At 39.1% G+C, this 121,896-nt stretch overlaps 3 protein-coding genes across 3 annotated transcripts; 1 reads left to right on the top strand and 2 right to left on the bottom strand.

The window, feature by feature from the left end:
* Positions 1 to 2,292: 2,292 nt before the first annotated feature.
* On the bottom strand, positions 2,293 to 34,382 carry igdcc4 (immunoglobulin superfamily, DCC subclass, member 4). Its single transcript, XM_033988725.2, has 20 exons — positions 34,071 to 34,382; positions 16,700 to 16,999; positions 13,492 to 13,633; positions 12,339 to 12,472; positions 11,130 to 11,264; positions 10,646 to 10,798; positions 10,126 to 10,536; positions 9,697 to 9,861; positions 9,301 to 9,438; positions 8,982 to 9,164; positions 8,640 to 8,852; positions 7,887 to 7,988; positions 7,614 to 7,800; positions 7,222 to 7,349; positions 5,599 to 5,769; positions 5,356 to 5,481; positions 3,881 to 3,995; positions 3,546 to 3,780; positions 3,204 to 3,329; positions 2,293 to 2,913 (listed from the first exon to the last, which is right to left on the bottom strand). The coding sequence occupies exons 1-20, from the start codon at positions 34,135 to 34,137 to the stop codon at positions 2,383 to 2,385; spliced, it is 3,762 nt and encodes a 1,253-aa protein (XP_033844616.1). The 5' UTR covers positions 34,138 to 34,382; the 3' UTR covers positions 2,293 to 2,382.
* Positions 34,383 to 38,352: 3,970 nt separating this feature from the next.
* On the top strand, positions 38,353 to 42,704 carry scamp5b (secretory carrier membrane protein 5b). The gene is made up of 7 exons (XM_033988684.2): positions 38,353 to 38,398; positions 38,600 to 38,641; positions 38,720 to 38,839; positions 39,793 to 39,949; positions 40,774 to 40,875; positions 41,631 to 41,748; positions 42,379 to 42,704. Exons 2-7 carry the CDS (start codon positions 38,635 to 38,637, stop codon positions 42,556 to 42,558), a joined length of 684 nt encoding a protein of 227 aa, XP_033844575.1. The 5' UTR covers positions 38,353 to 38,398; positions 38,600 to 38,634; the 3' UTR covers positions 42,559 to 42,704.
* A 6,802-nt stretch (positions 42,705 to 49,506) lies between these two features.
* Positions 49,507 to 60,812, bottom strand: loxl1 (lysyl oxidase-like 1). The gene is made up of 7 exons (XM_033989439.2): positions 59,439 to 60,812; positions 56,018 to 56,126; positions 54,953 to 55,090; positions 52,090 to 52,246; positions 51,853 to 51,948; positions 51,417 to 51,532; positions 49,507 to 50,840 (listed from the first exon to the last, which is right to left on the bottom strand). The coding sequence occupies exons 1-7, from the start codon at positions 60,496 to 60,498 to the stop codon at positions 50,834 to 50,836; spliced, it is 1,683 nt and encodes a 560-aa protein (XP_033845330.1). The 5' UTR covers positions 60,499 to 60,812; the 3' UTR covers positions 49,507 to 50,833.
* Positions 60,813 to 121,896: the final 61,084 nt, after the last annotated feature.

Below are 121,896 nucleotides of genomic sequence, written 5' to 3'. Positions count from 1 at the left end.
TCAGGGAACCTGGTTAAACATTTAGCGGTTATAAGTTCTAAAAGTCCTATATGAACACGGTGCATGGCAGAGTTTTTTTTAATCACTCCCAAAACTCTTCACTGCGCATTACAATGGAACTGAACAACTATGTGTAAGACAAGTTCTAATGTTATCACTCAAAAACCTAGTCTTATTCCCATAAGCACTTCTGTTATTGTTAAATGTAGTTTACAACAGTAAATGTGGAAAAACGATACCAAGTATTGTGACAAGTGAACATAGAAAATCTATTCACACATATTACAAGATTTGGCCATCACTTGGTATACTGAGCACAGACTTTCTCTGACACTGCTCCTTACACAACCTGCTGTGTCTTCACTAGGTTCACTGCAAAACTGGTGATGATCAAAAGAAATGGCGTACAATCTGAGCTTCTTATAGGTCACATGACTCACAGGCCCAGAGAGGTATGTCTGACAAAGTTATTCGACTGGAATGCTTAAGGAATATGTCATTTAAGACAGACAGTTTCATGGTAGAACAATCAAAACAGAACCTGGGTCAAAACCTGTAGTGTTTGAAAACATGTTTAGTACACAATCTTAGTGAGAAATAAAGAGAAAAACACTTGAATTTGGATAGTTTTGTTATTATGGCACAGCATTACTTATGACCCAGGATCTCTTAGAAGACATTCACTTGTGTCTCTTGAGTTGCTACTGTTGAAATAATGTCCTTGATAGGTAAAACATAAGAAGGCTAAAAAGGCTTGAGGTATCATGCAGTCTGTTTGACAGTTACTTAAAAAAAAGAGAATGTTTTGAACGTACACCTAGGAACCGTGAACCGGCAGAAAGTGGTCTCCGAGGTTGTACTGCCTCTTTAAACTGCAAGATGTGAAGGAGAGCTACCTGAGAGCACGAGACATCCTGTCAAAGTAAACTCACTCTCCTCTTATTATTGGTCTCATCAGTGGATCTAAGACATTGTGTGATAATGTATTACTGCACAAACTGTTGTATAACTTGGTGAAATTCTCAAAACCATAGAGTTACTTTGGATATTGTGTGTTCTTCTGCACAGTTTAATCCTTAAAATAATACTGCAAATATCTGAGAGGAAGCTGGGATGCATTAAAGCGACAATTCATTCTTGTTTTACAGAGCACAAGAACAATACAGTCAGTGTCGGATGGTGATTTCTGCACAACACCAAAGGCTATTCAAATCAGAAAAAAAACCATAGTAAAAATTATTTTAAAAAGATGCTGGTTACACATTACTAAACCACTACAGACACCATTCTGAAAATAAAGAGGTAGTGTTGTTGATAAGGAGTAGGGATGCACCTGCTTTATCCTGTCACATCCATGAGAACTTCCCAGCACCACAAAATAGTTTGACCTGGTACCGGTACCTGTCCTGGTACAACATTTTTTACAATACTCTTACAAATGTAAGTTAACATGGCACAGCATTAGAATGTGCGTATATCACAGGTTAAAGAGCCATGATATTGAGCGGGTAGTGGTGCATCCCTAGATGGAAGCCAAACCAGAAAAGTGGTTGAATGAACATTCGTAACAGCTCTAGCTCTAGCATAGCTACCCAATACTGCCACAAACAAAATAATTCATTACAAAAAATATCTAGCATCTGAAAAAAAAATCCACTTTTGTTTGTTTTAGCGCCCCTAGTTCACAAAATCCATACATGGCATCTGGAAAGAAATTTGTGTGTACCTATGTTTGAATGTGTCCTCATACCACATTCTGTACAGAATATATATATATATATATATATATATATATATATATATATATATATATATATATATATATGTATGTATGCAATAATGCACCTACAACAATTAGGCACCTGAGACTGACTCACTCCACTTAACAAAGGTGTTTAAATAGAGCCTGTTTATGCATAAGCATGTTGTACTGAAATGAAGATACAAGGGGCAACATCTGAGTTTGAATGTGTCTTTGGACCCTGAAACAGCAAGGACATGTTTTACACAGTCCTTAAGGCCCATTTCTCAGTGCCACAGGACTGCAGCATCCACACAGCTAAACCCGCAGAGACTGTCCAAGAGCCTATGCATTTGTCTACATTTTACTCCGGAGTGGACCATGTGGAACACTGAGGGAATCACCTCCTACAGTCTACCTTCATCTGCTTGGATATGAGGAAAGTAGGGTTGTGCTGGTATACCCATACAAAAAAACTGCAGACTGGTCTATGGAACTATGTGGTACATAGCAGAATACATTAAAATGTAAATATCTTTACAAGAAAGATATAACAATGAGGTGTGTAAATGAACTTGCTGTACCATGGTTGAAAAGTAGAGAATGGGAGGTGTGTGCCCTGATGCTAAGGGTACATGGGACTATGGGCACAAGTACGTGTGGACAGCTGAGGTAGCGTGCACCAGTCCCGAGCTGACAAATGGGGCAGAGGCCAGGCCCACAGACACAGCCTTGCCTGCAGCACTGGGACAGTGTCTGGACTCTCCGTTCTCTAACTGCTCTGTCAGCACAGAGCACACAGTCTGAGGTGAATGGAAGCCATTGGTGAGACCTGTGTCCTGTTGCAGCTCTGAGTCTGTCTCCAGCTCCCCTCCCATGCCCTCCAACTCCCCGTTGTGGTAACACTGGGACTTCATTGAGGGAACACTTGAGGGGATCTGGACCACTGTTTGTTCCAGTGAAGGCTTCTCCTCTGTTTGTGGACTGCACTGGCTTAGAGGAGAGTATGTGTCCTCTGATAACGACAGTCCCCTGGTACAGCTGCTGCTGGACTCCTCTCTCTTACTGCCTTCCTCCCGGTGTGCTCCGCTGGGGTCTGATAGCTCAGAGTGAACTATGACTTCTGCCTCGACCTGGTTATTGCACGCTGATGCAGACACACCGTCCATGTCCTGCAAATACAACAACAGAAAAAGTGAAACTGGGACCAACAACTAAATACAACATAGTGAAAAACAATTAAACCAAATCAGCAAGTTAAGACATTTTTAATACACATAATACAAACTAAACTTAAACTTACAAACTTAAGTATTAATCTATGTATGTAGCGAAATGAATAGCATTTGTGGATTTATATACCATATAATAACTGATTTAAGAGCAGGCCGGTGTGTCTACTTTAATGTGACATGCTAATCACAGACACCTGCACAGATACTATGTTAGCTGCTTCCCTTACCGTGCCATTCTTATTCATTAGCATGTTAGGGACCCCATTAACTACTGTCGGAGAGACGTCTGTGACAGTATCTCTGTAGCTTGTGATTCTGTTGGCCCAGTTATGACTGACTGACCCATTCCAAGCCTGGGAAAAGAACACACATATATATAGTTCTACAAATATTAAATATATCCACTGTAAAATATTAATATTTTTCAGCTTGCATATTTTATTACTGGAATATACTGAAGTAAAAACAGTAACTATCTAACTAAAATCTGGCAGGAGGATAAGAGTGTAATAGTCTATAGTACCGGTGTACAAAGTCTGTGTTTTCTGAAACCATTAGCAGGTGCTAACCTTGTTCTCAGAAGGGACACTATCCTCCCCTCCCCCTGAGTGAGTACTAGACATCAGCCGCTGCTCCTCTGGGGCCTTTGCCAGTGGATGACCACACTCGTGGCTGCCTGGAGGCATCAGTGTCTCCAGTTCATGGCTGTAACTGCACTCTGGCACATTAGATGGAAGATGGCAGCCAGCTCCTCTCCTGAACTGAGGAGTAACAGCTGTGGAGTCCAAGCCACCAGATAGCTCCCTGAATAGAGATGAGGTATATAGGAGACAAGCACTGTTATTAATTCAAAATGGATTCTTTATTTGGAGAGTATGGTACAAGCACTAGTCAATGACAGCACCTGGACTTGATGTTGCGGAAGCTGAAGCACATGCAGAGGAGGATACAGATGAGCCCCAGGCACACACCAACAATGATTCCGGTCACTGTAGGGATGTCTAATTCTGGTAGAATACCTTGAAAGAGAACATAAAATCAAGAATAGGAATTTACATTTTAAGTCATATTATATCTTTTTTTTTTTCTAATTTTACTTGGAAGCCTCCATATTTGTTATCACCTAAACAGAACATGCAATTTAAAGACTGGTTAATCTGGCTGTCAACCGCACCTATCAGAACTCAGGGAGATAAGGCAAGTTCCCAAACTTGATATGTATTTGTATAGTATAGAAAATATGAGTAGTCTTGGCTGACCAGGCCACTGTATTAGTGGAATTCCTGTAGCTACTCTGCTTTACCAAGGTAGTCTCGACCAGGCCTAGCTCAGGCAGTGCACTGTGGTTGTCTGCTCGTCCTGACAGGTTGCCCATGTGGCATTGAAGTCAAAATTGTATTAATTTATTTCAAGGACAGTGCATACTACAATATAAATATGTCACAGTTAGCCAGAGGGCTATTTTATCTCTGTAGTCCCTAGACAGACGCTAAGTGTGAACCTACAACAAGTAAAACTACAGTTACATTATTACAGGGATAAAATACATTATAACAGAACAGTCAATAGACAAACATTAGACTTAGACAGCCACAAACAGCAAACAAACAAAATAACAATCAAGAGGCCAGCAGGGGGCAGCCAGAGGTGGATGGGACAGCACTGATTTTCAATTAGCTATTTTTTAAACAGAAATTTAAATGAATGCATAAAGTGCATGTGGTGAGGTTTGTGACAGTAGGTGTGGTGTTCCAGTCATGAGCAGCTCAGACCTAGAAGATTGTTTGGCCAAAGAGACATTTCCTGAGGAGGATGGTACAGTCCCCTCTCTATGATCTGAGGTCTGGACGTGTATGAACTGTTTGAGTGGAGGAAATGACAGGCCATGAACGATCAGTGACCATGAGACACTGATGTATTTGTGTATATGACCATGTTTTTTTCCCAGGTAAGAATGTGTTTTTGTAATAATGGACAGTGGTGACATGAGTTGGGTTTCCGGTCAAGATGTTTATGCATCGGATCTGCTATAGCAACCCAGGAATAGAAATGTGAAATAGGGTTGACGTAATGACTCTACGTATGTTCCAGTTTGTGTAAAAGTACATGTGATACAGTAATACATGCTGACTCATAAAATACAGACATCAACATTTCACCTGAGTCTCACAGGCTGGGAAAATTGCTTTTCCTTTGATACTGTACCATTACTATACTATCGACAATGAAGCAAAAGCAAACAGTGTCAATAATAATGTCCCACAGAACTAAATCTTCTCAACTGAATGCTCAGTTATAGTATAAAAGAGCTCTGCAGATGCATGTTTTTGTAACTTGAGGATAGTTACAGGGGAAATTATAGAATAAATGAGTGCTTACTATACGGGATATTCACGTCCTTCACAGGAGAATAAGGTCCTGGGCCCATCTCAGTCGATGCCCCTAATTTAAAAAAGTATTGTGTCCCACTAGTCAAACCTCGTATCTCAACACTGGTTATGGTACCTAAAAAATATAAAAGATCAGTCAAAATGGTTAGATAATTGTGTTTGATTCTTGGAAGATCAATTCAAAAGCACTGAAGTTAATATTTACTTAAATTCAATAAATGAATATTCATACCATCCTGAGAAACATTGTTCCACGTGTGCTCTGGCTGGCTCATGTTGGTGCTGTACAATATTGTGTAGCTGGTGATGATACCATTAGGTTGCAGTGGGGGGCGCCAGCTCACCAGCACAGAGGATGTGTAGAGTGCATTCAGCTGCAGTTCCTCTGGAGGAGAGGAAGGCTCTGGAAGAAGGAGGAGTGGGTCAGTAATTGGAGACCTTAAATGAGCCCACACAGCTGTCCTGAGTACAATATGTTTCAATGTGAGATGTGTGTGACAGCCATCTGTGCTGGTGTGTCCCTGCCATCTGGGGCCAGTGGACTGAGCGGAGGTGCTTGTGGTGGTGGGAGGGGCAGATGAGGAATGGGCAAGGGCTCAGGTGATGACACACAGCAGTGAAGAGCACTATGGGGTGACTGGTGCTAATAATGCCATTAGAAGTGGACCAACCACACATGGTCCAAACTCAGAGCCACGAGCTTTCAGCAAAATCAACTACATCTGGGTCTTTCAGTGATCCTGCCACTTACCAGCATGGATATCAAGCAGTGATAATGACATGCACTAGAATCAACAGCAAATTAACACTAGATTTGGATTAAGTGACAGTGGCAATGGTTTACAGTGGTAAGTTACAGAAAGGTTAAAATGAATAAAGAACAGTTTAACTGATTTGCAAAAGTCTGATTTTCACTATTTACTACAAATCATGCCCATTGTTAGTTCCGGGGATACATCTAAAAATGATTAAAACCCCCTCAAAGTCAAAAGAAATCAGCCAAGAGATCAGGAAGAGAACTGCCGAGTTGGGTGCACGTCTAGTTCATTCTTGGGTGCAATTTCCAGACGCCCAAAGGTGCCTCAGTCATCTGTTCAAGAATTATACGCAACTATAAACACCATGGGAATGTCTAGCCCTCATACCCCTCAGGAAGGAGACTGGTTCTGTATCCCAGAGATGAATGTGCTTTGGTCTGAAATGTGCAAATCAACCCAAGAACAAAAGCATAAGACCTGATGAAGATGCTGGCTGAAGGTGGTAAGAGTGTGTCATTATCCACAGCAAAATAAGTACTGTACCAGCATGAGCTAAAGGGCCACTCTGCCAAGAAGTAGAACATTATGTGGAAATACTAAAACAACATCTCAAGAAGTTGGGCTTGGGAGCTAATAGGTCTTCCAAATCGACAATGGCCCAACGCATACGGCCAAACTGGTTACAAAGTGGCTTAAGGATAACAAAGTCAGTGTTTCGAGTGATCATCACAAAGCCCTGATCTCAATCCTATTAAAAATGTATGGTCAGACCTGAAAAGCCATGTGCGAGCAAGGCGGCCTTGGGTCAGTTACACTAGTTCTGTTGAGAGGAATGGGACAAAATTCCTGCCGACTATTGTGAGAAGCATGTGGAAGGATATTCAAAACATTTAATCCAAGACATACAGTTTAAAGGTAATGGTACCAAATACTAAAAACTGTCTAAAATCCTTCTGTCATTGTTCTGGCATTTAGCAAATAGAAATCATTTTGGTAATCCTAATTGATCTAAAACAGGAAAACTTTCAGCTGTATAACAAGTAAGTAAGTTAGTAAAAACTGGTGATTTTTCCACAAAATCCAGGATGGTAGCTTACTATCAGACAGGGTGGTCTCCTGCACAGTGCTACTGAAGGGCCCTGCTACGTCCACTCCATTAGACTGCACTGCCAGCTCATATCGAGTGAAGGGCTTCAGATCCCCCAGCAGAATTTCCTGCACAGAGCTGCATGGACAGCAAACACTTTTAAAATACCAAAATATAACATAACTTGATAGAAACTGTTACATATAAGTAAAGAGAGATCAATAGTCAATATAATGTATATATGAATTTCATAACCCTATTTCACAAAATAACACTGTATGTGGCATAATCCAAACCACTGAAGCACTGTAATGATATTACATAATTATTTATATGAACAGTTAATTATTCAACACAGGAAGAGTGCAGAATTCAAACTGATAAACACTGATATTAACTGACCTGGTGTGATAGGAGACTAGGGATGCGTTGGTGGTTCCGAAAGGGCTGCACCTCACTGTGTAGTTGATGATGCGGACATTACTGAAACGCGGTTTCTCCCAGCGCAGCCAGATGGAGGTGGAGCTGTTAGCCAGGGCTTGGATGATACTTGGGGGCAGAGGAGGAGGTCGGGGAGGAGGCCAGGGTGCTTTGATACACACAGAGATGCTAATAAAATTGTTTTGAAGATTTTATTGGTACATGAGAAGTCATAAAAGTTAAGACGGAACTTACTCCTGTTGTGAGTCTTGTCTGTGCGTCCCTTCCACACGGCTGCTGCTCCATCGGTCTGTTTAGTAAATGCCCACACCCTCACCTCATACTGGTGGTCAGGAACTGAACATACATAGATTGAGTTGAGACATCACATTTTATAGTTACATAGGACACAATTTGCCACTTAAGTTATTCTTTTTCTGAAATGTCGATTGACAAGGAAAAAATAAATAGTGGCTCTTGAAAATAAATTTAAAGCCTTTGTCTTTCAGAAATAGAATGTATAAAATGATTGATAGATAAATAGGATGGGACCACTTAAAATACCTAATTGTGATTTTTCTGGCAAAATGCAATTGCTTTTCAGTCAAAAGTATGTTTGTAGAGGTCTAACTCTCAGGTTGAACATGCTTTATGCATAGCATGGAAACATATAAATGTACTGTTTGCAGAGAGTATTACATTAACATGTACAGTCTTTGTGATTTAATTGACTGCTGAAATTGCAAGTATGATTTGACTGGAGAGATTAATCTTGCAACACTATTGTCCACACTCTCTTGCCTTAAAAACACCTCTAATGATCTGAATCAATTGGTCATGAATTGGTCATGTAGAGCCACATAGATAGCTGTTTCAAGTAAAAATGACTACCTACAATCTTATAGCACAACAGTCAGTAACCAGTCAATTGCACTGATCAATACTAAACAAAAATTACAAAATCCCATAATGTATTTCAAAAGTGAAACTGACTTTTTTGTGACATACCCAGACCAGTGAGAATGTGGTATCTGGCCTTCTTGCGTAGCCTGATTGTGTGCATCAGCAGTGGTCTATGGCCGTTGGAGGTGTCGTCCGATTCCACTTCCTGACAGGACAACTTGTAGCCTGACACCACCGTGTGATTAGGCGATGGGTGCCATGTGACGTTGAGAGAACTGACTTTGGCTCTGACTTTCAGCTCAGTAGGTGCGAAGATGACTAGAAGAGAATGCATACAAAATCAAACATTTTGTTTCAAGGCGGGAAGAATCTTCCTCAAAACCATCACTTTCAGATTTTCAGCCCAAGGCATTTAAACATAGTAGAGACAACAGTCCTCTTACTTACCCAAGCTCTGGTCACTTTGGTTGTAGTTGGCCAGAGTTTGGTGCTGGGCCCATTCAGATGACACTCCAAAACCAATGCCTGTTCCAGCTGCTATCCTCAGCCTGTATGTCTGGTTGGGTTGCAACTCTCTCAGAGTAAATTGGGTCTCATTACCTCCCACCTCCACCGAGTAGATATTGTCCACTGTGGGAACACATATAATAATGCACACCATGCACTCTATGTCGCTCTATAAATAACTGGTATTTACTTTTTCCACATCTACAAATGTACGGCTATACAATGTAAGGGAGGTATTGATCAATGACATTTTGCTCACTTTGGTCCATTGCACTGTACTCAATGCGGTAGCGGGTCACAGCCCCTCTACTGTGCTGGGTAGACAATGGCTGCCACATGAGTCGAATGTCTGTTGGTGAGGAGCTGGCTATAGACAGCTGGGGTGAAGCACTTGGCACTGGAGGATGAAATGCACTTATTAGTATTCTGTAATGCCTTGGATGAATAAAAAAAAAACACCATTTAAAGGAAACTTTCACTTAATGAGTTAAAGACTAAGTGAATATTCAATAGAACTTCAAACTTTCTACAAATTACTTACACAAGAAATAGTGGAAAAGCCAAAGGTGGTTCACTATATTTGATGCAATTAGCTGGATAATTTATTTTCTAGCATTGCACACATGTACAGAGTTGAAAAAAGAGAACTTCTCACCATCTTCCAGCATCTCAACAGTGACAGGCAAAGAAGGTGGACTGGCACCCATGGGTGAGTAAGCCACCACAAAAAATGTATAGGCAGTGTGAGGAAGAAGCTCTTTGAAGTAATACTCAGTAGTGTCATTGTTCATTGCAAACTGGTACTCCACATTATCAGAACCTGAAAAAAATGTGTAACGTTAGTAGATCTTTAGTTGTTGTTAAACATAAAAATCTTACAAAAAGAATTTCAGGCTATGGCTTTCTTTAAAGTGGAAATTTAAATTTTACACATGCACCATGCCACTATACTTGTCATAATATTTTTGTTTGAAATTCCCCAAAAGTTTTCGTACATTTAACAAAAATCAACTTCACAACACTTTGCACTGGGGTCTTGACAATGACCATAACAATGGTTAAATAGGCTAATAGAATACCAGACCTGCAGCCCCTTGGCAGTGCACAGAGTAACCGATGATCTGGTCTGAGTTGTACTCAGGTTTCTCCCAGGTGAGGAGGGCAGTGGTGCTGGAGTGAGGGGTGGCAAGTAGGTGGCGTGGGGGACTGGGCAGACCCTCTCGCACAATAACAGTGAGCCTGGCAGTGGCACAGGCTGTGCCCAGGCCATTGTCTGCGATGCACTGGTAGTAGCCTGCATCCTCCAGTGCCAGCTGGTTAATGAGCAGCACTCCAGGGCTCTGGATTTTCATGCGTCTGAAAGGCTGGAGGGGCTGACCGTTCTTCAGCCATCGTAACACTGGGGCTGGTTCTCCAGAACTGTTGCACACAAACCTGGCTGTGTTACCTCTGGACAGGGACACTGACTCTGGAGGCTGCAGGATCACTGGAGGAGCTGAGGAAAAATGAAAGGCCTATATTAAAAAATACTACTTGCATGAAAAGTTTATTTATCTACATTTATCAATGAACAGGGAGTAAGAATGCAAAAGAAAAACTCATACCAGGAACATGCAACTCAGCCGTTGCAATCACAAACTCTCTGGTCTTGGGCTTGTTAGCCCTGCAGACATATACCCCAGCATGATGACGCCTTGTGTCCCTGATCACCAAGTTCGTTGCCAGGACGACCACATCAGTGGAAACAGGCTTTCCATCTGATCAAAGAGTAAACAGGAGACAGTCTGGGGTGATACAATAATGATGGAATAAAAGAGTCTGGCTTTCAGCTTCCACACAAACAGCATGAAAAGAAGAGGAGATGACAAGAGTATATAGCTGTAATCTAACAAACCACCAACAGGTGGCTCTGCAGCCTTTACAGGTGGGTTCACCAAGTTTATTCACTACATTATATTGCAGTTCTGAATATTAACTTTATAATATATTGAAAGTGGGCAAACTGACAGAAATCAGAATATAAAATAGAGTATAATTAAGAAATTACAGCAAATATGTAAACTATGCAGTTTGCTTTTTGCAGTCTACCTTGCCTGCTCCAGGAGACCAGGGGTTTGGGCTGGCCTTGTGCCATACACTCCATCACGGCTGTGTGACCAAGAACTACTGTGGCATTCTGAGGCGGTGCTACAATCACCACTCTGCCCAAGGCCTCATCAGAGCCTGCAACAACAAGGCACTTGTCATCAGAGTGAGCCAGGTGGCAGGTTACTCTTTTGACAGTTCAATTCAAATGTTTCAATTTAGTGAAAACAAAAAACATAGCACCTTTGTGTGCTGTTGTCTGTCATACAGAGCAGCAGCACACTGTGATTCAACAGTATGTAAGCCAAGTGGGACGTCTGTGTATGGCCACTGTTTACACTGATACATTTTTTAAGTATACTTCTGCACAGAAAAAAAAATGTAAACAAAAAAAAGTGTGAACATCCTACCCCAGAGAAAATTGTGTGACAGTAACCTTTGAAGTAAGTATGTTTTAAATACCAGGTACATAAGAAACCTATTGTTTGTACCAAAAATAAGGGTTTAAACCCTATGTTCTAGAGTTTTGTTTTTATAGAGCTCTGGTGTGACTCTGATGGATGTGATGGGATTGACTCTGACATCTGGTACATCTAATTGCACACAAAAGAGTCTAAAGTGGTTTCCTCAAAAGGTTTCATCAAAGCTGAGACAAGCAGAAACAAAATGCCACAAAATGACTTAATTAACTGTAATTGCATCTGTGGTTGAAATGTTCTATATATGTAGAATTTGAATGCACTTACATGCTGTGGTAGTTCTATAGGATGTCCTTTGAGATAAGTCGTGCTTAAGAACAAATTCAATCTTCACATTCTTTGTATCAATGCATCAAAGTAATGTAATTTCTGAGATAGAAGAATGTAATATTCTTTATTCTAACTTTGTGCAAGTGTAACTTTTCTGGTGGAGAGTTCGTCATCTATTTGAGATGTTATTGCTTTGCCTAAAATGTTCAGCAGTATGGTATTGAATATTATCTTCATGGGAAAAAATAAGAAATGCCACCAGACCAAGTTACAGGTCAGATTTGTGGTTGAACATTCCAAGCAAAGCCCTTACATCTCCATGAAGTGCATGTGGTACACCTAAAAAATGCAATACACAATAAAAAAAAAATCCACTTACAAACTTGTAAATGTGGCTTTATGTCTCAGATAAACACATTTATTTAAATCTCAGTTGGATGCAAGCTAGGGTAAATCCCATTACCTGTGGAGACAGTTAGCGTGGCCTCTTGACTGATGTCTCTTCGTGCAGAGTTGGATACAATACAGCGGTAAGAGCCTTCATCCTCTGGGCTCACCTCCACAATCTGAAGCACTCCATTTGGAAGAGAAATGAATCTGAAAATAACAGAAATGATACAATACATTGATATTTAATACTTTTAGAACTTTAATAAATTAAATTGTGTTCGTCTTTTCAGAGGTTTTGAAGGATGTCTAACCATTTCATTTATAAAAAGAAATAAAAAATACATTGTATTTGAATATGATTATTCATAAATCAGGGGGAAAAACTCAATGCATACTTTGGAAGCATTTATATTTAGCCTTTTTTGGTGATTCAGATTATGACAAATGGAAACCGTTTTACTGGGTTTAAAGGGGGAGAGAAAATAAAGAAAAAAATGATACACTACAGAACATAAATAGCAGCTTTGTTGAAAACTGTCACAATAATAGCAGCAGTTATAGCAGCGAGAAATAGAAAAGACCATCAGAGGGCTGATTGAGGACAGAGTGAGACACAATACAGTGAGGAGAATCCAGTGATACATCAGCATGCTTTGGCACATCTGTGAGAAAGCCTATTAGATGAGGCTGTGCAAAGGGGAGATACACATTCCACAAATAGGACCTCATAAACAGCAAGCTGCTGGTGGGTCACATTGGGCCACAGCAGCCATTAACACTTACTCTTGAATGCACCACAATGCGGAGATCAGAGAAGCCGCCACGACAGGCCAGTGTAATTAGTGATTATCGTAAAGGTGATTTGTAGAGGTGTCCAAAGCCTGATATGGCAAGAACCTGAATACTGTAGTACAAGTAACCCCTATAAAGACTTGCAATCCTACTGCACTGCTTTCAGACTGTTTTCTGTCATGCACAGTATCATAAAGAGTATATGTCTGTGCCCATATGATTGATGATCCAAAGAAATAGTAGTGCATACCAAGAATAGCGAATGTCGTGACGTTAATAGCATTGTTATAAAGTTGCCTAATAAGTCAAAGGGTGACCTTTCTTAAATGTAATATAATTCAATGCGTCTTTCCTACTTTATCTGTCTAATTTCAGCTCAGAACAATGCCATACATTACAATACAAATAAATTATAATATTTTCCCATAAGGCACCTTGGGTCATGTGGCACCGGCCCTTTATTCTTCTCCCAAGAGATGAGTGGAGCAGGGATTCCCTCAATCTGACACTCAAATCGGGCCACTCCTCCAGCAGGAACTGTCTGTGCAGTAGGCTCTTGATGAAAGTGGGACAGACCTGATGAAATGCAAAAACAAATTGTCTTGGCTATACATTTTATTTACAAAACACTTACACGAAAATGCTATTATGTGTCTCTCACATATTCATTCAAACCTAAGCAAAGCTTCAATTGTGGGCCACCAGGGGGCAGCAATGAGTAATGACTAGGGGCCCCTGACCTCTGGCCCCTGCAGGCTGCTGGGAGAACAAAAGTGTTGGTCTGTGGAGCTACTTTGCGTGTAATTCTGAAGAGAGGTGGATCAAAGCACAAGAAAGAGCAGGAAATACTCCTTCAAAACATCATTCATCACAGTCTGCTTACTCTTTATAAAAAAGTATCAATGTTTCTGTGAACATTTTTTTCACTTAGAAAAATACTATGTGAAAAAAATGGTAAAAAGTAACGGAATTTTAAATCTGATGTATCTCGTGTAAATAACTTATGTACGAATCACTAAGTCCATTCAACGTTAAACTTAGAATGCTTCTAAATGTGGATAAATGCTTAAGTACAACATACAAATGTCCAAACAAGTTTAAAAGTCAAAGGAAGAGTGCAGACATTTGCTGATCCCCTTTCACCAGCTGTGACGACAACAACACGAACATCTGTGTTTTCCTACTGCTCTGACTGGAGAAGTTTCAATGAGAGCAAGAAGCTGAACAAATATGTCCATAGATGGGAAATGCAATAAAAAAATACTGTTATAGGTGTTGCATCAAAGGACATGCCACAGGGTGATGGCTTTGAGCCACGGCAGCAGCAGTGAGGAGCATGTAAACACAGCACCTACAACACTGGCACTCTGCCTGATGGCCTATGAGGCAGACATTTCACATAGATTAGACCTGAACACAGCCATGGCAGGGGGATTTGGGAGCACTGCATGTTATAACACTGGGCTCCTATTGTGCAGGAACAATATGGACACTCTCTGCTGTGGCTGCTCTTTTCCCATGACTCCTGGGTCCTGCTGTGAAACTGAGGGCTCAACACAAAGCAAACACTCACATGTTGCAATGTTGATACAGCCATGTGATGATATACTCCTAATAAGTGGTGACGCATCAAACATATAAGATATGTTCTGTTGTTTCTTAGCAACACGTATTGTACGCTTAGGTGACCCTGCTTGCGCCTTAATGCACTCCTAGATTAAAAGTGTGTGTTGTGGCGCCCCTGTCATTAGTGTCTCTGCGCTGTCCTTGACTTTACCCTGGCTGCTTCTTTGTCTTTGTCTGTCGCTCTATCTGTGCCCCACTCTTTGGCCCCACAGCTATCAGATTGCAACGTTTTCTCCTCCCCTTCTGCAAGCAGATAATTCCAGCTGTGACCTCTCTACAACACAGCTTTCAGTCTAAGTAAGACCGTCAAAAGCCACATGTAGGTCCCTACACCAGCACACATTTTCAAAAGCTTAGTTTAATAACTATGCACATTTATTTCTTGAATTGTAATCTGTAACAATTCTTATTTCCTCCTAAAGGCATACTTTTACATTTTTAAAAATACTTTCAATAGACAAATATTCTAACTTCCTATTCTTCATCAATTTAGGTTTATATTCGCCACACTTATTATGCAAAATATATGGGTTGCTAAACATAGAATTATAACCACTTGTCCATGTTGGTGTTACAGGTTGCTTTGAATGGCCCACACCACATGAGGCATAGTGAGTAAAAAACAAGAGGCTTCAGTACTGTGTTATTGCAGCTATGATTTCTTTTGGTCTTGTAAAGATGCAGTAGGAAATGAGAATGTCCGGTCAATGTCAATGTTGAAACAGTTTGGCTCTGACCTCCTGCGCCTCAGTCCCATCTACCTCATAGCCTAATGCTGCAGATTGAATTCAGCACAGACGCACACACTCACACGCACGCACTCTACAGTAGCTCCACATGTGTGTGCACTGAAGGTCATTCTTAATGGTGTCTGCAGCCCTTTCTTTCACCATCACCGCAAAGTCTCTTCACCTTTTTTGCGTTCCCACCATTTATCCACTCCTGCTCTCCGCTGCTTATTGTCTACCAAACAAGAGGTGCTCATAAATAGGCATGCGACGGCTGACAAAAGAGAGGACATTCAGACTGGTTCCTGCCTCATTCAACACAAAGCTAACGACTAAATAAAGAGGGGAGAGAAGAACCTCCTCAATGTACTAATGATTTCACTTTTCAGTCGTTTCTTGACTTTCTCCACTACTTGAAAAACCCAGGCATTATTAGATTGTTTTGTATACGGATACTGCTTTGAATGAACACTGTAAATTTCATAGGGTTTTGCCATTACATTTGTCACCTTTTGATGATCCCCATAGGAATCAATAAATGTGCACCTCCCTAAAAATATACACTTTCATGCACTTAACCCATCAGTATCCACAAAGCATATTCACCACTCACAACACTGTACTCCTTGCTGTAGAAACATATTTTCCTGCCCATTATAACCACAAAATGTCTGTTCTACAAGAGTCTTTAGAGTGTTGTTCACAAAGTTTACATTCTGAATTGTTTTGTGTCTTGAGTGAACAGTTTTGCAAAGTGTGGAATAGATTTGCCAGATATATTACCTTATCAAGTGTCAGAAAATGTGCAAAAGTCACACTTAAATTAGCACTATACACTATAGCGCCATTTTCTCAGAGCCTAGGTCAAATTTAGACTTTATCACAATTAATTTATACTAGTTTTGTATGGTCATTAGAGGAAACTAAAGACAACTTCTTCTTCTGAGCTGTATTAAACTGAGAAGCACTGACATCATCTGACACTATCATCGAAATAGAAGAGTATCACAGGAATCACGTCACAATTAGATTTTTATCATCATATTTTAACCTCCATCTAGTTTCCTTTAACATACCTCCCCTTCAATGTTTTTTCTACTTTCTTTTCTTAATTTTTTACTACTTTCTACATTTTCAGTCAATCTTTTCTTCACAACATGAACACACATACATTTTCATCACAACCCTAAACCCCAACTACTAAAATATTTTGTGTAAAAGAACCCCCTTTCCAATACATATACCCATGCAGCGCTTCTCATCATCATCGTTATGGGTGAATACATACTTGCAAGAAGTATGCTGACGGCGCGGCTTATAAGGGCTCCGTGGGCACTGGCAGTCACACAGCTGTAGGCGCCCTCCACCTCCGCAGACGCAGTGGGCAGCAGCAGCAGAGAGCCATTGGGCAGGTACTGGAGGAAGTCTGCCCCCTCCAGAGGCAGGGGTCGGCCATCCTGTAGCCAGGTGAAGTTCAGGGGGCTATCACTGGAGCCTAGGCTACAGTCTAGCAGCACAGGCACTCCCGGCTCTATCACTACATGGCTAGGACCGGCTCCACAGCTCAGTTCCAAGGAAATAGCTTTATCTGCAAACAGAAAATAACAACAGCTGATTAGATTTTATAATCCAAAGTACTTCTCAAGTCCATGAGTATGTAACCATTACCATTACTAGAAGAAAAAAGGCAGCGAGGTCACTACCAGTAAATAAATTCATCACAATCTATTGAATCTATTATGCCAAGTTTAATAGTTCATCTTAAAATCCCCATTGGTTTAACATTAGGCAAACTCAAAATACTCTGAGATGTGACGACACAGTGCCTTTGGATTCACAATATTCTACAATATGATGTCACAATTTCAGATGGGAGGCGGGGGCCAATATAATTCATGGATTTTGAAAGAAATAACCAAACAGAAAACCCACAAATCCCATCATTATTATTTAAGAATTGAGTAAAACATTTCCATATAAAATAAATGTTGTATGTAAAGTTCAACTAACTAACACAATCACATGTTTGTGATTGAATTATTCTACCACATTTTGAAGCAATTGTATAAAACATATTAGTTAGTGCTGACAGAGAAGAGGTTAAACTTTATGCCAGTTTTTGTTTCATGTGCTAAGGCCATCTGCCATTTTGAAAAAGCAAATTATACAATATGTACCATACACCATACAGACCTGTGGAATGTTGTAAATGCGATTACATAATATGATGTCAACTAAAAACCCAGCACAGTCACAGCTGGTCTGGAACATTTTGACAGAACTGGCAATCGTACAGCGCGACCTCATATTCCTCCATTGATCATAGCGCTACAATCACATTAACACATTATAACAACAAAAGTGACACCTAATCCGGAGGTATGATCTTGCCCAAGAACACAACATCAGTGAGGGGGGAAGAAAAGGGATCAGACCAACAACCTAACAGCATTTCAGATGACATGCTGTGTTCCCAAGCCACTGCCTCACAGAAGACAATTACAGACATATTCTCAGCATCTACAAGACCAAATCAAATTTACTGATACTTTATTACAACTGTATCATTTGTCATCTTTGGCTCACGGTGTCCTCTTTATCGTATTTTAGGCCCAATAGAAGTAATGCAGTGAGCACATTAGATTGATAGATGTGGTAGGCAAAGGGTCCAGTGGGGAAAGAGGAGCTCTCCAAATGAATTGGGCGTAGCCGTTAGCAGGGATTTGTGTGTCAGCAGCAGGCCATTGCTGTCCAGGAGAGAAAAAAAAAAATCCCCCTTGTGTGGAGTGTGGGTGGAGCTGATGCCCTATTAGAGACTTAGAACTGTCATTTCCAACTCAATATCACAGTGTTTTGGGGTGAGGTTCCATTATAGTTTCATTATTTCAATAGTATTTATGGAAAATTTATATGAGGTCTAAAAAAGCAAGTGCATTTCTGAAAAAGCTGATTATTATTTGAATGAGTATGTGTCTTTGCATGGCTGTATTACACACTGCTAACATAAGAACTGCTGCCTGTAAACAGTAATCAGATAATATATATTACCAAAAGTAAGGCTCTAAGATATATCGCAATGACTGGAATTATTTACGTAACCCAACTTCCCCCACAAACAACAAAATATCCTGTGTTATTCTGCATAAAAGCTGCTGACCCTGTAATTTAACACTGTACAAACATGATTTCAAATGCAAACTGAATCGCAATGTTCTTCCGAAAAAATCACTATTAAGGTAAAAAAAAAAAAGTAATCTCAATATCAATTTGAATTGTAGAGCAAGTATATCATGTAGAGGGGAGTAAAAACAGTCAAACCTATACCTGAGGTCCTGTGGTGGGCTGAGAATCCTAATGCAGCAGGTGAGTTTTCAGCACACAGCTCCACACACACGTCTCATTCCCAGTTCAACTCATTAGGTCTCATTAAGTCATTAAAATGTTAGCAGCCATTTCCCAGCTCTCTGTTGGCAGTACCACATGGTAAAGAGCACAGAGGTGTTTGCAGAAACTAAACTAATTATAGTTCATTCATATAAAATATATGTATTCTTATTCATTTCAAGTGTAGTGATCAGTATTAGTGATGAGTAGGACTAGTCCTTTAATCAAATAATCGGTCTTAGTTGGCCAAGATGTCTATTTGTTGAGTAATATATTCCTTTACTGGGAAGAATTGTTAACTTTATCTCAGCTCAATTTCAGACTCTGTAGATTTATTTCAACTATAAAAACAAGTAAATGAACCTGCTCTAAAACAGTGTGCTAAATGTGCTAAAACGTGCCTGTAAATGTCTTGCTTTAGGTTCATGTATCTAACAAAAAGTGAGTGGATTATATTTTTTATATTTTATTGCATATCCCCAAAACAACCATTGCAACTGTTAACATTTTTCAACATTTTTCAATATATCCTCTTTAGAATGTCTTAGGTTGAATACAGCCCTAGTGAGAAGTGTGTTAGTCATCTTTGTTTTGAAACAAATGGATCATGTATTTTTCTGACTGCTTGATCCGCCTCCGTCTTTGTAAAATACAGCACAATTCTAATACAATATCATATCTAATACATTTCACATTCTATATGAACTGTAAAGACCTGAGTGGACAGAAACCTCTTGAATGCTTGCTGATTTGCGCACATGTCCTCAGAGCAGACTGTCCTGCACGCCGAGTCTCGTGAGGACACAGTGCACTGGAGGGGGCCAGGGCAACAGTGAAGTGGCCATTTTACCATTTTACTGTGCAAGAGGGAGCTGCTGGAGAGGACTGGGCGCAGAGCTGTGAGCCCAAGGTATGCTGAATGGACTGCCTCGGCATGATTCCAGGAGGTTCATGGCAGCTCTAAGTAGAAAGATGACAGAGGTTTACAATGTGGAGAATGAGAGTGTAGAGACACTGTGGCTCTCTGGGGGCTTTTCAAATTATAAGAAGCAATTTAGAGCAGCAGCTTTTTAAAAAAAACTCATCTCATTTAAATGTTTGATTTTTTTTTACTGATAGCGCTACAAAAATCAACCCTGGATATCAAACACTGAGAACTACCCATAACACAGGGGTTTTAATGTGGTCAAATATTTATAGTCTCTAAAGCACATCTTTTTGAAATGAAGTCAGTTTTGATTTAAAGTTTTGTTGTCAGACTCTGTTCCCATAGAATACACATAAAACCAATCTATCGTAGGCTGGTTCTAAGGATCTGCAAGTGAAGTTTATCTGACAGGGAGTGATTGATGAGAGGCCAGCTCAAAAGCCCATGTTCCCTGGAGCCTTTGACCAAGTGTAATGCTGTGTTTTGGCTGCCTGTCCAATCAGTCCACTCTACATTCTGTTGTTGAATCCAGAAAGGTCTAAAATCAGACAATAGAGGATGACAAACCACTGTCCTAACTTGGGATGTTCCAATCACATCTGCTTATTTGTAGCATGTGTCATCAGAAGACATATCCACTTGAAAATTCTTGTAACATTCAGAACAAATATAACTTCTTTTATATGAGTTAAACGTCTTCGCTTGTTGATTCTGCAGAAATCCACACTGTTTCTTAACCCTCTGTGTTATTTTCTCCTTTTTTCGTGTAAGCCTCCATCTTTGTTTTGACACATAGACCATGCATCTCTTTGTTTAGTTAATCTGCCTGCCAATCAACCCACATGTCTTTGTACAGTTTTGTTGAAGCGTGTGGTTCTAGCTGGCCAGGTTACTGTTTTGGATGAACTGTGTTAAGTTTATGGCCAACATTAAGACTTCATTCATCTAAGGCACTAACAAAATCCGTTCATTTCACATGGCACTAGTCACAACGTTATGACTTAGCAGGGTATATCTATTTCATATCACATACAAGTATCAACAAGGAAATGAATGACTATGGTAACTGGACCAAACTGCTCTATTTACAGGCAGACTGACAAAATTGGGCTGAAACTGTTATCTGTGAAAGAAAAGAGCAGCGCATTAACTCTCATTCTGTGGATGTCTCTGTTAATGGGTCACCTATTCAACAACATCTAAGTGAAAGATGAGTTGCAGAAAAAGCTGAGTGAATCAGTGCAGCACAGATATTAAAGGAGCTCAAATGGAGGTCAAGAGAGAATGGACACCACATGACCCCATAGCCACAGCTCAGGTTTCCTCTCAGCCAATGAATACAGACACCTTTTACAAGCCCAAATCACAGCTATAAGACTGAAATAAGCATGTAACCTGTGGATTGTAAGGATCTTTGTTTTATTGTTGTGGATAAAATGTTGTAAGTAGTATTATTATACTGGGTTACATAAACTCTTCCCAGTAGGTTTTGAATTTGGATCTGTTCAAAGTTCATATTTTAAACATGTCCAGAGGAATTGACAAAAATACAGAAATATGAAGTGATAAACTACTGCATTACAGTATTTGTACAGAACTACAGGGTTAGCCATTTTTATGCAGGAGAAGTTCATTCAAATTGCAATTTTGATTTAACTGCAATTTGTCTAGCAAATCAAATACAAGTTTTGGATGGATTTATACTCTTTGACTTTATTTCCATATCTGATATTTGTGAAGTCTTGATAATAAAATTGGTTCCTATCGTATGTGAGAAGTGGTCACACATAATACAAGACAAACAAGGACATGATACACTATAAAGCACTGAGTTTTTATATCTTCATTTCTATATCTTTGAGACAGAATTGAGATCTGATTTGTGGCGCTTTTGTAAAGAGCGACTATGCACTTCAAAGCACCGCATGCACCTGGTAAATTGACACTAATTGCTAGAACTTGCACTTTGGAAAGCACAGTATGTGGAATTTGCATTATAGGAACAAGGCTTTCTAAAGGGTTGTTGGAGTGACTGACAGCACTGAAGAGTACTTTGTAACAACACGGGAAAGTGCAAGTGAGGCACAGCCACAGACCTCAGGCCCAGATCATCTTGCCGGCTTTGTTTGATCATTCAATTACCTGCTCCATATCAATATCAACAAGATAAGAATCCTGCACCAGCCTACACGTGTGGGGCCTCAAGCCACACCAACATGGGCCCTAATCAATACTTGTAAGCCACAGTTGTGATAACACAAGTGGCCAGACAGCCAGCACTGAGCTGTGCAGTGAAACTATAATGTTCAAATGCTGTCGCAGCAGTTGTCTGAATATTAGTCCCAGTGTCACATAAGCAAAGTTCATTCATCTTTAAATACAAATATTATAAAAGCTATACTCTTAGAAAACATTGTACAGTTTAAAAATAATTCCTAGATAAATACAAAATTTTATTGAATTTGAATTTGCATTTTCCAATGGAGCTTCGGCCACATGCTTGTCTCCATGAAGCTATTGGTTTGCCTGGAATGTTCCACAGTAGGGCATTAAACTTCTATCTTCTATCATGTGTTTTTTCTAAAAATACTTTCATACATTCATCTTATGAGTGGGATTTAAAGATTACTTTTTATTTTGAGTCAAATTATTAGCCAACTGGGTGAGAAAACTACTTATTCTATTGGTGATATAATACAATAGTAATACAGTTTAGGAGTGCATTCTGAAAGATTTTGTTGTGCACTGCTGTATGTGTACTATTGTCATTTCACATTGCTGTCATAGTGTGGCAAATGTGCAAGAGAATTTGCCAACTGTATGGACGATATATTAAAACTTTATAGGTCCTATTGTATTTGATAAAGCTTGTATTCAACAGCAGCGGCGGTTGTTTTTGAATATGGACTTGTTTCTCATTTGGCTAAAGAGCGTAACTTTTGGCATCAGTCTTCTTGAGTCGTGTAGAGCAGTGTTTACTTGTTTTAGGCTCTGCTCTGGGCTCCACGTCTCACTGAGCTCACAGTGGAAGTCTATGAGTCACTCACAACATGAACAGCTGCTGTGTCAGGTGTGAGCGCTCCAGCTGTGCCTCTCCCAGGACACTACTGCACCACATACAAATACACTCACCCATACACACACTAAAACAGGACTGGGGAGTATATGCCTGACTTTTGGCAGAAATTTATTTTGTGCTTTTGACATTTATAACCAACTTGGTGTTAATCTAAAGGTACAGTTTGTAACTGACTCGAGGTGGCACGTCATCTGCATGATTAAATGGAAATAGAAAGTTAAAACAATACTTTAGATCATTTTCCATGGACAAATTTTTCAGTTTTATGTCATACTATGCAATATTATAGCCAAAGTAACAAATAATAAGAGTCAAGTTTGTGGCGATGTAAATGTGCTCTGATTAAGGACGTATGATTTTCTGAGGTTTTCAATGTAATAAAAACAATCATAATGAAAAACATACCTTGATTTTAGTTTACTTTTGACTAAAATGTTACATACAGCGGCTTTAAGTTATTACAGCAGAGGGCTAGTCATTGGAGCAGTATTTTTAACAGTAACAGCACTCAGTACTTGTGTTATAGAATTAGCAGCATAATAGAAGAACTGGAAGAGGACTACTAATGAAAAAGAATATGTAATTGAATTTTCTGCAGTAGTAGTAGTAGTAATAGAGTAAATTCACTCTGGAAGACCTAACTGCACTCCCACCTCCCATCTACCTCACTGTTTCTCTAGAGTTTACCTGCTCCTCTGCCTTCATCACCTCACTCCAATTACATCCAATCACCACCCAGTCTGCCCAATCTAGTCTAATAGGCATTTTCTTGATTTATTTCAAAATGGTTTAAACTAAAACAAAGGTTTAAACTAAACTAAAAAGAATTAAGGTAACTTGAAATTCCATGTTGTCCACGTCTCTGCTATCCTTAGTGGGCTTAGTGATGCATCCCTTGATGAAGAGTTTTCTGACGTCTTGAACAATTATGGGCACATAACAATACAGACTGATGATCCCCACTCTCCTTACTACTATAATGCCATTGTTGACAATGAGCGTAGAGCTGCCTTGACAGCACTTGAACCCTTGCTGCCTCATACACTTCAAAGTCAAATGGAAACTTGTCAGATCAGAGCTCTTTCACCTGAGTACATAGAAACTGTCAGTAGCACCACCCACAGTTTATTCAGTGAACTGCAACAAATATCCAGATGAACAGGCCAGTCTTTTAAAGCAGTGTTGCATGAGCACATTGCTACGTGCAGCCAGTCAAATACCTGTGAATTTGGTCAAACTGAACAAACTGAACCACAAAGTTACTATGCTCCCCCAATCACCACTGAAATCCATTGTGAAACTGGGAAAGTGACTAAAACTGAACTTGTCAAGCCAACGCAATGCACCTGCACCCATTTTATTTCCCAGAGCTTTAAAACTTACCCAAAAATGCAAAAAGTTGAGCACATAGCCTGAAGTGAAGCACCTGTGTCAAAAGAATCACATTCTTTCCGCCTAAGACAGTTCTTTGGCAAACTACCTTGTCCTGATCATGAGATAGACATTGACACATGGTGCAGTAGTGTCGAGCTTGTCCTTCAAGACGTAGATCTGTCTGAATTACAGCGCTCTTGTAAGATCTCGTCTTGTGCCACTCGCAGAAATGTAGTCAAAGTTTTAGGCCCCAAAGCCTTACCTCTTGCTAACATTGAGGTGGTCAATTCAGCTTTTGGCACAGTAAAGGAAGGCGATGAGCTTTTTGCTAAGTTCCTTAACGAACTTCAAGATGCAAACAAAAAGTCATCCCGTTATCTCAATCGATTACAGACACCTCTCGCTAAAGCTCAGAAAAGAGGCGGCGTTGCACCCAGTGAGGCAGACCAACAAATGAAAGATAAGCCACCCCCATTTGTAGAACTAGAAGATAAGCACACAGCCAAAGAAAGCGGAATGAAAGAGCACTTTACTGCAACCAATCCAAAAGTAGATTCACATTTCATGGCTGCAAACATTGACCTTGACGCCTCAATACAAACTGACCTTACTGAAATGCGAATACAAATGACTGAGCTTTAGAATCAAATCTCAAAAATGAAAGTTCCAAAAGGTGAACAACCAGTCACTGCCCCCAAACAACCTTGTCAAAGAGTTTAAAAAAAATAAATCTCAGAGCTCCAATCCCATCTTGCCACACTCAAACCCCCAAGTCCTAACATAAAGAAAATAGATAACTCCAAACCTAAGAACAAGATATAAAACAAACCCAAATCATCTGAACAAAACCAACCGACCCCAACAGTTGCAAAAAATAGACCAAAGCCTTGGTACTGCTGCAATGCAATGAAGACGGCCATACTATCTCTGCCTACTCCACTCATCCAAACCTGTCTCTAGTCGCGGAAAAGAGAAACCAGTCAAAAGAACTGAAGTTAAAGCGGGACAAATAAAACAGTCCCAACCAAAAGCATTCTTACAAATCCAGCTCAAGTACAAATCAGTAGTCAAAACTCCAGTTGACTTCTTGTTAAAGGGTCTCAAGGGAACACTATGTTCCAATCATTCTATGAAAACAATGTGTCAAACCTTGAGATCCACTCCATAAACGAGTTGCTTGAAACAGAGGCTGCAAATGGTCAAACTGTCCCTTTCTAAGGTTTTGATATTACTACACCAAAATAATGTGTATCTACTTATGCCTTAGTTGTCCCACATACACGGTCCAATAATACTTTAGAAATTCTTTACAAGCCCTACTCGATTCAAAACAACGTCTTTGTTTATTTTGTATTTTAAAGGATTTTACTCTTAGAAAATTCCATTACAGGTTACAGAGTGGTGCTTTGTGTGTAACAACAGAGACAGTCTTGGTCTAGTCAGATTGTCAGGGGAAGAGTCAGTAGTCATACCATCAGGTCAGGGTCATGTCTTAGAGGGGTTAGTCCAAACACCAAAACATCAGACAAGTGGGTTGTAACTGAGTCAACCTCCTCGCTACCAGGTGGTGACCCAGTTACAAACGGTTTAATTACTTTTCCAGACAAACCTTGTCAAATGTTCCCAGTTGTTTGAGTCCCTTTTCATCACCCATAGTGGTGGTGAGAAAGAAAAACAGTAATGTAAGACTCTACGTAGATTACAGCAAACTAAACCTCAACACGATCAAAGAGGCATATTTTGTCCTCACTGGATGAAAGTGTTTTTTGGTCCTAGATATCAAGAGCAGCTACTGTCAGATCGAGGTTGACAAGAAAGACAAGCACAAAATCACCTTTGTACAGTCAGCCAGTAATTGTGCAAGTTCTCTCACTTAAAAAGATGAGAGGCCTGTACTCTCTCTCATAGATACACTTCAACTATGAGAGACAGAATGGGGGGAAATAATCCAGGAAATCACATTGTAGGACTTTTAATTAATTAATTGGTAAATTCCTCAGTAAAATAAGTATTTGGTCACCTACAAACAAGCAAGATGCCTGGCTCTCACAGACCTGTAACTTCTTCTTTAAGAGGATCCTCTGTCCTCCACTCATTACCTGTATTAATGGCACCTGTTTGAACTCGTTATCAGTATAAAAGACATCTGTCCACAACTGCAAACAGTCAGACTCCAAACTCCACAATGGCCAAAAACAAAGAGCTGTCAAAGAACACCAGTAACAAACTTGTAGACCTGCACTAGGCTGGAAAGACTGAATCTGCAATAGGTAAGCAGCTTGGCGTGAAGAAATCAACTGTGGGAGCAATTATTAGAAAATGGAAGACATACAAAACCACTGGTAATCTCCCTCAATCTCGGGCTAAATGCAAGATCTCACCCTGTGGGGTCAAAATGATCACAAGAACGGTGAGCAAAAATCCCAGAACTACACAGGGGACCTAGTGAATGACCTGGAGAGAGCTGGGACCAAAGAAACAAAGGCCACCATCAGTAACACACTACGCTAGGACTCTAGGGACTCAAATCCTGCAGTGCCAGATGAGTCCCCCTGCTTAAGCCAGTACATGTCCAGGCCCATCTGAAGTTTGCTAGAGAGCATTTGGATGATCCAGAAGAGGATTGGGAGAATGTCATATGGTCAGATGAAACCAAAATAGAACATTTTGTTAAAAACTTAACTTGTTGTGTTTGTAGGAGAAAGAATGCTGAGTTGCATCCAAAGAACACCTTACCGGTGGGGGTGGAAACATCATGCTTTGGGGCTGTTTTTCTGTAAAGGGACCAGGACGACTGATCCGTGTAAAGGGCCCATGTATTGTGAGATTTTGAGTGAAAACCTCCTTCCATCAGCAAGGGGACTGAAGATGAGACATGGCTGGGTCTTTCAGCATGACAATGACCCCAAACACGCTGCCCAGACAGTGAAGGAGTGGCTTCGTAAGAAGCATTTCAAGGTCCTGGAGTGGCCTAGCCAGTCTCCAGATCTTAACCCCATAGAAAATCTCTGGAAGGAGTTGAAAGTCTGTGTTGCCCAGTGACAGCCCCAAAGCATCACTGCTCTAGAGGAGATCTGCATGGAGGAATGGGCCAAACTACCAGCAACAGTGTGTGAAAACTTTTTGGAGACTGACAGAAAACGTTTGACCTCTGTCATTGGCAACAAAGGGTATATAACAAAGTATTGAGATGAACTTATGTTATTGACCAAATACTTATTTTCCTCCATAATTTGCAAATAAATTCTTTAAAAATCAGACAATATGATTTTCAGTTTTTTTTTTTCTCATTTTGTCTCATAGTTGAAGTGTACCTATGATGAAAATTACAGGCCTCTCTCTTCTTTTTAAGTGGGAGAACTTGCACAATTGGTGGCTGACTCAATATTTTTTGCCCTACTGTATGTCCCTGAATATGGTCTGAAATTGGCCCTCAAAAATGTTCTTTTCAGACATCTGTCGGTGCGGGGGCGAGATAGACCCTGAAAAAGTTGCCGCATTTAAAACATGGCCAAGTCCAAAGTTTCACCTCTGGTATTACAGGTGGTTTATTAAAGATTTTTTCCAAAATAGTGAAACCCCTGACAAACTTTACCACCAGGTACCTGGCCTTGTAAAAAAGCCACAGCCATAAGACTGATGTCGAGCACTTTGAGCTTAAAGCTCCCTTCGGTGATAGGTGGTCTGAAAGTTGCCAACAAACATTTGGGACTATAATAGACAAATTTACCACTGCTCCGGTGTTAACATTTGCTAATCCCAAACTTCCTTACACTTCCTTACCCCTCGCCCCTTGTCTCTACTCCAGCCACCCATTTAGAATAGGAGAAGCCTCTCGCACTTCTCTGCCTCACGTCCTGCCCACAATCACTGCCACACTCCTCTGCCTCAGCCCTCAGCCTCACGTCTTGCCGGCCATCGCTTCCACTCTCCTCTGCCCCACTTCTTGCCGGCCATCGCTGCCACTCTTCTCTGCCTCACATCTTGCCTGTAGTCGCTACATTTAGTCCTCTGCCTCCCACCTTGCCTACAGTTGCTGCCGCAGTCCTCTGCCTCATATCTTGCCAGCAGTCACTGCCTGTTTGTCAGGGTCACTGCATCGAGTCCCCATTCCCAGTTTGGTAAGCCCCAAGCTTTTCTGCTCATTTCTACTCATATGCATTTCTTTACTCGTATGCATTTCTTGGCTATGACTCCTTCATGCCTCTCCTGTGTCTGTCCCTGTTCACCCCTTTTTGACGTCATCAAGGTGATAACTTCCCAGCAATTGGTGCCAACTCATCCATGTTCATCCGTAAAATACCCCGGCATTCTCTGCTAGTTTATCCCCTGCTGTCATTTACCATTTAGGCTGCTTCTGATTTAGTAAGTTTTATCAGTTCCCAATTCAGTTTTCAGACCTCCAATAAAACTAGCATCACTTTCTTTGGGGGACAGACATCTTCTAAACATCATCTAACTGGCATTCATTGCATCGTCTTCTGCTGGGGTCAAAGTGCCAAAGATAACTTAATTCAGTAAAGGTTACTAATATGTTGCTCTTTGTGTCTGAGTCTTTCCAGGTTGAAATAGCAGTAGTAACAGTGGTACATTTTGCTAAATACATGTGACTACTACTTTTATACTTGATGTAGTGATATTTCAATAATGCCTGTGTAGTTCCATATAACAGTAAAGACTCCACTAATACATGCAGCAGAAGTGATTCTCCTCTCACAGTCAGAGACATGGCTGAGTGTGCAGTAAACACAGGTCATAGTGGGACGGGCCAGGCCCAGGCGCCCAACTCACAGTTTACTGGAGTGAATAAATGCAGAACACAAAGTGCGGGCCAGTGGGGGCATACCAGTGCAGACCCACATGCCTCCTGCTCTATGTACAGTGCTCATTCATCCCAGGCTGCTCTCAGCCAATCAGAGTTCAGCGTATTCAGGGAGTCCACAGCATGGGGCCTCCACATGGCCATGTCAAGAGCCAGCACCAACCCTTACATGAGTCAACAAAACTTCAATAAACTGCACTTGGAACAGGACTGGACTTAATCAGAACCAGAATATTGTTGTTGAGAGTGTTAAAGTGCTCCTGGTGATGGTAAAGAGAGAAAGAACACATCTAATATCATTGATTTGACGCAATTCATTCTTCATCTCTACACATGTTCAGGGATCAGGGTCAGACATGTCTGACAAGGGCAACATGATAGATGATACTGTTATGTGACACTGTGCTACCAGTCCTGAAGAAGGACAAGTTGTAGTCATGCCATGTACAGTATATTGGGATATTTACAATTATCACAGTTTTATTGATAGTCCATTTAGCTAGCAATATGTTTAGAGAAAAATGCCTTTATTGTTTCAATCACTATCCTTCATAGCCTTCTATCATATGAATGGAGAACGCAGCTTGTTGGTTCTTTAACATTGTCTTAATTTGGTCTTTCTGAAGTAATATTTTAATTGTTATGGATCTTTCATATTGTACACATAGAAACATGATATTTGATACATTCTTAAACAGAACACAGTTTTCTCTTGACAAGTCAACAGAGTCTTCACTTCATAGACGAGACTGCCGTGACAAATATTTTCTTAGTATTGACAATTGGATAATCTGTGCATTGTACTAGTGCATGATAACTTTAATTTAGGTGCGCCTAAAATGAAGAGTTTGAGTTATTGCTGCCTATGATGTGCTTACATAAACTTGTCCATATGTTTGATTTGGTGACATTTTGAGGCTGCACTACTCACCAAGAGGAAACAGAACAAACAAACAGAATCAACAAAACCTTTGTACATCACAAGGGAGGGGAGAGCTGGAATTCCAAGAAAATGCTTTTGATGTAATTCCTTTTATAACAGCCACTGCTATTGACCCATTAGTTGTGCGTAAATAGAAAAGGTACCTGTTTAAGAATGGTGCCAGAAACTAAACAGTAATACACTAAACTGAAGACGAAAGGCCACAAGCCACAGCATTAGTTACAAGTTACTTACAGTAACACTGTACATCTCATTTATGGTTCACGACCTTTTGATGCAATTATTTCCATGAATAGAATGAGTTTATATATTTTGTTTAACTGAAAAGGAAGCTTAACAAACAAAGCATTTAACTTATATTCTAATGGGTTGGGATTTAATAAAAGTTCTTCTTTCCACTCCTTTTTGAACTTAAATAGGAAAAATAAGTGAAATATGCATTAAGTGTACTGGATAACAGTATACTTACTTCTTGTCTTCATTAATTGGCTCTAAATACATTTATAACTTATATGAACATTATACATACATATTATATTGTATAGTCTGGCAGCGTACTGTGGATTTGCTAAGAGACCACTATTCAAATGAACACATTCTGTAGACAGATATCCACAGTGGAAACTCTGCTCAGGGCATCTTTAAATAATATGCATCCTAATTTAGCATGGACCATCAAGGGAAGGGATCAAGATGCTCTCACAAATCACTGCTGACACACCCACTCGTCCCCACATACCTCCAGCATTTGACTGCACCTTGGCGTGCACACACACACATACACACTCAGAGATACTTCATTTAGTGCTAATGTGCAATAAGCTATTCACTACAGGCACTGCTGTCCGACAAGATCCCATTTTATGTCTCGAGAGATGAGCTGTCACACTAGACGTTGACACAAATATGGAAAGTTTACCCTACAAGGTATGGTAGCCTGCAGAATACTGTCATTAAAAGTGTAATCTAGATTAGATAAAACAATCAAGGAGGTAATTGCGAATGCAATTGCTTTGGCAAGGAGCACACACTCATTCTATTTCCTATTATTGAAAACAATGTAGTGTCCAGATAACAAGGAAATATCTCTCATATGCATATAGTAAATGTCTGGCACAAGGTACATGTGAATCAAAGCAAAGGCTGGCAGAGGCAAACAGGCATTAATATTCTGTAGATGTTATTATATGGGAGGCAGAACAGCTGGCCCTCCATGGTACACACACACAACACCCCAGGCTGAGTACCTTAAAACATTAAAAATGACAGTTAGGTTCACAAAGTGGCCCAGAAGAGGAACGGGCACCTGCAGTGGCTGGGTCTACCTGCCACACAGGCAGCATTCAAGCATTTACAATGGCATACTATGGGACATTAAAAAGGGATGTTACCTACATAAATGCAATGTCTTTATATTTATGTTTTTTCAGGCTGGACCTATGGCGTATGAAAAAAAGGTTTACATGCAAGGTATGCTGCTGGGCAAGCAGTGGCATCTCAAATGAATTATTTAGAACAGTTATTTTCAAAGAAATGATATAGTAAAGTCTATTTATGAACATTACCTTTGAGGCTCCGAAAAACAGGTATAGAAACTAAGTACCAAACTAATTGAACATTATCCTGTTTAACCGCAAGAAGGCTTAGTACAGAGCAGTGGGCCGGAGATAGGGCGTAGGTGAAAATCTGAAATGCTGGACAATAAAGGATTTCTCAAACTATCGAAATACAACTCTCAATACAATACAAGCTTATGATACGGTAACGTTATAATAATGTGGTTAAAAGCTTATAAAAGTAAATTTTACATAATATGTTAAATATAACAAATGAACTGCCCTGTTTGATCCAAAATATCTGATACATTTACAGCCTTACACTAAAATATCTTATTTTTAAGATTCTATTGATTGTGCCGCAATCATACCTTTCTTGGCTCCCATATAAAGTGACTTTAGATTCACTGCTAATACAAATTTCTCTACAAATATAAGGCTATACAGAACACCTCTGAACAATGAGTGTGTTCTGATTGTGTGAGGAAGATAGGTGTGTGTTTGTTGGCACTGACACTTGAGCTCATACTGTCATCAAATATTTAAGTCAGTGAATATCTGGCTGAGAGGCTAAGAAGCTATATACTACCTCATTAGCACGCTACAATGCTCCTTCAATCAAAGCTTTAGTCATTTGAAACAAGTCATAAGGATTGCATGGGTATGTGCTGCGTATAACACTTGTAGAGCATTTTGCTCAGCCATGGAGCTTTGATGTTCATCTGGACTGAAGAATGGACAGTTAAACATTAACATGAGCAGACAATAATCTATTCCAAGATTTAAACCCACAACCTTCTGGCTGAGAGAATAACGTTCTACCAGAGCTGTGTATCACAAATATATTTATTGAGGCATAAAACCTAAAAGACGATTTTGGCAGCAGAGACACACTGAGATACAATTCGTGTTCTGTTTTTCCTCATAACAAAACATGATGGCATGCTGAAACTTGATTTAAAAGCAAGCTAAGCAACAACATCAGTTTTCTACACTTGTCTTTACGTGTACAAAGTAACACATTGAAGCAGAGCCAATGGAGCTGTGATATTCAAATAAAGTAATAATAGACATACATTAGTCTAGGTTGTAGATGTGAAGTGCAAACTGAGGAAACAAGTGCAATGGAGACAGGAGGTATAACAGCATGGTTCAAATTAAGAGCAAGGACATAGTTCTATATTCTTTTTGTATTTTTGGGAAAGTGTACTCTGTGTTTTGTTCTTATTTGTGGTGATGTCCTAAGTGAAGGTGACAATCCTATTTGATCTTCCATAAGAATGCACAAAACAATTGTCAGTAATTGAACAAATAGCCCTTGGCCCCATATTTGCCCCAGAAGTGACCACCAATTCATCCCTGTCCCAGAACCTTCCCCAGCTGCCATGCATTCATGTTCCATTGTGCCAGAACAAGAACAGGAGCACACATGGGAGAGCACAGGGACAGATCCAATCACTAAAACTGCTGTTTTAAAACAGATTTAAAACCATACATTTGTAGATAGTTTAGTCACTGAGTTAATAGGACTTTGTGCTCCTACAAAAAATAACTGTGTTTATTCATGCCTTAATAAAGTCTGAACAAAGACTTTAACCCAACCCAAACTAGAGTAGTATGAACATAGTAAATGCAATGCCTTTTTGCATGAGAAAGAAAAAAAAAGTCTGTAACTGAATTATTCTTTGCTCATTGAACTGTATATAGTTGACATCCATTGTCTGGTTATTCAGCTAAAAGTATTTCAGCACCATATGATGTATCATACTTAATACACACTAATATAGTCAGCCCCAAGTATCTACTATCATAGAGTCAGAACACAAGAACACTGTTTGCAAAATATAACTTTAACAGACACTTGAGACATTTAACAAAGTGCTATAAATGAAAGTCTATTATTTTGGTCACCAGTCAAATATAATGCCCAAACTTTATTTTTGAGTCTTTGCATTTTCTGTCATTTATATTGTGCACTGGTCATTGTCATGGTAATTCTTTGAGGCAATAGTTCACCAACTCTTTGGCCTCTACTGACAGACATTTCACCTAACCCCTGCCTGTTTTACTACAAAATAAATATACATTATTTTCCTCTGTGTAGTACCAAGTGCACTGATCAATACTTGGGGGGCAACATTGTTTCACGTTTGCCTGACAATTGTTTTTGTTATTAGACCTGCAATCAAAAACACGACTCAATAAGTTATACTTTTCTTAAAACTTATGTTTACTTAAGTATATCCGATTGTCCCAAGTGTGGAAAGTGTGTGTTCCCAGTATGGTAACGTGCAGGTCCGACCCCTGTGAAACTTGCAGCACCAAAGCCCGTGGTGTGTGCTGACAAAGCGAACCATGAAGAATTCAGCCATGCCCAGCGAGCAGAGCGAGGCCACACGAGGTGAAGAAAAAACACACGTTCCGCATGGACCGTGCAAGGTGCAAACTCAAGCGCTACTATAGATGTGTGTATCAGTCTGACTTCATGTGGGTGAACTGCACTTCAGACAAATGATTCCGCATGCAGTCCCGTGGAACACAGCACTAGTGTGAGAGAGAAGTAAGCCCCTTACCTTGTCTGGATGGGCCACAAAAGAGTGAAAGCAGACAGAGCAGATAAATAGTACTCTCCACCGCCATGTACAGCCTTTGATTTCCACCAGTGGGGTAGCAGCGTGCAGCGTATACAACCAGCTATACCGTTACAGCGAACTGCATACTTTGGAATCCACTATTGTCCCCGGCAGCGCCTAACGCAGCGTGTGGAGTGGAGCTTCAGCCCTCTTGCCTCGGCAGTGCACTTGCTGGTTCTTTTCTTGACAAAGCACTTGTTTTAGTCAGGGGAGAGCCGTCGTGTCTCTCGGCGCTTCAACGCCATGTTGTGAACGAATGTAAAGTGTGTGTGTGTATGTGTGTGTGTTGGCTGCTGCTGCTGCTCCACGCGCACACGCGCACACGCACCACATTCACCAGACACTGGCTGGCTGCTCGTCGCTGGGGTCCTGAAAAGCAGTCAGTGCTTTAACACACCCCTCTCCTCTACCTCTCTTTCTTATTGCTCGTCTCCTTTGAGGGCGCACTGAAGGTCCGTCCTCACCGCTCCTTTTATCAAGATAAACCTGGACTTACAAATGAGTCTAATGTGCGTTACCTCAGGCGCCCTTTCTCTGTCTGATGGGATGCCTGCTCATCCTTTGTCAGTGAAGTGTGTGAAGAATTTTTGAAGAATGATGTGTAATAAGAAAAGAGCTGCGCTTATAATTTATTCGACATCAACTCTATTTCGAATGGGCCGAGTAATGTCATTTACATACGATATTTTATTAATATTAGTCCAGGCCTACATGATGGCATTTTCCTCCGAATTCCCCCACTCTAACTGCCCGTAGTTATACAATTTTGTTCAATTATTGCATGCCTCCTTATGAGTGTCTGACTAAAAATGGAGAAGAGAAAAGGCTCATGTGCCCCGGAGCAGGAGTGCAGGAAGAGCGGGAGGAGGAGAGGGTGGTAACGGGGGCGTTGGTGGTGTGCATCCCAATCAATCACACAGCTCGCCTCCTGCACCGAGTGCTGAGGGACCCACTGACTTGTGCATGCAAACACACAGCGGGAGCCAGCTGGAGCCCAGCCTTCTCCGCAGACAAAGACTCGCCTGGTGCAGCGCTCGCAGCATCACTCGTACCAGCGGCAGCAGCGTGCTCATTCACACCACACTGAGGCTGAGGAGGGAGGGAGAGCTTAGGAAACCACTTCACTCTATAGTATAGTCCATATAAAATACAACTGCTGCAGCTTGAACACATTATGGAGAATGTGCAGTGTAGAATGACCCACAAAAGAAAGAGCCCATAGTCTGAATCTGGTCTAAAATATGGCTGTAGGGTCAGGTTAAATTCAAGTAATGGAGAATTCCTGTAATGATTATTTCCTGTGCCTTAGATTGTTCATCTGATGGTGTTCATTTAAGCCTGCTACAGATTGATTTAAGCTGATGAGAGTGAATGAGATTCATTCATTCCCCCAGTGTCTGAGTGTCCGATTATGTGATTACTCTGAAAAACTAATAGGACTGCAGTGTCCTCTGTGATTGTGGTCAAGCTGGAATCTCCCACAATTCCATTTTCATCAAGAGTCTCCATGATAAAAATGAACATGATGTGGCAGCTTCTCATCTGTTATCTAGTGCATACAATTATTCTACACAATACTAGAGATTACATTCAGTATTAATGCTCAGTGTAGGTCTACAGCAGTGAGGAGAGGATCTCTAATAAACCACACACCCATGCTCCATACTCTATAGTCACATCATATACTCTATAGTCACCTCAACTATGGCTTGAGGTTGGTTAAAATAATAACAAGGGTAATATCAGCAAGAGTAATATGTGTGCTGTGACTGTGGTGACAGGCCTGTACTAGTTGTAGGATTAGACTTTTAGATTTAGAGAACATAAAATAAAGATTTACAAAATAAATAAATAAAAAGTCAGCATAACTTCCTTCCTTGGCCATGTTTAGACCTAGTCTGCTTTGCTATTGTCTGGATGCCTAAAATATGTTTCTCTGGTGCACTCTAAAATGGAAAGGAAATCAGAATTATTAAGACAAATCAATATTCAAGATGATTACTGCACTTGTTCAAGTATATGAAGTTTCACTTTGTAAAGTAAAGTAGTTACTGTTGAGCTGAAATGCAAAAGTACAGTCAAACAAGGCCAGGCACTATTCTTTTCTACAAAGAAAATAGCTTGTTATCATTAAAAGCACATATTCTTTCACTTCCCTCTTCTTGTTTTTGTCCTTGTCCCTAGGACACGCGTTCTATTTATTTACATGAATGTTGTTTTTGTATTCTAATGCGGTGTTTAGAGCTTTCTCAAGGTCAGAGATTCCCAACTCCATCTGACAGCACGGTGTCTCCTACTGAATAAGTGAGGACACACTGATGCAGACAGCGAGGTAGAACAGTGCCCTCTGCTGGACAAGCAGAGACACGTCCACACCACTCCAGACATGCTTCTTACAAAGGAGACCTATTAATGAGTGTCCAGAGTTTACCATGATGATATAATATGCATTTATTGTATTTAACACGTTCTAACAACCAGAAAGACATGTTTGTGTGTATTTATCAATGAATGACTCATTTTAGTGGGTCAAATTCAGCACTAGGAAATGTTTGGTGAATAAACACTGTACGCAGTGGTTCATAGTCCATGTTTAAATATGCAAATGAGGCTGGTGTACGACTGCCTTTGCGACAGTGTTATTCCACCTCTCTTTGCTGGAGGCGTGCCATCCACATGCTTGGACTGAAGGAAAGCGTCACCATAGAAACTAAGACAACGGTGGCACATGGGCTTATAGAGGGTGACTGGGCAAATGGTGTTCTTTAGGAGGGACAATGGGACGGGGACAAGCTGGCACCAAGCCGAGATTTAGGGCATCAAGCAGGGACATGGAGTGTCCAACAACACGCACTTATGTCTAGTTCATTTGAACTGAAATAGGGCAGTTGTAATAGCAGTTGATTGTTACCTTTATTGCTTCATAAAGACTAATATTACAAGTTTGTCTGATTCATGTTATTTATGCCTTCACTTCTCTGTTGTGTGAACTGGTACAACGCGCGCGCGCGCACCCCCCCCCCCCCCCCCACACACACACACCACACACACACACACACACACCCCCACACACACCCACACACACCACACACACACACACACATCTTATATTCACTTTTTTAGATCTCATTTCAGATATTTTCATGTCATGTTTCTATACAGTCATTCTTTTGTTAATATTATGTTACATTTCTGAAAAAGCTTGATTTTTTCACATTTAAATGATACACATTACAACTGAGCAACAGTGATTTAACAATTCAGATAAAAATAGTACACAACTACGTTACTCTATGACCAAAAACACACAAACATACAATTAGAATCAATGTATTTATTTAAGAACAGCTCTGGAAAGGCATAGAAGACATAAAAGGTGCAGGCTGGGGCTTAAGAAACTTAGAAAATTATACTAGTTTATTCTAAAAAAAAAAAAAAAAAAAAAAGAAAAAAGAAAGAAAGAAAATAGGGGATTGGCGCGAACCTTAAGGTATGAAATCAGACCTAATGGACATGTGTGTAAGACTTTTCTACAATACTGCGTGTGTGCAGACTCATTCTAACGCTGGAAAACTTAGTAAAGTCCATTTAATTAGACTCAACAACAGGGACAGACGTGAATATTTAAGAAGCTGCTTGAATCCCCTCGGTCAGACACATGCGTAAAACAGTGACACCTGATGGACACACTGCTTCTGCAACCGGGTATTTCTATTCTTTAGCCGAATTATTCTATACATTAAATGTGTAGATTAGACATGCACAAGTTAAACAGTCATTATCTTTAAACTTCGATATATCACGCATTATTATGTTACATTTATAGCCTGGTTATTTCATTTGGACACAGTTTAGGCTCCGTTTAAAATCAAGCGTTTGTAAACACGAATAAAAACAGATAATTAGTTAGAATTCGTGGTCAGTTATTTTCTGCTTATGGTGAAATATCTTAAATTCCTAATAGAGCATGAATGAACAGCTCCTGAGCGTGGTTCAGCACCTTGGACAGAGCTGAGCAGTGATTGGAGCAGGCGCACATCCAGGATTACAGTAATCTGTCTATTGGTGTGGATCAGTTTGACAAGCGCGCTGATTGGTAGACTCTGGGCTCTGCTGTGGGGCTATACTGTGCCAAAAGAAATACTGTATTCGTTTTATAGGCGTTGAATTGATTTGCGGGGCGAGCCTAGCCTATTGCGCTGGTGCGTTCCTCTACTATAGTCCCAAACGGCGCGCTCTCCAAGGCAAGTGGCTCCTCTATGTTGAAGGTAAGGAGCTTATGTTTGCTCTAGACACCGTTAATACCTATGTGCGTTAGCTTGAGTTCTGACAATGCGCATTACATGTCTTTAGAGATAGTATGATTCTAACCTGAGTGTAACTGAGTGTCTAACGCACTGGAGCCATCTAAAACCAGTGTGCAATCAGTAGCATAACGTGTTTCAAATGCAATCTTTTTATTTTTGTAGGCTGAAAACAAGTATAACCTAACACGACATCCCTAATGGCTGGTGAGTAGAACCTAGGCCTGTGTTTGTGAAATCCAAGTGGCTTTACCGTGTCTGAACAGTGTGTCTTATACTTTACAGAACCAAACTTCCCTCCCCTTCCCGGGTTTCTCCCTGTGAAACCCTGCTTCTATCAGGATTTTGAGGAGATCCCAGAGCAGCATCGCAGCCTGTGCAAGAAAATGTACCACCTGTGGATGTGTGAGTTACACTGACATTCAAGGCCATTTTAGGCACCGTGCACTGAATGAATGAAGTACTACAATGAAGAGAATCAAGTGTTTACAAATGCCCTGGCACCAAGCTGTAAATTTTGTACTTGGAATAGAGCCCTGGCCAAATATTTACAGAGTAGTATTGACCTCTAAGTAGTTATTTTAATATTTACTGGCCCTTGAAAAAGATGGACAAAGCTAGAACGGCTAGGACACAATGTGAAGAATGAGGGACAGAACCTCAAAAGACGTAATCATTTTAACATTTTGTTGAATAGAAAGATTGAAATTCTTGCTTTGAGTTGTGTTTCATAGTAAGTTATTTCCTCTCCACAGGGTTCGCCCGTAAATATAGACTCCAGAAGGTATATGTGCATGTGTGTGTCTGTTCAGCTTGCCATTTGTCATCATGTTTGTTGAGTCACTTTTTTTTCTCCATCTAATTCTTTGCTCTGTTTCATGACTTCATAAGTTTCATTACCTAACTGAATGTTCAAGCTGTTCTGTCAATGCTTTAGATTTAAACCTCTTCACGCCATCATTTTATATCAAAAGGGACATTAAACTGTATATAAACACTGCAAATATGTGATCAAATTAAAGCAAATGAAATGCAGGTTGGTTTATATATGAAACAAAATAATAAAATTGAAGGACACTCAGAACATTTTACTATTTTATTCATTATTCATTGCCTCCCCACACTCTATGGTAATAAGCTACTTCTATATGTCTGTCCATACGTGTCTACAGCTCCTTCCATCACCAATCACTCACATACTGTGTTCATAATAGGAAAGATGTTGTCCAGTGTCACATTTGTGTCCAAACGCAGCAACACTAGGCCATGTCGTAATCTGTTTAGGCATGCATTTGATATGTATTGACTTTAATGTGTATTGCACTTATTCGATAACATTGCTGGTTGTGTTTCTTTAGTAAACACTGCAACACTTGCAGTAAATCTCATTGGTTGCTTTGCCTGGATGTTCGGGGGAGGCGGAGTCACAAACTTCGGGCTGTCTATCATATGGCTCATCATGTTCACACCCTGCTCTTATGTGTGTTGGTTCAGGGCGATCTACAAAGCGTTCAAGTAAGTTAACTCAGTCAACCGGTTTATATATATTAGATGGAGCATTAGGAACTTATTTTATGATATACAAATTCTAATACAATAGCTATAATGCAATACTGTACTGGCTAATATTGAGTCAGAATTATATTGCACATAAAAGAACATGAAAATAGTAGTAGTAGTTGTACAAATAAATATAGTTCATCAAATTAAATCACCTTATTTATCCCTGAGGGGCAAGTAAAAGGCACAGAGAGAAGCAGAGTTACGTAATAGTTACATAAATGAATCACATAACATCCATACATACAATAGCGCTCATGTTTAAAGTGCTGAGATGTTACAGTGCTGGGGAAGGCAGGGGTCAGAGTTGAGAAGTTGAACGACTGAAGGAACAAAGGTGGTGTTACTCCTCTGTGTCCTGCAGCCCAAACCAGGACCTGACAGCCACACTGGGTACAAAACATGAGAGGGGTCCCTGAGGATCCCGTGGGCCGCTCTCATGGTCGGCTGGTCTCACACAGAAGGGAGTGATCTGACTTGCTGGCCAATCATTTTAGAGCAAATATTTGTGACTCAACCCACACAACCCAAACTGTGCGTCAAATAAATCAGTCAAACAATCTACCAGGCACTTAGTCAGTATCATATCCTGCACAAATGACATTAAATCTTAGCTGTAGTGTCAGGTGACAGAAAAAGCACTCATGTATAGTTTTGTTTTGCTCAGTTTTTACTTTCCATTTTCAGCAATATGTTGTAATTTGCCACGTTTATATTATATTTCTAAGACAACACTATTTGTGTCAATAAATTATGTTTGTGTTTGTGTTTTGTTGTAGGACTGACAGCTCTTTCAACTTTATGCTGTTCTTCTTTGTGTTCATGGCCCAAGTAGGAATAAGCATTATTCAGAGCATAGGCATCCCTGGGTGGGGTGTTTGGTAAGTTTAAGTGGTTCACAGAAACATAAGGTGACATGTGGGTTATGCTGTTAAAGGAACTCAATGAAACTTTTCTGGTTGTCTCCATGGAGATGTTATTGCTTTGCCTGGAATGTTCAACAGTATGGTATTAAACTTATGTCGCATCTATTTAATTAGAGGTGCTTTATTGCTCAAAAACTGAGAGCATGAGACAAGTTTAATGTGATACTGTGGAACATTCCAGGAAAAGCAATTACATCTCCATAAAGACAAGCATGTGGAATCATTTAGTCAATTAGATCAAATGCTTACAAAATCTAAAACTGCAGAACAAAACACAGGTTAAGGAACCGTATTAATCCACTGTGAGGCAAATAACATTTAAGATACTCTGGTTGTTGAACTTATAAAATGGGAGGACTATAAAATGGGTCTTCTTTGCTCACTGGTCTAATTAAAGTGACAGTGATGGACCATCAGAAATGGCCCTCGCATAACTTTTTAATGCTCTTATTAGATTTTGAGAGGCAATTAAAGACAGCCTCAAATGTCATCTGACTCAGAATAATGATGTGATATTAATCTTATGTCAGCCTTCATAATGTTTATAAATGCCATGTTTTCCATGTTGAGTGTCCTCTTGTGGGAGAAATTGGACTGAGTTGATATTTCACCTCCAGATGTTCAGCTGCAGTAACATGCTGAAGGACACTCTATGCAATAACATGGAGATTGTGTGAAATGTTTATGTGATGTGTGTTTGTCCTTGACAGTGGTTGGCTGGCGACCATCTCCTTCTTCAGCTATAATATTTTGATTGCATTGATCATGCTTGTCCCAACAATCATGTTCACTGCAGTTGCCTCGCTGTCCTTTATTGCCCTGACCAAGGTAAGGACTAAACACTGCACTGCATTGTGTCAAGTCTTTTGAGTTCAAAACCCTGTCCTCTAATCTAAAACCAGCTTTTTAATATCTTTATGTGAGTTAAAATACTTTGAGTCTCCTCTGCCTATGCCTATGTAACTTTTTATCAAAAATAGAGAAACAGATGAAAATAAAGTATGTTTTTTTCATTTTGGTTGGACTTTTTACACTGAAAAACATATATCTTTACTCTGGACTTGCATCTCCACAAACCTGATTCTTATTTGGCCTCCTGCTTGTTTCCATTGAAATGTTGTTCCTTTGACTATAATCTTGTACAATATGCCATAAAACATCTATCGCTACGGAGAAAATATGATTTTATGATACTACTCACTGCCCCAATCAATAACTAATTACAAAAGAAAATATTTCAAGTATAACAGCTCTGATCAGTGCTAAAATGGATTGAAAAAAATTAAGGCAAAAAAATTGGAAAAAGGGCTGAGTAAAGGATAGTTCTAACAATACATAAAGCTATACTGGAGTTTTCTTATGGTAAACAAGAGGTAGACAAAGATGGATGTATTGTGTGTGTAATGTGGTTTTGTATTGAAGCATGAGAGATATTTACTTTATATCTTACCTCTGCAGATTCACAACTTCTACCGTGGAAGTGGAGGGAGCATGTCCAAAGCCCAGGAGGAGTGGACCACTGGGGCATGGAAGAACCCCCATGTGCAGGCAGCGGCGCAGCAGGCAGCTATGGGGGCCGCAGCAGGGGCCATGCAGGACCAGTACTCCAGCCCGCAGTACGACCAGAACCAGATGTAGCCCTGGGAAATAGATGTCTAATGTAAAGATCATGCCAAAGAATGACAGTTAGAACATGAAAATATGTTTTGGATATTTGCATTGGTTTTGCAGTAAATATCACTCTTAGAACAAGAAATGTTTACTGCTGAGTTGTGTCATTTTACAAATGTTTGTGAGAAATGTCTTGTTTTGTGTCATTTTGGTAGTTATTTTGAAATTATTAATTTGTTTCATGAAATTTCTACATTTTGCAATTACATTTTACATTGTTAATCAAAAGGTTAATTCTAGTGTGATGCAATTTTATCAACTAATCAATGTCATCATTATGTTTATGCTGTTTCCTTGTGATTGCAAAAGAAATCTGTGTTACAAAGAGCATCCGTCTGATTGCAAGTCTTCATTTGGAATAAACTGAAAGAGAAACTTTTCTGTCTTTTTGATATGCTAGAGCGATGACATAATCAACCAGATCATCAACATAATAAACACAATCAGAAAAGGCAAAATACCACAAACCACCACCCATGAGCTGATGGGACACACACTGAATTCTGATTATTGTTACAACAAGTTCATTATATTGTACATTCAGTGTTCAGTATTTCACACTGTCACCACTTGGAGGCGCTAGAGTCCTTGCTTACACATTCCACCTCCACTATAGATCATAGTGCACAGTTTGGCAGCCTATATTTTGTCCTGCTTCTCCACCTTTCAGCCTGGCTTCGTCTCATTGTTGCAAAGCGTTTTCCTTCAATTTCCTGAATAAGGCGTCAGTGAAATCACTACACACCCACTCAAGGCAGCAATACCAGCCCTGAGAGCTCTATCTCAGCAATCTTACAAGTTACACATTGGGCTATTTGTGCACTTGCCTCGTACACGCAGTCCTGTTAACAGTAGAGGAGCTCTGCCCTCAGTGGAGTAGAAACCTGCTTCTAGGCTCCTACAGGATATTTGGGAGTGAGCTGCATTTATATTTTGTGTTTAAACCATAAATGTGGATGTGGCTACCGTTTTGAAAAAAAAAAAAAAAAGAAAAAAAAAAGACTTAATAATAATGTTTAAACCGTGGTAAATAAAGGGAATGTTTCATCAGATTAAGTGTCCCACAGACTCTTCAGTATCATGAGCACAGGTTTATATGAGGATCGGGCAAATACAATACTGCATCTATGACTGTTATTTTATTGAATCTATGACTCTGTTATTTTGACAGAAATCGTTGGTAATACGTTTTGTTTTTAAGAACGACAGATGCAATACTATTGTTCCCCTTCAGATGGCGCTCTTTTCCTTCGGTCAATCTCATCTTTTTTATCCAATGATGGCGCTGTGACACTTTTAATTTGAAATTTGAAATGGCTTACCGAGGACATCAAAGTGGGTTAAACAATAATAGTGATAACCAAATGAAAATAAAAGGAGAGACAACATTCACATATTTAAATAGAGCTGAAAAGATCAGGAGGCATCCACCATAAACGACACTGTACAGCACAGACCTCCACAGAGCTAAAGGTGCAGCCATTAACAGTCTATAAGTGCAGAGCACAAAGCAAATGTCATGTTACAAGCTGACACAGGCACCGCTCTGCTTTCAGGTAAACATAACCACGCTACTGCTGAGGAAAATTCAATAAAGCAACAGTTTTATTGTAGAAAAGTGAAATTGACAATGCTGTGTGTAGACTTACCTGAGTGAGAGCCATTTTAATAGTCATGAAATATGAGGAAGCAAATGTTATACAACATATCAACATTCAATCACAGAAAAGGGCAGAGAACAGGAGCAACTTCCAGTTTTCAAAGAGATGAATAAACAGCATAATCACATATAAAGTCTAAAAAAAACTAAACATTAACAGTGCTATGCTACAAGCAGCAAACGCCGTAGCAGTTTGGTTATGGTGCATGTTCTTGATGAAACAATGTTGCTTGTGGCTCTGTAGAGGGACCCTTCTGCATCATCAGGACGTGTTTTGCCCCTTGAACACTTCACCGTGATGGGGCAGCACAGACTTAGCTTCACCTGCACAAGGTTTCTGGCTCCAGTCTTTTGTAAGCTCCATCTTGAACTCTCACTGTAACCTCCACAGTCGACTGTGCTCATGTCAGGGCAGAGTGAAGTGACCACATCTGTTGTCTGCTTGCATGTCCCAGTTAGGTGCCTGGTGCAAAATGGAGGACAGGATGTTATTTCTGCTCATTTCTTTCCCCTTTCCAGAGAAAAGCAATGCCCTTTGTTGGTTCTAATTCTTTGAGTCTTTGTCCACAGAGAGAATATTATCAACTCCACCTGTAGCCTCCCCCACTCTGGGCTTTTGGGCAGTCATCTCCGGTTTGATTCAGAGTGCACTGGTCAGTGCCACACTGCTGACAGGATGAGTCCCCCTCCAGGTTTTAATGTACTTTGGTGTTGGCAAGAGATCTGCAACTGAATGAACAAATTACGAAAAATTAGGATCTTATGTGATAAATTTGATTGGATCATTCCTTTTCTTCTTCTTCTTCTTCTTTTTTTTTTAATAAATTTTATATTCTTGTTTTGCCTGTAATCTCAGCAGGATTGAGCAATTGCGTAGAACAAACATGTAGGCAAGGCAAGTTTATTTGTACAGCACAATGTGTACACAGTGCTTTGCAGAATAAGAAATACATTAAAATCACAATACAAATATAAATAATCACAGATAATCATCATGAAATTAATATTAAAAGAGAAAAGTGCAGAATAAAAACCTTTTTATTCGGCAGTCCCATAAACAGCTGGAGTTTTGTTCATTTTACAGAAGAGGCCTGTGAATTCACTGCTCTGATGATGTCACTGGTCCCAAAGTGGGCAACCTGGGACCTGTAGTGAAATACGTTTCTGCCAGAGTGAGAGGAGGGTCTCCTGCAGCTGACTTCATCATCAATACTCTCCACAAGCCTGGAGAGGGAGAAAGAGAGAGGGACGGGTGGGGTGGGGGTGGTCTGATTAAAGCAAGAAGCCCATCTTCCCTCTACAACATCCAGTCATTTGTTCCAATTGCTTGCGACTCCAAACAACAATATCCCAAGTTCAATTTCAGGAAAGGAAGGGCTTAATGAGAATTTATTCACGGGTGCTTTGACCACATGGACCCCAGGGACACAGGGAGAATCTGCATATCCTCTGTTCAACTGATGACTCAAGAGAAACAACAAAATGAGTTGTGAGATGGGCAGGAATGCCAGATGTGAGAGACAAGCAGCCATCAAGCCTAACACAGATGAGAGCTGTTTGTTAACTCACTCAGATACGTATACATGCAGTGGAGTCAGCGCCCCATAAAGTGTGTGCGCGATGAGCTATTATCAAAACAAATGAGGCAGCCACTGCAGCTGCATGTAAATCAGAGCACCATTTAAATGCTCTCAGCTCTGAGCCTTTTCCCCGTCTGTGGCTTCTCATCTGCCACTATTCTGCCTCATACAAAGAGAAGCTTTCCCTCTTACCTTTCCACTGCAGCTGTGTGTTTGTCCCTTCGCAAATGAGGGTTTCTTCACATCTTTATTCATTTAATTAGGTCACAAGTCATGCTGGAGCCACAAGATGAATTACCTGTGGCCTTGATAGTGTGCCGCTGTAGACTGCAGAAATTACACCTCAGGTCTGCCGAAGGTATTCTACTTTGCCAAACCAAACCCATTCTCTCTTTGCTCCAAATTTAATCATGTCCACATAATGCTTAGGTGAAGAATGGTGGGATCTAGTCTGGCCCTTCAGCAATCACTCAATGACAACTTACAGTGAATGGTGGAAAGAGCAATATCTATTATTAGACATGAGTGCACTTTGGATCAGATAGAAGAGAAATCACTTAATAAAATTGTTACTTGAAAAAACGTCCTGACCCCTGACCCATAAAGCTTGCTACTGAGATAAAATGCTTATTAAGTTAATGCAAAATGCATCTGTGTAAAGCAATGACATCCAGGCAAATTGAAAGTGTTTGCTAAGGGTTCAAACATATATTCAAGTACAAGAAAGAAAAAGATACGCCAGTGAACTATTTATGGGTCAGTAGGCCTACAGCTAATGATTATTTTAGTAGTTGACTAAATATTTGTTTAATTTTTTCTTTTGCGATGAGTAGTTGACGAGATCAGTGATGGTGTTGTGCATTGAGACTTAAAAATACAAAATCAGACAAAAGTTTATAGTGACTGAAGTCTTCTTAATAGAGTTGGTAAGTGGTGGTGTCACTTCGGGGTCCAACTGGCAACTTCACAACTGTTCTAGTTTTAATTTTGTAATTTTTATTTTTTTAATATTTATTTTTTATTTATATTTTAAAATATTATTTTCACTTATTTATTCATTTATTTATTTATTTATTTATTTTATTTTGTTACAGTGATGCCTGCCATGGACCTGGAAGGGACATCACACTTAACAACTCTAAAGGAAATATTTACTGGAAAAATGTATTATTCATCAAAATCACAAATTGTTTATTCCTTTTTGACATTTTGATTTAATAATACCTCTGACTTGGTTATAATAAGTTTAACGATTAAGATCAAAATACAACTATGATTGTTGTCGACTTGTCACAATTAGCCAATGAATCATTGCAGCCCTACTGGTTAGAAGTAAACAAACCTCTGAAACAGACCTCTGACGGGGTGATGCTTGATATTTTCCCTTCCTCACCATCAGCATCAACAAACTCATGACTTGCACTTCAGCCAGCCTTTGTGTTTTCAATGACATCTCACCACGGAGAATGTTGCAAGATCTAATCAGTCCTGCTTCACTTCACTTGATCTGTTTCCTCAATTAGGTAGTGCGCTTGCAGCTGTATGACTCTTGTATCAGATGTACATAGGTTTTCTGGTAGAATTGGGGCTTATTGAAAAGTGAAATATCAGTCTCGGGATTTTTACGGCTCCCTCTGCAGATCTGCTGTTCATCGAGCATCGCACGTAACAGTTGGTGCCTAAAGCCAAGTATTTACATGTGTAATGGATTTGCTCTTATCATGTCTAAACTGGAAAACGTGCAGTCTGGAAGAGTTTCTCCCAGACCTACGCTACACTGCACTGTGAGTGAACTTGCCACATGCACTTCTGATCTTGTGCCAGCGCTTTCCGAGTTGTTACTGAGGATTAATTCAAGCTACAGCCTGTTGCTTCACATTCACTAACACATAGTCAGACTCCATGTTGTGTTTGTGAGACAATTTTAAATTAAAGCTGCACAATGTACTAGGTTCTACTACTCTTTGTTTCCATTTGGACGTTATTTAACATATCTATCTCCATGTAAACAAACTGGTGACACATGATTGCAGGTCAGATCTGCGGAGAGACGACCCCATTCACACTAGAATACATTTTTTTAGAATTGATTTGATGCCAGCTGGATGAGTATAACTGCATACTTTATAACAGACAAGGTAAAGTAATAACATTTCCAGACCCCCCAACCAGAAAAACCATTACACATTAATATGCTGTGACTTCATATACCCCACTATTGCCTCTAAAAACTACTAAATGGCCCTGGTAAGTAGATTTCTGAGGACCACACAGTTTTGAACTTCACTTGACACGCATGTAGATAAGGGCCTTTTCCACCACATGCTGTTCTTCTATTTAAATCATTCGGGGTCATCAGTACTTCAACTGTGCACTGCCAAAACAGATCCAAAGTGGCGCAGTATACTTAAACTTGTACTGCCAGTTTAATGCGTTGTGGCTTTTGCTCCTCTTATCTTTGCACCATGCTGCTATTTGTGCTAATTTGCCCCCACGGTCCCTTTCTGTTCCAACTGCTTTAGTTCTTGCTATACTTGACATTACCAACACTGTAAAACACATTTACGTTTATATTTATGTTTGAGTTGGGTTTTGGGTCTGGTGATTGTCCTGTCTGGGTTGCCTCTGTGTCATTTATGATTTCTCTTTATCCTGCTTTCCATAAACACATAAGTCGTCATGTTTACAGTATGTTCACACTGGTTGAGTTATCCATTATCGTGTCAGTAAACATTGATCTTTGACACTGTGAGATAATGCTTGAGGCGGTGTGCGGCTGTGTACTCACCATTACTTCTATAGACGGATAATGCAAAATCACTTTCCTATCTGATGAATGACCTAGCTGTTGGATATCGGTGTCAGTAGTTTACCACAGTTTGTCTTAGTAGAGCAGTACAGATCCTCACTAATACTAAGCTTCTCAAACCATCATCATTTTCAAAACTCTGAAGCAATTGAAAGATTAAAAATAATATTCAGTGTCACGTACCAAGTCTGTATGCCTAAATAATACATAATGTAAAAAAAGAGAGCATACACCAGTACACGGTATATAAAAAGTCACACGATACATAGAACAAATTATAGCTCTGGCCTCTTAAGACAAGTTAGAAAGGTATTTTTTTGCATTTGTCGGTAGTCACTTGTTTCTTCTTTTATGAAAACCCAATAGTTGTCCTGTTGCCAGCAGTTGTTAGCAGGCAGTACATACTGTATGCAGTGTTTACATAGTGTATTTTGAAAGGTCACATTTGCATCTGCGCCTGGACCACTCATCTGGTATACTGAAATGCCTCTATGCATTAAACATATCATACCTAATGTTTTATGAGGTGCAAGGTTTCAGGAAGCTGTCATAAGTGTCATATATCATTAGTTTTAAGTCCAGGAGTAGGTCTAAGGCATTCTCACACAGGCCAGTGGTGGTAATGAGGCAGCATACTCTTCCAATTCTATTTACTCAATGTGTAAATGCATTTCTGACAGGTGTTGGCTATTGGAAAAACACAATTTCTATCACGACTTGTCAGAGATGGCTCACAACTGTCACCTGTATTTGTTTTCTGCTTTCCTAACAACATGTCAGCGCTGAATACACCAACAGAATGAAAAACATATTATCATTGCATTTGGTCATTACACTTTGAAAATATAAACACTCAACCAAGAATGTAACATTATATTATTTATTTCAGTTACATCTTGAATATGTCTTTAGGCTTTGTCTGAATGACAAAAGATGTGCTTTATAGAAGGGAAAGGTGGGGAAAATACATTACAAATTACATCTCAAGTACAGAGCTAAAAATTTCAAGAATTTAAATTTAAGTTATGAACACAAAACAATACAATAAATAAATGCTTAATAAATGCTTAAAAAATATATTTGTGTTAATTGAACGTGTGAAATGGCCACAACAATCAAACCCTATGTTTAGATTTGGCACTAAAAAACATTGTTGTGTCTCTATCCCAAATAGCCAAAAACAAAAGTGCCATTTTGGAAGTTCTGCATCACTGAATTGTGCATATTTACATTCCACAAAGGTTATATAATTTATGTGCCATCTGACCAGTGCTGGTCGCTGCAGAAAAGCGCCTAAGGCACCACTGACTTGAAGCTCATATACTGTGGATCATCTATGAGTGAGTCATCTTTCCCACAAAACACCACTTTTATGCCAGTGTGACATTCAGTTGCTATTTAAACTGAAACAAAAGGCCAAATGATAGGCTGACATTATGGAAGGCTTCATCGGACACTAGCGGAGACAGATTTCATGTTGGCTTTACATAATGGAAAATTTAAAGAAAGCTTAGAACACTGAGAAGACAAAAACAACTGGTAGATTTTCCCAAGTCTGTTAACACAACATTAAACAGCAAGAGCCTGAAAAAATAACATCCAAGACTAAAACACTGAGAAGCCATGGAGGAGAAATGTGTTGTTTTTTTCTGAGTAGGTGTATTGTGATTTTGCGCACATGAATGCGCAGAAAAAACTTGGATATCTAATTTTGTTTATTCGTTGGACCGCAGCTGAACCCTGACTTGTCTAAAGCCGCTCATTTTAGCACTGGCACCATTTCACGCTTTATTTATAATTTACACAGAGCTGCACGGTGGGGGACACATAAATGTGTGTTGCCGTGTGCTGCCACAGTAAACACTTTCTTTAAAAGTCATTGATGTTTCTGCACATAGAACTGAGTGAAGCTACTGGGGACAATATTATAAAATACCTAGCAGGGACGTGAACTGTGGGTCATTATAGGAATATTGCTATGTATTGTTCATTACGCAGTATATATAGTAGCTGTGTGTGTGGTGGTCAAACACACACACTTATCAATGCCACTGGAGCCATTGCTCATTGCTATGGATGCAAACAGTACAAAAAACAGTGAAGAAGAACATCACCCATAATCATGACTAATGGACTCCATTCACATTTCAGTGGACTAATAATCACTCTGTACGCCAGACATCCAGTGCCAAATCAAGACCTGCAACACATAGCACAAAATAAACCGTAAATAAATATAAACAAAGCAACATGAACAAAATAGAAATACTAATTTAGAAACATATAATTGAAAACATAAAAATAAATAGTTATCATCTTAAATCATGTGATTCCTAACATAAATTGTAATAGTCTTTTAACAGCAATGATGGAAAAAATATACAAACTATAAAACATTATAGAGCATCTTTCAATACGGCACATTTAACGTGTTGACTTCTCTGCAAACCATATTGCACCTGGGCATTTGAACCTAATGAGGCTTTGCCCAAGAGCTTGTCTTCAATAGGCAATAAAGTAGCTCTGAGTGCAACTGATATACCTCCTAATAGTGCAATTTTAAAACTCCTTATGTCTGCCTTTCAGGGAGAATGTGAAAGTTTCACCATTTATCTTAAGTGAAAATGAGCCCGTAACTCATTAGATCATTATATATTTCATCTTGAATCCTATTAAGTCCACTGAAAATAACACTGTTTTGTGGTTCAATTGTGGTACTTCACGAGAAGAGTCTTTAACGCTATGACATAAAAAACTGTGAAAATGTCATACTCACTGGGAGAGCTTGCAGTTGGTTGTCCTGACATAACGTCCTGTGTAGTGAATGTTACATCGGACCACGTTGTTGGTATAGTCTGATTCCCGCACCAAGAACTTGGGATTGACCTGAAGCTGTAAACACAAACAACATAATTTAACAAATATATGTAATGATCATTCTAAGTCTAAAGTGATAGTGCAGCACAGACACGTTTGATGTGATTTATGTGCAGCTCACACTTGTATTGACTGAATGAAATATGCAGTGTTCATTGGGATGGATGAGAAAGCAGCAGCTAAGTCACGGAAGACTGCAACCAGAAAATCTCAGGAGATCTTCACATTTGAAAACTTTAGTAACCTCATCATTATTGCAGAAGCCAGATCAATTTGATTTAATGACTCCCTGTTTCTGTCCACAAAGTTATTCCAAGCATCAATCTGGCTCCTACCTTTAGTATGTAGTTTCCAGGCTGAACATCTGTTATATCGATCCACTGACAGTCAATATCAGCATTGTATGTATCATAACAGCCTGGACTCAGGCCCTGCAAGAAAACAAATGAATGAGGACAGTGACTTATACACAGCAAACATACAGATTGCTTCTGCAGCATGCAGCAAATTTAATACAGTATTGAAAAAGCACAGTGTAATTTATTGGTGTGGATAGGTTTATGCTGCCGCACCTGCGTGTGAGCTGTGCATGCGTAGCGTTTCAGATGTCCAAAGTCACAGGTAGTGTCCTCCAGACAGAAGCTGGCCTTGTGTCCCTCGGCCACTTTGCGTCCAGAGCTGACTTCAAGTAAATCATAGTGGCTGAATTCATCCATGCTGTGATAGTGTCTGAAAGAACACCACCAAACGCTCGGATTAGACTCAGTAAGGGTTGATTACGATGTTTTCCAGGACTTAGACAATGACAAAGTCACAACATTGTATTGTATTCACTTGGCTGACCTCATCTGTTAACACGTGTTAATGGATGTGATAATGTGGCACATAACAGAATACATTATAAAGGTTAAACGGACAATGAGAGCTAATTAATAACAACAATAAAATACTGCTGAAGCAAGACATCACGGCCTTAATGATGTATGAATGCTGTTAATTATCCCATATCCGCAGAGGGGATGGGAGGTGCCTTGTGTTTGAGTGAGAGTTGAAGCTCATGACATTTACTCTATTATGTGTACTGTTATGAGCCTTACAGAAATAGGAAGATAACGTGAACACAAAGAGACAAATAAAATTGCATATTTCAGATTTCAAAAAGTTATTGATCTAAATAAGGAAAGTCACAGGTTTTACAAATAATTGTCTAACACAGTGCAATATTTTGGTAGTGACATAAGTGTCCAGGCAAAGCTTGAAAAGCTGTTGCATAGTTTTTGTGCCTTACGTCATGACCCAGATTACAAGAGAAAACTTTCTGGAACAGCCATTAAAAATACAAGGAAAGGGTGGAGGTAAGTTCCACTGAGCAGCTGACCAACACACTTTGAATTTATTTGGATAGGTGAAAAAGCATAGGACAATTTTTGATCTGACTATGTACTGCATTACTGACCTGTTTCCATTAACATGTACAGTAAATGCATTCAGGGTTAAAACATGTGGACAAACAGGGTCACTCAAAGCATACTTGATGAATGATGAGTGAGAAAGAGGTGAAAAGGTTCTGAGATTAGTATAATAGCAGCAAATACCATTTTTTATATCAGAAACATTTTATAATCTGAAAAGTTAGAAAAAAAAGCTTAATGATGAATAATGAAAGAAAAATACTAAGATTGGCGAGGTCATGCATTATGGTGTAATGACAATGATTAAAACATCTATAGATGTATGGGAATTATTATCAAAAGTATTAGGACTTTTAATCTTCTAACACACTTTTGAATGTGAATGATGGCTGCTGGAAAAATGTAGTTTCAGTATCGATACCTGCTCAAATTAGTATATTAGTTTTAATATTTGTATTGATGGGTTTGCAGGGTTGCAGTTGTTGTTTTTTTTTTTTTTTTAAATACACAGAGAATCAATGTTAAAAAGTATTGACTAAAGCTTCAGGTCTCACTTTTATAGTTTCATAGTGTCTCCTGGTCAAAAAGAAGAGAATTTGTCACACAGATGTAACTAATTGTTAGATGCACAAAGAACCAGATATAATAAACTAAAACTGGATGTTATTGGAAGCAGCAATATTATCTCCGATAGTATTGGGCAGGATGTAGGGCAGAGAAGTATCTAGGCCTTCCAGTAGTTATTTCCCCAGAGATTTGACACCCAGCGCCGTGTTCTCATGAAGAACCATATTGTTGCCATCATATTTTAGCAGTTGTGTGATGCGATTGACAGAGTGAAAAACAGATTGATTTGTCATTGTGATCACAGAGCCAGTGGAATGATTGCCTTGGCCTGGTGCCTCCTGGGAACCACAGTGTAAATGTAGACTGATGTCAGACAGCTACAACACTGCCAATCTCCTAACAGCCCGCTCACATTCCTCCAAGATGAGCATGGAGCAACAGGGCCTGGTACTCGCGACAGCTTCACTGAAATAACACCAGTCCCATTTGGAGTAGATACAAGTGAAATATAACACATCTATTAGTCTAGAGTTTGGCACCGGACCGTTGAATGAGTCACCACTTGCAATATGAAAACAATTAAAACAATATACTCATAGGTGGTGCAGTGGGAGGAATATTGTCATTGTGTCCTTAAGCAAGACAGTTCACCCACCTTCCCTAGTATGAATGTGACGTAAGTATTAATGTGCATCGTACACAGATCAAATGCATTATTATTATTATTATTATTATTATTATTATTATTATTATTATTATTATTATTATTATTATTATTATTATTATTATTATTATTATTATTATTATTATTATTATTATTATTATAAGCCATCCATAACCTTGCACCTCTGTACCTCTCAGACCTCCTCCATATTGCCACACCCGCTTGCTCTCTCCGCTCCTCTTCCTCTCTCCATCTCTCTGTTCCCTCAGCCCGGCTTGTCACCATGGGGAGCAGGGCCTTCAGCCGCTCTGCTCCCCAGCTCTGGAAGTCTCTCCCCCCGACCTCCGCAATACTGACACACTCTCACACTTCAAATCCAAACTCAAAACTCACTTGTTCAGACTGGCATATTCTTTATAATCCAACTGCACTGTCCTTTTCAATGTTTGTTTTTATCTGCATGCTTTTAACTGTATGTTCATAAATGTAGATTTGAACTGTCTGTAAATTGTAAATTGTATTGTATTGTAAAGTGACCTTTCATGAAATATCTAAAGCTATAGAACCAAATCTTTACATACACTTTCCAAATGCAGTCAAAGCACATGTGGACCAAAAGACAAATAGAAGCACTATGCGTCCAGATATTGAATGCATTCCTTTGAGATAACATCAGGCTAGACACAGGCTGTAAATGCCTCTAAAATGGCTCCATGGTTACAGCTGATAGTGCAGCCAATAACGCAGGTCCAGCTGATTAGGTCCAGGATCTGCTCCTCATTACAGACTTACTGATGACAGCTGTGCCACTCCCATGTGCGACGTGGCCTGTTAGGCATGAAGTCAGCGGTGCCCCGGTTCTTCACCCTCTGTGGGAAACGTAGCAGCACCCTCACGTCATAGTCAGATGTTTCAGAGCTGTAGGCGGAGCTAAGGAGGAGAACAAACAGGTAATACAATTCATCAGACAGGAGGGCTCCAACACTCATTTGGGATAATCTCATCAATTACTTTGCAAATAATCAATAAATATTAACTGGAGTATCTAAAATGCATGCCAAAAGACTAACACTGCAGCAAAAAACACAATACACTTAAAATCTATAGAAGCATTCAGTCTATTTATACTATAACCTTAAAAAAGAACTAGATGTCTTGACAGAAATAATAGTTTTTAACACTTCATCCCCAAAGAGGATGCTAGCCTAAATAAACAGGAAGGAAGTGAACACAATCAGTAAGGTGTTGTACAATTTGCTTTGGGGGTTCACAGAACTACTACTATAGGTGGTGTTGACATTGGAGTATATGGCAAATTACACCAGCCCATCTGTTGGTGATTGCTGCAAACTTAGACAGGATATGAAGGGCTTTGAGCGATCGCTGTGCTGGTGATGAGAAGAGGGCAAACAGAGGAGCTGTGGGGACACTGCTCCTCCATCAATTCACCGCCAACTCACAGGTGTCCTCAGAGGGTCCAGGAGAAGGGCTTTAGGTGCATCAACAGCCAATAAAAACAAGGCAAGTGGCAACATTGTGCCATAAATTTGGCTTTTGTTTGAGTTCTATATTTTATCACATTGATTTTCTACTGTTAAATTGTAATTTTATGGGTGCTAAAGAACAGACACTGGTTAACAAGCTATAATGCGGCATTTGCTTCAAAATCATGACTAGTTATAAACCATGTAATGCTGGATAAGTGCATTTGTAATTTACTTTTACAATTGTTTACATCATTGTATTATGCAATCTTGTACAAGAGGTCAAATGCAGAAAGGTTTCACAAGTGTCACTGCTAAATTTCCATTAATTCTAGTATTCAAGAGTAGCTGTGGACATTTGTGCATTACTTACCTGGAAAGACATTTTTCCTCAGCAGCACATCGCAGAGAATACATGTGGGCTCTTTGGATGTAGGTGGAAGCTTGAACATAGTTTGGATCAGGGACCAGGTCAGGCAAACCTGCAAAACAATCAGAGAGAATATTTTGCAATATTACTGATATTTTTGGAATGTTTTACAAATATGTAAGAACATAAATGGGACATATTTGTAGTTCATGTCTCAAACATTCAAGTTAATATGTTGTAATGGTAAATTTACTTATATTAGAGAATATTGGGTACATTCTTTGAAGTACCTTGTTTGGCATAGGGTTGCATCTTAAATGTTTAGATCAGACCTCTCTCCGGTGTATTAAATGTTTCCATAAAAGCCTGACAAACAAAACGTCCAGAGCATTTTAGTCTTCATGTTTTATTACCTGATATTTATAGTGGTGCTGATGGAAGCTTTAATTTGGCCTCAGAGCAGAAACAGGGCCCGCTGCTCCAGACTGGGTCACAGTGGAGAAAGCTAATGACCGCTAATTACTGTATTGTGCATTCCAGATTATTATCACAGCTTTTAATGAGGCACTTTTGCTCTGTGGGTCATAGAGTCAGGCTGAGGTCAGGTGAAAGTGCAAAATGGGTCATTCTCAAATAGTCTGCAATGTATAGTACATTAAAAATACATTACATTACACAGACGCAGTAAAACAGCATAGATCAGTAGTGTAAAGTGATAAAACAATGACCTCATTGTTGTGGTAATTGCTTTTATGGCGTTACAATGTTTATAAGATGTTGCCTTCCTCTTTAGTGCTCTACAACATAAAAGCCTTTTGTATCTGTCCATGTCCCCCTCCTGCAACTAGTCACTGTCCATGATGTACCAACCCTCAGGCTCAAAACAACTGGGACTGTCTTAATTGCCAATTGTGCTTGGAAATATAACATTTTATTCATGAAACCTGAAAATGTAAAAAAAAAAAATAATAATAATAATAAAATAGAACCAAAATTATTAGGCCTGACTCATTTGAAAAGTGTTTCCTAGCTCCTCAAATGATCTGAAAATGATGAAAAATTATAACCATTGTTATAACAACTTAAAACAAAATATTATATCTTTTGAAATGGACAAATTCCTCAAAATATCACATATAACAGGAAGCTGAAAACCATGAATAGACAACAAGCTAAACCAAAATAAAGACACGGGAAATGGGGCTTGTACATGCTGTTTTTAAAATGGGCCATTGACCAAGTCGGCAGACAACCTGAGGTCAGCCGGAAGAGCGAGACACACAACATGAAGAATGCTTGAATTGTTTCAAGTGATTCAAACTGTTCCCTCAAAAAAGAAATATGCCAGCAAGGCCCACTGCTTTTGTGTGTGCTTCACTCTGCTTCAGGTCACCCAGGCCAGACACTCAAGCTTAACAACTCCAATGCTGTGTTTCCACTTGAGGGACCAAGGAAACATCAACTTTGACAAGTATTGCTTGTGTTCATTTTATTTACAAAACAAAGAAAAAGAAAAAAAAACTGCAATAAAGGAAGACCTTGTGGTGACCTTTAAAAGAGAAATGTCTAAAGAAAGGTTAAAAACAATAGCAGAAACGTCGAGATGGATTGAGCTTTGTATTTTATATTTGCTCATGATTTAGTGTGTGATTCCTCCTGTTCAGTTTAAATGGGCTTTACCTTTCCAGTGATTGTGTAAACACACTCATAGCTATCCCAGCTGACACACAGGACACAGGGAAGGACAGACCAAACCAAACCGTGTCAATACTGCAGGACCAGGTTTTCTGCTCTCAACTCCATTTCTCTGCTCTCCTCTCCAGATAGGCTTTGTTCTCAGTGCCCTAATCTTTTGAAATGTGAAATTGGGTCTCTTTCCGAGGGATAAAGTGTATTGAGAAGCCAAAGCTGATCAGCTTCCGACAGCATGTGACAAAGCCACACATTACACTCTAAGTGGGGCACGGAGAAAAGATACAGAATCTCACCAGGGTTTTCTCACATTTATCTAGTATAGGAAGCACTGAAAGAACTACAGGACACACCTCAAACTACTGTGATTATTGACCTTCATTTGTATGAATGCATTGTGTAGCAATGGATTGAAGTGTAAATGCCAAATGATGCACTAATGTTTTGATCATCTGTGCTTATTATGAATAGTTAATTATGAATGTTTACAGAATGTGTTGGGAAAAAAATGAGTTCCAGCTAAATAAATGTCAGTGACTGATTTATGCAAAGCCATGAAAACAAAAACTTTAATTTAAGGACAATTTGAAAGATTGCTTTGATTTTATGCAGCAGCGTTATTTAAAACTCATTATATTTAACTAAAAAACATAATATCTTGCAAAATTTGTCTTTTGCTATCATTAATGAAAAAATGTAATTTATATTAAAATTATACGCATATATTCTTGCATAACAGAGCGTGTCCTGATTCCTGATCACTATGTCGCAAAACAACTTTCTAATTAACTGTCAATAAAATTACAATTAAACCTTAAAATGATGAACACAATTTTACAACCATAGTCTTTAAGAAAACACTAAGTTGACCTACAGACTCAAAACAATTACACAGGACACAGGAATGTTGACGTATATTTGAAATGTGGTAACTTTATATGAACTTGATACTGTAGATGTTTTCTTAATCTAATTGAACATGTTTTGAATACCTCAAAACTCTCTCCCGCAGCGATGCATTTTTTACTCACTTTCACAAGCACAATACTGATTAAATGCTTCTCCATAATTGCTTGTAGCTGAATAAATGCACCCCATGTGTTAAAGGGACTTTCCATGTTTTGTCCTCCCCCTGGATTCACTGTACTTCTAGCTCTTGACCCCTGCCCCCATCCCCCTCTAACACACACACACACACACACACATACACACACAACCCCCCTCCCACACCCCTCTGCTCTGTTTAAGTCATAAGTCCCTGTATGATGTCACCACTACCTTCACTCAACTGCACAGCACAGCCTGAAAGTGCACAGAAACACAGAGGTTCTTGTGTGCTGGCTGAACAGCTGGTTTCAATAACCTGGAAAGATTTAGATTGTGTCCACTTTGCTTGCTTTGTAAACAGAAACGGTTGAACGCAGATAATATTATCTACTTTGAGCATTGCAAAAACATAATGTATTATACTAGAAAAAGGACTTTGAACTCCTATGGGACTTGAATGGGGGTTCTCATGTTCAACCATAACCTAAAACACATGCTACTGCCATACGAGTCTTTCATCTTTACAGTTTAAAATGGAAAATTGATTCAAATCAGCAATCAGTCAACAGATTTTCTATTTTCAAGACTATTTTAAAGATTTATTTCCATGTCAAGTTGAAGTAATTTAAATGATATTAAGAAAACACACATACTTGACATATTTTACAACACAAGATTACGTTACCTCTCTGATCCGGCCGGAAAACATTCCCATATGGGCTTTCAGGCGCAGAGTTAGGAGAACTTTGTCCTGGTGAAATTGGCTGAAGGAACGGTGGCTGTGGTCTTCCAAATGGTGGAAACTGCTCATACTGGGGGCTTCTTATTGGTGGCTGCCCAGCTGGTCCACTTTCAGAAGCCTGCGCTGCATTGGGGACCGCGGGGTTTGGCACAGCAGGCCCGGAGTTCCCATTATAAAGATTGTGTGTGTATCTGTGGTCTAAACCATCTGAAAATGGTGGTTGTGGTTGCTGAGGTGGTCGGGGTGGTGGTGGTGGTGGTGCTGCGGGATAAGGTCCGGGTCCATAGGGTGGGTAGTATATGAGGCCATCCTCAGTGAAATCAGATGGCGATCCAGGAAGTATTGGCGGTGGGTTAGCACCATATACGCCCCCAGTTCCATACCCTCCACCGGGCACAACAGGTTGAAAAGGTGGTTCATAACTCCTCACAGGAACGTCCCCATAACTAGGATCATAAGGTAGTGGTTGAAATGGAGGCTGTGCCGGCTGTGGTGGATAGGGGTACTGTGGGTATGATTGAACATTGTAAGAAGATCCAGTAGACGGCCTAAACCTTGAATTTGTGGATCCCTGGAAGGTCCCGCCACCACCCGTCCCAGTTGCGGTCTGCCTCCAGTTATCAGGCACTTGTCCAAAACCAAAAGGATGTCTCGCCTGTCCACGAACTGTGTCTGACGAACCTCTGGAAGGTGCTTGACGACGCACATTACCTCCTTGGCGACGAGTGGGCCGGGTTCCCGAGTCAGCTACAACCACTCGAGGTGCCCTGTCCTGAGAGCTGGCCCCGGCAGGCACATACTCGGCTCCACTGTTGAGCAGACTGAAAACTTGACCGTTGTTTTCCCATTGGATAACCTGCCTCCAAGGAGTAGCACTGTCCTGGCCTTGTCTCCGACTCTGTGATTGTGAAGCCTCCTGAGCATGTCCTACTTGCAGCACAAAACATAGTAAACATGCATAAACAAAAGGCACCATTCTATCTTTAAATACAGTGCAAGTCATGGCTGCAGATCCTCCCAGGTTCACCAGCAAACTCAAACCACCTGTCGAACTGTTAGCAACACATGTATGTCCTCCACTGGCACATTCAGCTTTGGTGTGGACAAATGATGACAAAATAGGCTTCTTATTGAGGGCATCTGCAAAGTTTTCCTATGAACATTCAAAAGCTTAAAAAGTAGCTGTTGCTGGGCATTTGTGCCAAAAGAAAATCCCCTGACTTCTTGTCTGCTTGCTAGAATGCGTGTAAGTGGCTGTGCATAGCTCCCCGAGAAAGAAGTGCCTGTCTACTGCATGACTGCTAGCGTCTATTTGCCTGATTACTTACAATGGGCTGTGAAAAAATCTGAAACTTTTTAGGAGGGGAGGTCCCACATGGCCCTAGTGCTAGCAATGTTCCCTGGACTGAAAACCGCAACAGCCAAAATTTTCATTCATTTTCTGGCAAAACGTCACAACTTACTGTAACACATTTCACAATCATTGACTTGAAGTCTTGTTTTTTTTTTATTATTTATACAAGTTAGATAGAAACAATCTGCACAACAGAGATGTCTTGTTCTAGTTTGGCTTAAACAAATTAAAGTTCATAGTAATGACATGCAGATGAGAAACAGCATTTAAATAACAGCTACCAGTGACATCATGTCATAATGGAAGACAATGAAATTATTTACTTAGGACCAGTTTAATTTGATTATTATTTGCTGTTTACGATATTCAAAGCAATGATGTAAGCTAGCACATGCAACATGACCTCATTGTATAACCCTGGTTGAGTCTGTTTAGGATTATCATTTGGGGAAACTATGGGACGAATACTCCACCCTAAAATATTGAACTGAAGTCAATTAGGTACATGTTTAAAGCTGCACGTCCGTCACATGCACAATTCTCATCTCCACCCACATTTCTGCCTGATGGTTTAACTAAATGCACAAAGGAAGACAAACAGGCAGACCTAAATAACTACTAATAATTGGGTGCTTTCCAAATTCTTATTTTTGTTATTCAGGCTGGGATAATTTAGGTATCATTACAAGGCATCAGTGGTTCAAAAGACATTTTTCTACCCTTAAGAACATAGAGGAACACAGTGGTCATGTACACCGCCAGATATGGAGATGTTGCACAAGATTACATTTTTATTTTTGGGCTGATATGCTTGGCCAATTTTGATAATTTTCCCCCAAATTAAATATACGACAAACTCCCCCCAAGCTTTTTTTTAACCTTAAGCCTATAAGAGAGCGGTGTAGTCAGCTGTCTCTTTGTATTAAAGTGTTAATGTAAAGCTTTGTGTTTATTTTTTAGCCAACAGATTGACCAAAACTAAATATGGGCCTATAAAGGAGATTTAAGACTGATAGCTGATGTGTTAGAAAGTCCAAATATCTGCCCAATATATCGGTCAAATGATATATCGGTCTATCTCTATGCAAGATTGATTGTTTTTTCTCCCTAATATTATTCTGAGGTACAACTGTGGAGCCCCTATAAGAAAGTTTTAAAACCTGGTCCTTTTGGCCTTCATAGTTGACCTCTCACTGAGTAATGTATTTAAAATTTTAATGTCAATATCAATAATGACGCATAATGTTTGCTCAGTCATTTCTCTCCTTCTCTTTACTGTTAAAATTCTCCTTTTGAACCTCTCAAATATTCTTCTTACAGACCTTGAAGCCTAGGCACAAAAATGTCTGCCTTGAAGGTGGCAGACCATTAAAGTTCTCCTAAAGTCAGTCAATGAAGCATTCTACTTCAGTGTTAAGTGTGAGGTGAGGGCTGTTTTTGTGCAGCCGCTGTATACGTCTTCTGTCTGCAAAGAAACAGTGTGCAGTCTGTGAAGTTGGCTGAAAGAACGCATTGATGTGACTATGCGTCATGGGAGAAAAGCCCAGAGAGAGAGGGCGTCCTGCTGAGAGCAACCTTTAACAGCCGTGAATCAAAGAGACGCCCGTTCATACACTTAGCGCCTCTTTCATCTTCACTGTCAATATTTATCAATACAAGTTCCTCATTTGTTCTCACATGCTGTCTCTCCCTTCGATACAACACTAGTGGGTGGAGATCAAAATTTAAGGATTGCAGTGTATGTTTCACAATCACATCTTGCACTGTTAAAGATGTATTATGTAAAAGTTCATATTCGGGTTATAAAAGTGATTTGTTATTGTTAATTTAAACTAAGAGTCAAGGGACTAATCTGAAATGGCTTACGCTGTATGTTGAAGTATGAGTTTATTTACGGTTTCCATAAAAATGACCAATCAAGTTTTTGTAAGAAGGTATATTATAACATCTTCAGTAAAGTTGGATGGTATTTATGCTTTTTCAGACAGCTTCAGGTTCAAACAGCACACATATATATCAAATTAATTACTTACAAGTCACCGGACCAAGTTACAGCCTAGATCTGTGGAGAAGCAACCCCGCCCCGCAGTAAGAATACACGTTTCCTGGTATTTTAGACATACAGTAAAGCACCTGCAATTAAATAAATGCAAGCTAGATAAGTTTAATGCCATACTGTGGAAAATTCCAGACAAAGCAGTGACATCACCATGTAGACAAGCAGGTGGCAGGTGGCAGACCCCTCTCACAAATGTTACATAGTGCAACTTTAACCTGGGTCAAACAGTAATTTGATGATTAAATGTAAAGAAGGTTAGAGGCTTTTACAAGACTTTGTTGTCGTGTTTGTTGTGTGTTAAATTATGCAAGACTGGAGATATCTGCATCTATAGGCCCTGGCTCCAAACCCTTTGCCAAGCACTTTAGTCTCTTATGTATTTCTTCAACTGTAAAAGGTGATGTATTGTCATGAGTCATTTGAAGCAGAGAAACCAGCCCAGTCGTGTAATGGACAGAACTAGAAAACTCACACTCCACCATACAATGGAATGAGGTGGTGAGAAGGTGGACTCCTTTGACCAAATGGAGTGGACTATAGGTACGTCTTAAAGCAGACCTCCCTATAGCTCTTTGACACAAGGGGGAGTGTGATTGTGATTGATGACTGGATCAGGGTAGCTAAAGAAATGGAGGAGGGTAAAAAGAAAGGAAATTGTACTATCTATAGCAAGAAGGTTACCATGTAGCACAGTATGCACACTACATTTCCAGGAATACTTGGAATTATCTTTCCACTTCATTCCGTTAAAGGTCATTACACTTTTACTAAGACATCCCTAGTCAATAGTCAAAAGTCAATAGATGCACAGGTAACTCCAGGTATGGTAAACATTCACAAGCAGCATCTCATTTACTATGTTGAGCATTTGATTTTCAGACATGAAAATGCATTGAAGGTTTTTACCTCCCCTTTTAACGTAGCAGAGTAAAACAATAAATCTATACAAGCTAGTCCAACATGGACGGTCTGTGGTTCATGTTGCTGTTGATATAAAATTAGTGAATATGTCCAAAGACATGTAACAGTTACACATGAAAGCCTCCTGTTGTGAATGACATATCGGTCAGGATTCTTAGTCATCTCAGTAATAGTCCAAGTTGCACATTAACTGAAAGGTTTGCATTCCAAATTATATTCTGTAATAGAATTGTGTGTAATATTGCTGATGTACAAAAGGCAAAGCTCAATAAATCGTAAAATCGTTTGTCATCCAGACATGGAGTTTGTGGGTATAGTTAGTTATTCTTTGCACGTTCAATATAAACAAGGGTGGACCAGATAAGGTAAGACTCCTTTTCCTTTGCAGTAATGCAATGTTCTATAGGGCCTTTACTCTTCACATATACTGATAAAACACAACGGAGCATTAATCTGTCCATCTGATCTGCCTGTTAAAGAACCCACCGCCCTCATCGCACATGCAAACGACACAGGCAAGGGCTCATTCCAGCCTGGGTGTCTCAGGAGCGTGGCCTTTTGTACATGGAGACCCGAGCTCGAGGGAAGGACACTGGGGCAACATACAATCTAAATCAGAGATTATAATGCAAACAGCCCTGTGGGGCTCACTAATGACTAAGGTGAGCCTGAGACACAGCTTTGACTCTTCTTTGGAATATCAATGAGGTCTCTGAGGGACGTGAATATGGTGGGAAGTGACTGGCATACAAACCACTGCAGCTCGTCTGTGGGCATGAAAAACACATGTATCCGCTACACAGTGAGAAGATTAGAGCTCCTAAAATGGCTACCATACAAAACTGACAAAAAAGAGAAGCCATTGTGTCTCTAAAGCAGTCACTCTCAGATAACTGTTATTTGGCTCCTAATTAGGGTGATACTTCCTCGTGGGCTCAATATGCCTTTAAAATACAACTATCTGTCTTCACGATGTCATGAATGGCGTGTAGCTCAAAAATGTTACAAATGCGTAGTGGTAATTGGAAAAACAGATGAGTCTGGCCTGGGTGCATTTTCACATCTGAAAAAACAGTTTTCACAGAAACACAGAAGAATGACCCATGTTTTTCCCACCAATTATAATGAAAACTGAATGAAAAGAAAGTCACAGATTCAGGGTGACACCATCTCTGTCCATGTGTGGCCATTGTGCACACAGGGCTCTCCCTCCTCTGTCTCCCTTGTTACTGACATGAACAAGGAGACAAGTCACCCTGCCTCTGTAAACAGAGACATAAAGCGGCCTCCTGCCGCTGCATACACAATAATGCCCGGAATAATGCAGTGAGTGCTGGATGGATTTATGGGCTGTGTGGAGTGAATTCTGCCCTGAAAGGTGAGCTGCTGTTAGGATTCCATTAGCGTGCTGTTCAGCCTGTCTTGTCAGAACCACATGAACCCATCATATCTCCAGCTGACAGGAGCACTCACAAAAATGAATGTTTTTGTATGTTTTAATATGAAGGCTGATTGATTAACTTTGTTTTACTCAAATTTCATTCGATTAATTAAGGATAATTACAGAAGATATATTATTTATATATTATTATATCAAAAAATCCTTCCTTCAAAGAAAGATTTGGGAGTGGCATTTTTCTCTCATTTTAACCTACTGAAAATACTGAAATATATTTTATCAAAATTCTATTATATTTATGAATTATAACCCTAAGTTTTTGAACAGACAATGATCTTTTGACACTCTTGTATATGATGTGTTAAAGTGTTCTCTTTTGTTTGTAGATATTTTTTAATTAGCCAACTTTCCCCTCTCCCATCCCTCGCTCTCCTCCTCCTGCAGACAGAGTGATTGATCAGATACGCCGTTGAGTCAGATTACATTATGCAGTTCTCACTGATAAGAGAAAAGCGAAACAACTATTTTCTTCCCTCTTATCTCGTCCGAGTAGCTGTGTTTCTAAAATGAGAACCAGCCTCCTCCACCCGATATCATTATTCATTTTAAGCTCAAGCCTTCCCTACTGATTACTAGCTAACGGCTCGAAAATTCCACACCAGAGCAACTATAAGTACCAAAAGGTTGATGGAAGTGTTATGAAAGTGAATTGCTAATGGCATGAATTTGATAAATGTTGTTGATTTGGATATTTTTCATGAAATTCTAACTATGCCTTGGTTAAACTCAGGAATAACTGGAAATTCCTCATAAACATCCGCGATCAGGGAACATCAAAAGCATAAAAGTGTATTTGTGTAAATGTTTTAGTAAAACCACTGTTAACTGTCACTGTTATGGCAAATATAAAAAAGGTTTACAGAGAGTTTTGAAATGCATATGCGAACTTCACAAATACAAGACATGTATATATTTTATTTTTATTTTTTATTTTTTTTACAGATGTAAGGATTATAGCTTAACAGAAAGGCCATTTATCCCTGAACTCCATCTTTGTTTTGATTAACTAATCTCTTGACTCACAGTTTAGGTAAAGTGTGTAACTTTCTGGAGGTGGCATGTCTCCTGCATGACTCCATGGAAATAGAAAGTTAAAACCATACTTTGGAACATTGTCCATGTGGAAAATTACAGCCAATGGCGACAAGCAGCTCTTCTCCAGGCCAAATAGGAGTCAAGTTTTGTGGAGATGCAAGCCCACTCACAGTACTCATGCTTTTATTTCACTCATTTCTTTTGGCTAAAAGTGTATACTGGGGCTTTAGACACAGATGATACTTCAACAATTGGGTAGCCTATTATGAAATACCAGTACATATACACTGTGTTGGTTTATTTCTCCCTGGAGAGTACAGTGAGAACAAGTATGCTCTTTTACAATAACAATAACAACTGCTAAAAACAATCCTTTATCAAAACATCTGGGAGCAACTCTGCCTTGCTCAAAAGCACTGCTGCCGCTCAGGAAATGTTCCTCATTTTGGAATGTGTAATAAATATTTCACAAACACATGCTGCCTGGGCCCATTGGAATGGTGCTGTATTCCTGTAATGTGCACTGCTATGTGGGGTCAATGCCAAGTGCTTAAGAGAAGGAAGGAGAGTTGTGCAAACCCACTTGTACAGGCCAAGCCAAAAAACAACAGGGATATTTGCTGTGGGCTGCATGATTTCCAGCTCTGGCATTTTGGATTAAGACGGGCAGGTCGAAACACTTGCAAGGCGTTTCCTCATGATTACATTGTAGGCTGGTTCATACTGGCAGGCAAATGAGTGAGAGTTGTAAAAATACACAACTTTATCTGAGATTTGAAGTCAAACTCAAGTCAATAGTTTGAGTATGTTCACACAGAGAGAGAGAGAGAGAGAGAGAGAGAGAGAGAGAGAGAGAGAGAGAGAGAGAGAGAGAGATAGCCAAAAGAATAACACTTACAGTAATTCTAAACTAAGATGCAGTTATTCCATTCTTGTGGTATTCGGCCTGTCATATAACAGCACTTGATAGAAGTAGTTACAAAAACAAACCCTTTTTCAGTATGAAAATATCTGTGCTGATGATGTGGATGTCTGTGCCATGCCACAGCTGTAGTACACAAGTGTTTCTAAGATACTTGGGGTTACTTCTATACTTACTGTTGTAACTTTTGAAAAACAAAGTCACAAAATGAGTTAGTCAACTCGATGGGTGCTCTGATTCTGTGCTAATAAAACAACAATAAAAGCCCATGTTAAAAAGGTAAACATTTGGATCCGCACTGACTCCATATAAATGCAGTTGGAAAGGTATTATTGAGAAAGCACTGCATGCAGCTTAGTACCAAAAGTAATAGTAGCATTATTATCACTGCAGAAAATGTAAAAACTGTAGAAATGTCTTACACATTCAGTCTCAAATTGTTAGCAACAGTCCAAACACATTCCTCGAATCAAATTTCTTGCAGTAATGAGTTTATAAGCACTTTTCACTGCTTTCCAGAGGCAAAACAGGGTTTGAGCATCATTTCACTGTTAACAACAACTAGCCTGCAAACAACTGAGCAGCACAACTTTCAGGTTAGAGACTGATTGATTTATTATTAGATGCATTGCACTATCTGTTTCAGGCTCTTTAATGAGAATCTCTTTAAAAAATAAAAAAAGTAAAATAGCATGAACAATTGTATAGCTAATAATAAAGTAAAATAAAAGTTCCAACAAATTAATAGTATTTCAAACTGAAGTAATTTAACTAGATCTGCATACAAGCCATACTTGTATCCCATTGGTATTCTCATCTCGCCATTTCCTTCCTGTTTCGCTGTGTCCTTTGCTGGAAGTGGAAATCCTTTACAAAAATAAATATAAATTCCAAAGGTGTAATGACAAGGAACGACTTATTATTCTTGTCATGGTGCACCTATTGGGCCTTTATCGCTCTACAACCCCCCTTCCCTATTTTCCACTACCTTTCAAACCCTCACAGCCAAAGCAAAGGGGCTGGATTCTCCTCCTCTACCGAGATAAGCAAGTCGGCCTTTCTTCAGCACGAAACACAAGAATGAGAATGCACGGTCTGTCTCCTATGGCTGCTCCTCTTTCTTTGTCCCAATAACACAAAATGTCATCACAGCGCGGCAATAAATCACATGGGGTTGCAATGTGTTTACTTATTACAGTGATGTGCGCACTGTCAACCCTGTTTGTATTGACTTCTCTGGTCCAATGCATGGACCCAAACAAAGCTACATTCCAGACTTTTAAAATTCAATATCCAATGTTCTCTGCTCTATAGTATTTGAGGAAACACGATTAAAAGCACATTCATATAGAGCAAGAAGTATTGTATTGCAATTATTATTTGCATGGACAATCAATAGCTTATATGACTGTAGGTACAAAACTGAGAGGCTGCCTAAAAATTGTTTAAATGAACTGAACTATGGCTAAAAGGTACTTTCGTAAATGAGCATGGACTGACTGCTCACAGGTCCAGTCATAACTTGAATGTCACTGTCCAAGTTCATGTATGCCATTGCAATTAGAGCAATTAATACAGCCACAAATTCTACTGATAAAAACTGCAGGAAAAAAAAAAAAAAATCTAACCAGGTTCTTAACAGTTTTGAGGAAGATATTGGCAGAGAACTAGTAAAGTAAAGTAGCAAGTAAACAAGGCCAAGGCAAGGGCATGTTTCAGGGTATAACTCCTCCCTTCAGGCAGGACTGATCCAGCTCCCTCCCCTTGATATAAATTCTAGCTCCTCAGAATAGTGCACCTCCAGATCGAAAATGGCTTCCGGATGGCAGCTGAAACATCCTGACTTTAAAATCCAGATAACATTGGTCTTGTCTCTATTGTCCCCTTTGCTCCAGGAGGACACATTGTCCAGATGACTGGCTTTGAAACTTTTTTTCACCATAAATGAAACATAATTGCATAACAGTTAGACAGGCCTATAATCAATTGTTGTACTTTGCAAATATTCTCCTCTATTCTAATCTGGTTATCACAGAGGAGTCTGTAATGGCATTGTGCAATACCTCCAACTTTAACAAAATACCAGCGTGCCTTTGTGCCTGTGAAAAATTAGCAACAGAACTCCAAAGCAATTTTCTTTAAGAAGATAACTAGACTCTTCTTATACAATAGATAAAAGCAATTGTTAAATCAAAAAGTTTTAACAAGTTCCAGATATCGAAAATCACTTTCAGAGCAGCATTAAAAGATGAGGTCAACTCTAACACAAGTGGTGCTTAGAGCAAAGTACTCCGGTGAAGCTGAGACCCTGCATGGGATATTAGAAACCAGGACAGAGTACACAAACCCTGCATTGTTAATAAAACTTCTGATGGGTTATTGGCAGTAAAAAGAAGACACAGAGAAAAGGAAGCAGGCTGATGAGATCCAGGCCATTTCAGTTCAGCAGCTCACTGGAGAGGCTGTAACTGGCACAAAGAAAACCCTACATACACTTTTATTATATATTACAAATGCTTGAATGTGTTAGAATATTCTAGCCTCCCTGTTTTACTCTGCTTCATAGCAAAAGCAGCGCAAAGATAATAAAATAAAGCATCAGTAAACGCTTATGTTTTATAGATTATGTTGAATACATGGCAATAACAATAAGAAGTGAGGGTCAACGAGCCATAGAACTGATATCTGTGTAATCCCTCAGTCGTCCAGGTCTGATCTATAACAAAAGACGAAGTTTAAATCTGTCAAATTGTTGTAGGAGTGAAAACATTTTGCTGCTCATCCAAGCCGCTTCTTCAGTTCTGGTCAGATAGCTGGTGGAGACCTTATATCTGTCTGAAGGGAGGGGCTAACTACACTGAAACTGTATCCAAAATGGGCCTTCAATAAATCTAAGAGAGCTAAAAAACAGGACAATAGAGAATCTGACCCAAGAAGGAAAGGTGTGACTATTCCTTATACAGCTGGTGTGTCTACAAAACTTCTGAGAATTTTCAGACAGTTCGAGATTTCTGTATTTTTCAAACCTACAAACACTTTAAGACAAAAACTGGCACACCCTAATGACAAAACCCCGAGCCACAAACACAGTAATGTAGTCTAAGAGTGCAGTGAGCGTTACATTGGAGACACTAAGAAGCCACTTCATAAGAGAATGTACCAACACCGACGTGAGAGCTCCTCTGGACCCCAGTCTGCTGTTCATCTCCATCTCAAAGCCACTAACCACTCCTTTGAAGATAGTAAGGGTCAGATCTTAGCCAGAGAAAATAAATGGTTTGAGAGGGGAGTTAAAGAAGCTATTGATGTTAGAAAAGACAATCCCTCCTTAAGCAGGAATGGGGACCTTAGACGTCATCTCTCCCATATCTATAACTCCATCCTCAGACCCAGACCAAGAGAACAACAGCAGGATTGTTAAAGGTTGAATACGGTGGTTTCACCTAAAACTGGAGACAATAGCTGTTTACAGTTTCAGTGTAGTTATCCCCTCGTTTCATACAGATATAAGACAGTGTCCACCAGCAATATGACCAGAAATTAAGAAACGTCTTCACTCCTAATTTGTCCAGTTGATAGATTTAAACTCCGTCTTTTGCCATAGAACTGATAAAAACACGAAATATGAACAAAACAATTATTATACGTAAAACCAAACAGTAAATAATGGGTATTTAAAGAAGCACTACGAAGCATTTCACATTTTTCTAGTGGAAGATATGCCATTTGCTTCTCCATAAGAATGTTAACGCTCTGGAATATGCAATAGTTAACTTATCTATCACCATGGACACAAGGAGACGCCACCAGAACAAGTTTTAGGTCAGATCTGTGGGGAAAAGAGCCTATTCAAACTTAAAATGCCTGTTTTTCAGCACCTGTAATTGAAGAAATGCTGAAGATGGATGTGTTTAAACCATAATGAGGAACAGCCCAGACAAACCAATAACATTTCCACTGAGACAAGCAAGTGGCACCCCAGGAAAGTTACACAGTGCACCTTTAAAAAGTAGTTATACACACTCTATGGATTGAGTATACAAATATCACTGCTATTTCTCTTTAATCGTGTAGTAATCAATTGCAAATAAAGCAATCACATCAGTTTGAATACCCTCTAAAGAATATTTTTCGACAGTGTTATTTTAAATAGGGTGCACAGAGTAAATGAACTCCAATAACAGGACACTTAAGCCAGTGAGGCGCAAAAACTTCAATATGTGCAATTAAAGCAAGGCAACAGTCATTTCTCAAGCCGCTCATGCCTAACCAATGGATCACGCCTCCCTCAAGTCTGCGTACATTTCATAATTCATTATTTTTACCCACACATACAAAACAAATGGGTCAGCACTTTCTATGTATGTATTTGTGGCATTTTCAAATGATTATGTAGAGGTGCCAAGATGAGAGATTATAGGAAAGTACGACAGGACATATTTGTTGCCAAAAATGGACTAGATTTATTGCCCGGTTCTGCGCTTAACCATGGACCAATCACCCTAGTATGATGCCAAAAACAGCATAGTAAAATATTCTTGAAGTAATTGCATTTGCATAATGTAGTATAATTGTATTGTATATGGATAACTCTTTTTTAGGGGGGTACATATATTTGCATAATCTCAAATGGTTAAGGGCGGTACTTAAGTGTAGCTTGGCATGATGTGTTTAAATATATAGGCTCTTAAAAATAATTGCAGGATTGGTTAAAAAAAAAAAAGAAAAGAAAAACAAATGGAAAGCATAACGTACTATGGTTACTATTTAAAAGATACAGCATTACATTTTACAATACATTTTTAAATTACAACTCTAGTGACTAGGGGTGAAAGATTTGGAAAGAAAATATCGAATTGCAAATTTTCTGACAACCACTGCGATTACGATTAGATTTGTGATTTATGCTCTGATAATGGGATTCTGCTCAAAGTTCACATTTTAAAGTCATCCAGAAAAAGACTGAAATATGAACTGACAAACATTTCAGAACATATTTGTACAGATTTAAACAGGGTCAGCTGTTTTATGCAGAATAAGATTGGATATTTTGTTGTTTGCAGAGGAAATTATGTTACTTCAAAAATTGTCTCTGTGCACAGCCAACACATTAAAATTCAAAATTAAAATAAAGACTACCCAATTATTTTTATATGTAGAACACTTAATTTTGCGCCTTGTTTTAATAATTATTGTGCCTTGAAAATAGCATTAGTGTTAGCATTCAGACACAAATATTTCTTTCTAGTATTCATTTTATTTGTGTAGTTTTTAATATGTTATCAATGACCTTCACTTGCACCTCCCTGTTCCACTGCCTGATCTTTAAATATTTATAAGTTTTAACGTGACTCTGCAAAAACCTTATAGAGATCAAATTGGACAGGAAGTAGTGACAGTGACAGTAACAGTGAGGATATCGGGCGCCGTTGTGCACAGAGCCAATTGCAGCTTTTGCTATTTGCTATTTTGATTCGATTGCGATTAATCTTACTACTCCACGTGTGACACTTTTGACCTCATATTTAACTTATTGTTTCTTTGCAGGGTGGGTCCTGGCAAAACAACCAGACCAGAGGGATGCTCCAGGAATGTCAGCAGTGCTAGAGAGAAAGATAGTTCTTGCTTTGTGTGTGTCAGCAGGAGCCGGGCACACACAAACCTGTCTTTGAGATGAAGCCCTGTCAAGTGGAAGGTCAGATGAATGGAGAAGGTAGACAAATTACCCATCAGCGCTGACAAAAGCAGAGCTGCAGAGAAGCACCGTGGGCCCAGGAGCCTAGATTTGTCTCACATGACTAATGGCACTGGCCAATGGTGGATCATATGTGTCAGTAGCGTTCAAAAGCCACAAATCCATGGCCTGAGAAGGACTGTTAGTTTCCTCTGGCCCCTGCCTTCTCCCCCGAGTGGTCATTAGTGCTGGTTAAATTTCTGTTCCTCAGTCCACCAGTAGATGGCGTGGACAAGCCTACTCTTCTACAGCTGGAGTGGCTAAAAAACAGAGATTCTGCCTTTCCCTCACTGTCTCCATAATGATGTTGCAGTGTTATGTAAGAGTGCAGCATCTTTCAGTGCATGGGCTATCTATAAGACATAATGCCTTGGATCTTTAGCTTAAAATGTTAAGATTATTATTGCGAGTATGGGACACCACAATGCTGTTCTTTTTGAAAACCAAACATCATTGACCTAGTTAATGAAAAAGGTGAGGAATGTAAATACAAGATTAGGTATGCAAATCTATAGAAAATGCATTGCCTGTTTTAAAAGTAACTTCACACAGTGTAGGATTTTGAATGCATGAGGCAGAATAATAATTAATATAGCACAGTTTGGCATAGAAGTAAATATAAATGGTAAATTGTTAGTTCTCTACCACTACTCCAAGAACTACAGTAACATAAGTAATTCAATGAAAAAATACTATTATGAATTCTTACTTGTATGAATGAACATGCAGATGAAGTGTATTTGCACTAAATAATTGTGAATGTTTATGCCACTTAGATGTGGGAGATTTATTTAAAAAAACAAACAAGAAAAATAATCACAACTGCTGTTTTGAAAATATGCAAACTTATCGCATATAAGTGTATATTGCGATACTTGCACTTTTGTGGTTAATCTTATGCTCCATTTACTTTTTGTCCAATACATGAAACTCAACAAAAAGTATAGAAAAATGTATTTTTGTCAGAATCGCCCAACTCTATTTTCTCTGACGTTTCATTGGAAACGTTTCAAAATAACCCTACACTTAGTATTTGAAATAGCCCAATAAATCAGATGCAGTCTTTTACCATTTTTCTCTTTTACCGAGTTAATTGATCCACTGGGACTAGTACAAATGTCAAATGTGATGTGATGGATATGTTCTTCTGCATTCAGAAAGTGAAAAATGGCCCTTCTGAACAGCACCGATCACTCACTCATACACAGCTCTCATACAGAGGCAAGGTGGGAGGAGCAACCCAAGGACATAACAGCAGCCTGTGCATTAGTGAACACACTGTAAAGTAAAGACAAGGAAACACCATAATAATATGCTGCAAGGAAGTAAATAACTGCCATAGATTAAAGCTGAAAAAGTTATATGAGAGGGGACTTATGTGTATCAAAAATACATATACACACATCCCCCAATATAATCCCAATTTTACCCATTCTCTAAATCAGTCATTTTCACTGAGGGCCACATCAGCAAAATGGTTGCCCTCAAGGGGCCAGACGTAACTGTAGGGCAGTATAAATGTAACCAATTGTAATTTAAAAGAAGTACTTTTTGACTTGTTAATTAACAATTTCTGTATTTATTACTCATTCAAGTTACAGAAATTACACATGCATTTGCAGAGATGTAAAACATATGTCTGTGTAATTCCTGATAAACTGATATTTTTAAAAGTCTGTATCTGGCTGGGACACACCTGCTCACAGACATACAGACAGACACAATCATACCTTTTAATTCACCTTCTCGTAGGCCACATAAAATGACCTGATGGGCCACATTTGGCCCACGGTCCTTGTGTTTGACACATGTGCTGTATATCCTGACACAATCTTCTTTATCCGGGCTAGACGTTGTAACCAGTACAAAAAAGTCACTTCTTTTATAAAATGATATATTTCATTTTATAGTTATATTTGTCCATCCATTTGTTGTGTTGTGGTTTTTCAGATTCCAGGATAAGATGATGTCATACTCTCAGATAAGGGGCAAGAGTCAGTTTTTCTTATTGATTTTCTATGAAATATAGAAAAGATAATTTCACAAATGTTGAATCTATTTATGAACATTTCGGTCAGCGATTAGACCATGTAACCTGCTATACTGCAACAAAAACACCCACTTTACCTGATATTCCACTGTATTAAATATTGTTGACCTATCGAACGCTGTGATGTCATCTGAAACCCAGCAATAGATTATATACATTACACAAAACATTGAAACAAATGTTGGCATGCACCCTCGACAACAAAACCGCCACTTACAAAGAAGAAACTCCAGAAGTGCCTACAACAGTGTCACTGGCACAGAGGCACACAGAGTGCACCCACAGTGAAATCTGGCCAGAGCAAGTGAATGAATAATCCTCTCCCTCACCCCAACAGCTTAAGAGCAGCTATTTAGAGATCTTCAGCTGCAGACTGTGATCTTAGTGGGCAGCTCTATGAACCAGCAGTGTGTGTCAAGTACGGCAGTCGTGAAAGGACACAATACACATGTCCATATAAATGTTGCAACTCGTCTTTAGGAATTCTTTCTCACTCTGCTGTGGTGTTTTCACGATACGAAAATTTCAAACCCTATTATACGGAATATCGATTCTGATACCGTGATAAAAATAAAGCAATCTTTCAACAACAGAATGCAATTTTCTTTTATATTATGTTATTGACCTAAGTCGTCCACGTAGGTTCCATAGTGGTCCATGGGCGTATACTCGTCTGCGTGTCTTATACTTCTGATACAGCTTCGATCATTCTAAAGCTATTCAGGAAAGGTTCATTTCTGTCCTCTGAATGTTTTTTTTAGTATAGATACCTGCTCAAATGAGTATCTAGTTTTAATTTGTTTCTAAATCGACTTTTAATACCAATTAGTATCTCAATTTCTATACTTTTGGCAACCCTATTCCGCTGTCCTCTGAAGAAAGTTTGTATACAGGGTTGATCTACGCTTAAAGCTGAGAAAACAATGATAAAAACATAACATCTTGCAAGGCGAATTATCTGATTTTCTCCTGCAGCTCTGGCCATGTACAAATAATGATCAGAATCCGCTCCTCTAGTCTCCCTTCACCAGAGACCCCAGAGATTAGGAGACTTGTGCTGCAAATAAAGCCAGCTAGGTGCTGATTTGCAGCACTGCGGGCTGGACTTTGTTACCAGTACATCTATAGTCTTAAAAACCCACCGACTTCATTACACAAGGCATACAAGTGTCTTTAACCCTTCCAACCTATAAGGATATTAATCTTCCAGCCCAGAGTGTAGCTGCGTCACCATTTTCAGGGTTATCACAGCAGCACAGAAGCCTTTGTGTCTCACCGGTAAGGGCAGCTAGCTATTAATAGCATTATCTGGCCACATTTGCATACAAAGGTGACAGATTTCTTTGGAAGCTCAAGAGGAACTCACCAAAGGCCAAAGAAACCAGAGTGAATAGGAAACCACTGTGTACTCAGCGTCTGCAGTGTAGAACATTCAACAAATCTTGTGAATTCTTCCATTATTATTAGAATTAGTATTAACACAGGTGTCATACAAGTACTACATGTTCAATTCCAATTGGAAAAGATTCCATTTCAATAATATTCTTGATGACGGTAAAGGAAAATGGGGACAATAGGACAAGGACAAGGAGGTTGGGCATAAGTTATCAGGAAAGTTGGGGCTACTTTTTATTCACAAAATCAAATGCTACACACATTTTTTGCATTAAATTAAACTAAAACAATTTCAGCAGCTAAATCAAAAACATTCACATCTGTGCTTTATGCCTGAGGTTGTTGTCACTCTTGAACTCTACATGAAAGGTTCAAAATTAAAAGTGAAGTGCAATTATATGGGATGCAGTTTGGCTTGTGTAGATGATTCAAAGCTGAAATGTATACAGTTATTTGAATCTTTTTAATCTACGTATTTAATGGAACAGTGTTAAATATTACTCCATCTTTCTTACAAATTCAGCAAACCTTCATTGAAAACCCTTCTGTCTGAAAGAAGTGGCTGCTTAATGACAAAACAATCAAAGCCACAGTCACCCTGGAGTCACTGGGAACTTAGTCCATCCAGGCCAGAACTTAATTAAACCCTGCAATGTCTGAAAGTGTCAGAAAAACACCACTAAAATGGACACATAATACCCAGTTAGTGAGTTCACTTGAGGCACAATTTCAATATCTTTCTACTGACTGCTCAACAGACTTTAGATCATACTTGTGTTTACCCACTGTATAAAAACGGCTTATCGACTGCCCTTATTTTATTACAACTTGCAGTAAAAACTTTTGTGGAGTAAAGTTTCTCATAGAGCTACACCTGTTAACGGCTGGCTCTCCAGCCTCGGAACTTAGTTATAGCCCATTATCAAATGATCATTAGAACCAGCTCAGCAACGTGGAAAATGGGATGTTCAGCGTTTCCAGTTACAGGTTTGTGGAGCAGGCGGCATTAACGCTCAATGAGAAGTAACAAAGCTCAAGAGGTTGCTTAATTAAAAAGAAGCTGGCATCTGTTCCTGGGGCGGTTAAATATGCGGGGCATTAACATGGGGTATTTAAAGTGGGCTTTTTGGCACTAGGCTTTCCTCAACAGATGATTTAACAAACGGCTGTTGGCTTTTGAAAAGTTAGGCAGAGGCTTGGATCCGTCCACAAACCAACTGTGTTGATATGGCAACTTTCTTGCTTCTGAGACTTGGTTGTAATTATAGTGAAGGAAGCCAATGGTAGAAGGCAGCTTTAGAAACGGAGTGATCCAGTAAACAGTGTTGTGCCATAAATGTGTTCAAATAAAATAAATAACAATCATATTTTCATTCATTAATTTATTTATTGTTTGGTCAGTGTATAAATCATTGCAGTCTACATTCATTAGATTCAGTATGATGTTCATAAAATAAAAGCAGCCTTTAAATGTATGGTTATTAAAATAGAGGACGTTACTGAGTATAGATTATAGTTCTTATCAAAAGGATTGAGACTAGAATAAATGTACAGTTGAAACTAGAAGTTTACATATACTTTATAAAAAGACACACACACTTTTTATTTCTATTTGAGGTCTATTAGGATTACCCATATTATTTTTGCTAAATGCCAGAATAATGAGAGTAAGATTTTTTCTTTTAGATAATTTTTCACTTTCTTCAAAGTCACATGTTTACATCCATTTAATTAGTATTTGGTACCATTACCTTTAAACTGTATGCCTTGGATCAAACATTTTATATCCACCCACAAGCTTCTCTCAATAGTTGGCACGAATTTTGGCCCATTCCTCCTGACAGAACTGAGTAACTGACTCAAGTTTGTAGGCCGCCTTGCTCAGCCATGCCTTTACAGGTCTGACCATACATTTTCAATGGAATTGAGATCAGGGCTTTGTGATGACCACTCCAAAACAATGACTTATCCTTGAGCCACTTTGTAATCAGTTTGCTAGTAGAGCTTCAGGCCATTCTCCATTCGAAAAGCCCATTTGTGCCCAAGCTTTAAACTAACTGGTGTCTTGAAATGTTGCTTCAGTATTTCCACATAATGTTCTTTCCTCACGATGACATCTATTTTGTGAAGTGAACCAGTCCTTCCTGCAGTAAAACAACCCCACAACCCCGCAGAGTGGCGTTTCAGCCCATGTCGGTGCAGTTTCACTGTGGACAATGACACACTCTTACCAGCTTCAGCAGTATCTTCACGAGGTCTTCTTCTTTTGTTCTTGGGTTGATATTCACATTTTGGACCAAAACACGTTCCTCTCTGGGGCACAGATACGTCTCCTTCCTGAGGGATATGATAGCTGGACATTCCCATGGCGTTTATACATAGATAATGAACGTGGCACCTTCAGGCATCTGGAAACTGCATCCAAGGATGAACCAGAATGGTGCAAGTCCACAATTCTTTTCCTGATATCTTGGCAGATTCTTTTTTTTTTTTTTTTTACTTTCTCATGATGTTACACAGAGAAACAGTGTGTTTCAGGTGTGTCTTCAAATATATCCACAGGTTTATCTCTAATGAGCTCAAATGTTGTCAATAAATCCATCAGAAGCTTCCTAAGACAAGACATCATCATTGGAGTTTTCCCAAATCTTTGAAATGAAATAATTATTCTGGCATTTAGCAAATACATACAATAGACATAATTTTGGTAATCCTAATTGACCTAAAACAGGAAAAAATGTGTCTGATTTCATGTCAGACAGTGAGCATACGTGTCTTTTTATATAGTGTATGTTAACTTTGGTTTTAGCTGTATTATTATGTCTACTAATCATTCCAGTGATGGCCTTCAGGAGGGAATGGAGTAGACGTAAAAAGTCCACCAAAAATGTGGCGGAGCTTTAGGTAGAAAATAGATACGTGTTACTCATGGTTTCTATGTGATCATTGAAAAGGGCACTTATCACCATGCCGCGGGCTACACTGCACTGAAACGCGGCCGAGGCAGAGGAGGATGAAGAGGTGAATGGCAGAACAGATGGGGCCTGGAGTTCACCGGCAGGACAGCTGTGCTCTGTTATACACACTCTCACAGATCAACTTGATTAGTCAAACCACGCAGTCCACCAGCTCGACATCAGGGCTACAACTAATTAGGTCAAGTGCAACAGTCAAAGAACACCCTTATCAGACTGGTCAAGGAGCCTATCCTACATGTGTTTGTTGGTTTGTAAAAACAACACTTGAGAGCAACGCTTTCCACATAACTTCCCAACCCACAGTTTCGAGTTATGATGCTTTTTTATTTGGTGATTCTCTCAAAGGTTAAGAAATGTTTACTGTCTAATAGACAAATTAAACCATTGGAGGTTTACTCAGATCTGCAGGAGCCACACTTATGAGCAAAGCAAGTTTTTTTTTTTTTTTTTATAGTAAACCTTTTTCCAGCATTAATGGGCCAATAACTAAATCTATAAGTGTAAGGTCCAGTGTTTAGTGTTCCATGAATCTTCTGAGAGCATTGTAGACTGACAAGACGGAGAATGCAGTGAAACACTGTGATAACATGCAGCACATGTGTTGCATGATCAGTCTGGCCTGAGGGACATGTCCACTTGTGTTTACTCAGGTCTGAGAGTGTCTGCGCAGCACACGGCTTCACATTCACTCCTGGTCTAAACACAACAATTATTTTGGAGAGCTTTACAAATGCTCTTAAGCCTAGAGGAGTATTCACACTCCATGTGAGGTGAGCCCTGTCTCCAGTAATTAATGTGAGCTTGGCTTCAAGAATCTACAAAAAACCTTATATACACTTATAGACACTGAATTATCATCATCAGGTTAAAGTTTGGCAGGATTTTTCACTTATTCACTTAACTAATACTTTGATCTTGATATGAGCTGATTTTGACAAGATTTTAATTGATTTTGACTAATCACTTGCCAATAGAAAAAGGCCTTTTCCCCCTGTCAATTCAAGTAAAGCAAGAAGCAAGAAAGTTTGCACTAAAATCAAGTAAAAAAAAAAAAAGATCCATGAATTATACTAATAATTTAAGCTATTGCAATGTATTTGTACATTTGGAAATACTTGTTACAATAATAATACACCACTACCAAAGATAAGCAGCTCCCTTTCACAGTAGCAGTGTTCAGAGATAGTGCACATGTTGCAGTCATATCAGAAACACACATCGATTTGTCATGGCAGTGACCCTGTAACCTAGCAGCTATTAGCCCACAGTGGCCCAGCACACACTCCTCTGACTGATCTTCTATCAGCTTCTATGACCAACACCCATCAGCAGCCTGGATGCAGCCATTAGTGTAACATGATAAATAGGACGCAGATTAACAAACACTATTTCCTTTTTCTAATATGACTGGAGGCCTCATTTGGAGATAGGGCTAATCATTGCACAGCTCTCCATCTCCATCATGAATCCTCTTGTGAAGCCCAGTGCGATGTGGCTCTCCTCTTCCTGTCACATCCCCATTAGAGCAGTCCTGCTGATAAATGCCAGGCAGTTTACAAAAAGCCTGGTTTCATTTCAACATGCTCCTTGGGCTGCACTCCAAGACAGACCAGGCCTTCATTCCCCGCCTTTTAAATTATACCCTGTATCTTCAAACAGTCAACCAAGTCCCACTGACAATGAATAATGCAGCGGGGTAATCAGGCCTCTAAATGGATCCAGGGAGCAGAGAGGGCGGCACTTGTAGATACAGAACACCCTGGTTACCTGTAACTAGAATGGAGGAGGAGAAATACACACTGTTCAGTTGCAGTGTTTTGTACAGAAGCTGTGCTATTTAAATGCAGGGCAAGCCTCTAATATTGATAAAGGCATGTATACAGTACACTCCACCAAAATCAATAATAAAAAGTTATCTTGGTTCAAAGTCTCATGTAAGAGTCAGAACTAAAGGGAATTGACCCAGGATATAATTTACTTTACACTGTATTAAGTCAGCAAAACACAAAAAGTGTACGGTGCATGGCTTACACTATACATTTCATAGTCTGAATAAGGGAGGTGATCGATCAAGGGTTTTTCATGTTCTTAACAACCATCCTCATGTTTGACACTTGGGCAGTTTGTTTGCATTTGACTAAGTGGCAAGACATTCCCTCTATTAAAGTTGTTCAATTAAATCTCAGCTAAGTAAGGTCTGTGATGGTCTATAGGCCTGTCATGATAACACATGTTTAAGCATGATATATTGTTACAGATATATACAGTGATAAACGATAATATTGAAAATTCTTTATGCCACTGATACAATAACAATAATGCAAGGTAATCCCAGTAAACCAGTTTTTAATAAAATGTATTATTAAAAGGCATGAGCTACAGCACACAGTGTATTATTATTGATCAATAATGTGCCATAGAAGTCACTTATTCAACCTTTTACAGCTCAAATGTAATTGGAGTACAACAGAATTACACACTTTTACAAATAAAAATAAACATGATCAATATTGAGCTCCAAAATATATTTTTTCCATTTTTCATATATTGAAAGATATAGTATTTATCATGAAATAGTATTTATCATGATATAGTATTTATCATGATATAGTATTTATCATGAAATAGTATTTATCATGATATAGTATTTATCATGATATAGTATTTATCATGAAATAGTATTTATCATGATATAGTATTTATCATGATATAGTATTTATCATGATATAGTATTTATCATGAAATAGTATTTATCAGTAGGCCTGATGGCTTACTATAATTATTAAAAGTGTACTCTGTATGGGTTTGGCACCTTGTCTCCATGTTATTGCTTTACCTGGAATGTTCCACAATAAAGCATTAAACATTATTTATCTCTCTAATGACAAACCTGCTACCACGTTAAGTTACAGGTCATATTCAATGAAGAACCAATGAAGAAACACCGATGTTAGCATTCATTTCATTTTTTTTTTTCCAGTCTACACAGTGTGATAAATGTACATATCAGTTGTAATCCAGCCTCTTATTTGGGTTGTTCCATGGCTCTTTTGTTGACTTTTTCATAAACAAAACACATTCTTTGGATGTTTGGCCAGTAACAAAGTTTAGGATGTTTGATCTGAAGCTCTATTAGAGCTGAAACTGTTCCATTCTACAATCTACAATCTCCAGTCTGTTACAAATGTGTAGGCTGCAAACCAGAAACCCATGGTACAAAACAGAACACACATAAATCAGAATCTGAAGACAATTTATAGCCTACAACAAACTACAGAAGTAAACAGACTAACAAACTGCCACTCTGTAGTAGACACACACCACAAATTAAATAAACCCAATTACTGAGAGAAGTTCTGTCCTTTTGCCAGAGCGTATGAGGTACATTGAGCTCCCTTCTCACGTCTTGTTTACATGTCATGACAGGCCGTCTCCATGGCTACAGACATTACACTGGTTGTGCATGTTCATGTTTAAAGCTGACACTTGTTGCAAATTAACTAGTAACTCAGGATCTTTGCAAACACAGGCATATTGCCAAGATTAAAGCTAGCACAGTTTTGATAAGTGCTGGTAAGAGCTCTGAAAATGATCATGATCTTAACCAAAAATTACCTCATGGTGAAGTCCTAGTAAACCGCAGATTAAAGTGCATGTGACAGGTTACACTACCGCTGTTTCACTAAAACATTGTTAACAATTATATTTGTTTTATTTTGGTGAAGTTCATCAATTTATGTTACTGGTTGGACATGAGCAGCCAATACGTAGAGGCAATGCCATAACTGTGACCCTTAATGTAAGCAGGGACCAAAACAGATCTAAACTGCACAATAGTTATGATAAAATTAATAAAAATACCTTTATTTTGTTAAATTAAGGTTTACACTACTATAAGAATACCTTCCTTATATGTAAATTATTTGCATTTTGGATGGAAATTTCAACATGGATGACATAGGTAGAGGTTTTGGGTTTTACGAGTACTTCCTGCCAATTTTTGTACTTTCCTTCTCACCTTTTTGTCCCACAAACTGCCACATAACTGATGTAAAATTATGATAAATATGTACCACAGGTAACCTGTAATATGCACCCCCAGAATCCAACTAACTCAATCCATCTCTTTTTCTTTCTCTTGTGCATAACAATCCTTATAATTTATAATAAAATAATTATTCTATAAAAACACAAGCCAACTATTAATTGACAGAACGACTAAAGGCCTACAGCCCTAGTTTTTACTTTTTAGAGTAATTCAAAAGATTATTGTTTGCAAACTCCGTGTTAGTGGGAGGCTGAGATTTCCAATGTGGGCCAGATGTTGTTTAGATGGCTACTCCTCCCAGATGAAAGAACACTATAGCTCCCAGCCACAGGAAAAATATGTTGCACATAGAGTTTGAAGACTAATGATGTTTGACTAAATCTTTCAGCTCAGATGGAAACTCAGCAGAGCAGGTTCCCCCTTGTGTTAACAAATAATACTGACGTGTAACAGTGTTTTGAATTCAGAGAGTGAGACGAGAAACAAGATGATGTATGGCCTAGCGCCACACTCCCAACACTCATTACATGGATTTTTTTCAACTGCTGTAAGGGTGGCTTTGGGTTTTCTTCCTTTCAAATATACTATGCAGAACTGTGTAATTTTCCTATGGTTAGCTCACTGTGTTATAGAAAAGCTATGACACAAAAAACCTCATAGCATAGACCTCTGCCAAGACATTTGTCCTATCTTGGAATGGCAATATATCACTCCCACACCTGCAAATTGAGAAGGTAATCCTTTTTCTTTGCTGTTAATCAAACTATCTTTCTGATACTTAGGGATATTCTTAACTAACAGCACCACTGCCAACTCCTAAAAGCATTAATTTGACTGAAACAATTGTAATTAAATAATTATTTGGATGGTTTACTATGCAGATGTCTGATCAAAGATATCAACAGATAGTAAAAACTGCCCCTTGAAAAACGCTCTAGCTGCTCGTGGTCCCTATAAAAAGACTAATCCCAGCCCAACCTCAGGACCAGCTTCTGTGCAGTAGTGTGATCCCAGTGGTGATAATAGGCAAACAAGCACACAGACAAGGAGGGGACAAAAATACAATTTACATGCAAATCCTAAGTGTACTCACAAATATATTATATTCCTAGTCTGTATGATAGTGACTCAAAGTTTGTTTTTCCTGTTTAACCTTTTGATTTATTTATATGTTTACACCATCCTGCCCCTCTCGCCCTGTCCCTGCTCCCCTGTTTTTATTTGTTGGCGGCTGTTGATGCAGATTTTGTGCATTGACCAGAATGTGTGGATGCAGGGCAGTTTTACCCTCCTGTTCTCGTCCCCTTATTTATTCATGTGACATCTTGTCCTTTCGCCTCCTCCAGCTCAGTGCTTCACAGGGATACAGATGCTTTAGATAGCAGACACATTTGGGTTGCTCAAGCACTGATCGCATGCCAGCCACTCAGACAACACCATTAATCTTTCTTATCAGCATCTCAGTGGGGGCTTCGGCCCAGAATGCTATGTTCTGCATTGAGCTACCATTACTCAGTGGAAGCTAAGTAAACCTAGCCAATGCTCCTTTCTGATTTAACCGTGCTTGTGACTTACACCCTCCAACTGAAAAGACCAAAAGGGGCCATCACTCTCCCCATGGCATTGGACACTTTGTTATTGTTAGCTCCTTCAAAGTGTTCATGGCCTCTTACACTAGCAGCCTGACAATTTTGTAATTGCATTGTGTGATAAAAAGCTAATTAAGTTATGGAAGATCCCTTATCTGTTTTATTTTCCACAGAGCCATCCAGGGGGTGACCTTGATAAGATCAGTTGGAGGCTGCTAGGCTTTTTATTGGTGCTGGGTGCTAATAGGGACAGTGATAACTACTGTGGATTGAGATGAGAAAGGGCTCCTTGATGACAGTAAGCTTAACACAAGATACAGAGATACAGCCTTCGATAAAAGTCAGGGAGTGCCTCAGGGACTAACCCGCCAATAAAGTTCCTCTTTTCGTGATCCCATAAACAACTGATACGGTTCACCCGCCTAACGAGAAGAAATCTTACACTGATGAATGGAACGTGTGACTTGACTGAAGCCTTTTGAAGTATAAGACAATGTACTTTGCACCAATAACATTAAAAATATATATATCATGTCCAACTAGATCTATACAGTGCCATATCTCTATCAATAAAAGGATAGTGGTCAGATTAAATTGTCAGCATTTCCGTACAAATTGAGTGGTGCTCATTTCTGTCAGACTCTAACTACTCTAACTACATACTTATTATTGAAATTGTTACACTTTCAACAATACAGCATGCACACTGTATTTCCAAATAGTTATGGCAACTTGTATTTGTCCTGTACAGTGTGCATCAATAGAGTGCAAGTAAAATAAAAATGCATCTGTGTTTTCAAATTATGAATAATCTGAGAGCTAGATTAATTATTTACATGAATGAACAAATAGTTTAGATAAATGATAGTTTAGAACGATTCTGGCTTAGTAACTATAGCAGTTAGGTGTAGGGTAATAATTCAGTATATAATAAGCCTGAATCAATCTTAATAAACAATTTGTAGCTATTTTGTTATGAATTAAGTCTTTGTTCATGCTTTATTGTAGCAGATTAAAGGTTGTATATACAGTATTGACTCTTTTGAGCTTTTAGCCATGTTAGAATATTATTTTCTCAAAAACCTACCTAAAGTTGTGTTTCATTCACACATTATTAGTCTGTCTAAATCTCCAAAGTGGTCAGTTCCACCTTGTGATGTCATATAGTGGTGGTTTTCACGTTAACAGCTCCCATTTACCTTTTGTTTAGTAGAGATTGCCAATTCCAGGGTTGAAGGCATCCAAATGATACTAGTGAAGGTGTGTGGAGTTTAAAAACACAGGTGAAGCACTTCCTGTATTACCCCATGACATCACAAGGTGGAAGGTGGAGTGTTAAACATGTGCAAATGAAAAAAAACACAACTCTAGGTATCTTTTTGATGAGGAAACATTATAAAATGTCATGTGAGCCCTTTTAAGATCTACTTATTATAGTGTTACAGATTAATTAAATGAACAACTGGCTTGACAGGTGGACTATATTTTCCACCAAACTTCACAACCAGAATATTAACACTACAAACAAATGTTACAGAAGTTTGGGCAGGCTGATAACAGAAAGAAGCAGCCATGCCTTTGTTTACTTCAGCTTGGCTCACAGTGAGATGATTCCACAAAGAAGTGTGGAGCAGATAACTTGTGATTGTGTATTAGGATAGATTAGGATTGTGCTGTCTGTGCAGGAAATACATCTTAGTCTTGGATTTATTGCGCCTGGTGGCTTGTTTATGGTACACAGCATGGCAAGCTGAGCAAGCCCAACCAAAGACAAAAAAACATCATTTATTTCAGTTAGGACTGCCCTGCTACACATATATGCCTCTGGACTATTCCACAACAGCTTTTCCCACGGAGGAACACACATGGAGGAGGCTCTCTTTTCTGAACTGAAACATTTAACTATGTCTTAGGTTTTCTTAACAAGCAGATTAACAGGCAGGTAATTAAGATAAAGACAAGACCAGACAAAATCTTTAGACTGTGAGATACAGATGGCTTTGACCAATAGTCCAGTTTTTGTGAAGCAAGACAAAGAAGTACTGAGTAAAACCACAAATATTTTAATATACTACAACAGAGCAGAGTGTATTGACAATGCATTCTTACAAATCAACACTCTATCAGTCAAGCCACAAAGCGCAAGGTTATAAAAAATTCCCCAGGTAACAATAAATGAAAATTGTTATTTGTATTGTTACTTTCCATATCCCTTTGCCGGGCCCTGTCTGTCAGTGTTTGAAAATTATCTGGCAGCAAAATTTGCCTGTGCTCTCCTGGTGCATTACTTAAATGAGCAGTTATCCTCAGCGTACACCCAGACCTTGTTTGGTCTTAAATTATTCAAGAGGCTCTGTGAAGCTGACTACGCCTGCATGCGCACCACGTCGACAGCAGCACCCACTCCTCCAGACCCAGTCCTGCTTCTCAGTGCACTACATTACAATGGGCTATGATGCAGTGAACGCTGTTACTCAGAGCCCATGTAATATGTCAGCCTTACACCTGCCCAAGGGTGTGTTTAGGTTGACAGCAGGGATGCAGCTAAATCACTCTTGAGCCTGCCTGCATAAGGAATAGCAGCATTAGTTGAAGACATTCCTATGATTAAAACATCAGGGTTGAACAAAGTGTATAAACATGTGGTAGAAAGCATGAGATCATATATAATACGTGTCAGTACAGAAAAGCATTGGATTAACTAAGTTTTTGGTGAACATTTATATTCCAACAAATTGATTAAAAATGATTCAGGCTTAGTAACTACTACTCTAACCTAACCTGGACTCAGAAAATGAACAGTTACAAAGACTGAATTTTATTTGATGAACTATTTGTACATTATAAATTTAGTCTTGTGTGTTTGCTTGGTAAATATTTACCTTAGACTGTATAAAGAAGAAGACTGAGGGAGCATGACGTCACCCATAGCGTTCAGCTCCAGTCAAATTAAGCTGATAGAGGCTAGAGCAGATATAGGGTCGAATTTGGGGCCAAGTTCCATATTTGGAATTCCGGCCAAGAGTATCATAGCAACCAAAGAGCCAATCAGGAGCGAAGATATTAAAAGTAATGCTGCTATTCCTTATGCCCCCCACACCAATGGTTTGGGCACTTAGCAACGCTGTCAGTCAAAGCTGTTGCCAATGCTAACCAGAGCGATCTCGGAGAAAGAAGACGCCTAATTTGCTTTTTATTAATGCTCATATCTTGAATTACGGACATAATAGCAAAATAAAAACACCAGGATCATGTAGAGAGGGTTAATACGAACATTTAAGACCAAAATGACGAGTCTGACAGCAGCAGTTACGGAGAGAGGGACGACTCCTAATGTAAAGTGAATTGGAGCTGATGGAGTCGGATGTGCTCCCATAATCACTTCCTATTTGGAACACGACAGCTAGCAGGTTAGCTATGTTCATTTATACTTACAGACTATGATATTTACCTCATTTGACGATTTATTAATGCAAAAAATAGGTCACAATAAAATGTTCATGGAGTATAGTGGAATGGATGAATATAACAGTTGGCCCAATTTGTGATTTATGTCAAATATTTAAAAAAAACAACAACAATCACAATAAAGACGGCTATATGTCAACTTCCCATTAGTACTGCAGACAAAACAACAAAATTACAAAGACAATTACATTAAGAAATACACTTACACTTGTGAATACCATATATGTCTATGCATTAATGTGCTGCAAGAGATTATCAATAAAGGTTAAGTGCCCAAAATTTGAATCAAGTTTTGATCAATTCTCCATTTAGTCTAATGAAACGTCATTTAAGCATATACATCAGAGCAATCTCTTCATTTAAGTTGACACTAGAGGATATTGGACCTTTGCTATTTTAAGTATTGAGTGAATAGAGCGGCATATTGACAGTGCATAGAAAATGTGGCCTGAAATCACTACCCTGAGCACCCTGGCATTTGTACTTGACAAACAGGCACATTATTGGATGACTTAATGAAAGCCTCCCATTCAGAATAGATTTTGGTAGAAGACAAATGATGTACACATGGCATGGAGAAATGAGGAGTCTGGAGAGGCAGGCTTTGGCTCTGTCAGCAGCGAGTCAATTGGACAAATTCCTGCATCCACGAGGGGTAATGAGCCTCAATCACAGCAATGATTGTAATTATGACATTGTTTTGATCAATTAGTTCTTCATATGAGAGGGTTTCCACGGGATAGATTTTGCAGTCTCCCTGAATTGGCAAAAAGTGTTAGGGAATTAATCATGACTTCATGGACTTCTTCCAATGCACTCATTCTCATTATTCTATTGCCATAAAAGGAACGGAGTTGTGGTTAAATATAACGTCTTGACAAAAAGATGGAACTATTTCAGTTAATGGGGCAGAGAAACAGTCCCAGACCTGTAACGCTTTTGCCTCTTGGCCTGGTGGCTCTTATAAAAGAAAATGCTAACGTTAATGAGATTTTAAGTGCATATGACTGACTTTCATGTTTTTTTTTTTTTATTATTACTTGGTTTGTTGGGCAAGTACCGGATAAATATTTATCATAGATTTACAGCAGTGCAGGGGTAGTTTGTGGAAAAATGTTGAGGAATACAAAAATGCAGAATTAATGCTATGTTCTGTAATGGAATACCTCTACCTATGTCATCAACGACTTTAGCAATTTCTGCTAAAGGGCGGCATTTTCCAGGCAGTTTCAATCTTCATTTAATAAAATAAAGGTGTTGCCATTTATCTTAAGTCTAATACGCTAATCATAACTATTAGGTAATTTAGGAATTAGGTTTTGGCCCATGTAAACTTCATGGTTTCTAGGTTACCTCATAGTCACTACTGTTGCATCAATGTATTATACGGTCTAGTTTTATTTTTTCTCTCAGATAACTCAGCCTATTTTGTTTTATTACAGAGCGGCACATTTAACAAATAGCTGTTTGCCCCGGACAGCCAGTAACTTTGTGTCTTTGCATTGCTGCCGTCACCTTGAGTCATGCCTGGAGAGGAGCCAGACTACTTGTAGCCAATTTGCGTCACACTAACAGTACACAGTGTTTTCTTAATGGGATTGTGGCCGAGCTACGGGTCTATCCAAATGTGTGGCTCTTTCAAACTGCTGATTACTCAAGAGGAGCACCCACTTCTACAATTATCGCTGGGGAAGTGTCATACAAACTAGGTACTTATTAGAACGTCCATTTGTCAGTATTAGCACAACAGTATTGGGGCGACAGTGGCTCAGTGGTTAGAGTGTTGGTCCCCCAACCTGAAGGTTGGAGGATCGAGTCACTGCTCGGACCAAGTTCTGTCGTTTTGTCCTTAGGCAAGACACTTCACCCACATTGCCAAGTATGAAAGTGGTGTGTGCTCGAATGATAGGTGGTGGTTGGAGGGGCCGATTGCGCAGATTGGCAGCCTCACTTCCGTCAGTCTGCCCCAGGGCAGCTGTGGCTACAATAGTAGCTTACCATCTCCAAGTGTGGAAATGAATGAATAATGACTATAGTGTAGCGCTTTGAGAGGCTTTGAAAAAGTGCATTACACGTGTAAGCCATTATTATTATTATTAACTGTCTAAAAAAATATCCCCTGGGACTGTTTTTCTTGCATATTTCCAACTATATAATAAAAGAGGCATTGTTTGTTGCAATCTAAGTACTGTCTTCAATTTGCCTCCAAACATGACTGTGTGTAATACGAAACACAAACAGGAACCCTGGGCTTGCTGCTGTAGCTCTAGAGCTGGAGGCTGATTTAACATCCAGTATTCACCCACTTTCTGCTGAGTGTGCTTACTATTTTTATTCAGCGACCTGCATCACTTTTATACTGTCAGCTACATCTATATGCCCACAGCTGTCAGCCTCTACTTTTGGCCACATGAAGTCTAAAACTGTTTTTCTCCAAAGTTGCTTCATTTGTAAGTAAGGTGACAGCCATTTTCAGCATTCTATTTTCAGCCAGACTTGCCAGATCCATGCTTATATAATAAACCTGTCAAACTGGCATATGTATCATCTACATTATTCATTTTGCATAGCACAAACCTTAAGCTGTCCCAATTACAAGGTAGACTGGACAGGCCTATGTAAGACAATATGAATCAAATTCATCAGTGTGCAATTCAAACCGGATTGATAAAAGTTAGACAGACATTGTTTCCGTACATTTTCTCAATGAGACACAGACAAATGAGTCATATGTCCTTCAGGGGGGGATGTCTGCCCTCCCCTGGAGCAGGTTTAATGATGAAATAATGGCTAAGGGTATTAGCTGCTTTAGTTAGCATGCAGGTTTAATTCACCATTGAGCTGATTTGCAGCTCATGGTGAAATACTGCATTACTGCATTGCACTCAGTATTGTGCTTCAGTTCTGTATGCATTAATATTGTTTTAGGGGACTATTGTCCATGTGATCAAAGAACATAGAAGCATGAGGAGCAGCCTTGTAAAGCAGTACACCTGTGTGGGGTTAGAACCATTTCTCATCTCTCGCAGTGAGGCTGACAGCTGTAGTCGCACTCTCTCCCTGCCTACACTAATGTATACATTATGCTCCATAAGCTGGAGCGAGGGAGCAGAACCTACATTGCATGCTTTTCCCTGATGCAATTAAAGTTTGCTAAACCATGAGCTGTAGCCTAGTCTGCTTCATAACCATGAAGCGGAATATTAGATTTCCAAGCTCCTGTCTGAACACTATGGAAGTGATACGGAGATCAGAACTCCCTGAGAGCCAATAGGTTTTATCTTAAATTCCTTAAATGAAAAAATACGATTAACCATTCAAATGAGACAAAATGTGAATGCTTATTAGTCTTTAATCAACATTTAACCATTGACTTTGTAAACAAATTCAAAAGTGTTATCATGACAATCGTCTCACTGAAATGGTTCGAGGGGTACAGAGTGAGAAAACACTTCATTTGATATATTTATATGAGAGGCAAAAGTGTTTGAAGACTGAGGCCAATTAGGCTTGATATGCAAAGGCCTCTGAGATTTACATTTTCTTCAATCAAGCGACAGATGGATTTATGTCACTAACGCCTAAGATCAGAAGAGCAGTGGAGACCAAAGGCATGCACATTAGTCAGCCAACACTGCTGTATGCATAATGCTGCCATGCTTCTGTTTGGTACGAATATATTGTCTGTGGTGTCTGCACCCAATGCACTGGAAAAGGAACTTACATTTTATGTTTTACCAATGGGCTAAAATTACAATAATGCATCTAATTACAAGTGTTTGAACTGAACAGAAGGGAAAAAGAACATCAATAGGATTTTTTGAAAACATATTTACAAAGGCTAATGTAGGGAGCATGTGAGCAAATATTGGATTTTACTATGACACCAGCAAATGGGCCAGACTGGCGTTAGTTACAGGCAAAAACAATGACCACAGGCCTGAAAAATGAACCCAGCAGAAAGTCACATATCCATGGGGTAAGTTTAAAAAGTACATCAATAGTGAAGGGAGCACACATTTGTCAAGTGTCCACCACAACAGAGCTCAAGACATTTTTCAAACAGTGTAGAGCACACACAGACCACATGCACATAGTTTAAAGGGAAATTTAAAAGTGTTTGGAAAGTAAAATATAGTAAAAATGTTTCAAAACATGGACCATTACTTAAATATTAGCAGCGGGATGAGACACTATTTCCAAGACGAAACAAGACACGAGACTGTCTCCATGAGAACGAGACAAGATGTTGACATAATTTATAATAAACATATCATATGTTGTTTTGTTATTCTTGTCCTTTTCATCAACTTTGTTGTTTTAAAAGTGTGTTATAAATAGAGTTTATAATGCACTTTTAAAACAACAAAGTTCTGTTGAATTTGTAGAACTTCTTTTGAACTACAGTTTCTGATGTAACTCAACAGTCTTTAGTCCCTTTTTTTAATTAAATGGAAAAATAAATAAATCACAAGATCATGTTCCCCATGTGTGCACAATTCCATCTTGTGAGATCTTCTGGTACAACATCTTGACTTGAATTTCTTTTGATATTGTTTGACATCCCAAACAGTTTTTAAAAACTATGGACACTCTTACGCCAATAAAATACTATTAGAATTTGGTTTTATATATTGTTTGAAGTTTAGAATTTTATTGTGATAATGACAGGGGGTCATGGGATTTTTTTTTCTGACTGATAAGGCGTTTCATAGTACTTTGAGAGCCTCTGTTTTAACAAACTCTGCTTTTAGATTTCAGAATATATGCCTGATAAATAATATAAATAGCAGATGAGAAATCTCACTTCAACAGTCATCTTTTTCTTAACCAGTAGCTCAGTTGGTAGAGTGTTTGTTCTCTGATCTGAAGGCTGGCGGTTCAACTCTCAACATAATCATTGGTAGAGCGGTCAGATCCACTGACCCACAAGTTGGTGGTGTGATTCCAGCTCCCACAGATGAATATTCATGTCGTTGTGTTCTTGGGCAAGACACATAACTCCCTGTGTGTGTGAATGGGTGAGTTGTTCCTTGATGTAAAGTGCTTTGAGTGCTACATAAAAATGTTCTATTTAAATTAAGTTGTGAGTACTCAGTCCAGTGACAGTGCGTCTGGACAAACTTACTGCACTGAACTGTATATTTATGTTTCATGTTTTGGTTGTTCCTTTGGGGGATTTAACTGTTATCATAATAAATCTAGTTAAACTCATAGAATAAAACTAATGAGTTTTTTGGTCACTCACTTTTACGACCACACATTGATGCTCTACTTGGCCTGAACAACAACAGAATGTAGCAATTAGAGGCACAGTGGAGTGCCAAGCCAATATAGACAGATGAAGAGGGCCTTTGCCCCCAGTTTCACGCTGTAATTATGTGTAATTGGGATTTTTTTAGTGTGGCTTCTAAGCTGCTCTCAGCACCACGTTCCCCTCAAATGAGTCCTGTGGGGCTCACCTTCACTTCTTGCGCTCAGCACTTTTACAACACCCAGTGATGACCTGATCCAACTCATTAAAGTGGGCCCGCGTATGGCAGGGCTTTCACGCCTACATAGCCACGGTCACTGCTGCTACTGCTGCTAAACCCAACGCAATCACTTCAATTTAATTAATCTTCAAAATTTGCATTAAAGAGACTGTCATTGCTAAGCATGATAAATGTGGAGGAATTCAGAAGCCATCATCTTGCCTGATAGGTTGATGGTAAGGGAACAAGGACAGGAGTCAGTAGTACAAAAAGACTTGGTCTTAAGTGTGAGGAGTGCTTTTATGATTGATGTGTAATTATCATGAATAGATTGTTTTGTGGGCAATTATCTTAAATATTAAGACCTTTATCCAAAAGCCTAGACCCAAATGTGGACTATATTGGTGTTTTTTATATTGACAAATAAAATATCTCAAAGGCTGTCATTGATTTGTGTTGTTCTAAGTGGAGGAGTTCAAGTATCTTGGGTCTTGTTCATGAGTAAGTGAAGGATGGAGGATTGAGTGTGAGATTGACAAGCAGATGCAGCATCTGCAGTGATGTGATCTCTGTATCGGACTGGTAAAGAAAGGAGCTGAGTCGAAAGGCAAAGCTCTCTCTTTACTGGTCAATTTACGTTCCTACCCTCACCTATGGTCATGAGCTTTAAGTAATGGCTGAAAGGAGTGCTCCCTTAAAGATGGGGTGAGGAGTCACACTCAAAGAGCTTGGAGTAGAGCTGCTGTTCCAGAGGAGGGGGCCCTGGGAAAGACCCAGGACATGCTGGGTCTACTACTTCTAATACTGTGAATTTTCCTATTTGGCTTCTTGCTCATGAGGTCATGCTCTAAATCGACACAATTTGAACACTCACTCGATTCATACTAGGTGTCCTTATGTCTGAGAAGTGATTTGATTTTTGTATTGACGGGCTGGGTTATGAGCAGTATCACAGGATGCTGGTTTCATACATTCCGTTTGCTTATGAGAGATGGTAAAGACAGTATTGTAAGCAGTACTTCAGTTACACATGTCACTCAGGCATGGTTTGTTGCTCTGTACTCGGAGTATTCACATTATAGCGCATGTGAAGGGATATCCGCCAACAAAACAAATAAGTCTCCTGAGACTTAGAGCCAGCTGCTTCATACAATTGCACTGTGTACTCATTGTTTTAAACAACACTCTTGTACTTGTTCTACTTCACGTAAGCTACTTTTAAAAACAAGTACCTATAACGACTTTTCATTTGATGGTGTTGGTATGATATTTACTCATATCAACTTGGATCAAAATGAATATCATCATTGCACAGAAACAATGTTTTATTTACCACATTAATGACAATAATTAAGTGTCTTGAGTCACACTTAAGTCACACTTAAGTCACTTAAGCATCACGGTCTGCCAACCTGTCCACTGTCCATGGTGCTGATTAAAAACGATGACAGTGGTAATTACATGGGAGATTGAAAGTGATACAGTGAAACGCAATCCCACAGTGAGCTCCTGTCTCATGGGTAAACTCTGTGGGATAGTCTGTGTGTTCTGACCAGAAACCAGTATGAAGCCTCTGTAGTTCAGTTATAGTTAGTTGACTTCTATAGAATAGACAGTGTATAAAGGTCAAACATTGCATGCAGTTGTATGAAAATAGCCACAGGTAGGACATTAAATCACCAACAGATCACACTGTCGCCACCAACAGATCACACTGTTGCCAGGTTCACCAGCTCACCAGTTTTTCACTCTCTAAGACACCCTAAAGATATCAGCATTCTTTATTATGACAACTTCAGGTGCAGGTCTGGATGCAGGTTTAGGCCCTAAAAATAAGAGCATTGCCTTAGCAGAGATAATTTGCAAATTTCAGTTTATTCTTGATGAAAAGTAAGTAAAAATAATCTTATGAGGATTTTCGTCCATGTAGCAAAATTGACTGTAGCCTACGCCCTTTAGTGTAGACCCTCACCCTAGACAAAATAATTGATGTAGTTTTTGCATTCCTCTTTTCACCCATGTTGACATCTCGCTGTGCTCTGAATGTTTGCTGTCTTTTCAAAGCAGCTACAAAGCAGTTACAGAGCAGTACAAAACAGAGAAATGAAAAAGCCCTGAGCTGTGGCAGAGCTGGTGGTGTGAACATTGAGTTTGTTCCACCATGATGGCACTGCGTGAGCCCCCAGGTGAAAGCCTAAGGTTTTTCTCTACAGTTCAGCCTTTCTTTCATGCCATCTGTGCGCTGCTCCAGGACATGGCATTCACACAGGGCACAGAGCAGCCGTGCTCCTCAGGCCTCTTACTAAAGCAGAACTGAAGCTCCCACTTTATGTGAAGCAACCTCCGGTCAGATGTCTGCCCAGACCAAAAGACACGGCATTAATAAGCCAACAGTGAGAGCGTCGTGACGCTATGGTGATTTTATTTTTATCTGTCACCGCACAATATAATGTGTGTGATATGAACAGAGCACGGCTTATGTTTATGAAAATGGTCAAAGAATTAACCATAAAAGAGGTAGAGAGTTGCCTGGGGCACCAGGATAATGTGGTCATGTTGGTTCTGCATTGAAGAAACACTGTCTTCTTTGTTACTTACTCCTTGTCCAGATAAATGGATGGTTATTGCAGGACAGAACAAAACAAAGTATTCAGGCTTCTTAAGGCTTTTAAAGGTAATAAAATGTCCCTGTAATATTGTTTTCACATTTGCCTTGCCTTTTGGTAGGCAGACATTTGCAATGTTACAAAGGGTTGCTTTAAGCTACTAAACATATGTGGTCTAAGCATAAAGGAAGTGGCCCTTTGAACGGGGCTACAATGGACTGTAGCATTAACTTTCCTTTTAATCAAGTGCTTAGGAAACAGCAGCAGGATGGTCGCCAGCGACTTGTGTTGGTGCTACTCGCGCTCAGCTTGAGCCGCACTAATCTGAATGAAATCAAAGATTAGCATTTTTGAGAGCTTTGCATTTGCCTTTGAGACCACTGACTCAGATGTTCCCAAGCACTCCAGAGGCAAATCTGTCTGTTGCCTTTCAAATCCCAAAGTACAAATAACTTGTTTTTTGTTGAGAATATAGGCTATAGCTGTTGCCATGTGCCAAACTTGAATAGATGAGGGCCCTACCTAGATAATAACAGCGTGGACTGACGGGCTGAGAAATATTAAAAATGTCAGTTCAATAAGAATGACATTGTTTCAGCAGTATCTCCCCATGCGAAACAAATTGCTCTGTTTCTGCGCGAAAACAAGATTAATCACAGCCTGCTCGATAGGTGCAAAAAATTAAAGCTGAAATGAATGTGCTGTCTTCCCCTTGACAAGTTCACCTCACATCTCTCCGGCTTGTACTTGTGCGCTCTTCGGATAAAGCTGACCTAGATTCATTTTTACATTCTGCTGATTCTTGGCACTGTGTAATTAAGTGTGATTCCTCCACCTTGTTTCAACAGGGGCTCGAGCCGTCTGCTGAGTCAGATGGTGGGTTGCTCTGTAGCAGTAAGTGAAGATCCAGGCAGGGCTATGTCTGGGCACTACTGCTATACCACTGCTGCTGCCTTCAATGTGTGCCAGCGGCCCGCCATAGGCCCCCTCTCATTAGCTGTATTACGGAGATCAAACAGAGAGGCAGGGGGAAGAACAGAAGAAAGAGAATCCACTGTCCCACTCTGAGAGCCAAGGATGAAAGGCATACAGAAAGAGGGGTAAAGAAAGACACAGCGGAAGAACAAGCTCTTTGATTTTCCATGTTATGTATATGTATCAAACATATGCAGCGTTGTGGTAAGGACATGAACATAGTTTGTGGGAACATGCTACAATAAAATGCTGCAATTTACTTCAGCATTAGATAAGTCAGTGATAGGTCAGGTGAGAACCATCTGCCGTTTTGATGAGTGTTTTTGTACATTTATTCTATGAAAGTAGGATACACTATAATACCTAGTACTTTTGATATGATGCTATCACTTAATGGGTTTCAGCTTCCTGTTTATAAGAACTGTTCAGAACACATAATTTTGTTGTTAATTATTATAGCAACAGTGCTAATGCATCACTCTCTTCACACTCTTCTTTCACAATCTTTGTGGTGTTTGTCACTGAGATAAAGAGTCAAATTTATTCTTCTCTTTAGGTGAACTAATACCCAGTCCTAAAATCACATTGCCCTGTTACTGTGTAACAGAAGATGCATCTTTTACATTTATGTTACAGATAACTGATCACTATGACAACTTTTAAAAGCAAATACTGTGAGGCAGAGCCATGTCATATGGTATATAAACAAATGATTTGCTTAGATAAATTGTATAAAAAGGCATGTATTTTTTCCTGTGTTTGGGCGCAGGTTAAGGTTGGATCTCTCCTTAGCTTTTTGGACATTTTGGACCTCTGAGATTGAAGAGCAAAGCTCTGTTGAAACTGCTGAGATCCCTGGGCATCGTCAGTAAAGGTGGAGAGGCTTACTTGAGCAGCAGAGGGTACAGTGATGGATTTAAAGCAGTATTTCATTAAGACTAGAAAGACAAGATGGCGGCTCAGGCCTGGAGGGGAAGGGATGGAGAGCCCACTGGACTGCATCATCACTTATGGGCCTGACAGCTTAAGGTTAGAAAATCTTAACAATATAGACACTTCCCTAATTAAGTCCCCACTTGCTTTTGGAAAACTGATGATGAGTGGTGGCAAGGGGTATCTGGCTAATTACGTTTTTTAGGCTTTTCGGACAGCAGACCAAATTGCTTTTCCACTATAGTCTGGTGCTAGTGTCTCAAAGGGAAATTGGACATAAACATATAGACAGGCTACTGGAATGTTGAATACTGAAATTATTATGATTATTAGAAGAACTGCAATTTAAGTTGTAATCATTATCCATCTTTGGGCTGATCATATTACACTTGGCTATGTGAAATGATCCAAGGAGCCGAACTTGTTTCAACATTATCCGCACAAAATAATGTTGGCTTCTGACCTTTTAATGATGGGAATGTTTGGATAAAATATATTCTATAGCCATCAATTACTCAAAACTAAAACATATATACACTTATGGGTAAATAGTGAGACAAAAAAATGTGCTGTTACTTTATCACTTTATTTTACTATACTGCACAATGTCCTTTTTTCATGCAGCCAGGTCAGTTGAAGATAATGCCATTTTACTCTTTCTTCATCAAGTCAAACATCCGACAGGTGCATGAACATGGATTTAGTCTCTTCCGAAAAATAGGACAGACTCTATATTGCAATGTCTTTTTCCTTAATGCTGTGGAGCTCGGTGACAGCGCTTTGCATCTCAAGTGCCTCTGAATAATCAGCATTACTCGACATGGCATTAAGAGAGAGGGAGACTAAAGATCATTCCAAAAGCCTCCTAAAGAAGACGCAGTACAGGTTATGGCTGCTCATGCAACGCCAGGGAATATTTATGTGGTGAAATTTCCTGCGGAAGTGGGTCACACAGATTAAATATGCAGAATAATCGCTGCTGCAAAACCAATTACACAAGAAGCTGATGCACTGTTTGTTATCTCCACATATCAGGGGTCTTATAATACACAGGGACAGATTAGATCTCAAGTCTCATGATGTCAGCTTATATTCTGCTGATAAAAGAACTACAGTCAAAACACTCCAGAAGAAACGATGTAAAAGCAAATGGGAATCTTTACAAGAGCAACATTCATTTAGTCAGTGGTTTATCAGTTATATAATCATAGAGGTTTGTTTTTTTGTTTTTTTTAAACACAATTCTGTGGCATGCCAAGGCGGATATGAAGGAAATGCAAATGTACCACCATGCTTTCGTACCTGGGGCAATGCATTTGGCTGGGATTCAGCACAGCGACTAAAGCTGAACTCTCTCTCCTCTATACAGTTCCCTTTTCTGATTCAGACCTGAATCTCACTTATCACAAAACTACACAAAGTTAAAATTCACAAATCTGCCCTTACTGACACCTTGTGGCTGGAGTCAGTATCTGTGATTCATCTATAATATTTCTTTGACTTTAGTTTATCAATACAGTGACAACAACAACAAAAAACACACACAAACAAATGCAAAAATACAGAAGTCTTGCATAGCACCCACTCACTGCAGCCTCATGGTGAAGTAAATGTATTCACAATTAACTTACTGTGCTGCCAAATTATGTATGTGAACCACAATGGAAAGATTATGTAAAGGAAAAAAAGACAATAAAAAATAAACAAATGGTAAGGATGGGACAAGATGGTTTTGTGCAGTTTGGTTTACCGTGTTTTACTTACTTTAATATTTTTTGCTTGGAACTCTACTTTTTTAGGACTACAGCTTCCTCATGTGTGTAACTTCCACAACTTCCATTTTTTTACCTTATGAGATGTTGTGGTACGAAATCTTGTCCCAACAATATACACAGTAAGATCAATAATTTTGGCTGAGCTTAAGTCTAGTTCCCACCATGTTGCTTTGATAAATAGGGACTGTAGAGTCCACAGTGTTTTTAGAGGAAACAACCACACCAAAAGCACTCACTTTGTAGTCATTTTACAATTCAAAACCAAACACAGTTTCCACACCAAATGTCAATCCTTTGTGAAATAATTTGACATTCAGCAAAAACGTTTAAAGTTCTTTTTGGTTTTAATTCATCCACATCTTCAAAAGGGGTGGTTAATATGCCGTACCTGCACAGTCCTCCATACTGTTATCACGGTCCCTCTCCCTATAATGAAATGCTGTAGGAGCCCTTGGTCCTGCATGAACAAAAGAGTCAGATTTAAATTTCAACACTATTTAAAGCTTCTGCAATCCAGCAGAAGTCTGTGCTCCCCATTCAGCCCCTGTACTCTGTCATTGTGAATGTTCCTCTGCTATGTCCATCAGGGCCACTGCTGAACACTCAGTATTCACACAATCAATCTCATCACAGCACACAAATGTGGACACAATGGAGGAGTGTTTCCATCTCAAAGTTAAAAATGCTGACTTTGACTAGATGGCCCTTTTATCGTCCTTGGTAATGAAGAGGGCGATGTAAGAGCTGAGGAAAACAACACTGGTGAGTGTAAGGCACACAGAAAATGCATAAACCAGTGTGATCTGGGGCTCAGCCCAGATGAATACACACATATTTGCCTTTGTGCTTGTCTTCTGCTTCTGTGTTTGTAAATTCCAAAGCTTTTATTTGTTGTTGTTGTTGACCTCATGTTAGTGACTTATCAAACAACAGTAGAGTTTCTGATTAGTTTCATTAGTTTCCACGGATTTAATGTATAACTATTGACAGATTGAAAAGACACAACGGTGCATTTACACTGATTAGGCCTATAATAAAACTGGAAATAGTGGGACCAATATGGGTTGTTTTAAAATGGCCCCATATGAGATGTAAGTGGGGCAAGCGGGCATGAGTTTTGAGTGGGCAAAATGCAAACCCCACTAGTGTTTTCCAATTTTGGATCCACGTGGGATTAAATAGCTGCAATAAGTGAAATTGTCCACTTCAAAAATAATGGCCTGTGGCGCCATAGTTTAGCACAAATACTGGTTGAGCTCTAATAGTCTGACAGTCTAATAATCCCAATTATCTGGGCTACCCTGGAACCTATGTAAACCCCAATTTACACTGATTTGGTAAACTGACACATGGATTCATATATATATATATATATATATATATATATATATATATATATATATATATATATATATATATATATATATATATATATATATATATATATATATATATATATATATATATATATATATATACACACTCTGAATTGCATTGTACACCTTATCAATCTGGGATGTCATATTGGGACATTGACATTTTGGTTTGCTTCACCTTTGGCTTCCGCCCAAACAATGATGCTTCCTGTGATTGGTCCAGTCTCTGTCCCACTGGTGGCCAGGCCCTATCACACCAGCAGGAGATGCCAAGATGGATTCAGTCCTGATCCACAGGTCCCTCTGGCCACTTCTGCCTGGTCCAGACTGTATTTGGCTGCCCCCTAGGTCCCCTAGGTTATTTATTTATGAATACGCTGTTTAGGCTGATGCGTTACGTGCTTTTCCCAGATATGAGTGGTAGAGCAATGCCTTGTGCACGTTAAATTCTCACTAAGATCACGGTGTTATATACTAACGATACATAGGTTATGCAAGACATCTGCTCAGACACCAAAAGACTCAGGGTGCTTTCACAATTGTAACCTTTGGTTCAAATTTTCTGAGTTTCCAGTCGGTTTGGTCCATAGTCCATGTGTGAATGGTGCCGTGGACCGTGATCGGGACCAAACAGCGGGGCCCTTTGGTCCACGAAAAAGAGTCTCAGTCCAGACCAGGGGTCACAACCCGTGGCTCCGGAGCTGCATGCGGCTTCATCCTCATACTGCGGCTCCACATGGCTTGGGAAAATAAATTATGACTATTTCATTGAAGTGTATTTTATTAGTGTTAGTTCTTTTTTTTATTGTAGTTTAAAATTGCGAGATTATTGTGATCTTAAAATATTAAAATAAAATTATATTTTATTATTTTTTGGCGCTCAAAGTAAGCGTCACACTCGTAGAAGCCGGTACACCCATCAAAACGCTGTGCATTTATTGCAAGACATTTCCAAAATAAACACACAGCCTTTGCTAAAAAATATCCGAAGGGAGAAGAGAGAAAAAAAGCTGTTTCGGAACAGATGCGGAAGGCTGATCTCAGGAAAAATCAATTCAAGAAATGGATGAAGTCTGCAAATTCAACTACATATGCAAGTTTTGTGGCCTCTCAGGAAATAGTCAGGCAAGGGGAGCCATTCACAGACAGAGAATATGTGAAAGAGTCATTCATTAAGATTTCAGAACATCTATTCATGGACTTTAAAAACAAGAGTGAAATTGTGCAGAAAATCAGGCATGTATGTGAGCAGCTATTTTCCACGATGAACTAAAAAACAAACACCGCTCACGTCTCATAGACGACAGCTTACACAGTAAAGATGAAAGTGACTGCAGCTCTGATGTGCAGACACTGTGTGCAGAGGTTCAGGAGCAGAAGTCCCATTAACCAGGTAAAATAAATATTTATGGAGATATTTAGTTTTCATTTTTTTAGTGACATATATAAGATATATAATATATACAGTGTTATCTTCATTTTAGATGTCAAAAAGTATTTGCGACTCTCTGTATTTTCTTTTCCGTGGAAACTGGGGTTCAAATGGCTCTTTGGGAGTCAAAGGTTCCTGACCCCTGGTCCAGACCAAGGACTGGTCCTGTGCAGTGTGAATGTGAAAGTTTGGAATTTTGGAACAAATCCAGGAAGCAACACGGATTCAATCACCTACAGAGACGTGAGAAGGAAAGGGAAAGATGAGCCAACATTTGTTAAAAACTACAGTAAAGTTGTGTATTGTGCCCCTTTGACACGGCAGAGAGCTGCACTGACCTCTTGGTTTCATCAAGTGTCAAATTAGCAAAGTTTTTCTACTCATAAAGTTTAAAGTGTTGTCATGTGATAATACATCCACCTGATACTAGTCAGACCTCTCTTCCTCTGATCTACTCTCCCCTGCTCATGCACACACACAATTGCAGCATGCTCTCTGTGTTGCACTGCTGTTTCCTATTGACCTATAGAGCTGACTTGGTGCTGCACGAGCCCATCTCACACTCGGGACATGAGTATTTGAGTTGTGTCCTGCAGAGAACCCCAGCAGCTGCAGGTCTCTCTACTACAGACTCAGTGCCCCCCCAGATACATTTAGTGCAGACCTGTGTATTATGTTTTTTGTAGATAATCAATAGTTTAGCTCAGGTGGCACTGAAGTTGCAAGGGCCCCCCAGCGGAATTTTGCGAAGGGCCCCCTGATGGTTAGATCCGGCTCTGCTCAAGGCACTAGCCTGAGTAATTGGCCCAATACGCCTATGGCATAAACCAGGGATGTTATACAATAAATGCACCATGACTGATAAAAACATCTATGTACTCTCTCTGAACATGAAGGGAATGCTCTGTATATATTACTGTAGGTAGAATCCAGGTCCCTCACTGAACCACAATGTGAGATAAGTCCAATGATATAATCTCTCTTAATCAGTGTAAGAAACAAAGCTTTGAAAAAGTAGATAAAAGTCTGAATGAATTATTTTATATTTAATCTCAAACATTAATAAATTACGTGTTACTTTATAGCTGGAAAGGGAACATTCACAGGGGCTAAACAAAATTAATATCAATATATTCGTCTCTCTTGGATGAAAATTAGATTAGTCAGAGGGGTATTTTCAGTAACTCCCTCATAACTTCTTTAATAAAGCACTTTTCATAACATGCAACCCAGAGATACAGTTGCATGGACGAACCACGTAGTCAAAGTCCGCTCTTGTCTGATCTCAGAAGTTAAGCAGGGTTGGGCCTGGTTAGTACGTGAATGGAATACTGCTGGGAATGGCAGGTGCTACAACTGGGCACCACTGGCCAGTGTCATTGTGTCCATAGGCAAGACACCCATATTGTCCAGTGTGAATGTGGTGTGGGTGTATGCGAGTGAAGGGGCTGATGCCTCCGTCATTCTACCCCAGGTTAGCAGCTTACCACCACAGTGTATGGAGTGAATGAGTCTAAAATAGTAACTACAAATAGAATACATATTAATCAAAATTTATGAAGTACTTGTATAACATTACAAATTGATTTCTACCAACAAAAAATGGCTGTGTGTTGAGATTAAAACTACTACTGCAATGGATCTCTGACTCTCCAAAAGGCAAAATGTAACAATAAACAAGATGAATGAACTCAACCAGATGCAAAAGAGCCAACGCTTGATGTATGCACATGTTCATAGCAGTGTCTGTTTCATGTCTCTAAGAACATGCTGAGCCCAGATCCTGCAGAAACGAGTTGCTAACACAGATCTAGATGAAGAAATGTGGATTTACAGCATTTGATGACACTATTCAGTCATATGCAAATATCATTCCCAGCTCTGCAAATACTTTCCTCTCATGTGAGCTTTTTCTAATCTGTTCATGCTGCTCCAGTGGATAAAATCATTGGAGGGATAAAACAGACAATAAGGAAAAATAATTATGTTATGCATAGTATTCCTAACAAAAGATACATTCAAACCCACCAGGTGTGCAAACAAATAATGACAATGATTGAGTGATAGTAGTAAGGACAGTAGCACTTTTTTCAATTATAATTATCAACTGACAAGCCTTTATATATAGTCTATGTACCCATGTCTTTCAAATGCATTTCTTTTGGTTTTACGTAAGGAAAAAATGTGTACTTTACATATTTATGAGTATTACCAGTGCAATTTCCATGTTGGTAGTTCCACCATCTTATTTCCAGGTGTAGCAGAGAAATGCCTGTCCTTCCAGGCTTAATCCTTTGATCCATGGAGAGAGCAGCTGTGATGTCAGCGCCTGGAATCAAGGGAAACTCGGAGTGAGCATTGCTGTCAATCACGTTAGTCGGAAAAAATCTCCAGCCCTCAGTCTTAATGAATGAGCAAATGTCCCCTTCAAGAGGACAAGCCTGCGAACCACTCATGCTATGTTCAAGGGGATAAAGTCAGGACGGAGGAAAATATAAGGTTAATCGGAAGAGCCATGTGATACGTCTAGCATAGAAAACATCAAATCTTGAGAGGTGATGAAATTCTTGAAATGTTGATGCTACTACTATTTACTATTATACTACTATTACTATACCATCTACAGCTACAGATAGATGATTAATGCCATACTGTGGATGAGGTTTTATGACTCGAGCAGGGCAGCAATTACCTCAAAATGACAGGACACAGGTCAATTTTGTATTTTTAATGAAAAGCCTATTTTTGTTTGATGCCCTCAATTTGGATCACTTTAACTTAATCTAGGTTAAACTGAATTAACATATTTCCAAATAGCTATCTGATTAATTATATATGCATATATATATATATATATATATATATATATATATATATATATATATATATATATATATATATATATATATATATATATATATATATATATATGCATATATATATATATATGCATATATATATATATATGCATATATATATATATATATATATATATATATATATATATATATATGAGTTGGCTGTAATGTAGTCAATGATGTGCTTACCTACATTATTTAATGAAAGAAATTTGTTTTTCTTCACATCTCTGCAGTTGGGAGAACATGATTCTCAAGAGTAACTCACACCTATGCCATGCTCCATGCAGAGAAAAGTTCTCAGTATTGATTCATGCTCAATCTCACTTCCCGCTCACCTTCGGCTGATATATCTTTAATGGTTGTGTCCACATGATGGATTGATGCAAAGAGGTTTACAGTCTTGCAAGGTTCATTGCAGACCTGTTCTTTCTACTCAGTATCATTAATAATATAAGCACTAGGCCATGAACCTTGGCTCCCACCTCAGTCAATGCCTGTGACTGTTGGACTAACCTGTGTGAGATGTGGTCTGACCAAGGATAGTTCCGAGTGGGAGAATTTCTCAAAGAGCTGCATTTTCAGTCAGATCTTGTTATTGTTTCATTGCCTCCTACTTAAAACTTGAGCATCATCATATAAGAGTATATCCTCGGGGTATTTTTCCATTTGCCCTTGGCATAACATCATAACTGCAAATTCTAATTTCATTACTTTAATTGAATCGACATCATTAATAATTAATTGTATAGCATGCACTAAAGCATGGAAATTCATCTTCCTAAACAGCTGGAGAGGAACAGTATCTCAGGGCATCGCCCTCTCCTGGCTTCACGCCTTATTCTAAGAGGAATTTACCAAAGCAAAACTGCAACACAAGTCAATATGTGTCAAAGTAAATCAATGGACTCATTATAAATACAGATTTTTCATATTCTTTGTTTCACAGACAAATGAAGCATGGAAGTCAGCGATGAATTGGTTTAGTGTTGCTGTGGTTCTGATTAGCGCAAATGTTTAATTAAAACAAAGCCAATTAAGTGAAACCAAAGCCAACGGGTATAATTCCGACAGATCAAATTACTTCACACACAAGCTGCCTGTCTACACTGTCTTACCTTTGCCTTTTATTACAACTAAGCTTTACTTCAGCTTGGTGTTTAATCATCACTCATCTTCTAAATCCTGTCATTAACAGCTCTCATCTCACATCAAGTGTTGAACATATCTGTGGATTTGAGGCTTCCTGATCGGATCAATTGCTGTTCCTGTCTCATGAGAACACTGGGGTCAAAGGGAGATGATGAACAAAAGGTGGTTCATCCTGACCTCCACTTTGACCCTCAGCACCAAAAGGCACTTCCTGTGAGTCCTCATGAGACATGCTGCAATGATTAATCATCTACTCATCTGAAAGAGCTGCACTTAAAGCTGCAGTGATGTTTTTAATAAAGGTGCGCTATGTAAGTTTTCTGGTGGAAGTTTTCTGTCACCTGTTTGTGTCAGAAAAATGTTATTGCTTTGCCTGAAATGTTGAATTGTATGGTATGAATGTATATTTAATGAAACCTATTTAATTAGAGCCGTTTTCTCAGATCTTACACCTGAAAACTTACATTGTACCCCTTGGCATTGTACATTTGTGGTTGCTGCCTTGTGGATTTGCTTTCTGGCCTTAACCATTTGCTGATTTTTTTTTTTACCTTTTCTCTCCTCATTTCAATTTGTTATGGACTTTTCTCTGAGAGCTACAATGCAAAGACCATTGATTGAGGGAATTAGAAGAAGAGGAAGAAAAAGGAGGACTTATACCTTGGACATTATTAAGTTAATTGCTTATACTTGCATATAGAGTGTTAATAGTCAACAAAAGAATTGAATGGATAAAAGGTAAAGAAATAACATTAATATAATTTCTTTATTTATAATATTTGTCTGTGCAGGCGATGCTGTATGAATATTCTTGCCATGTATTGCTATGAAATCACTTTGAAGTGTACCTTAGAAAAAGACCAATATTCCCTACCATTTTTGGACACAAGTGTGACTTTTATATCGCAACAAATCTCTCAACATATCAATTCCATATATGCCTCTTTGATTGGCCTCAACAACACGCAGTATGCAGGAATATCCATGCCGGCTTGGTTTTGTGCATTCCTGATTTCAAAACACATTGGCAAGTATATCAGTCAAAGAGGTTTTATATTAAAGGCAATTTGTCACAGCGCCAAGGAAAAATAAAGGTCGGCTGAAATAATAAACAAATAGTGTTATGAATAGGCTAGAGGCGGTTTGGAACGTAAGCTTGCGACACGTCACATTTTCAATCTCCAGCGATGGGAGGACAAACCGCCTGAGAGGTGGGATTAGTCCTGTGAATCACTGATGGAATAAAAGCCTCTTGTTTGTTGCTTTGTAATTGTCTCTGGCATATTTACATGTTAAAAAATGGAAATCCTTTGTTAGGTGTTGGCATGGAATTGGCTCTCCTATGAGTCAGCAGTGATGTTAAATATTCATGAATCCGTGTGGAAAACGCCGTTTAGAGGCCAGGGTGCCACTGTGAAGTAAGCAAAGACATGGATTAGCTGAGGTGACGGGGATGATAAATACAAATATTTTTAGGAGATTTTCATTTTTGATTGGAACAACACTTTGCAGCCAGATTTATTCCAAGTACTGGGGGACGATTAGAATCCTATTAAATGTTATAGAATTTTGACAAGCGGCGTAACCAGGGGATGGTATGCGAAGACGAAAGATTGATCCATAAGGTGACACCTCGCATCAGAACTGTCAATAGGAGGTCAGTAGCCCTTCACCACTGAGAATACCAACCATGCACTAAGCCTCCTGCTCAACCATGCAGCCGCAATCAATGTCATATGAGAAGGTTGCGATTGGCCCCAAAGCTGCATTAAATTGTGAGAAACACTAAGCCAAGCAGGTTAGCTTGAAAGATAAGCAAAGGTGAAATCAAATTCTAATTTCGAAACAAACTGTTTGATCAAAAATGACTAGTGGATAAGATGACTTTTATGTGTGTCCTCCGGCAAAACAACCTCAAGTAAAACAGAAACTTTATATTTTTCAGTGTCAGTTTTCACAAGAACAACAAAAGAAGCAAAAGAGAAAGTCTAGCCCTGCAAACTCAAAGAAAGCCAAAAATGCCAATACACACATGCAGGGGAAACATCAGAGATTCCACTGTTAACATTCAACTTGATCTGTTTTGTTTGATGTGCGACGCAGAGAGAATGGGCTCCAGCTCGTATCTGCTGGCATCAAATCTCTTGGTCTCTTGAATAAAAAAGTTTAAATAACCACAGATTTAACTTGGCAACCATGCATGTGAAAAGTTTTTGCTTGAACTACACAACAGGGCTGGTGGATTACAGGAATGCACCAATCAAGCTTCTTAAATTCTGATACCAAATCCCATACTATCCATACTTTTTAAGTATCTGTTGATGCTCAATATCGAGTATCAGCAGATACCAGTACAGACACTGAAAGTAGCGTGTACTTCCTTTAAACTAAACTAAAATAAGACAAAACTGATCCAAATATGTATATGTAGTTATTTATCCCTCTTGTAACTACAACTAAGCTAATATCCAATCCAGCAATTTATTAAATACCAATAAGGGATCAGTGCGTCCCTAGTGGATTACATTTAAAATAACAGCCAAGGCATGTCATCAATGTGATATTTAACCTTTCTGGTTCTGCAGCCAAAGTCAAAACCACTGAGTTAGGTAGGATGCCAATCATTTCATTAAGTAAATGTTTGCGCACAGATACACTATCTACCTTCAAGGCAAGTGATGTCACTTTACATTTACATTACAACTGAAGCCACAGTCACATTGTATTCCGTAGTCAACTGATTATTAAACCATTTTGTTAAGAAGTGTGGCTCAGTGGAAAAGCAGAAGGCATTACATAGGCAGAAAAACTTTCCTGGCTCTCTTCCTAGTGTCTCTTCTCAATTTAGTCAATCTTATCAAGTTGCAAGAAACACTAATATTTTGCTTCTTACATCCATAGTTTTGGATATCGCTAATATAACAAAAAAAAAAGATGACACACAAATCCAAAAATGGTGATACTTTGGAGTGTCCTGCAACAATATCTTTCAGCAGGCCTAGTTAAAACATCATTTATAATCCTTCACAATATGGTTAAACATCACTCTTAAGATTAAGTGACCCATTTACATCATCCACTACATAAATTTGCAGGTTAAAGTTGAGAAGAAAAACAGCAACTGCACAAACAAAGACAAATAAATGCAGAACAAAACTATGCACATATATAAACTAAAGGTTTTGGCCCACAAAACACCTTGACTCCGACCGTACGGCTCTAACTGAATCCACACTGCTCTCAAGTCACTGTTGTGTGTTGACTTTGGTATTCTGACAGTAGCAGGGCTCTGAGCTGAACTGTACACCATGTCTCCCTGACTGACAGCTTTGTTTGTATGCAGAACACACAGCCATCACCTGGGGAGCAGCTGGGCTTGCCGTACAATAGGAAAGTTCAAACTCCTTCCACTATAGGGCTGTATGGAAACATGAAAGGGTACAGTTGTGTTACGCAGTTCAACCTATTGCGGACATTTCGGTCATTTCTAAAACACCATTGTATATTTGATGTCTTAAAAACATTAAACATTCAAGAGGTATTTCTGTTGGTAGATTTTTTGATTATAGTGAGAGACGAGGTACGCAGACTCAGATTAAGGGTAGAAGATTAATGATTAAAAAACTCGAATATGCACACATGATACAACTTCAGATACTGCAAGTGATGAAGGAGGAAAAAAAGCAATATTCTTAAAAAAAAAAAAAAAAAAAAAAAAAGCACTAGTCATTTGAAACCACACAGATGACATTAAGAAGAAAAGATCGATGTGTGTGGCAGGGCTGACACGCATGAAGAACACAGGGACTGGCCTCCTCCTGAAAGAACAAGGACTGTCCCAGCTCTGAAAATAAAAGCTAACAGAATTATTTTGGAAAGTGGCGACTAGGCTCTCTGCCAATTCAACCAGCGGAGTGTGAGAAGGTGAAGGGTATCGTCACCTGCTCACAACACTACCAACATTATACTGGATATTTCACAATGGCCGTCAGCCTAGACTGAGTCATCTGAGGGAAGAGACATCACGTTTAGAGGGCAAAACCGAAGAGGCTTTTGTTACGGTGTGTGGGGAATGAACAACCTTACAAATGACTAAAACAACTATTTGTCATTTGGTGCCACAATAGAGGTATTCAGCAAACCTTCAGTGGTTGATAGCCACCACAAAACTTTGTCAGCCTGAAGGACTACAGGTCGGTTTTATTGTTAACTGCCTTTTCCTCGTTTCATCTTACCATTGCTCTTGAAGTATTGCCCTGTTCAGAATTAGATTTGTTTCTCTATTTGAAATTGTATTACGTTGATTTTTGTTCACTTGGCAGGCAGAGCACATTGAGAACCACCCTATAAACACAGACAAACCAGACCACAGCCCTTTTACTATATTCCCAGCAATATGGCCAGTACCCTGTGAATCCAGTGAACTGTATTAAGAACAAGCTTATTTTTGTTCCAAAACGATCAACTTATTCATGTAACTTTATGATGTAGCAGTAACATGATGTAACATGGTGTTAACAGAAAAATAGCACTGGAATATGATGTAATTCTGAAAATAACACTGACAACTAGCTGACAACTCATTGTATAACAAAGTTTTATATACAAGATTACCCTTCAAGCTTTTGTCAAATTTAATGTATTTGTTCTGTATAAAGTCTGTCTCAAATGCAGCTCGAGGTCCCAGGGAGACCCCCACGCTCACATACACATTCATTATTGTCATCATTCTCATAATGTTCACAGACCCAAGGTGATCCTTTGCACTTTTTTTAGCTGGCTGGCCTAATCAAATTACTTAGGCACCGTTTGCCTTGCAAACAGGTTTTGATACAGTGCAAATGATTATAATTTCAGTGGTCCTGCCTGTGAGACAGCTCTAGCCTTGCCATGTTGATTGGTGAAGTGCTCTTTAATTGGTTTAAACTTTGCTCTCACTGCTAAGGGATCTACACGCTTAATTTCAGCAAAAGGTCAATATCAATAAATCAGATGCTAGGGATGGGTAGAGGCCAGCAGCATTGGAAATAAAACACATCACGCTCACACTGAGCAGGAACTGACCACAGGGAGGGGAAAGTGAGCTGACCCCAGTAACACCCTGCACCAACAGGGCGCTAACTGAAGATTAGAATCCAAATCTCTGTCTGCCCACTCACTTGTCAGGTGTTTATTGCCCACGACCTTGCGCAAGATGAGGTCAGATTTTCATATTATAGCCAACCAGTTTCTTTGGTACATTTGGTTGCAGTGTATTAGACAACCACTTTAATGAAACTGGGAAGGGGCTGAAGACTGGCTGTATTTGCAAGTCAGAAGCACCAAGAAAAAGAGTCAGTAGTGAGTCTGAGGGCTAAAGCAAAAGAGACTGCACTATATTGTTTGCAATGCACAGCAGATGCAGAAAGACGTGGAGTGATATGAGAGAAAATCTATTGTGTAGGGTCCTTTCTTTTCACATTAGCACCTCTCCTGGGTGAGGCGGGTGGGCAGCACTGCGGTACTCCACACCATCAAGAGGGTATCCACGCTAAAGTGACGTCCCTAAGGATTTCACTCACCCAAATGCAGAGATGAACAGGTCCACTGATTACATGTCTAATACATTGTATGGCTCATCACTCTCTGAGGTCCAAGTGGAGCTTTAGCACACACAAAAGCATTTGAGGCCACATTAGAAAAGCGAGCACACACATTCACGCTCTTACAAAAAGTGGTTTTCATTGTCAACACTTTAGCTTTGGAGTGCCCTATCCACAAAAGAGATCACGTCACCTGTCAGTCAGAGAGGCACCTGCATGAATTGGCTTAGCAAAGTGGAAAAATGGCTGGTGGTAATTGAGATTTTATTAAGTTATTCAATGTAAGGTTGAGTGCACATAAAACATAACTTCTCTATAAACTGTGGTGAAAATGAAACGTGTTAAAAATAGTGATACATTACTTTGAGTTGGTTGATTCCTGTTTGGGGTAATCCAGCATCTAAAGGCCACATGATGCTACAGATATCTTAGGTTTATACAAACTAGAGCTGTAGGCAAAAGTCTGTTTAATCTGCCTGTTAATCTACTTTTCTACTTTTTTCTGCATAAATATTGCAGCTGTAAAGATATGTCAATGGTTATGAGAGCTTTTGTCACGCCCCCCTTTTAGTCAACTAATTGATCAGCAGGACATGTCTTTAGTTGATTATGTTCCCTAAAACAGACAAGCATTCTTTCTGGCATTCATTCATTACAAACTGTAAAGTTTAAATAATGCATCACATTGGCAGGAGCAAGCACAAAAAGAGACCACAGGAACACAGGGTGGACATGCCCAATAAAAATGTACTGTGTATGAAGCAGCAAACAGGAGTGGCAGCAGGTCTAGTATATTGACAACTATTATATTTCCTTGTTTTAATGATACTGACATCCCAAATAAGTAGTGTTCAGAGAGGCCATATAACAAGCCTCGTCTACAAAACGTCTGTGTAATCCCTCAGTCGTCCAGATATGATCCATAGAAAAAATAATAATTCTATTCTGACAACTGGACAACAGGTTTCTGTTGTTGTCAGTTCTGGTCAGATTACTGGTGGACACTGACTTATATCTACCTGGAGGGAGGGGCTAACTTTACTGAAACTGATACATCTGTTGTTTACAGTTTCTATTTGTTAGGCCTCCTGAGCTACACTAAGTGTGAACTGTGCCTGAGTCATATTTTGTATAAACATTCAGGTCCCTAACATTCAACATTCAACTCGAACCATTTGTTTGACTAAGATCTGAATCTCACCACGTTCAAAGAAATGATTAGTAGCTTTGAGATGTGGATGTACAGCAGACTGGCGTCCTGAATACATTCTCTTATTTTACATTTCTACAATATAATGCTCACTGCAGTCTTCACTACACTGAATGGAGTGACTCCATTCAATGTAGAAAATAAATGGTTTGAGAGGGAAGTTAAAGAGGCATTTTTTTGTTAAAGACAATCAGACAATTAAAGACAATTGAACAGGATCAGAATTGGGGACCTCCATCCTGAGATCTAAACAAGGAAAACAATAGTGCTAGCCACTATGCTAATAGGTGTAAAAGCACCCATTAGGGTCCTGAATAACTATGCAAAATATGACTCAGGAACAGTTCACACTTAGTGTAGCTCAACAGACCCAGACAAAAAACACAAACAGTGAACAACAGATGTGTTAGTTTCAGTGTAGTTGGCTCCTCCCTTCAGACAGATATAAAGCAGTAATCTGACTGGAACTGAAGAAGTGGCTTGGATGAGCAGCAAAATGTTTTCCCTCAAAAAAATTTTGTCTGATTGACAAAATTGAATTTTACTTCTTCTACAAAACCTCTGTGTGAATATGGAATAACAGACTGATATAAATGATTGTATGTGTATGGAAACCTTTTAAAATCCAATCCACTGTTTTAATTAAACACTCTGCATATACACATTAAAAATCTGTAATGTTTTAAATGAATTGAAAGTAGATCATTTTGCTGAACAATAGCACAAAGCTGACCCTCCAGTGGTTCCATGTCAGTGCTGCTCATTGGTGTTGAAGCAATCAGTGGGACCAGGAGACAGCTGTGTGGTGTGTTGTGTTCAGCTGAGTGGAGCTGGCCTTTAAACCATCTGCAGAGCTGAACCTGAGCTAATGACCGCACAAGGAGTGAGATCATCTCCACAGCACTTCTCACTATGTTTGCCCTGAGGACCATGAAAGTATGATGGACAACGCAGGCTTACTGTGTCGTCAGAATGTATCTTGGAATAGTGTGAAGTGGTTTATTGTTCCTTTGTCAGAAATTAACATTGATAATCTATGATCAGCTAACTTCAATCCGGAGATAATAACGCGTAATGATAGTCCCCAATCAAGTTGAACCTGTGTACTATGAGGCTAATAGCATATCATGTCCAATTAGTTTAGCTGATTCCACTGCCTCTCCCTCACACAACCCTCTGATATAAAAATGAAGGTAGCATTCTTCACACCAAATTGACAGACTGGGTCAAAATCATTTACTGTGCGGCTTAAGCACTTCTGACACGGTATCTTCACTCCACTTTATGATCAGACCAAAGAAATGTGATATTAGCTGCAGTGAATACTGATCTGAAGAGAAATGTTTTGAAAGACATGTCACAGAAATAAAAAAAATTAAAAAAAGAATAAATTGAGAGTAAGAGAGAGGTGAAGACCCTGCCCCCTAACCTTACCTGAAGCGGTCGTGGCAACGTCGTCAATGTTTAATTCACTTAAACCAAGATTTACAGTTAAAAGGTATGTGAAACTCATAATCGTGGCCTCTCCTTTAGAGTAAGATGAGGCAGAGACCACTTTTAAAACCTGGCACAGAGGAATGCAGTGCTGTGTAAGTTTGTCCACCCAAAAAAAATAAAAAAAATAAAAATCTCAGGTGCAAGACAAATTTGAGTGTTCGAAATACAGATCAAACTACTTTTTTTTTTTTTTTTTTTTGGCAATAGCAAGCAAGACAGCAAGAAGGAAGAACGCTTTTAAACAGGAGAAAGCATGCATTTTAGTTTAAAAACACTAAGAGCTGAAAAAAAACAAAAAAAACATGGAGTAGTAAGTGCCTTTGCTATAAAACAAACCTGAGTGGGAACAGCAGGGAAAACGTATAAAAGTCAGTGCGGCATTGCCAAATGGAGCCCTGCTTGATAGATAATGCCCATCTCAGAGCCCGTGAGGAACATTAGCAATGCTTATTTAAACAGCTGGGTTGAATATTGCCCTTTTAAACAGAATGAAATAGTCCCATTAGCAGACCATGCACTCAAATCCTTTCACTTCTCACTCTGCTATAAAAGTCCCCCAACATCTAAGGAAAGTTGATTAACAGTGAATGACTCCAAATGGGTCCATAAGCTACGCCAACACAGAAAACTAGTGGTTAAGAAGTAAAATCACAAAATGGACACTACTTTGAGGCGCTGTACCTGAATTTTACTGTCTTAAAAAATGTGGAAAGCAAAAGTACTTTATTTTAAAATATTTTGCAGAGGTCCAAACTTGTTCCATACTTTCCAAACACATCCCCGCAACCTATTTATCCACAGCGATGAGTTTATAAGCGCTTTTCTCAACATTCAAAGGTCAGTGTAGAGTTTTGATGCCAAGGTAATCCTCACAGAACTAGCAAACAGCGCACCAGTTTTACTTACCATTACATAACTAGTATATGGCCTTAGACAGTGCTGCAGAAAACACCTAATGACTCAAACTACATGGGGTTGTAATAGAGAGTTTTGTTATATTATCAAAATCAAAACCAACACTGACATTTTGTGAATCATAATTCAGTCTAAAATCATTTAGAATCTTCGGCAAGGCAGTCTCAGTGCTATGGTTCACTCTAAAACCAAACTGAATTTTTTCTAAAAAAAATTAGCTTTGAAATGATAAATTAGACACTGGTCTGTGGTTAAAATCATTCAAATCTAAGTTGCTCTTCTTCAGCGGGGGCCTCACCACTGTCGCTTTAAAGGCAGTGGGAAACTCAACCTGCCTGAAGAGAGCAAATCATCACGTTTAAAAGTTTGTCTCCAAAAGATTCATAAACTTTAAACGACATGTGGTGGGCCTCACTGAGGAAAATACTTAACCAAGAATTTCAGCTTTAACCAGGACAAAGCTGTCCAGTGTTTCCTCTGGTACAGGAAAACACTGAGATGTGTTAAAAAATAGTACATCTTTATCTACTGTATGAAGTATTTTTTTATTTTATTTTATTTTTTTATCAGGGTTGGAAAAATGGTCCATTGTAGAAAAAAATAAAAAATAAATAAAACCTAAAAAACTTCAAATTATTTTTATTTCTGTTGTCTGTGATGACTTTAGCAAAGCATGAATTTCTTGTATTTCTCACTTTTTGTTTTTCTATGTTCTATGTTGTAATTTTATTTTTTCTCCAGTTATATTGCATATATTAGTTCATTACATATGGTTATAAGTATTATATTATTTAGTACGCATAAAAAGTATTTAATGTTTCTCAAATCGTGGGTCACTTGTTTGAATCCAGATCGGTGAATCTTTTTGTCGTTTTGGGCTGATGCCTGGAGAAATGCCTTGCTCTAATTTTATTTGACATTTTTATTTGGCAATCAGTGAATTATTGTAACCTCCTTGTACTGCCAGAAACAGCATTTGTGCAAACAATAAAGTGTTTTGATGAAATTAAGCAACGTTTAAAACAAGCATGGACTGTCATTTTATAGAGATTTTCCACTGCGCACATGGTTAATCTGGTAAATGACAAACATGCAAGAGAAAAAAAATACAAATTCGTAATACTTTCCTATCCAAAGAAATACTGTTTTTGCAATAGGAGTCCCATTTAATTGTACATATTTGTTATTCTTCTACATTTAATATAACACAGTCCCAGTTTTAAGACATATTTGACAAATACCCACACAGTCAGCCAATTGCAGCTAATTAATTGCCAATACAATTTTGAGAAACCATGAATGAAAACTACTTTGACTATAAAACCACATTCTACTCTTACTATTAAAAAGTTACACAGAGGAAAAACAAGTAGTTTAGTAAAAGCTCCCAAATTAAGGTTAAATCATTTGTTGGAATTGCTCTCTAAAGCATATTCTAAAATAAATTCAGTAATTTAAAATTCAATCAACAATTCCCTGAGCTTTTAAAATTTGTAGCAGCCTCTAGACATACACAACCTCACATTAATGAGGGAAAAATATGACAAAGCCAAAGGCCCATCTTCCCTCAAGAATTACAAGTCTACATTCATTATTCATGCACGTTTTGCTGCATTTGGCTTAATATATTGTCTGTTATTTCCTAATGTGAAGGAATACCAACCTCCAGATGCATTGTGGGAAGGTTTTTGCATTATATAACTGAGAAAAAATAAATAGATAAATAAAAAATAAACAAAACCGATATATGGATGTTAAAAGACAAATGTATGGTGTAATATTTATATAGCTTGCCCCAGTTAATAAGAAGATTTCTTAGGTGAATTTATAGATTTTCTTAAATTGTAATTCAAATGCTATTGTGCGTACATCATTTATTATCTTATCTTTATATATTTATAGCAGTCTTCTACATTAAGAGCTGAAAACATACAGAAGTGAGGATGCAGACTATAGTTTACAAATATGACCAAAAAGAAGAAGAAGAAAAAAAAAGGTATGCAGATTCTAAAAACTTTTAAAAATGTGATTTCCAAATAAACAGTTTTTATGCAGTGCTAGTGTGTTTATCTCCTGCATTCTATATACATTGACTTATCCATTACTGCTAGAGGTACCAGGGGGTTGCTGGAGTCCATGCAATTACTCACCATTAGCTCAGGCACAGACTATTAACAGGAGAACCAATCTATGCAAAGCCAGAACTAATGTCATGTTAATATTACAAACATGCACAAGCATTAAAGAAATCATTGTTAGCGGTCTTCTGTGTTACTCAACCATCTTCTACACGCAACTTAAACAATCCTATATCCAGTAATGTTTTGTCTGACACCTTGACTCATGTTCGTTGGCCTACGTGACACGGAGAGCTGCTAAACTACCACTGCTCCCCCAAATGGAGTCCTCATTTTCAGGGAGAGACGGCAGCATGGCATAACACACTTTGTCTTGGGAATGACTTTTTCTCTGCCTGTGTGGCTCTATGGGGCTGGACATGGCTGGCTGGCGCTCAGGGAGACAGATGGAGGCTGCTGGCTGGCCTGACACATGTTGAGAGGCTGTGATGAGTCAGTGACGACCGGTGGGTGGAATAGAGGGAGGGGGCGCGGCTGTGGTGGGGGCTAACCGCTCTGTCTGTGTGATGTGTTGATGAGAGCGGAGAATGATGCAGCCCGAACAGCGCAATACAAAGACTGCACTAAGATGTGGGATGAATAACTTACAAGAATCTGTGCAGGGAATACATTTCAAACAGAATGTAAGATTGATAAAAGGAACAAGCTTCAATTCATTGAAAAGCTAAATCAAAACTAATGCAAATAGTTGAACAATTTAATAAATTCTACTATAATTCAAATCTCACAGATACATACCTGATGCTATGCATGTTTTTTAAAGTGTGGGTGTAGTATGGCGGACAAATAAATTTACACTTAACAGTAAACAGTATCTTTCACATCTTGAACTATTATTTAGGCCAATATAATATGTTTATTTGCTACAAATGAGAATCTGTAGTTTAGATTTACCATAAGTCCAGCATTGTCCAGTGATCCCAAACACAGCACGAGCAGGTGACAGATGTGCCCAGTATCCTATATCCACTGCTCTCATCACCAGAGCACTGTGCTGGAAACGTAGAAACCCCAAATTCATGTCAGTAGCAGCAGTGGTCAATCTGCACACAAAGAGGTAAGAAAGGGCCTCCCGAGTAAACCATCAGTTGGAATCTTTAATTTACAGTGGAAGCCAGTCTGATCAAGTCTAGACCATCCCAGTCCAACTATACTTCCACACTTTGATAGTATAGTCCATCCTTTAAATACATGTTTGCAAGTACATTTTAAATGTGCATTGCAAAAAATGGTTTAGGTTCAAATTTGGTTAGGAGAAGGAAATACATTTGGTTTTATAATGTTTGTGGTCTTCTGAGGGCAGCCCAGCCCCACACTGAAGAGACGTCACTCAACCACCCCGGGCTGATCAGTTGGTTCTAAATATAATTTGCTTTTAATTATGTTGCTAAATTGAATTCCCTTTAGTCTTTAAATATATGTATTATCCAGTGTTGCATGTTAGTCTTAGTTACCTTCTTTTCATTACAGCTGGAAAGCCCAGCCAGTTTGTCCTTTGTCAGCACAGTTTGTCATGTGTTGGGAGTTTGATTAAATTCCTTCAGTTGATATTACGTTATTGTTAATTCTGGCTAAATAAATGTTGTTGTGTGTTCTGTGCCTGACCCTCGGCTCCTTACAGGTCTTGTTTCTAACATGATGTATAATGACACATACCCAGGCCACTGTGTATTTTTTTAAATTATTTTCTTTTATTGGAAGCCACAATGTGTGTTATAAACTAACCGTGCATTTGGTTAAAAACCTATCAGTCACATCAGAAATTGTGTAAAATACATCATATAAGTAAAAGCATGTGGCCTTGGCTGGCAATTTTAGAGTCTGTATTGACTGGGCAGACATGATGACAATGGCTATGGATGAGACCACAAATAAACTTTTCCATTAAGAACAATTCTTTAACTCTTTAGAACAGCTTTAGTCAAGAGTTTTTTTGTTTGTTTTGTTTTACCCTATTATTCCTTTAAGAAAGGCTGTGTAAAACATTTTGCTGATTTAGGACATTTTGTCCCATCACTGGACTACAGTTAGATTGCAAGGAAAGGATTGTAATTAGGAGCGATCAGTTGGAGTGACCAACTTATTTTTAGTTGTGCATACTTACACTAAAATCTTAAAATGCTACTAAAAAAATCCTTGTTGTGTCTGTCCAAACATGTGACCGCAGCACTGAGCAGGAAACTTGGCCAGCCCCGGGCTAAGAGACAAGAGTGACAGTATGCATCAGGGTCAGGCTAAATAATTCAGACTCTTGATCACAGAACATTTTCATATTCATATTTTTCGCTCTCACTTGTTTAGCCTTCTCTGTCTGAATGCATCTGTTTCCTTAAGATGCAAACACATCTGAATAATTTAATAATATCTCACAAGATATTCACAGAAGCATTTTTAGTGCCTGAGGGTTATACTGTAAGGTGTTGCTGATTTGGGGATTGGTGGTCATTTTAAGAGGGAATAGAATGTACTGGAGAGTACAATTTAGGTCATGTGATCTGTACAAATGTATTGAGATCACCCTGTGGCATTATGTATTAAATTAATATTCTCATTACTTACATAATTTATTATAACTTGATAACAATTGCAGTTGAAAATATGTATACATAGATAAACATAATTTAATATCTGCCTTTATAAGAGGCAACACGTCCTACCATTTTTTGTACCCAAGATATTTGAATATGCTCTCTACGCTTTTTTACGCTATACAATTTATTCATATTCATATTCTCTCACAGGCAAACCCCTATTTTATAACCCTGAGCATTTCCCTTCCACATGCATATTAGCTTTAAGCGGCTCCATTTTGACTTTCACAGTCTAATGAATGAACTATAACCTTATATGTGGCTGTCCAGTGGCTTGATTATTGTATTATGGCCATTCATTACATACTAATGACTTCCAGTCAGTGTGATTTCCCTCTGGCTAACATACATATAACCTCATCACTGCATGCTTCATCAGATTTAATATGCACAGCTCTTACCTAATGCTCAATTACCTTGTGCAGTGGAATATAGGCCATTCTCCTCAGTGGCAAATAAATACTGCACAGACATTGCTCTATAAAGGCAACCAAAAGCTGAGTGAATCCCTCATACAGTGTGAAAACTTTCAACATGTGCATTGTCATTAACAATTCATTTGTATGACATTTCTAACTAGTGTGTCATTGGGTTAACTTTCACCGACATTTTTATATCCCTCTTACCCTGGTCAGTTGTGCAGTTTCATTGTCTGTAAAATTTTTTGTAAATGTAATCTGTTTAAAGTCCATGGCCACATCCAGCCACCCAAGCAGCTCTTCTGGGTTCACATTCATCCTTTCCTCTACCATGTTATTCTTCAAATGATTGTGGCTTACATAGCTCCATAAAAAACTGGCAGAGGACTACAGAGTAATTCCAGCTCAGAGTATGTCCTGAATATGACAAAGGGCCACTCTTTCAAATGAACACTG

Source organism: Periophthalmus magnuspinnatus, chromosome 3, assembly GCF_009829125.3.
Source record: "Periophthalmus magnuspinnatus isolate fPerMag1 chromosome 3, fPerMag1.2.pri, whole genome shotgun sequence".
In the NCBI taxonomy this organism is placed as follows: domain Eukaryota; kingdom Metazoa; phylum Chordata; class Actinopteri; order Gobiiformes; family Gobiidae; genus Periophthalmus; species Periophthalmus magnuspinnatus.
This window is presented reverse-complemented; position numbering and strand designations above follow the sequence as displayed.

What these genes read in the sequence shown, in the direction of transcription:
- igdcc4 (XM_033988725.2), bottom strand. Translation starts at nt 34,137, where the DNA reads ATGGCGGTGGAGAGTACTATTTATCTGCTCTGTCTGCTTTCACTCTTT. An exon ending in TTGTGGCCCATCCAGACAAG is followed by an intron (nt 17,000 to 34,070) that starts GTAAGGGGCTTA and finishes TTCTGTTTGCAG; the next exon opens with ATAAAGCTATTTCCTTGGAA. An exon ending in AGACAAGACTCACAACAGGA is followed by an intron (nt 7,801 to 7,886) that starts GTAAGTTCCGTC and finishes TGTGTATCAAAG; the next exon opens with CACCCTGGCCTCCTCCCCGA.
- loxl1 (XM_033989439.2), bottom strand. Translation starts at nt 60,498, where the DNA reads ATGACTTGCACTGTATTTAAAGATAGAATGGTGCCTTTTGTTTATGCA. An exon ending in TTTCCGGCCGGATCAGAGAG is followed by an intron (nt 56,127 to 59,438) that starts GTAACGTAATCT and finishes ATTGTTTTGCAG; the next exon opens with GTTTGCCTGACCTGGTCCCT. An exon ending in CATGCACAGCTCACACGCAG is followed by an intron (nt 51,949 to 52,089) that starts GTGCGGCAGCAT and finishes GTTTTCTTGCAG; the next exon opens with GGCCTGAGTCCAGGCTGTTA.
- scamp5b (XM_033988684.2), top strand. An exon ending in AATGTACCACCTGTGGATGT is followed by an intron (nt 38,840 to 39,792) that starts GTGAGTTACACT and finishes GTGTTTCTTTAG; the next exon opens with TAAACACTGCAACACTTGCA. An exon ending in GCGATCTACAAAGCGTTCAA is followed by an intron (nt 39,950 to 40,773) that starts GTAAGTTAACTC and finishes GTTTTGTTGTAG; the next exon opens with GACTGACAGCTCTTTCAACT.